This window comes from Lucilia sericata, unplaced genomic scaffold (genome assembly GCF_015586225.1).
Source record: "Lucilia sericata isolate MDLA Ls3-8-SP2 unplaced genomic scaffold, ASM1558622v1 Contig000760F_arrow, whole genome shotgun sequence".
NCBI classification, from domain to species: domain Eukaryota; kingdom Metazoa; phylum Arthropoda; class Insecta; order Diptera; family Calliphoridae; genus Lucilia; species Lucilia sericata.
This window is the reverse complement of record NW_023994757.1, coordinates 139,242-242,626: the sequence shown is the minus strand read 5'-3', so window position 1 is coordinate 242,626 and position 103,385 is coordinate 139,242. Positions and strand designations below refer to the sequence as shown.

Sequence of the window (103,385 nt, the reverse complement as noted above, 5' to 3'; positions counted from 1 at the left end):
GCGAGTGACATTTCACATACGGAACTACTGTTTTTTTTTTCTAGTTTTTTGCGTAGTGTAAACTTTTGCACACACACACATACACTCCCACTTCAATTAAGCAATTGAGGAACAAAAATTGTCAAAAAAAGATTAAATTATTTCTAAGTTCAGATAAGAATATTTAGAATAATTTAGAAATGAAATTACTCGTATATATTTTTCTGGAATTAAAGAGAACCAGTATGTGTCGTAAATACAATAAAAACAACTTTCATTTTAATGACATTTTGCGATTTTATGATTAAATATTTTGAAAAGTAACGTTTATAGTGTAAGGGACAATTAAATTTATTTAGTTGATTTGTAATGAATAGTCTACAAGTATTTCATTTTATTTCCGTAAACATATTTACACAAGTTTGAGTAATAAACTGAAATAAAAGTACAATTGCTTTATTTTTACATTAATATTTTAATAAAGAACGAGAACAATGAAAAATTAACGTTTTATTTTCATAACGTACGTGCTAAACTTTGTATACAACTATTTCTTTTTTTTTTTAAACAATAACGATGATAATGAAGTTTTTTAGTTATTGTTATTAATGAAACTGGTCTTTTTAAAATTTAGTTTAATTTTTTTTTAACTTAATTACTTTGGCATGAAATAAAAAATTTTACTTTTTTCTTCGCAGCTTTGGTTTATATGTACGTTTTGACCTACTTGCTTTTTAAGAGAGCGAAGAGTGACTAGACTAGTGACCTATTGTTCCACTTAGTTGATGTGTGCTACTCTGCTTTAGATTTACTTTAAATTATGTTTTAGTTTGACTGTTAAACAAAATGTTTATTTTTATAAATAACTATTTTTTAAAAAGTCAATGTCTAATAATAGACTTAAATTAACTTTGAAGGTTTAAAATTAAAAATAAATTTGTTCCCATGAATTAAAATTTAAAAAATACACTAGACTACATACTAGACTATAGACAAGACTATAGTCTAGACTATAGACTAGACAATAGACTAGACTATAGACTAGACAATAGACTAGACTATAGACTAGACTATAGACTAGACTATAGACTAGACTATAGACCTAGCCTAAAGGACTAGCCTATAGGCTAGACTATAAACTAGACTATAGACTAAACTATAGACTATACTTAGACTAAACTATAGGCTAAACTATAGACTAGACTATAGACTAAACTATAGACTATACTTAGACTATACTTAGAGTAAAACTATAGGCTAAACTATAGACTAGACTATAGACTAGACTATAGACTAGACTATAGACTAGACTATAGACTAGACTATAGACTAGACTATAGACTAGACTATAGACTAGACTAATAGACTAGACTATAGACTAGACTATAGACTAGACTATAGACTAAACTATAGACTAGACTATAGACTAAACTATAGACTAGACTATAGACTAGACTATAGACTAGACCTAAAGACTAGACCTAGACTAGACTTATAGACTAGACTATAGGCTAGACTATAGACTAGACTAGACTAGACTAGACTAGACTACAGACTAGACTACAGACTAGACTATAGACTAGACTACAGACTAGACTATAGACTAGACTACAGACTAGACTATAGACTAGACTATAGACTAGACTATAGAAGAGACTATAGACTAGACTATAGACTAGACTATAGACTAGACTATAGACTAGACTATGGACTAGACTATAGACTAGACTATAGACTAGACTATAGACTAGACTATAGACTAGACTATAGACTAGACTATAGACTAGACTATAGACTAGACTATAGACTAGACTATAGACTAGACTATAGACTAGACTATAGACTAGACTATAGGACTAGACTATAGACTAGACTAGACTAGACTACAGACTAGACTACAGACTAGACTATAGACTAGACTACAGACTAGACTATAGACTAGACTATAGACTAGACTATAGAAGAGACTATAGACTAGACTATAGACTAGACTATAGACTAGACTATAGACTAGACTATAGACTAGACTATAGACTAGACTATAGACTAGACTATAGACTAAACTATAGACTAGACTATAGACTAAACTATAGACTAGACTATAGACTAGACTATAGACTAGACCAAAGACTAGACTAGACTAAAGACTAGACTATAGACTAGACTATAGGCTAGACTATAGGACTGGACTAGACTAGACTACAGACTAGACTACAGACTAGACTATAGACTAGACTACAGACTAGACTATAGACTAGACTACAGACTAGACTATAGACTAGACTATAGACTAGACTATAGAAGAGACTATAGACTAGACTATAGACTAGACTATAGACTAGACTATAGACTAGACTATAGGACTAGACTATAGACTAGACTATAGACTAGACTATAGACTAGACTATAGACTAGACTATAGACTAGACTATAGACTAGACTATAGACTAGACTATAGACTAGACTATAGACTAGACTATAGACTAGACTATAGACTAGACTATAGACTAGACTATAGACTAGACTATAGACTAGACTATAGACTAGACTATAGACTAGACTATAGACTAGACTATAGACTAGACTATAGACTAGACTATAGACTAGACTATAGACTAGACTATAGACTAGGACTAGACTAGACTATAGACTAGACTATAGACTAGACTATAGACTAGACTATAGACTAGACTATAGACTAGACTATAGACTAGACTATAGACTAGACTATAGACTAGACTATAGACTAGACTATAGACTAGACTATAGACTAGACTATAGACTAGACTATAGACTAGACTATAGACTAGACTATAGACTAGACTATAGACTAGACTATAGACTAGACTATAGACTAGACTGCTATAGACTAGACTATAGACTAGACTATAGACTAGACTATAGACTAGACTATAGACTAGACTATAGACTAGACTAGACTAGACTATAGACTAGACTATAGACTAGACTATAGACTAGACTATAGACTAGACTATGGACTCTTCTATAGACTAGACTATAGACTAGACTATGGACTCTTCTATAGACTTGACTATAGACTAGACTATAGACTAGACTATAGACTAGACTATAGACTAGACTATAGACTAGACTATAGACTAAACTATAGACTAGACTATAGACTAGACCAAAGACTAGACTATAGACTAGACTATAGACTAGACTAAAGACTAGACTAGACTATAGGCTAGACTATAGACTAGACTATAGACTAGACTATACTACAGACTAGACTACAGACTAGACTATAGACTAGATAGACTAGACTATAGACTAGACTATAGACTAGACTATAGACTAGACTATAGACTAGACTATAGACTAGACTATAGACTAGACTATAGACTAGATATTGACTAATATAGACTAGGACTATGACTAGACTATAGACTAGACTATAGGACTAGACTATAGACTAGACCGATAGACTAGACGATAGACTAGGACGATAGACTAGACTATAGACTAGCCGATAGGACTATAGACTAGACTATAGACTAAGACTATAGACTAGACTCTAGACTAGACTATAGACTATAGACGAGACTATAGACTAGACTATAGATTAGACTATAAACTAGACTAAAACTGATTTATATAGTGTTTTTTATAGAAAAGTGTACGACTAAGATATTATTCTATAGAATTTTTAAATTTTCTAACAATTTTATCAGTTATTTATTATTATAATTAAATATTTCGTTTTATTAATAAAGCATATTCATATTTCGAATTCTTATAGTTCAATAACAATTTACTAGTGTTTGCTAGTTCTGTAAAAATGATGTAATATTTTTACAATTTTCAATATTCAATGAAAAATAAAAAATATGTAAAATATTTGTATATAATTGCGTTATAGCAAAAAAAAATCAAAATATCGATCCAATTTGAAACGTATACAAACGTTCTAAAAACACAACCTGAATATATTTTCTGTAACGGAACGGAAGTAAAATTTCATCATCAACAATGATTACAATAAAACGTCAGAGGAAAACGCGCTCTATGTGGGGACGTCTACTGCTGCAATGAAATTTGACAGTAAAATTATCGAATGGATATTAATTATTTATGTTTTTAAGCGCTTTTTAAAGAGATAGAGAGAGAGAGCTAGGTAAAATAACGTGTTTCGTTAAAATGAACAAATAACAATGAAACAATATAAAAATAAAAAAAAAAAAATTAAAATACAATACAATTTAAAGGTGAGAAAATGTGATTAGACGACGAACATTTTCGCAACATGACTTTGAAAACGTATTCATTCCTCAATATATAAATAAATAAATTTTGAACAGACCGACAGACAAACAGAGAGAGAGAGAGACGTACAAAACAATACAAACAAACCCACATGCTAATAGATATACGAGTGCAAATGTATTTCAAAAACTTGATAATAAACATACACTATTTCCAAAAGTGATTTCAACTAATTGTATTCATTCTACTTGATTTATTTATAAATAAAAATGTTTGTAAGTCATTTTACAATAGAGAAGAACGAGTGATTAGTAATTTTAAAGAGTCACTTGGCACGTGTACACTTTTGTCTAGAAGTGAGTTGGGTAAAGAGCTCTTGCTATAGCAGAAAGTTTGGTAAAGGCTGATAACTTTAGAACAGGGACTCAATAAGGCTCTATTCTATAGATGAGACTCGGCAGAAGTCCGCATTCTATCGATGAACATTAAGAAGACTCTATTAATTAGTAAGACTCTCTTCTAGGGCTTTATTCTATAGAACAGGCTCTTGGTAAGACTCCATTCTTCAGATGAATCTTAAGAAGACTCGATTGTATAAAAATGTGCACTCTTTTCTATAGCAGAATGTCTTAGAAAGTTCCTAAATTAAACGTGACTAATTTCTACTCACTTGACCCTCTCACTCTCACACTCTCTCTATCTCTCCCCACAAACCCATTTAAAATATTTACATACCCCAACCATTTATTATTCTAATATTCACTTAAAGAATGCAAATCAAAAAACAAATTATTACGTTCTTTTTGAAAATTATTCTAAAAAATTTACACAATTATTCATACACGTTGAAAACAAAAATGGAAATTTTTGAATTTGTCTTCTCAGTCTACCCCTTTAAAGGGATATGGTGTGTTTAGGTGGTAAGTGCTTCATTCACATGATACCTTTAAAATGTACACATAAATATATACACAGATACACACATTTTAACATACATAATGTAAATATTGCCCTTGCAATTGCTGATACCGATAACGAGCCAGCTAACAACGTCTATCCCCCTTTCAGACCTCTCCTATAAATGTACAAACATACAAACAAACAAACACCTTCATGCTAAATACGATACATTATAGTTTGTCGTCTGAATGATTTGTTTTTTTTTTATAACATTTTCAAGTTCATTGAAGAATTGTCAAATATGTGCGTTAATTTCTTTCAAAAAAAAAAAAAAAAAAAAATACGTTTGATTTTGTATATCGACGGAGTGGGGTGTTTTAAAATGGTGCAATATTTGGGGATTTTTCATTATTAATCGGGATTTTTATCAAATATAAATTTTATAGAAAAAAATTTAACATAACCTGAACAGTAGTCTATAGTGTGGACTATAGTTTAGTCTATAGTCTGGACTACAGTTTAGTCTATAGTCTGGACTATAGTCTAGTCTGTAATCTGGAATGTGGTATAGTCAATAGTCTGGACTATAGTTTAGTCTATAGTCTAGTGCAGTTTTAATGTAGTCTGCTCTTTAGTTTAGTACATAGTCCAGCCAATTTATAGTCTAGTCCATAGTCGGGACTGTAGTATACTGTAGACTAATCTTGTCTATTGTCGAGTTTATAGTCTAGTCTATAGTCCAGTTTATAGTCTGTATATAGTATAGTCTATAGTCTTCTCTATATTCTATTATATAGTTTAGTTTATATTCTATTCTATAGTCTAGTCTATCGTCTAGTCTATAGTCTGGTCTATAGTCCTGGTCTATAGTCTGGTCTATAGTCTAGTCTATAATCTAGTCTATAGTCTAGTCTATAGTCTAGTCTATAGTCTAGTCTATAGTCTAGTCTATAGTCTAGTCTATAGTCTAGTCTATAGTCTAGTCTATAGTCTAGTCTATAGTCTAGTCTATAGTCTAGTCTATAGTCTAGTCTATAGTCTAGTCTATAGTCTAGTCTATAGTCTAGTCTATAGTCTAGTCTATAGTCTAGTCTATAGTCCTAGTCTATTGTCTAGTCTATACTCTAGTCTATAGTCTAGTCTATAGTCTGGTCTAGTCTATAGTCTGGTCTAGTCTATAGTCTGGTCTAGTCTATAGTCTGGTCTAGTCTATAGTCTGGTCTAGTCTATAGTCTAGTATATAGTCTAGTATATAGTCTAGTCTATAGTCTAGTCTATAGTCTAGTCTAGTCTATTAGTCTGGTCTAGTCTATAGTCTGGTCTAGTCTATAGTCTGGTCTAGTCTATAGTCTGGTCTAGTCTATAGTCTAGTCTAGTCTAGTCTATAGTCTGGTCTATAGTCTAGTCTATAGTCTAGTCTATAGTCTAGTCTATAGTCTAGTCTATAGTCTAGTATATAGTCTAGTCTAGTCTATAGGTCTAGTCTAGTCTATAGTCTGGTCTAGTCTATAGCTGGTCTTAGTCTATAGTCTGGTCTAGTCTATAGTCTGGTCTAGTCTATAGTCTGGTCTAGTCTATAGTCTGGTCTAGTCTATAGTCTAGTCTAGTCTATAGTCTAGTCTATAGTCTAGTCTATAGTCTAGTCTATAGTCTAGTCTATAGTCCTAGTCTATAGTCTAGTCTAGTCTAGTCTAGTCTAGTCTAGTCTAGTCTATAGTTCAGTGTCTATAGTTAGTCTATAGTCTAGTCTATAGTCTAGTCTATAGTCTAGTCTAGTCTAGTCTAGTCTAGTCTATAGTCTAGTCTATAGTCTAGTCTATAGTCTAGTCTATAGTCTAGTCTATAGTCTAGTCTATAGTCTAGTCTATAGTCTAGTCTATAGTCTAGTCTAGTCTATAGTCTAGTCTATAGTCTAGTCTATAGTCTAGTCTATAGTCTAGTCTATAGTCTAGTCTATAGTCTAGTCTATAGTCTAGTCTAGTCTATAGTCTAGTCTATAGTCTAGTCTATAGTCTAGTCTATAGTCTAGTCTATAGTCTAGTCTATAGTCTAGTCTATAGTATAGTCTATAGTCTATAGTCTAGTCTATAGTCTAGTCTATAGTCTATTCTATAGTCTAGTCTATAGTCTAGTCTATAGTCTAGTCTATAGTCTAGTCAATAGTCTAGTCTATAGTCTAGTCTATAGTCTAGCCTATAGTCTACTCTATAGTCTAGTCTATAGTCTAGCCTATAGTCTACTCTATAGTCTAGTCTAGTAGTCTAGTCTATAGTCTAGTCTATAGTCTAGTCTATAGTCTAGTCTATAGTCTAGTCTATAGTCTAGTCTATAGTCTAGTCTATAGTCTAGTCTATAGTCTAGTCTATAGTCTAGTCTATAGTCTAGTCTATTGTCTAGTCTATAGTCTAGTCTATAGTCTAGTCTATAGTCTAGTCTATAGTCTAGTCTATAGTCTAGTCTATAGTCTAGTCTATAGTCTAGTCTATAGTCTAGTCTATAGTCTAGTCTATAGTCTAGTCTATAGTCTAGTCTATAGTCTAGTCTATAGTCTAGTCTATAGTCTAGTCTATAGTCTAGTCTATAGTCTAGTCTATAGTCTAGTCTATAGTATAGTATATAGTCTAGTCTAGTCTATAGTCTAGTCTATAGTCTAGTCTATAGTCTAGTCTATAGTCTAGTCTATAGTCTAGTCTAGTCTATAGTCTTAGTCTATAGTCTAGTCTATAGTCTAGTCTATAGTCTAGTCTATAGTCTAGTCTATAGTCTAGTCTATAGTCTAGTCTAGTCTAGTCTAGTCTATAGTCTAGTCTATAGTCTAGTCTAGTCTAGTCTATAGTCTAGTCTATAGTCTAGTCTTAGTCTAGTCTATAGTCTAGTCTATAGTCTAGTCTATAGTCTAGTCTATAGTCTAGTCTATAGTCTAGTCTATAGTCTAATCTATAGTCTAATCTATAGTCTAATCTATAGTCTAGTCTATAGTCTAGTCTATAGTCTAGTCTATAGTCTAGTCTATAGTCTATTCCATAGTCTAGTCTATAGTCTAGTCTATAGTCTAGTCTATAGTCTAGTATATAGTCTAGTCTATAGTCTAGTCTATAGTCTAGTCTATAGTCTAGTCTATAGTCTAGTCTATAGTCTAGTCTATAGTCTAGTCTATAGTCTAGTCTATAGTCTATAGTCTAGTCTATAGTCTAGTCTATAGTCTAGTCTATAGTCTAGTCTATAGTCTAGTCTATAGACTAGACTAGTCTAGACTATAGACTAGACTAGTCTAGACTAGTCTAGACTAGTCTAGTCTAGTCTAGACTAGTCTAGTCTATAGTCTAGTCTATAGTCTAGTCTATAGTCTAGTCTAGACTAGTCTAGTCTATAGTCTAGTCTAGACTAGTCTAGTCTATAGTCTAGTCTATAGTCTAGTCTATAGTCTAGTCTATAGTCTAGTCTATAGTCTAGTCTATAGTCTAGTCTTTTGTCTAGTCTACAGTCTAGTCTATAGTCTAGTCTATAGTCTAGTCTATAGTCTAGTCTTTAGTCTAGTCTATAGTCTAGTCTATAGTCTAGTCTATAGTCTAGTCTATAGTCTAGTCTATAGTCTAGTCTATAGTCTAGTCTATAGTCTAGTCTATAGTCTAGTCTGTAATCTAGTCTATAGTCTAGTCTATAGTCTAGTCTATAGTCTAATCTGTAGTCTAATCTATAGTCTAATCTATAGTCTAGTCTATAGTCTAATCTATAGTCTAGTCTATAGTCTAGTCTATAGTCTGGTCTAGTCTATAGTCTAGTCTATAGTCTAGTCTATAGTCTAGTCTATAGTCTAGTCTATAGTCTAGTCTATAGTCTAGTCTATAGTCTAGTCTATAGTCTAGTCTATAGTCTAGTCTATAGTCTAGTCTATAGTCTAGTCTTTTGTCTAGTCTACAGTCTAGTCTATAGTCTAGTCTATAGTCTAGTCTATAGTCTAGTCTATAGTCTATTCTATAGTCTAGTCTATAGTCTAGTCTATAGTCTAGTCTATAGTCTAGTCTATAGTCTAGTCTATAGTCTAGTCTATAGTCTAGTCTATAGTCTAGTCTATAGTCTAGTCTATAGTCTAGTCTATAGTCTAGTCTATAGTCTAGTCTATAGTCTAGTCTATAGTCTAGTCTATAGTCTAGTCTATAGTCTAGTCTATAGTCTAGTCTATAGTCTAGTCTATAGTCTAGTCTATAGTCTAGTCTATAGTCTAGTCTATAGTCTAGTCTATAGTCTAGTCTATAGTCTAGTCTATAGTCTAGTCTATAGTCTAGTCTAGTCTAGTCTATAGTCTAGTCTATAGTCTAGTCTATAGTCTAGTCTATAGTCTAGTCTATAGTCTAGTCTATAGTCTAGTCTATAATCTAGTCTATAGTCTGGACTATAGTCTAGTCTATAGTATAGTCTGTAGTATAGTATAGTCTGTAGTATAGTATAGTCTATAGTCTGGACTATAGTTTATTCTATATTTTGCGCTATAGTTTAGTTTATAGTTTGGCCTATAATTCAGTCCATAGTCTGAACCATAGTTTAGTCTATAGTCTGGACTATATAAATAGTCTATAACCTATAATCTGAAATATATTCTATAGAATGATGTCTTAACAAAACACTTTTCTAAAAAATTTCATCATTCCAAATGTCGTCACATGTTTTTGCAAAATTTTAAAATTATTAAAACATATTTTTTATGATTCGTTTTTTTTTTTTTCATAAACAAAAACATTTCAAAATTGATTCATGTCTGTTGATTCATAAACAACATACATATTTTGCCATTAGCTTAATGTTGTTTACTTTTAGCAAACATTTTTTCTTTTAAATTCAAAACTGAAAAAAATATTTGTATTTTGACAAAAAAAAATTTATCTTAGATCTTAACGATTGTTGACTATATATTTTTATCTTGGCTAACAATAGAATTATGTTGGCGTAAGTTTAAAAATATCTACAACAAAATAAATAAACAAATAAAACACAGATTTTTTTAATTAATATTGAGATCAAATTATTTATATTTCTTTTTTTTTCAAATGATATTTTTTCTTTTTTTTTTTTTCTTTTGCATAAACTTTTTTCAAAAACAACTTAATTTCATAATAAATTTTTAATTTTTCACAAGGGCGGGTGTTTAGGGTTTTAACTTAATTTATATAATAAACATTTCTTTTATGATTTTTAAAAAAATTTAAGGGTGGAAGAACTTTATAGGCATTTTTTTAGAAGGAAGATTAATTACAACAAAAATTATAAAAGGCATTAAGAGTTATAACAAAATTGTACTAAAAAATTATAAAAAAAATTCAACAATTTAATTAATTTACTAAGATTTTTTTAAAAAACTATAGGAAAAAAACACTTTTTTTTGGGGGGAAAAAAGTGTAAACTGGTAACTTGGAAGGGCGGGGGATTGGAAAAAGACACACTTAAGGCCTTTAGCCTATGTTTAAGGTGTCCAACAGACAGTCTTACACTCTCTCACTTAGAAGGTGGGTTTTCAAGGAGTTGAGTTTCTTAAGAAAGAAACGAAGAAGGCGTTGGCGAAACAGCAATGACATTAACCCGTGGCTAGGAGCTGACGTTTTGTTTAGTTGGAGGAGAACTTTGACCCTTTTTGATTTAACGAAGAGCAACTATAACAACGAAGCTAGCGCGCCAGCGCTTAAAAAAGATTACAAGAGTCTTTAGCTTCGAGCATAAGCTACAAACTTATGCTGGCTGCTTAGTGTTGAGAAAGACAACACCAGGGTCAACCCATTTCAGCATAAGAATCATTAACATAATTCAGACTTAAGGTACTGCAGGAATAATCCAAAGGCTGTACGCCATCATCTTCCACAATATCCATACAATCCATTGCATCATTGTCGCTCAGACAATCATCCTCATCATCGGGTATGGCCACATCAACGGGTATATACATATGGAAGGGTTTTTGTTCTTTTAACCAGGGTGAGAGGAAGATATGCTCTATGGGCACACGATCAGAAATGTTTTTCCTTAGTAAAGATAATAAAAGCCAGCGGGCGGAACGTGATAGATGACCGGGTAGTTGTACAAAACATTGTCTAATAATGGTAATGAGATTGCTATTGCCTTTCTCGAAGAAAGGATATTGACCCACCAACATGGTGTAGAGTATTACACCCAAAGCCCACATATCAGCAGGTTTGCCTTTATAGGTGGGTTCTGGGCAGAGTAATTCGGGGGCGGTGTATAGAGGGCAGCCAATTTTTTCACTTAAAGTATCATCCTCAGGATTATCCAGGATCATGGAACCTTCTAGAGATTCATATTGAAGTTTGGTTCTAAAAAGGGAAAAGAAAATTGAGAAAAAAATTAGTAATTTATTAAAGAAAAGAAAAAATAATAAGAATATTTAAGTTTTGCCAAGAAAATTAAAGAAACTAGTTAAAAAAAGAAGTTATTCTTACAAAATTTTAAAGAAAAAAATTGCTTAAAACTTTAGTAAAGAGTAAACTAGAGTTTTTAAGAGAATGCTAGCTGACAACTTGACCTCATTTGTTGTAATTTGAAAAAAAAAAAAAAACTAACAGCCGCAACAATTGTAATTGAACTTTTTGTATAAATTCTAATAACTCCATGTTAAAAAATATAAAAAAAAATCTTTAAAAAAGATACAGACAGTTAGCTAAAGCTAAAATAACGCCCATACAAAACATACTTGGTTGGCGGCGCGGTTCACTTAAAACCAGCAGCATGTTGTAATAAATTCATTGCCAGCAAGATGTGTTTGAATTACAAACAAAAAAAAAAAAACAATCCAAACTAAACAAATTAAATGCTGTATAGTATTTCCAAAAAAATACAGCAGAGCAACACCCAAAAAGCTTCACAGCAACAGCAGCAATAACAAAAACAAGCAATTTCAACAAGTATTACAACAATATAAGCACTATAATAATAATAAAACAAAAACACAATAAGAAACCTCGAACTGACCCTGATATCAATACAATTTACATACATAAACATAAAAACTACAACAAATACAAAAATATATAAAGAAGAAGAGCCATCAAACAGCAACAAAACCAAAATAAAGTTTTTTTTTGTATGTGTTGTGTTCAAAAAAAAAAAAAAAGAGCAAAAAGAGTTGTAAAGCAAAAGAAGAAGCATAAAATTATATTTTAAAAGATAAACTACAATTACAAATATATGACCTCGCAAATTTTTTTTTAATTTTCTTGATTTTTTCCAAAAAAAAAATCACCCTGAATGAGGCAAGTAGTAAATTACTTGAAAAAAATGTCAATAAACAAAAAGGAGTTGCCATATTAATGTTAAAAGTATGTTAAACAAGTTGTCATATGGCAGCTTGTTAATTAACAGTAAACAACAAAAGTGTTGCATAGAAGAGGGAGAGAGAGCGAGGGGGATGAGAAAATTAAGCAGTAAATGTAAACAAACCCATGAAAACACCGTTTTCAAGGTAAAATATGAAAGAATTTTATAAATTAAAGGAAATTTTTTAAAGAATTTGCTTAAAATACAAAGAATTAACAGAAATTTGAATGAAACATAAAGAATTTATATAAAATAAAGGAAATATTGTATTAAATAGAACATTTAAAGAAAAAATTGCCACAACAAAAACATAAATATAAAAAAATTCCTAGAAAATTTCAAAAATTAAAAAAAAAAAAAAAAAAAAAAAACAATAAAATTTGCACAATTTTAATAAAAAAAAAATGGAAAACTTTAAGAAAAATTATAAAAAGAAAAACTAAAATATTTTTAAAAAATATTGGAAAATTTAATAATATTTCAAGAAAAATAGAGATATAAAAAATATAACAATAACAATTTATAAAAAAAGAGAACAAAATTATTGCTTTGTGTAAAATATTGAAAATATTATACAATTATAAAGAAAATAAATGAAAACAAAGAAATTTTTTTAAAAAAAGCACATTTTAATTATTACTCATACCATTTAAGGTCAAAACTTATGAGCAATTATAAATTAATTTCACAATTTTTGAAATTTATGGAATAAAAAGAAAAAAAATTATAAATAAATTTTGTATTTTTAAAGAAAATTTCACAATTATTAATAAAAATTAAAAAAAAATGTTTTAATTTGTTTTCATTTTAAATAATTAAAAAAAAAAATAACAGTATCGAAATTGATAACAAAAATGTTTTAATTTTTTAAAATTAAATAGGAAAAATTTCACAATTTTTAGAAAAATTTTAAAAATGTTTTGAATTTTGTTAATGTTATAGCAAGTATTTTAATTTTTTTTAAAGCGATTAAAATTTTCAGATTTTAAGAATATTTAAAAAGTAAAATGTTGATTACTTTTAAGAACTTTAAATTAAAAAGAAAAATGATTAAATCGTTCCAAGTTTTTGCAAAATATTTAAACATTTTATAAAATTTTATCAAATTCTTTGAAAATATTTCATCATTTTAGCAAATAATTGTTAAAAGTAACATGATTTAGCGAAATTTCAATAAATGCAAAATAATTAGATAAAAAACTCTACTAAGAATTTCATAATTTTTGAAATTAAAAAACAATATGAAAAAAAGAATCATAGTTTTAAGAAAATCAATCAAAATTTAAAAAAATTCTTATTTTTTCTGAAATTCTATAAGTTTTGTCATATTTTATTTTCTCTTAGGAAATGGTGTTGTCAGAAAATTAAATGTATTTGGCACAAATTTATTGTATTTAGTAATTCTTGCGGATATATACTAGAAATAAATAAATATTGTTTATATAGAAGCTTTTCATGTATCACATGAAATTAGAAATACAAATTTTGTATTTAATTTTTTCTCAGGGTCATAGGCAATATGTTCAATGACCTTAAACATTCTTTCAAAAAAAAAATTAATTTGATCATAATGATGATGACATTATTAAAAAAATGATTAGATTAAACAAAAAAAGAGAACTGGAATAAAGCCGAAACAAAAATTAAGCAATATATTTAAAAAAAATTTAATTAAAAAAAACTTGAAAATAATGAAAAAAAAAATTTAGTTTTTTACTTAAAAATTTTAAGTAAGATAATAGTGAGTAACAAAAATTTCAAAATTTATCAAAATGCGAGGGCTGTTAGTTAAGTAAACTAAAAAATTTTATAACAAATAATGATTGCTACACTTTTGAAAATAAATATCAAAAAAAAAATTATTAATGAAAAAAGCCAAAAATTACACAATTGTCAAAATAACAACAAAAAAAATTACCCAACTAAAAATCAATACGAAGGTTAAAAGATTTTTAAGTTAAGAGTATTTAAAAAAAGAAAAAAATTCCCCAAAAGGAAAATTTTATAAAATTATTAAAGTAATTTACAAAATTCTTAGAAATTAATAAAAAATAAGTTAATTTTCAATGAGTAAGCGGAAATATTTAATAAAAAAAATTAAATAAATTACTTTAAAAAACAAATTAATTAAAAAATAAAACTGTTTAGAAATAAGAGAGAAAAAACTTAAAATTACGCTCTCATTGTATTATTAATAATGGGAGAAGAGCGTATTGTTTGTAATTGTATTACAAATTTATTACAACTCTTTGGTAAATCTCTCAATTTTAAATTTTTCTCTCCCAAAAATTATATGCAACAAGCTGTTAAATTGTTTGGTAATAAAAACTACAAACTGCAATTTTGCAGCCGTTTACAATTTTGAAAATTTATTTTTTTGTTGTAACAGAATCAAGTTTTTTTGATTTTGCGGGTGTCAAAAGACTTCGTCATCATCAGCGTATAAGTGTTAATATTAAAAAATTTTGTAGGGGATTCTCTGTGTTAATTTTTTTTTGGCTTTTTTTTAATTTTGTTTATTTTGTAATTGTTGGCCCTCAGAGCATTTTGGTTTAAAAAGTAGTGTTGGTGGTAGTAGTTTTCTGTGTGTTTTTGTTTGGTGGCGTAAAAAATTTTTGTTGTGTTAAGTATTTCATTGTATTGATTTCAAAATTATTTTGGTTTGAAAATACTACGTTCAATGTTACTTGCAAATGTTGCCATAACAACAAATGGTTGAAGTTTTTTTTTTTTTCAAATTTTGTTGAGAAAAAAACTTGAAAAACAGTTGGTAACAAAAAGATTTTTAAGAGTTGTTTAAAGGGAAATAGAGGAAAATTTTTGTAAAGATTATAGGGGTAATTTTGTTAGTAATTAACTGTACTTTATTTTTCTAATAGGAATTATGGAAATAAGTTTAATGATTTCAAAAGAAATTTTTTTTAATTTTCTTAACATTTTTGGAAATTTTTTTAAAATTTTCTTAAAATTTTATAATTTTTCTTTTATTTTTTAAATTTTTTAAAAATGTTCTTGAATTTTTCAATAATTTCTTAAATTTTTCAAAAATTTTCGTGAAATATTTTATAATTTTTTTTAAATTTTTTAGATTTACGTTCAACTTTTTGAAATTTACTTTAAAGTTTTCGTATTTTTTTTTCTAAAAATTTGATTTTGGTAAACAATTTTATTTGTTTCTTTATAATTTTTTCAATTTTCTTAATGTTTTTTTTAATTTTCAAAATTTTTTTTAAATTATCAAAATTTTTTTTAAATTTTTCTTGAAATTTTTATAAATTATTGATTTTTTAAATTTTTTTTTTAATTTCTTGATTTTTTTAACATTTTTGATTTTTTTTTTTTTCAAATTTTAAAAAATTTTTCATTATTCAAATTTTATTTTATTGAAATTTAAGAAAAAATTCTATCAAAATTATATATTTTTCTTCTTAAATTCCATATTTTTTATGAATTTATTCCTTTTTCTACACAATTTCAACTATTTTCTATTTAAATTTACAAACATTTTTCAAATTTCCTTTTTAATGCTTTAATTTTATGTAAATTTAACAAAGTCCTATTAATTTTTTAAAATTTCCTACAATTTAATAAAATTTTTCCAGAATTCTTTTAATAAATCTACAAATTTCCTGATTTTTCGCTTCATTTTGCCTGACACTGTTGATTTCATTATTTACTTGTTGAAATTGTTGTTGCTTGGTTGTATATTTTTTGCTTTTGTTTTGCTTTTTTGAAGTTTTTTTTTATCTCTCAATGTTTGTGTGTTAATGGCAATAACTAGTTTCGTTGTTGTTTTTGTTGCCATTATTGCTAATATTGCCATACTACAATTATGTTGTAAAAAAAGTAAAACATGTCATATTTTTTGATTGAGAAAATGACGGTTTGTCAGTATTAGTGAGTGTGAGTTGTTTACTTTACACTTTTTTTTGCTCTTTATTTTGCAGAGCTGAGAATATTAGTAGTTTTGTAAAAGGTAAAGGTATGTTTTCTTTAGTGAGGGTTTTTTGTATTGTTTTATAAGGATGTTTTATATAAGAACCCGTGATGGTTTTAATTAAAATTGGAAAAATATTAAATTACAAGTCAGGGGTGTTAAAATTAAGCTGCGGGGGTTCATTTTAAATTATAATTTTGTAAGCAAATGTAAAATAAGAGGGGTGTGTTTTGGATAAATTCTATAAAATCCTCCCTAGAGCCTATATATACACTTTTCTAGGAGGTTTTTTTAAAGAATAACTTCTTTTATAAAACATATTTCTTTTAAAGTTTCTGGGCAAATTAAGTAAAACTTCTTTAAAAAGTTAAAACTTCCCTTTAATAACTCTAATCCGGGGCAGTGAGTTAAGAAAGTGGAAGTCAACCTCTAAAGAAGTTAAGAAATTATAAAAAAATACAAACAACTTACCTTGCTTCATCGACAAAAAAGAATCTTTTCAGCTTAAGATCACGTAAAATTATGCCATTACGATGACACACCAAAACGGTCTCGCAGATCTGATGGAATAGGCAGCGGGTTTCGGCTTCCGATAAACGATGCTTGTCACGCAGATAAGTATGTAAATCTTCAAATACTCCCACGGTGGTATCACAGGCATTAACAGGTTGTGGGGAGTTTAAAATCACATAGGTGCGCTGGCTATTAAGAGCCACAATATCCTTGACACCCCGTATAAGCTGATGACCATATATGGAGCTGCGGCATTGATCAGGTTCCTGCTGTAGTTTAAAGTAGGCCTGCTGGACTTTGTGCAAAGGTTCATTGATTACCTTGCATAGGAACTGTTCACCGGTAAAGATATCGGTACATTTAAGATTAGACATATTCATATCCACTAGATGACGATAGCAGGAGGGAGCCTTGGCAAAGGCAGCGGCGGGTATATGTTTGGGTTTGGCGGATATAACATAACGATCCTTAACCACATTAACGGCAGCATCTAGAGAAGAATCCAAACGCAAAGATTGCAGTTCAAAGGCACCACCAGGGGTGGCAAGTTTCTTGCGCAGGGTTTGTAGCATAACAGCATCTAGGAAGTTTTTCTTGGGGGTGGAAAGGCTGGAAGAGGAGGGAGTACCGGGTGGTGTATAAACATTAGAACTACTGCTGGAGTTGCGCGTGTTGGCAGCTATTTCCGAAGGCACTGGTGAGCCAGGCTGTGAATAAGGGATTTTGTTTACTGTGACGGCGGCGGCTGTATTAACAGCAGTTGTGTTTGGGTTAGTGGCAGAGGTATCCATTTTTGTTTTATAAAATTTAAAGTGTTTAACACTATAATTGTTTATTAATTTTAAAATTTTTTTTTTACAACACTTGGTTTGCTTATTGTTAGGTTCTCTTTATTTTGTTCACTCTTTGTACAAATTGTACTCTTTTTTCATTTATTCTGTTGCGCACTTTGTTTTGTCATCAATATTCTACGTCATAGGAGAGCCAAATGACAGCAGAGTTTCTTTTTATATTTTTAGGATTTTTTAGTTTATTATTTAATATTTTTTGAAAAATTTAGCACATTTTTGTTTTATTTTTAATAAAAAAAAAGCTGATGCAAGTTGAATTTTTGCTTACGAAATCTTTATGGCGATTTTTAAAACAAAATCTTATTATATTCTTCTTTAATGTATGAAGAAATAATATATTCTTCGTTCTATTTTAAATTTATAAAATATGTACTCTTGTGTATTTCGAACCGTTTACGCTAAGCGTATTTCACGTGTTTAACGTTTGCTGGTAAAAATTCAACTGACGTATTCACAAAATACCAACAGGCAAAACAATTTTTTCACACGCAGCCATTTACACGACACACACACACAAACCTACCTACATAAATACAAACACCCTGTTTTTAGAGCTGCCATATTAAAGGAATTTCACCAAACCAAACAATGTAAACAAAACATAACAAAACGTAAACAGCTATAGTTGTCTCTTTCTAACCTTAGTAAAACAGGTAAAAACATAAATATAAATAATATAACAAGCAGAGAGTTAGTTTCACTCTCCCTCTCTGGCGAGCATTAGCTAGATTCTAGAGTAAATAGGATTTTGTATTAAAAGCGTTATTATTTTAAAAATTTGCAACGTTTTTGTATTTCAAAATATAAGGCAACACATTAAATAAGCAAAACTTATAGATTTTATATGAAATAAATTTCCTAATTTTAAGAAATTATATAAAATTTTATTAAATTCACTTAAATAAGAAAATAAATTCTTATTTGTTTTTCATATTCTATTAAAAAAGCAAAACCACCCTTAACATTTAATTTTCTTAAAACTCTTCAGAATTTCTTTCAATTTGAAATTTTCTTTTAATTCTTTACAACAGTACAGTTGTGTTATTTAAGCAACAACAACAGCAGCAGCAATTTAAACAAAAGGAATTCCTTCGTCCTGCCAGCATAAAAATTCAAAAACACACGCATGTACTATTTTCAAAAATAAACGACGCACACACTTTTTTCTTTGTTTAATCTTTTCTTTTTCCAGTACAATTTTACTCCACTTTATTATTATGACAAACTGCAGGTAGAAAATTTTACAATAAAAACAAAAACTATATTTTAGCAGCTGCTGCTAAAAACTGCAGCAAGGTGATTCACTTGAATTCCAAGAAAGGAAAACCAACAACAACTATTTAACAAAAGGATTTTCTTAAATTTTATTAAGATTTATTTACTATATGGTCTCTAAATTTATTTTGCAAAATATGTCTGTTTTAGAAAAATATAAAGAAATCATTGCAAATTATAACAAAACTATAAAAATTAAAAATATTCTTTATTAAAAACTTTAAAAATAATTTTTAAACGTTTACCCACTTTATAAACATTTTTATAGCGCTGGCTGGTTTTAAATATATTTTAAATTTCAACGGTTTTTAACGTTTTTTAGTCTCTGCTTCAACACAGAAAAATTCAAATATCCCTAAACAACAAACGGGATCGCGATCATGTGCTGTTTTGCAAAAACATGTTTATAAGCAAACGATCATTGCGATCGTTCAACGCTCGTTTTGTTCGTAAAATTCGTCATCATTTTTAAACGTAATCAACAGCGTCATAGTTATTATTGTCAGGCATGGAAAACTCGGTACTATCGTACTTATTGATATCGATAAAATACCACGTTACTTTTTCTAACTTATAAACTTTAATCAGTAGCCCAAATAGTAGTCTATAATGTAGTCTAGTTTATAGTCTTGTCTATATTTTAGTCTATAATCTAGTTTACAGTCTAGTTTATAGTAAAGCCTATTATCTAGTCTATAGTCTAGTCTATAGTCTAGTCTATAGTCTAGTCTAGTCTATAGTCTAGTCTATAGTCTAGTCTAGTCTATTAGTCTAGTCTATAGTCTAGTCTAGAGTCTAGTCTATAGTCTAGTCTAGAGTCTAGTCTATAGTCTAGTCTAGTCTAGTCTAGTCTATAGTCTAGTCTATAGTCTAGTCTATAGTCTAGTCTAGTCTAGTCTAGTCTAGTCTAGTCTATAGTCTAGTCTATAGTCTAGTCTATAGTCTAGTCTATAGTCTAGTCTAGTCTATAGTCTAGTCTATAGTCTAGTCTATAGTCTAGTCTATAGTCTAGTCTAGTCTATAGTCTAGTCTATAGTCTAGTCTATAGTCTAGTCTATAGTCTAGTCTATAGTCTAGTCTATAGTCTAGTCTATAGTCTAGTCTATAGTCTAGTCTATAGTCTAGTCTATAGTCTAGTCTATAGTCTAGTCTATAGTCTAGTCTATAGTCTAGTCTATAGTCTAGTCTATAGTCTAGTCTATAGTCTAGTCTATAGTCTAGTCTATAGTCTAGTCTATAGTCTAGTCTATAGTCTAGTCTATAGTCTAGTCTATAGTCTAGTCTATAGTCTAGTCTATAGTCTAGTCTATAGTCTAGTCTATAGTCTAGTCTATAGTCTAGTCTATAGTCTAGTCTATAGTCTAGTCTATAGTCTAGTCTATAGTCTAGTCTATAGTCTAGTCTATAGTCTAGTCTAGTCTATAGTCTAGTCTATAGTCTAGTCTATAGTCTAGTCTATAGTCTAGTCTATAGTCTAGTCTATAGTCTAGTCTATAGTCTAGTCTATAGTCTAGTCTATAGTCTAGTCTATAGTCTAGTCTATAGTCTAGTCTATAGTCTAGTCTATAGTCTAGTCTAGTCTATAGTCTAGTCTATAGTCTAGTCTATAGTCTAGTCTATAGTCTAGTCTATAGTCTAGTCTATAGTCTAGTCTATAGTCTAGTCTATAGTCTAGTCTATAGTCTAGTCTATAGTCTAGTCTATAGTCTAGTCTATAGTCTAGTCTATAGTCTAGTCTATAGTCTAGTCTATAGTCTAGTCTATAGTCTAGTCTATAGTCTAGTCTATAGTCTAGTCAGTAAGTACTATTTCAAAGTTTCAGTTTTCCATGCCTGATTATTGCTGTTGTTGCCATAAGAGTGGACTTCTTAGTTTGTTTATTGTTTATTTTAATAACTAAATAAAAACCGCGTGCTCCCGTAAGTCTGCACAGTAAAAGGGTACTGGAGGGGTGGGAAGCTAACCAGCAATACAAATATTCTTAAGCTTTTATCAGTTTCAGTTTTTTTCAATTTAACCTTTAATAGCGTGACGTGTGCGTCACCAACATCATCATCCTCATAAAGTGTTAAGAACAAAGTTCTAGAGAGTAGTATTTTGCGCTTTAGATTTGAATTTTGCCCACAACGTACGTTTTAACGTTCACAATACAAATTACTGATCGTGTTAAAGTTGTGTGCAAACGATCATTTGCTAAACAAATCTCGTATATGGAAAAAGTACGAAAAATAGTTTTTAAATACAGTCGCCCCGTTTAACATTAAAACGGTTTCTTTGTTGAAGCAACAAAATCACTGCTGATCAACAAAGTATCAGCATAAATATTGAAAATTTCATTTAGCAAAGAAATTCAGTTAAAATATTATGACTAATATAGTTTAGCCGTCCGTTTAAGTGAAATTTAATTGAATTAATGAAGGTTTTTATCAAAAAAATAAATGAAACTACGAAATTGCATTCGTAGCAAAATATACCACAACCTTATTTGTGTGATAAATAATTTCAAAAATTAAGGTAATTGTCTACTATTACCATAATGAGCGATGAGTCAGTACAGTTGTGTGGGGAAAAATAGCATGAACTAAAGAAATTAAGACTTCTGTACCTGAGGCCGGTTTAACAAAGTTGATACATAGATAGATAGATAGATAGATAGATAGATAGATAGATAGATAGATAGATAGATAGATAGATAGATAGATAGATAGATAGATAGATAGATAGATAGATAGATAGATAGAAGATAGATAGATAGATAGATAGATAGATAGATAGATAGATAGATAGATAGATAGATAGATAGATAGATAGATAGATAGATAGATAGATAGATAGATAGATAGATAGATAGATAGATAGATAGATAGATAGATAGATAGATAGATAGATAGATAGATAGATAGATAGATGGATAGAATGATTGGAACAAGATGGAGATCCAAGGGATTCGGTCTGGCTCTTAATCGAAAACAATACAGTTAATTCTACTGATCAAACTTAGTAAATCGAAATGGTTGGGCCCTGAAATACTTGCCAGTTCATCACGGAACCTATTTAATAGTCATTTTTTTTTCTGAGACTGTCTACAACAATGACTTCGACGACGACACTCGTAATAAGGGGGATTAATTGAACTATGTCCTGTTAAAACCCTATCAGAGACTTCATTTATCCAGCCTTGGTTGCTTTTGCATCAAGTTATGGACGTGAGAATTTTGATATTTTATTATCCATTGTTTCAGAACTGGTTAATAAAGTCTTGAAATTTGTCAAAAATTATCCTATAATAGTGATATAGATGTGAGGTTTTATTCCGTTTTTTTTTACCTAGACCTAGGTTCAAACCTTGACTGAATACAGACTGACTGAGAAAGATGTGATATCATCACAGTTTTGTAGTTTTCAACATCAGAGAAGATCTCCGTTTGAAAGTCCGGATGTCTAAAACAAATAATTTCACAACATATGAAATTGTCACTGCTCTCTGTTCCCACACAACTGCAGTTGCTACAATTCCCCGGCACTTTGAAAAGTAAAAGCAGTTTATGTTTAAAACGAGGAGTAAACCTAGTAGCTGTTTACCTTTAAGGAATAAAGAAAGAAATGAGAGATTCTAAAGCAAATACAAATTTATCTTTGAAAACAAAAAGATACAAACAACAACGTACATAAATATGTTTACATACGGGACTGACTGACTAATTTCGTTTACCTTTAAGCGGTAATTGAATTTTAATTCCTTTTTAAAAACACTGTCAAAGTAAACGTGATATGCAAGCATGCGCCAGAGTGTTTAAAATGTGTTTAGCGGATTTTTGTTTCATTTTGGGAAATTTCGAAATTTTGAATTTTACCTGAATTAACGCGAATTCGCAAGAAAATATTTGCTAATAAAGCGAACACATGGTGGAAAGTTTCGAAAAATATTGGAAAATTGTAGAGGAGTAATAAACGGATTTAAGTTTTACAGAGATTTAAAATTTAATATTTATTACCTTGTTAAGGCTATATGTATAACGCCATGTTTTAGAAATGGAAATTTTTTAAAGAAAATGTTGACAAAAGTTTTCTATGAGAGAACGAACTGGTTTTAGTATATATTTCTAATCTCTCTAGGTCACAAAAGTGTAACTTTTGCTGTTTTTGTCAAAAGAGCAATTTTTGCAGTTTTTGACAAAAGTGCAATTTTTGCACTTTTTTTGTATAAAAAGTGCATTAAATACACATTTTTCTTTAAATTTAAATTATTGCACTCTTTTGCACTTTTAAGAAAAAAGTGCATTTATGCACTTCTTTTTCAACAAAAAGTGTGCATTTGCATGAAATTTTTGCCAATTTTTTAAATAAAAATGTACTTTTTGTATAAAATGCACATTTTTCTCAAAATTTAACTTTTGCACAAAAATTTACTATTGCTTAAAATGCACTTTTGATATAAAAATGCACTTTTTGTACAAAAAATATATGAAAGTGCAATTTTTGAACAAATATTTATTACTTGCATTAAAACACACTTTATGCCTAAAAATTTTCTTTTTGCTCAAAATATTGCTCTTTTTGCATAAAAATGAACCTATTGCAAAAAAATGCACTTTTTGCATATTTATTACTTGCATTAAAACGCACTTTTTGCATAAAAATGTTCTTTTTGCTAAAAATACACTTTTTGCCTAAAAATTAACTTTTTGCAGTGTTACAAGAAAATGCACCTATTGCAAGAAAATAAAATGCACTTTTGGCAGAAAAAACATTTTTTCCCAAAAATGCAGTTTTTTTTGCAGAAAAAACATTTTTTCCCAAAAATGCAGTTTTTACCAAAAACACACTTTTACTTACAAATATAGGTATTTTTGATTAAATTTGCAATTTTTTCATAAAAATGCACTTTTTGCATAAAAATGCACTTATTGAATAAAAACGCACTTTTTGCAGAAAAATGCACTTTTTGAAAAAAATTTACTATTTGCATGAAAATGCACTTTTTAAATAATTACTTGCATTAAAACGCACCCTTTACATAAAAATGTTCTTTTTGCTTAAAATACACTTTTTGCCTAAAAATTAACTTTTTGCAGTGTTACAAGAAAATGCACCTATTGCAAGAAAATGCACTTTCTGCACAAAAATACACCTTTTGAAAAAAAGGCACTTTTTGAATAAAAATGCACTTTTTGAATAAAAGTGCACTTTTTGCAGAAAAAACATTCGTTCCCAAAAATGCAGTTTTTGCCAAAATTGCACTTTTTGCTTAAAAAAGTACTTTTTGCTTACAAATATAGGTACTTTTTGATTAAATTTGCAATTTTTTCATAAAAATGCAATTTTTGCATAAAAATGCACTTTTTGCATAAAAATGCACTTATTGAATAAAAACGCACTTTTTGAATAAAAATGCATTATTTGCATGAAAATGCAATTTTTGCATAAAAATGCACTTTTTGCATAAGAAGCACTTTTCGTACAAAAATTCACTTTTTGCATAAAAAGCACCTAAAAATCACCATTTTAGATGAAAATGCAGTTTTTACACAACAATGTAATTTTTGCTTAAAAATATACTTTTGATTAAATTTGCAATTTTTGCATTAAAGAGCACTTTTTGCATAAAAATTGTAAAACCTCGAAACTGCATAATTTTCATACAAAATATTGAAGTGTAAAGAGTATATTTGAACATATAAAAGCATATTTCTATTTAAAAAAAATAAAAAATATTTCCAAGAAATTAACATTTCAAAGCATTTTCCATATAAAAATTTTATTTTTATAAAAAAAGTAAGTTTTTTATGTAAAATTTACTTAATTTCTTTGGAAAAAAATAACATTTCACAAGTTATTTGTTTTGTTATTGCTGCAAACACGTCACATTTTGTAATCCCTATGTTATAAATATCACAATTATGTTAAAATAATAATAATAAACAACTTTATTAACTTTCCTAGAGAAGATAGCAGACAGCAGCGGTAGATACCAGGCCTTAACTATTGCGAAAGAGTTGATATTTTGTTAAATGCCATGAAAGTGAAAGTAATTTCTTTTTTCACTTGTAAATTGCACAATTTGCTAAATAAATGCTACTGTTTTTTGCCAACTTTACTTATGTATAATGTACTCACAGTTTCAATTTATAAACATTATGAAGTTTATAAAAAAACGACGTTTTTTCAAAAGTTAAACTTAAAAAAGAGCGCAAAACAAACATCGCACTAACTGTTATTAAACTACTGACCATTAAAAAAAAAACAAACAAAAAATAGCTTTAAACAAATTTGCATGTTTACATTTGCAAAGTTGTGTTGCGGTTATATCATTTTATTTCCGCCATAATCAAAAACTTTCTTCTTCTTCATCATCATTAGTTTGGACGTCGTAGACATCGTCATCAGTATGACTTACTATTTAGCTTTAAACTTTCTCCCGAAGTCGTTGAACTTAAAAAGTTTTGTAAAGAAAATGCTTTCTAAAACCACACAGTTCAATAACCCGTCTTTTCACTGTAAACTACACTTTACCCACAATAACGGTTACACACTCTCGATCATTCATATAAATTCCAAACAATATAAATGAAAAAAATCAAATTAAACACTCTCACCTTCTTCTAATACATAGTACAACACTCACTCTCATTTGATTTTACAAATAGAAAAGAGAACGAGGTTTGTCAAAAAAATTACTTTAAATTTTAAAACCTCAAACTATAAACTAGACTATAGACTAGACTATAGACTAGACTGTATACTAGACTATAGACTAGACTGTACTAGACTAGACTAGACTATAGACTAGACTATAGACTAGACTAGACTAGACTAGACTATAGACTAGACTATAGACCTAGACTATAGACTAGACTATAGACTAGACTATAGACTAGACTATAGACTAGACTATAGACTAGACTACTATAGACTAGACTATAGACTAGACTATAGACTAGACTATAGACTAGACTATAGACTAGACTATAGACTCGACTATACACTAGTTAATAGACTAGGACTATACACTAGACTATAGACTAGACTAGATTATAAACTAGACTATAGACTAGACTATAGACTAGACTATAAACTCGACTATAGACTAGACTATAGACTAGACTATAGACTAGACTATAGACTAGACTATAGACTAGGACTATAGACTAGACTATAGACTAGACTATAGACTAAACTTAGACTAGACTATAGACTAGACTATAGACTAGACTATAGACTAGACTATAGACTAGACTATAGACTAGACTATAGACTAGACTATAGACTAGACTATAGACTAGACTATAGACTAGACTATAGACTAGACTATAGACTAGACTAGAGACTAGACTATAGACTAGACTATAGACTAGACTATAGACTAGACTATAGACTAGACTATAGACTAGACTATAGACTAGACTATAGACTAGACTATAGACTAGACTAGACTAGACTATAGACTAGACTATAGACTAGACTATAGACTAGACTATAGACTAGACTATAGACTAGACTATAGACTAGACTATAGACTAGACTATAGACTAGACTATAGACTAGACTATAGACTAGACTATAGACTAGACTATAGACTAGACTATAGACTAGACTAATAGACTAGACTATAGACTAGACTATAGACTAGACTATAGACTAGACTATAGACTAGACTATAGACTAGACTATAGACTAGACTATAGACTAGACTATAGACTAGACTATAGACTAGACTATAGACTAGACTATAGACTAGACTATAGACTAGACTATAGACTAGACTATAGACTAGACTATAGACTAGACTATGACTAGACTATAGACTAACTATAGACTAGGACTATAGACTAGACTATAGACTAGACTAGACTTAGACTATAGACTAGACTATAGACCTAGGACTATAGACTGACTATAGACTAGACTATAGACTAGACTATAGACTAGACTATGACTAGACCTATAGACCTAGTACTATAGACTAGACTATAGACTAGACTATAGACTAGGACTATAGACTAGACTATAGACTAGACTATAGACTAGACTAGAGACTCTAGACTAGATACTAGACTAGACTATAGACTAGACTATAGACTAGGACTATAGACTAGACTATAGACTAGACCCTTATAGACTAGACTATAGACTAGACTATAGACTAGACTATAGACTAGACTATAGACTAGACTATAGACTAGACTATAGAACTAGACTATAGACTAAACTAAAGACTAGACTATAGACTAAACTATAAACTCAACTATAAACTAGACTATAGACTATATGAAGTAGTGTAAAAGCTCGTTTTAACATGATGATCTTAACTACTACAAAAGCCCTTTTACGTTAGCCCTCTTACCCTTAAATCCCAAAACACTGTAGTCTGGTAATTCATTCAAAATTTGTTTTCGTTAGACTAGACTATAGACTAGACTATAGACTAGACTATAGACTAGACTATAGACTAGACTATAGACTAGACTATAGACTAGACTATAGACTAGACTAGACTAGACTATAGACTAGACTATAGACTAAACTAAAGACTAGACTATAGACTAAACTAAAGACTAGACTATAGACTAAACTATAAACTCAACTATAAACTAGACTATAGACTATATGAAGTAGTGTAAAAGCTCGTTTTAACATGAAGATCTTAACTACTACAAAAGCCCTTTTACGTTAGCCCTCTTACCCTTAAATCCCAAAACACTGTAGTCTGGTAATTCATTCAAAATTTGTTTTCGTTAGTTTAAGCTAACATTACATTTCTTTATAACTTTATCTTTGCTTCAGCAAGATCCACCACAAACAATTTCAAACAAACAACAAAGAAAAGTAAAAAAAGCTTTCCAAAGCAAAAGGCCAATGACACCGGCAATATTAAGTGTGTGGCGCACACATTTATTGCTTTAAAGAGCTCAAAGAAAGTTTCTCAAAGAAATGTAAGTTTATATAAACCGACAAAAAATATTGATACCTGTGCTGCTGCTGCTACTGCTACTGGTTGGATATATGTATGTATAAATTTTCAAGTATTACAAAACCCGGCAGCGCATGAATACAACAAGAATGACGAAAACAATCGTGATTATGGAATGTTTGTTTATTTTTGTGGTCTCTCTAAATAGTTGTCTCTAATAGTGTCGTACAATGATGATGTTGTTGATGAGTTGGGAAATTTCACTTTCTTTTCCTACTACGTAGTAGTTTTAGTAGTTTGTGTAACAAAATTGGGGTGAATAAACCAGTAAAAAGAGCTGTAAAAAATACGAAATACTATTCTAAAAAAAAAGTGTGTTACAAGTTGCCGATACAACAATGTTTAAAATGTTTGAAGGGGGAAATTCGAAGTACTTTAAAATGAAAGTGTGCCAAGTGAAGTAGAGAAGAAATAAATGAAAATAATTTAGAATATGTAGGTTTATAGAACTCTTATAGAAGTAATTCTATAAGGCAAGAAGAAGTATTCTAAGTTTTTTTGTAGGATCTGAAGAAGAGCTTCAACTTATAAATATAGGATTCTAGGGGTAACTCAAATCAGCGTTTAAATTTCATTTTAGATCTCGCAGATCTCCAATTATCAGAACCAGTACTGTAGGCAGAGAAAGTGCACATTCCTTTTATTTTCTTTCTGACAACTTCTGCAGGAATAGAGTCCAGACTATATTTCAGGATATACATATTCAAGACTATTGTCTATTCATTATTCCAGACTATAGTCCAAACTATAGTCTTAGTCCAGACCTGGCCTTGTCTAGTCAATAGTCCAGACTATAGTCTTGTCTATAGTGGAGACTATAGTCTTGTTCATAGTCCAGACTATAGTCTTGTCTGTAGTACAGACTATAGTCTTGTCTGTAGTCCAGACTATAGTCTTGTCTATAGTCCAGACTTTAGTCTTGTCTATAGTCTATAGTCTAGACTATAGACAAGACTATAGTCTGGACTATATACAAGACTATAGTCTGGATTATATACAAGACTAAAGTCTGGACTATAGACAAGACTACATTCTGGAGTATAGACAAGACTACAGTCTGGACTATAGGCACGACTATAGTCTGGACTATAGGCAAGACTATAGTCTAGAGTCTAGGGAAGACTATAGTCTTGTCCTAGTCCAGGCTATAGTCTTGCCTATAGTCCAGACTATAGTCTTGCTTATAGTCTTGTCTATAGTCCAGACTATAGTCTTGTCTATAGTCCAGACTATAGTCTTGTCTATAGTCCAGACTATAGTCTTGTCTATAGTCCAGACTATAGTCTTGTCTATAGTCCAGACTATAGTCTTGTCTATAGTCCAGACTATAGTCTTGTCTATAGTCCAGACTATAGTCTTGTCTATAGTCCAGACTATAGTCTTGTCTATAGTCCAGACTATAGTCTTGTCTATAGTCCAGACTATAGTCTTGTCTATAGTCCAGACTATAGTCTTGTATATAGTCTTGTCTATAGTCCAGACTATAGTCTTGTCTATAGTCCAGACTATAGTCTTGTCTATAGTCCAGACTATAGTCTTGTCTATAGTCCAGACTATAGTCTTGTCTAAAGTCCAGACTATAGTCCAGACTATAGTCTTACCTATAGTCTTGTCTATAGTCCAGACTATAGTCTTATCTATAGTCTTGTCTATAGTACAGACTACAGTCTTGTCTATAGTACAGACTATAGTCTTGTCTATAGTCCAAACTATAGTCTTGTCTATAGTCCAAGACTATAGTCTTGTCTATAGTCCAGACTATAGTCTTGTCTATAGTCCAGACTATAGTCTTGTCTATAGTCCAGACTATAGTCTTGTCTATAGTCCAGACTATAGTCTTGTCTATAGTCCAGACTACCTATAGTCTTGTCTTACCTATAGTCTTGTCTTACCTATAGTCTTGTCTATAGTCCAGGCTATTGTCTATAGTCCTGACTATAGTCTTGTCTATAGTCCTGACTATAGTCTTGTCTATAGTCCTGACTATAGTCTTGTCTATAGTCCTGACTATAGTCTTGTCTATAGTCCAGACTATAGTCTTGTCTATAGTCCAGACTATAGTATTGTCTATAGTCCAGACTATAGTCTTGTCTATAGTCCAGACTATAGTCTTGTCTATAGTCCAGACTATAGTCTTGTCTATAGTCCAGACTATAGTCTTGTCTATAGTCCAGACTATAGTCCAGACTATAGTCTTGTCTATAGTCCAGACTATAGTCTTGTCTATAGTCCAGACTATAGTCTTGTCTATAGTCCAGACTACCTATAGTCTTGTCTTACCTATAGTCTTGTCTATAGTCCAGGCTATAGACTTGTCTATAGTCTTGTCTATAGTCCAGGCTATAGACTTGTCTATAGTCCAGGCTATAGACTTGTCTATAGTCCAGACTATAGTCTTGTCTATAGTCCAGACTATAGTCTTGTCTATAGTCCAGACTATAGTCCAGACTATGGTCTTGTCTATAGTCCAGAATATAGTCTTGTCTAGAGTCTAGTCTATGGTCCAGATTATAAATTATAGTCTAGTCCACGAAATGAGTTTGACAGAAAATAAAGAGTTAAACTTGACCAATTTAAAAACTTCAAACATGAAACAAAATAATGGAAATTTCATTAAGAAACTTGAATCGTATTCAAGTCTCTAATAAAATTTCCAACATTGAACCAAAAACTGTAATATATATCTATATTTTTTTTGTTAGTATACTTCCAACTTGACCTAATACTGTTTGAAATTAACCATATTTGTAGTCTACGTAGTAACAAAATTTTTGGTTTGTCCATGTATTTAAAAATACATACAACTACAACCTTAAATATTTAAACATTTATAAGTCTATGAAATTTATTAAACAAATTTAAATTTATGTATAAGCTCTTACAACTTAAATTAACACAATACAGTTTGATATTTTTTTTTGGGAAAAAATATATTTTGTTTTATTGCAACCAACCTTGAATAAAGCGGCCTTCGCCTTAAAACTTTAAAATTGAAACAAAAAATTGAGAAAAAACTTTATATACTTAAATTATTTCCATAAACAAAGAAACAAAATTTAAACAAATGTATTTAATTTTTTTAAGAAACTCAAAAAAATAATGATGATAAAGCACGTGAAGAATGAAATATTTAAGTAAATTGTTTAATTGCTTCATTCCTGTAAGTAGTTTGAAACAAAAAATCAAGTTTTGGGTTAAAAAAAAGTGACGATTTGGTAATGAAGGTGTGTTTACTGACAGAGGGAGTTGGAGAGGTTAAGGGAAATGTTGAAATAAGAATCAGTTTTTTTTTCGTGATAAAGTTTTTTGTTGTATAAAAAGGAGTTGAAGCAAAAAATGACAGCTTAAAGGGTTTTAAACAGAAGCCAGGTGTTTTAAAAAGAGATTAATTTAAAAAGAGAACTTAAGAAATTTATGAAAAAGTAATTTAAATTGGGAACGAACAGTTTTAAATTGAGAATATAGTAAATAAAACTGCAAAAAGTCTGGACTATACTCTAAGCTATAGTCTATTCTTTAATCTATCTATAAGAAAATTATGAATAAGTCATTTAAATTGGGAACGAACAGTTTTAAATTGAGAATGTAGTAAATAAAACTGCAAAAAGTCTGGACTATACTCTAAGCTATAGTCTATTCTTTAATCTATATCTATTTAATAGTCTAAACTATGGTCCAAACCGAATTATAAGCTAAGCTATAGTCTAAACTATAATCTAGTCTATTCTATAGTCTAGTCTATAGTCTAGTCTATAGTCTAGTCTATAGTCTAGTCTATAGTCTAGTCTATAGTCTAGTCTGTAGTCTAGTCTATAGTCTAGTCTATAGTCTAGTCTATAGTCTAGTCTATAGTCTAGTCTATAGTCTAGCCTATAGTCTAGTCTATAGTCTAGTCTATAGTCTAGTCTATAGTCTAGTCTATAGTCTAGTCTATAGTCTAGTCTATAGTCTAGTCTATAGTCTAGTCTATAGTCTAGTCTATAGTCTAGTCTATAGTCTAGTCTATAGTCTAGTCTATAGTCTAGTCTATAGTCTAGTTAGCTAGTCTATAGTCTAGTCTATAGTCTAGTCTATAGTCTAGTCTATAGTCTAGTCTATAGTCTAGTCTATAGTCTAGTCTATAGTCTAGTCTATAGTCTAGTCTATAGTCTAGTCTATAGTCTAGTCTATAGTCTAGTCTATAGTCTAGTCTATAGTCTAGTCTATAGTCTAGTCTATAGTCTAGTCTATAGTTTAGTCTATAGTCTAGTCTATAGGCTAGTCTATAGTTTAGTCTATAGTCTAGTCTATAGTCTAGTCTATAGTCTAGTCTATAGTCTAGTCTATAGTCTAGTCTATAGTCTAGTCTATAGTCTAGTCTATAGTCTAGTCTATAGTCTAGTCTATAGTCTAGTCTATAGTCTAGTCTATAGTCTAGTCTATAGTCTAGTATAGTCTAGTCTATAGTCTAGTCTATAGTCTAGTCTATAGTCTAGTCTATAGTCTAGTCTATAGTCTAGTCTATAGTCTAGTCTATAGTCTAGTCTATAGTCTAGTCTATAGTCTAGTCTATAGTCTAGTCTATAGTCTAGTCTATAGTCTAGTCTATAGTCTAGTCTATAGTCTAGTCTATAGTCTAGTCTATAGTCTAGTCTATAGTCTAGTCTATAGTCTAGTCTATAGTCTAGTCTATAGTCTAGTCTATAGTCTAGTCTATAGTCTAGTCTATAGTCTAGTCTATAGTCTAGTCTATAGTCTAGTCTATAGTCTAGTCTATAGTCTAGTCTATAGTCTAGTCTATAGTCTAGTCTATAGTCTAGTCTATAGTCTAGTCTATAGTCTAGTCTATAGTCTAGTCTATAGTCTAGTCTATAGTCTAGTCTATAGTCTAGTCTAGTCTATAGTCTAGTCTAGTCTATAGTCTAGTCTAGTCTAGTCTAGTCTATAGTCTAGTCTATAGTCTAGTCTATAGTCTAGTCTAGTCTATAGTCTAGTCTATAGTCTAGTCCGTAGTCTAGTCTATAGTCAAGTCTACAGTCAAGTCTATAGTCAAGTCTATAGTCTAGTCTATAGTCTAGTCTATAGTCTAGTCTAGACTACAGACTAGACTATAGTCTAGTCTATCGTCTAGTCTATAGTCTAGTCTATAGTCTAGTCTATAGTCTAGTCTATAGTCTAGTCTATAGTCTAGTTTATAGTCTAGTCTATTGTCTAGTCTATAGTCCAGACTATAGTCTAGTCTATAGTCTAGTCTATAGTCTGGTCTATAGTCTAGTCTATAGTCTAGTCTATAGTCTAGTTTATAGTCTAGTATTGTCTATAGTCTAGTCTATAGTCTAGTATAGTCTATAGTCTAGTCTATAGTCTAGTATAGTCTATAGTCTAGTCTTTAGTCTAGTCTATAGTCTAGTCTATAGTCTAGTCTATAGTCTGGTATATAGTCTAGTCTATAGTCTGGTTTATAATCTAGTCTATAGTCTAGTCTATAGTCTAGTCTATAGTCTAGTCTATAGTCTAGTCTATAGTCTAGTCTATAGTCTAGTCTATAGTCTAGTCTATAGTCTAGTCTATAGTCTAGTCTATAGTCTAGTCTATAGTCTAGTCTATAGTCTAGTCTATAGTCTAGTCTATAGTCTAGTCTGTAGTCTATGGCCCAGTTTATAGTCTAGTTTATAGTCCAGTCTATAATCTAGTCTATAGTCCAGTCTATAGTATAGTCTATAGTCTAGTCTATAGTGTAGCCTATAGTCTAGTCTATAGTCTAGTCTAGTCATTAGTCTATTCTATAGTATAGTCATGCTTTCAAAACATAAACTACTAAAAAAAGGATCAACTGTACTGTAATTATTTAGTTTTCACTCGCCATCAGTTTTCTTTCTATTGAAATCTTCATAAATAAAAGTAAAAGTATTTCCTGTAACAGCTGTAAAATCAAGGATTCTCTAATTCACGAAAAGAAAATTTGACTAAAACATTCAAATGCATGAAAATTTTGCAAATAAAATAACCCATAAAACAACAATTTTATTAGTTGAAAATATTTTACTTTTCAACCCGCATGATTAATCAGAAATCTTGCACAGCATTCACATTTAAAAATCACCCTTTTTACCATAAACATAAAGGATTTCGAAACAATTGTTATCGATCTTTTAAATTAGAATAGATTTTACTGATCATGCTGGTGGGAAAAACGTGAGAAACACACTTCAATAATGATTATTTGCAATTTTTCCATATCCTTTGATAGCAAATCAATAATAAGAATTTTCTTTTTTTTCCCATAAAATGTAACAAATTTTATTTATATAATTTTTGTTTTATTTCAAAAGGAAATCATACTCATATTTCCTATATGAAACGACATATGCAATCGTATTGTAAGGCTACAGGATTAAATAAAACATATGTGATTTCCTTTTCTTTCATAGTTACCACCTACAACAACATATGATCATCTAACTTACTTGCCATAACTAAATACCTCATACCTGAAATAATAAGAATGGTAGGTGTTTCATATTGCATCACAATTGTTTCTTCTTATTGAATATTTTCTATTGTATAGGAAAAATTCCCATACAGTTCTCTTAATAGGGAAGGTATGCCTAGAGTAATATGCAAACAAATATTGCTTTTTAACTTTAAGACGAAATTTTATGAATTTTCTTTCAATTTAAAATGAAATTTCATTTACATATTTCTTGTTTTTAATCCTAGGGTGGGTTTTTCTTAAAATTCTTAATTTTCTATTAAGAAACCTCCCTTATTCTAAAATAGGGGTGTTAAATAACTTTCAATTTTGAAGTTGTAGACTTTGTTATTAGTTTAAAACGCAAATTTTCTTCCCTTTTTAGTGAAAATCCTTTGTCTTTTAGTTCATTTTTTTGTAACCCACCACTTAGAACTTTTGACACTATTAATATGCGCAGGATCAACTTAAGATATATTGGATATACAAATGTATCACGACGCATTTAGAATGTAACAAGTTGAGGGTTTTTCAAGTTCAGAGTTAAGGCGACAGTCTGTTAAAAAAGTAAATGAACATAAGGAGTTTTCATTAATGAAAATAGTCTATAGTCCAGACTATAGTCCAAACTAGTCTTGTCTATAGTCCAGACCATAGTATAGTCTATAGTCCAGACTATAGTATGGACTATAGTCTAGTCTATAGTCCATACTATAGTCTAGTCTATAGTCCAGATTATAGTCTAGTCTATAGTACAGACTATAGTCCAGACTATAGTCTAGTCTAAAGTACAGACTAAAGAATAGTCTATAGCCCAGGATAAAGTCTAGTCTATATTCCAGACTATGGTCTAGTTCATTGGTCATACTATAACCTACAGTACAGTATAGTCTAGTCCGCAGTCTAGACTATAGTACAGTCTACAGTCTAGACTAAAGACTAGTCTATACTCCAGACTATTGCGTAGTCTAAAGTTTAGATTAGACTGTAGTGCTGACTATAATCTCGTCTATATTCCAGACTATACAGTCCAGACTATATTCTAGTCCATAGTCCAGACTATAGTCTAGTCTATAATCCAGACTATAGTCTTGTCTATAGTCCAGACAGTAGGTTTGTCTATAACCCAAACTATAGAATAGTCTATAGCCCAGACTATAAAATAGTCTATAGCCCAGACTATAGAATAGTCTATAGTCCAGACTATAGAATAGTCTATAGTCCAGAATATAGAATAGTCTATAGTCCAGACTATAGACTAGTCTATAGTCCAGACTAAAGACTAGTCTATAGTCCAGACTATGGACTACCCAGCAAAAAATAATTGATGTCATACTTTACAAACTACATCTTAATCACATCTTAAAATGCGATTTCATATTTTTCACTTTTATAAACCAAATATTTCCTTACAAATGAAACCCCAGTTAAAAGTGAGGAAAGAGATGTAGAAAAGTCATTACAAATAACATATTTGAAGTACATCAAGATTTGGTGAAAGAGTAGTGAAATTTTAATTTTGTCATTAAGAGAATGTGTTTTATTTTTGACATCCAAATATCGGATTTTTACTGCTTCTAAAAATAAGATCAGATGTAGTTCAAAGCTGCTAAAAATGAACAACATCCCTCCAATGACACGCTAATGTAAAATTCATAGGTTTTACACCCGAATTTGAAGCACTTCGGGTTACTAGTTGTGATGAAAATTCTACATCTTTTTCCACACTTTTTTTGCTGGGTAGTCTATAGTCCAGACTATGGACTGGTCTATAGTCCAGACTATGGACTGGTCTATAGTCCAGACTATGGACTGGTCTATAGTCCAGACTATGGACTAGTCTATAGTCCAGACTATGGTCTAGTCTATAGTCCAGACTATGGACTAGTCTATAGTCCAGACTATGGACTAGTCTATAGTCCAGACTATGGACTAGACTATAGTCCAGACTATGGACATGTCTATAGTCCAGACTATGGACTAGTCTATAGTCCAGACTATGAACTAGTCTATAGTCCAGACAATGGACTAGTCTATAGTCAAGACTATGGACTAGTCTATAGTCAAGACTATGGACTAGTCTATAGTCAAGACTATCGACTAGTCTATAGTCAAGACTATGGACTAGTCTATAGTCAAGACTATGGACTAGTCTATAGTCCAGACTGTAGAATTGTTTATAGGCCAGACCATAGTCTAGTCTACAGTAAAGACTATGGTCCATTCTATAACCTATAGTCCAGACTACCGTCTAGTCTATGGTCCATTCTATAACCTATAGTCCAGACTATAGTTTAGTCTATAGGCCAGACTATAGTATAGTCTGCAGTCCAAACTATAGTCCAGCCTACAGTCCAGACTATATAGTCCAGTCTGTAGTGCAGACTATAGTCTAGTCTACAGGCTAGACTATAGTTCAGCCTACAGTCCTAAAATATACTTCATATTCCAGACAATATTGTAGTTCACAGTCCAGTCCACAGTCCAGACTATAGTCTAGTCCACAGTCCAGACTATAGCTTTGTCTATATTCCAGAATATAGTCTTGTCTATAGTCCAGGCTATAGTCTTGTCTATAGTCCAGACTATATTCTAGTCCACAGTTAAGATTATAGTCTAGTCCACAGTCCAGATTACAGTCTAGTCCACAGTCCAGTCTACAGTGTAGACTAGAGTCTAGTATACAGTCCAGACTATTGCGTAGTCTATAGTTTAGATTAGACTATAGTGCAGACTGTATTCTAGTTAATAATCTAGTCTACAGTCCAGGCTATAGTATTGTCTATTAGCCAGATTATAGTCTAGCCTACAATCCAGACTATAGCGTAGTCTAGAGTCCTGACCATAGTCTATTTTACAGTCCAGACCATAGTCTAGTCTACAGTCCAGTATATAGTCCAGACTATAGTTTAGTCTATAGTCCAGACTATAGTTTAGTCTATAGTCCAGACTATAGTTTAGTCTATAGTCCAGACTATAGTTTAGTCTATAGTCCAGACTATAGTTTAGTCTATAGTCCAGACTATAGTTTAGTCTACAGTCCAGACTATAGTCTAGTCTATAGTCCAGACTATAGTTTAGTCTATAGTCCAGACTATAGTCTAGTCTATAGTCAAAACTACAGTTTAGTCTATAGTCCAGACTATAGGTTAGTCTACAGTCCAGACTATAGAGTATAATCCATACTATAGTCTAGTCTATAGTCTAGACTATAATCTAGTGTATAGTCCCACCTATAGTCTTGCCTATAGTACAGTCTTTAGCCAAATATCTAGCCTAAACTCTCTACATGTTGCAGGTCTTTATCAAAACTAACAAATCTCAAACAAACTTTGTTCTACATTTAAGGATACCTTCCTCTAGCAAACATTATCCTTAAAATAAATGCTCATTCATGAACCTTAAACGCCATGTGTACTTTTTTTTCCACCTTTTCTTCTGTACAGGATTTATTACCGAGCATTGAGATGCTCGGTTATTTATATGTGTGTGGGATAAGGAAAAAAAAGATGCTCTACTACTTGTAATACAGTCACTACGCATTTTTGGTTGTTGTTGTTGTTTTTTTTTTTGTAAATTTTCGGAAAATAAAAGAAAATTTTCTTTTTTTCTATCTAGAACATGTTTATGTGTGATGTTTTTCACACAGAAATAGACAGACAGACAGACATACACAGGATATGATGATGATGATGATTGTTGTTGAAGTTGTGTTTTGATATCTTTCAATTCTAAGTACCCAAGCGACAGTCGTACAGACGTTTGTTTGCATTTCATCCAAGGATTAGATGTTTGCTTTACTATCAATTGTTTACCGCATCTTTTCTTTCGGTTGTTCCTAAAAGTTCATTGTGCTCTAAAATATTTAGAAATCAAATCATTTTTTACATTCCAATTGTAGGAGAATTATAGTTTTTTTCCTGTTTGTATTTATTTAGTTTAAAATTTTATTTTTGGTTACACTTAAAATACAGTTTCCTTATTTGTTTTTTTATTTTGAAAGAAACATTTTTATTGTGGGAAAAATTCTAACAATTTATGTGTCCTGTACAGAGGAGAGTTTGGTGATAAAAATGTACATGTTTCATTCTTATCTGTTGGAGTATTTTACATAATTTTTGTGAAGCTACTCTTTGGGGGTTTAGAAAAGAAAAACATTACTTGTATACAGTCAGCAATTAATAAAATTAATCTTGAAGGTTTTTTTACTTTTTAATTCTAGAAGAAATTATGAGTGTCAGAGTTCAAATGTTTGTCATAAATTTGAATTTCAAATTGTATTTTAAACAAAGAAATCTAACAAACATGAAATAATATTGTTTTGGGATAAGGAGAGCAATTAAACTCTTGATTTCCTGTAGAGGCTTAGAAATTAAAACTGAGATTTTTTCAGTGATCTTAAGCAAAGATCATTTACAACTTAAAAAAAAAGTATTTTTATGTGAAATTGGAATTTTAGGTACAAGATCACTAAAAAAGTGATCTTGTCGGGTAGAAATGATCATAAAAGAACTAAAATATGATCAGTGGGATTCATAACATGATCATGATTTCAAATTAAGATCTCTAAACTAATATGATCACTAGGAGCTTCATATAATAAAAGTGAAGTTCATAACACGATCGTTTTTTCCAACATCTTGTTAATTTCAAAAACGATCGTCAGTTCTTAGGGGTTTGCTAAAATTTTATGATATTATCTGTGATCTTAAGCAAAGATCATTTATAAAAATTCAACTTAGAAGAAAACTTGGAGACAAACGTATTTTTATGTGAAGTTTGAATTTGAGGAACAAGATCACTAAAAAAGTGATCTTGTCGGGTAGAAATGATCATAGGAGAACTAAAATGTGATCAGTGAGATTTATAACATGATCATGGTTTCAAATTAAGATCTCTAAACTAATATGATCACTAGGAGCTTCATATAATCAAAGTGATCACCTAAGGTTATAACACGATCGTTTTTTTCAACATCTTGTTAAGTAATTACAAAAACGATCGTCAGTTTTTAGTGGTTTGCTAAAATTTTATGATATTGTCAGATTTTAATGATCAAATCATAACCCAAATACGATCAGTAAGATTCATAATATGATTATGATTTCAAATTATGATCATCAACCTAATATGATCACTGAAAACTTCATAAAATCAAAGTGATCATTGGGTTAGCGATTTCAGCAAAATATATACATTCTGTAATCTCTGACTTCTTAAGGCAAAAAGCGATCCTCGCCTATATCAGAAAATCAAAGTGATCACATCTTTGTTAATTTAAATTATAAATCAATAAACGATCTTCATTGCTAAAAATGTGCTGATCTTGTCAGATCCTATTAAAATAGTTATAACCAAAATATGATCAGTAAGATTCATAACATGATCATGATTTCACATTATGATCATCAACGTAATGTGCTCACTAAAAGCTTAATATAATCAAAATGATCGCTGGGGTAACAAAAAACGATCCTCACCATTATCTTAAAGATGATCTTGTCAGATTTTAAAATTTATAACATGATCATGATATATAATTATGATCTTTAACCTAATGTGATCATTAAAAGCTTAATATAATCAAAGTGATCACATCTATGATAATTAAAATTGTAAATCAAACAACCGATCTTTATTGCTAAAAATATGCTGAATATGAGGATCACTAAATTTTATGATCTTGTCAGATTCTATTAAGCAAATTATAACCAAAATTGGATCAGTAAGATTCATAACATAACATTATGATCATCAACCTAATGTGATCACTAAAAGCTTAATATAATTAAGCAAAAAAACGATCTTCACCTATATCTTAAAGCGTTTTTCAGTCTTAATAATTAAAATTGTAAATCAAAAACCTATCTTCGGTGTTAAAAAACCATGTGAATATGGGGATCACTAAATTTTATGATCTTGCTAGATTCTAATGATCAAATTATAATCAAAGTACGATCACTAAGATTTATAACATGATCAGAATATCAAATTATGATCTTCAACCTAATAAAAGTTTAAAATCATGATCACTGACTGGGGTTGTGATACAAAATATGATCAGTTTCAAATATTCAAAGTGATCATTTAGGTTGCAATTTTCGAAAAAAATACATACTATTAATATGAGATCTCTGTGATCTTGTAGCAATCATTTTTTAAACATTTAAATCGTAAAATAAAAAAACGATCATTGTCTTTAAATCAAAAATGATCTTCAGTGTGGAAAAAATATGCTGAATCTGAAGATCCTAATGATAATCAAGATCAACATTTCATTACAAAATATACATTTTGAAACTGAGGATCACTTTTTATTTTGAAGTAATTTGCGATTTTAGTTTATTTCATATTGAAGATCAGTTTTTCCTGAAATAAATAAGTGATCACATTTTATTTTATTAAAAACTAATCTGTTTAACAGGACATTACATACAATTTTGATTGTTTATTTTTGAAAGTAAGAATCAGTTTCTTTAAAAAGTTACTGATCATTATTGAAGATCCAAAAAAACTGATCAATTTTATTGGTTATTTTATTTATTTTTGTTCAATAGAACAAACTTTTGTAAACATTTCTAACAAATTTTCATTTAAGAATAACAATTTTTCAGAATTCAAACTGAAGATCATTTCTTCTTTTGACCTGAGAGATCTCCCCACTTTAAGCTTTTTGTTTAAAACATTATTTTTATTTTGATTTAATGCCTTTAACTGACTGACTACACGTCTGTCTTTTCACTTTAATTCATGACCAAAATCAAGAGGCTACCCAAAATGAGAAAAAACAACAACAACCAAATCAAAATTGTAATTACAAAAAAAGGAAGAAACTAACGAAAAATAAAAACATTTCATTTTTGGAAAGCAGATGTTTCTTTCGTACACACCAACCATCCTTATAAGAAAATACCTATAGTATATGTATAGAATTAAAGTACAAGTTCCTTGATATACCAACATGTTCCATTCCAAAATACAGAAAAAAAAAAGAAAACATTTTGTGTGTACAGTCAACAGTTGTTGATGGTAAACGAAGAAACATAACGCATCCAAACACTAAAATGATCATAATGATCTTCATGATCAGCAAACTATAAGAATGCACACACATACTTACCCTGTAGGTATAGCTGAGCCTGTATGTAAACAGGTTCTAGTACTGTAAGTGTTGGCGGCTTTCTTACGAGGGTTTTGCATGTAAAGGATCATAAGGATATGTATGGAACAACAATAACAACGATCACTGATCATTGACAATGATAAGGTGGTAGTTTTTTTATTATTCTAAACTGCTGTTTTCATCTGTCTTTTGTTTTTGTTTTTTGGAAAGACAGATGCTTTTTTTTCTTTCTACAATTATAGTTTCGTTTTATTTCAGTTGTTGTTTTCTTATTTGAACTAAAATGCATTTGGGTTTTGGATCTTTTGTTGAAAAACAAAATCTATACTACACTCTCTTAGGACATGACTATTTTACTATATGTGTTATTAGGATTTTTGTACATAGATTCATAGTTTATAGTTAACAGCATCCTGCTGGAATGTATTTAAGGGTATTTTTTTTTTTGAAAAATTACTTTACAAGTTCTAAAACACATGATTCTAGAGCATCTGTTTTCGTATTGTGATAACGAGTGGAAATATCTATACAGTGCAGAGAGTATTTAAGATTTAGATAAAAACGCCCCGGCAGTTGTTTTTTAAGGATTTAAATTAATACGTGATTGTAACGATCATAACCTTATAAAGATCGTTAATTTCAGAATATTTTAAATTTAATATAATAAATCAAAAAAAGTAAATTCTGTTTAGGAATGTTCAAATTTGGTGATCTTGTCGGAATTTAATGATTGTGTCGTGACCAAAATATGATCAGTAAGTTTCTTAACATGATCAGTGTTTCAAATTATGATACTTAAGCTAATATGATCAGTAGTAGCTTTATATAATCAAAGTGATCATAACATGATCGAGATTAAAACAAAATAATCTAATACAAAAAAGTGATCCTTTGTAAATCTTGTCAGATGATCATGTCAGATACAAATGTGAAAATCATAACCAAAATATGATCAGTGAGTTTCCTTATACGATCATGATTTCAAATTTTGATCATCAACCGAATGTGATCACTAAAAAATTCATATAATCAAAGTAAATACTGGGGCCGCGATTCAAAATACGAACATTGAGATTCGTAACATGATCATTATCTGATCAAAAACTAATGATCAAGTCATAATATGATCAGTGACTTTCATAACATGATCATGATGACAAATAATGATCATCAACCTAAAAGCTTTATCATATCGAAGTGATCATTGGGTATGTAATCTCTGATATATACCAATCCTCGCCTAAATCTTACAGCGTTCTTCGACAGTCTTTGAAAATTCAAATTGTAAAAACAATATATGTCTTTAACTAAAAAACGATCTTTAGTGTAAAAAAGCAAAATATGAGGATCATTAAATTTTATGATCTTTCCAGATCATAAAACCAGAATCATAACCAAAATATAATCAGTAAGTTTCGTAGCATGATCATAGTTTCAAATTATGATCATAAACCTAATGTGAGCTTCATATTACCAAAGTGATCACTAATATAAATATGTCATGTATGACATCTTATAGCAACAAACGACGATCGTTTGCTAATTCTTACAGCGATCTTCAGTATGAAAAATATGATGAATCTTGAGATCACTCAATTTTATGAAATTGACAGTTATGATCATCAAACTAATGTGATCAATAAATAAAATGTGATTGATAAAATTGTAAAAATGATCTTTGTTTTGAATTCAAAAACGATCTTCAGTTTGAAAAATATGCTGAATCTCGAGATCACTCAACTTTATGATATTGTCAGATCCTAATGATCATATTATAACCAAAATAAAAGCGGTACGATTCATAAATTATGATTCTAAACCTGATAAGATCACTAAGAGCTTCATATAAACAAAGTGATGCCAAGGGACATGATCAGTGAGGATCGTAGCACGATCGCCTGACTCATAACCATCTGGATGAAGTTTCTAAATTAAAAATTTATCAAATTTTTCGATAATATTCTCTATTTAGAAAGATATATAGATTTTTTACAATGAAGATCAATTTGTAGGAGTATAAGCTAACTTTTACTCTAGAGATACGATCACTAAGCATCTAAATACGATCGCAAGAATTTTATCAAATCTTGTGAAAAAAGTTTATATTCTCAATCAAGATCAATTTATTAGAGTATAAGCTAGCTTTCACTCTAGGGACATGATCACCAAGCAACTAAATACGATCGCAAAATACAGCTCTTGTTTTAAGTGATCTTTATAATAAAGATCACCTTAATGCATTTAAAAGATCACATAATATTCTCTACTTAAGAATACAGATTTTTCATAATGAAGATCAATTTGTTAGAGAATGAGCTAACTTTGTAGAAAATCGATCGTTTTACGTAAAATTTCGGTGATCTCTTATATTGAAGATAGTTTTTTAAAGAAGAATGTTTTCAACTTCTTGGTTTAAAAAGTAAATGAGACACCTTGAGACTAGTTTAAACAATTTCTATTTATTTACTTTATTTCCAATCTATTTAAACACTTAAGCCCTTTAAAACAACATGACTTTAGTTCCTTAAAAAAAACCTAAAATATCCTTTAAGAATCTTTAATTTCCTTAAAAAACCTACATACATAGTAGCAAGTAAATAACAAATTTACAAACCAAATGTCCTCAACTAAATATTTACTTGTTTAAAATTACTTGTATTTACTTTTTTTCCCAAAATTGTTACAGCTGTTACAATACTTGTTCTGGGATTTACACATGTTTGTCCAACTGTATATATACTAAGGGACACACAGCAGAAATGTTTGACAAAAACTATCAATCAATTGGAAATTTCAAGATTTCCGACCAAAAAAAAAGTAAATAGTTAAAACACATTTTTTCTTAAAAATAGCAAATAGAGAAGTGATGGTCACGCTCTTAAAACAAATATTAAAAGTGATCATTCAAATGGGGTCAAAAAAGAGCCCTCAAATAAAAAACAAACTGTTTAAATAAAATATAAATAAATATTTAAGGAAAAACATATGAGATCTATAAGATTTTAATATTCATAAGAAAAATAAAGAAATGATCAGTATACGATCAATTAAAGATCACTTCAACTTTTAAACAAAATATGAAAAATCTTAAAGTATTTTTCGATTAAATAATACATCTGTGATCAATTTAAAAAAAATTCAAAAAATCATTGCTGATCGTTTAGATTTTATAGCAAACATTGATCTACATTATGAAAAACTGATCCTCAATATGAAAATCGAGAAAAATAGTTTAAGAACTGTGATCACTTGATCAGTTTTCACAATATAGAAATGTTTTTTCTAAAGACAGTTTTCTATAGAGAAGTTTTTACTAAAGAAAAGTTTTCTATAGAAATGCTTCTATTAAAGGCCGTTTTTAATAGAAAAGTTTGTTCTAAAGACAGTTTTCTATAGAAAAGATTCTTGTTTAGGCAGTTTTCTATAGAAAAGATTCTTGTTGAGACAGTTTTGTATAGAAAAGTTTGTTGTTGATTCAGTTTTGTATAGAAAAGTTTGTTGTTGGGACAGTTTTCTATAGAAAAGTTTCTTGTTGAGACAGTTTTCTATAAAAAACTTTCTTGTTGAGACAGTTTTCTATAGAAAACTTTCTTGTTGAGACAGTTTTGTATAGAACAGTTTGTTGTTGATTCAGTTTTGTATAGAAAAGTTTGTTGTTGGGACAGTTTTCTATAGAAAATTTTCTTGTTGAGACAGTTTTCTATTGAGAAGTTTCTTGTTGAGACAGCATTCTATAGAATATAGTTTATCTAGAAGTTAGTTTATCTAGAATATAGTTTATCTAGAAGTTAGTTTTCTATAGAAAAGTTTCTTGTCTAGAAGACAGTTTTCTATAGAAAAGTCTCTTATCTAGAAGACAGTTTTCAATAGAAAAGTTTCTTGTTTAGAAGTTAGTTTTCTATAGAAAAGTTTCTTGTCTAGAAGATAGTTTTCTATAGAAAAGTTTCTTGTCTAGAAGATAGTTTTATATAGAAAAGTTTCTTGTCTAGAAGTTAGCTTTCTATAGAAAAGTTGCTTGACAAGAAGTTAGTTTTCTATAAAAAAGTTTCTTATTTAGAAGTTAGTTTTCTATAGAAAAGTTTCTTTAGAAAAGTTTCCTGTCTTGAAGTTAGTTTTCTATAGAAAAATTTCTTGTCTAGAATTTAGTTTTCTATAGAAAAGTTTCTTGTCTAGAAGTTAGTTTTCTATAGAAAAGTTTCTTGTCTGGAAGTTAGTTTTCTAGAGAAAAGTTTCTTGTTTAGCAGTTAGTTTTCTATAGAAAAGTTTCTTGTCTAGAAGTTAGTTTTCTATAGAAAAGCTTCTTGTTTAGAAGGTAGTTTTCTATAGAAAAGTGTCTTGTCTAGAAGTTAGTATTCTATAAAAAACTTTCTTATTTAGAAGTTAATTTTCTATTGAAAAGTTTCTTGTCTAGAAGTTAACTTTCTATAGAAAAGTTTCTTGTCTAGAAGTTAGTTTTCTATAGCAAAGTTTCTTGTCTAGAAGTTAATGTTCTATAGAATAGTTTTTTGTCTAGAAGTTAGTTTTCTAAGAAAAGTTTCTTGTTTAGAAGTTAGTTTTCCATAGAAAAGTTTCTTGTCTAGGACTTAGTTTACTAAGAAAAGTTTCTTCTCTAGAAGTAAGTTTTCTATAGAAAAGTTTCTTCTCTAGAAGATAATGTTCTATAGAAAAGTTTTTTATCTAGAAGTTAGTTTTCTTTAGAAAAGTTTCTTGTCCAGAAAAGTATCTTCTAAAATTTAATTTTTAAACAGTTATCTAGCGAAAAGTGTCCTCCTCTGCTGGGTTTCCCCTCCTATTTTCCTAGTGTCTACTTTTACAGATTTTTCTTGTTAATTTATTTGTGTTTGCGAATGAAACCCCTTAAGAAATAAGACGTCATAATTTTATTTTATTATTACTAAATTGCCAACAGTTTTTCTATTATTACTTTTAAATTGTGTCTTTAGTTTAACCTTGTCGCTTTTGTCGGTCCTTTCCTCCTCACTTTGTAGTCTCGCCATGACTTTTCATTGAATATGTATGTATGTTTGATGAACATAATAGAACATTTGTTTAACTATATGACTTGTCTGTCTAACATGTCTTTCGCTCTCTACTTGAATCATTACACCGAGCTGAGGTTGCCTGGTGTGTTTTTCGTAAAACAAAAGGACACCATAAAAATTGTATCCTGCATGGAAATGATGTAAAATGGATAAAAAAAAAAACATGTTGTAATGACGGAAAAAAAAGAGGAAACAAGGTGCTGTTGTTGATGTTGCTGTTGAAGAATCTGTGTACAACAACTTTTAAATGAAAATCAAATTGAAATCTAATTGTAGAAACGTCTGGTCGCTGTTCAGTACTACCGCCAACCTCAAGTGTAGATATGGTATTAGAAGCAAAAGAAAACATCTGTTGACTTTTCGTAGAAGTGTCTCTGTGGGCCAGGATGTTTTATCCTTTAGCCTGTTGTTGTTTATATACATTGATTTACCTTTAGTTTTTATATAGTTTTACTTTCTTTATTTAATTAATAACATTTTTTATTATTATTTTCTTCTATAATAGTATAGTTTTTTTAACATAATCATAATTAAATATGAAGGTACATTTATATTGTATTTATTATTATTATTTTTTATAATTATTGTAGAGATATACACAAAAACACACATTTATAGTTTAATTGAATTTTGATTATTAATTTTTTAAACTTTTTTAACAGCAGTGAGGAACGAAAGTGAAAGGAGAGTTTTAAGAAATTTTAAGAAAAGTTTTTAAAAAGATTTTTTAAAATTAAAGGCCAAAGAAGTTTTCGATATTTAAAAAACTGTCTTTAAAAAGAATCGATTCTATAGAAAAATATCCTCAAAAGAAAACTGTTTTCTAGTTAAAAATCTTTTCTATAGAAAACTAGCTTCTAGACAAGAAACGTTTCTATAGAAAGCTAACTTCTAGGCAAGAAATTTTTCTATAGAAAACTGTATTCTAAACAAGAAACTTCTATAGGAAACTGTTTTCTAGACAAGAAACTTTTCTATAGAAAACTGTCTTGTAGACAAGAAACTTTTCTAGAGAAAACTGTCTTCTAGACACTGTCTTCTACACAAGAAACTTTTCTATAGAAAACTAACTTCTAGACAAGAAACTTTTTCATAAAAAACAAACTTCTAGACAAGAAACTTTTCTATAGAAAGCTATCTTCTTGGCAAGAAACTTTTCTATAGAAAAATATCTTCTAGACAAAAAAACTTTTCTATAGAAAACTAACTTCTACACAAGAAACTTTTCTTTAGAAAACTAACTTCTAAACAAGAAACTTTTCTATAGAAAATTGTCTTCTAGACAAGAAACTTTTCTATATAAAACTGTCTTCTAGATAAGAGAAACTTTTCTATAGAAAACTAAATTCTAAACAAGAAACTTTTCTATAGAAAACTAACTTCTAAACAAGAAACTTTTCTATAGAAAACTGTCTGCTAGACAATACATTTTTCTATAGAAAACTAACTTCTAGACAAGTGAAACTTTTATATAGAAAACTAACTTCTAGACAAGAAACTTTTCTATAGGATACTGTTTTCTAAACAAGAAACTTTTCTATAGGATACTGTTTTCTAAACAAGAAACTTTTCTATAGAAAACTGTTTTCTAGACAAGAAACTTTTCTATAGAAAACTATCTTCTAGACAAGATAAACTTTTCTATAGAAAACTAACTTCTAAACAAGAAACTTTTCTATAGGATACTGTTTTCTAAACAAGAAACTTTTCTATAGAAAACTATCTTCTTGGCAAGAAACTTTTCTATAGAAATCTAACTTCTAGACAAGAAACTTTTGTATAGAAAACTAACTTCTAAACAAGAAACTTTTCTATAGAAAATTGTCTTCTAGACAGGAAACTTTTCTATAGAAAACTGTCTTCTACACAAGAAACTTTTCTATAGAAAACTGTTTTCTACACAAGAAACTTTTCTATAGAAAACTGTCTGCTAGACAAGAAGCTTTTCTATAGAAAACAGTCTTCTAGACAAAAGAAAAAACTTTGGCCTTTTAGATAAATTGTTTAAAAAAAGTTTAAAATTTCCAAAATTTAGGATTAAAGAGGGCTGGAATATTAGGAAAGTGTTTTAGTATTAGAAAAAATTCCTCTCAAACACTTTAATAATACACTAAAATCCTTGTTAAATAAATTTAAGAAGAAATTCTATAACAAAACTTAACCTTACTTTAAAATTAAACTGAAAATCTTTTAAAAACTTTGAAACTTTTTAAAAGAAACTTTAGATTTTAAAAGAATTGAAAGATTTTATAAATTAATTAATAAACTGTTAAGTTTTATAAATATATTCCTTACACTTTTGTTACTCACTGTTTTCTTATGTGCATTGTATTTCCGTTTTTTATAATACACTATACATTGAATAATTTGCGCAATTATAATTTTTGCCATAACTTATGATAACATAACCTAAAATACCTTTCCCTTTTTTAAAGACCCTATTCCCCTATAACAATTTGTGCTTAGGATTCCTCATTATCATCACTTTCATCATCCACTAATTCTTCTTCCACAATAGGTTGATTATCACTCTTTTTACGACCTATAAAACGTTGAAATACTGTACGGCTACTGGAGCCACCAGCTCCTATAAGAAAATCAAAATCATCCCCCGAAACACCCCAGGGAGATTTTTTAGGTTCTGCATTGGAGGACATTAACATGGAATAGGCTGAGCAGACAGTACCCTCCTTGCTGTGATGTATACCATAACCGAAATAGATTAACATGCCAAACGAGACCCAGATAAAGAAACGCAACCAGGTTAAGAAACTTAAATGAACCATTAAAGCAATATTGCAGAATATACTAAAACAGGGTAGTAGGGGAACTAGAGGTACTTTGAAGTTCAGGCCACGGGTATTTTGATGATGTACGGATATGACAAAAACACAAGATAAAATAATAAATAAAAGAAAACCATACATTAATAAAGCCCACCAGGAGGTTACGGTCTTGCTATCGGCCCAGGAAGTTTTCAACTGGAAGCATAAAGTAAAACTTAAGACGGTGAATACTAAAACCCCCGCCGAAACAGCACTGCCCGGTTCAAAACGTCCTAAAATGGCATCTAACCATTTGTATTTAGGTTTAAGGCGACCGGCGGACATGCCTTCTATTAAATCACTAGTGGGGGAAGCGGTATCAATGCTATACTGAGAGGTGGTATCGTTATCATCATCTTCATCATTCTCGGGAGTATCAGGGGCGTATATGGGGTTTTCTAGAATAGGTAAGGGACGATAGCGTAGTATTATAACACTGGCCGAGACTATGGTGTAGGCTAATAAGGTGCCTATGGACATGAATTCTACTAGATTTCTTAAATCAAAAACCAAAGCCAATAAAGCACTGGAAAGACCAGAAATGGCTAAATTTAATACGGGAACCTGGGTAACACTGTTAATTTTACCAAAACAGCTGAAAAGTAAACCATCAGAAGCCATGGCATACATACAGCGTGGTAAAGCAAACAAAGAACCTAAAAGGGTAGTGGTCATGCCGCACAAAGCCCCTATGGTTATTATATATTTAGCCCAAGGTAAACCCATTTGACCAAAAGCCTCGGGTAAAGAAGCAGCCGGGTTTATATCATTGGTGGGTATCATTAAAGTAAGAGCAGCACTTACCAATATATAACCGGCGGACACAGCACTTAAAGACAATAAAGTAGCTAGAGGTATAGAAGCTGAGGGATTTTTGGCCTCTTCCCCTGCAGTAGCTATGGAATCAAAACCCACAAAAGCATAAAAACAAGTAGCTGCCCCCGCTATAACACCACTAAAGCCATAGGGCAAAAAGCCACCCTCCGATTGAGACCAATTCTTGGCATCAGCATACCAGAAACCCACACATATAACCAACACCATAACAGCGATATTAACAACCGTTAAAAGACTATTAATTAAGGCAGTGGCCTTAACACCCACCGCCAAGGCCAAAGCATAAAGTACGCATACCAAAAAAGCCAAAATATCTGGATAACGAGCAAACAGTTGAGGCTCCTGTAGTTCTCCTATAAGCGACAAGGTGGTGTTCTCAATCCAACCGCCCAGCAAAGAATCCACATAACCACTCCAGGCCCTTGCCACCGAGGCAGCTCCCAACATATGTTCCAGCAATATATTCCAGCCAATAATGAAAGCCCAAAACTCGCCTATGGAGATATAAGTGTAAACATAAGCCGAGCCCGCCTTGGGCACTCGAGTGCCAAATTCCGCATAACAAATAGCCGCCAGCATGGAGACAACACCAGCCAGTATAAAAGATACTATAACACCAGGTCCGGCTATATCCTTAGCCACTGTGCCGGTTAAAACATAAATGCCAGCACCCACCATATGGCCAATACCTAGAAAAAGAAGGAGTTTCTCTTTAACACTATACTCCCGTTTGGAATATATAAAAAGCTTATGTCATTTTTCCAACATAAACTTTTTGTTTGTATTGTTTTGGTCCTTCTTACCCAATAAAGTGATATCAAAAGTATTTAAACAGCGTTTTAAAGGAGTCTCCATGGCATCGGTGGGTAAAGGTTTAGTGCGATTCATTTTACTGCACAAACCGGACATCACATGGCCCAATATAATGCGTCTGGTGCCCGGCATATTGTTAAAACTTAATTCAAACTTTTAAACACAATAAAATCTTAAAAATTTCGTAAATTTTTTGTAAACTTTTCTTAGCTGCTGGCGATTAGCTAACATATGTGTGTAGCTAACAAGTGTTGCATAGCTTTAGGCTTAACAAAATTAACTCACGATTTTAAAGAACACATTCATGAACTGTTATTTTAATAAATTTTAAAAATTTCTATAAATTTATTAACAATTTTAGAAATTCTTTAATTTCTTATAAATTTTCCAAATTTTTCTTTCTTTTTTTTATTATTAAATTCCTCTTCTATGTATGCTTACGTTCACCCACCACAATGTTCTGTTTGTACCATACGTCAGTTAGTATTGCTTTCAATGTCAATTATACCAGAACATGCGCATTGTTTAAGGTCCATTAAATAAGTGAGTGAGTGCCTTGTTTGGGTAACTCTTAACCGGTATTTGAAGTACTAGCCTACCACACCCCCCTGCCCCCTCTTACACTTGTTGCTTATTTATGTTTGTAATTACTTATTATCTTAAGTGAATTTTACTTTGTCCTCCGAACACTTACTCAGTTATGCAGGAATTTTTATTTATGTTCTATTGATTTTTAATTTTAAAAAGTTTATGGTTTCTTTTTTTTTTTTGCAAAATGAAGTAATAAAAGGTTTGTGTTAAGAATTCTTTAAATATGAGATAATTTAAAAAGTTTATACAAGGATTTTTATGTATATAAAATGTTTACAAATATTATTGGACACCTGTTACTTTTACAGTGTATGATTTAGTTTATTAATAAGCCGATTTCAAGGCCTACTTTAGGGGGAAGTTCAAGGTTTATAGAAATTCTCTTTGTTCTCTTTATTGTATGTTAAGATGAAGTTAAAGTATTTTTCTTTGGTACTTTTTGAACCGGAAAGTGCCGTACATTATCAAAATATCCGTGGCCTCAACTTCAAAGTACCCCTAGTTCTCTTACTGCACAGTTTTAGTGTATTCTGCAATATTGCTCTAATGGTCCATTTAAGTACCTGGTTGAGTTTCTTTCTCAGGGTCTCACTGTTCATGTTAATCTATTTCGGTTATGGTATACATCTGCTTAGCCTATTCCATGTTAATGTCCTCCAATGTAGAACCTGAAAGATCTCCCTGGGGTGTTTCCGGGGATGATTTTGATTTTCTTATAGGAGCTGGCGGCTCCACAAGCCGTACAGTATTTCAACGTTTTAAAGGTCGGTAAAAGAGTGATAATCAACCTATTGTTGAAGAAGAATTAGTGGATGATGAAAGTGATGATAAGGAGGAATCCTAAGCACAAATTGTTAGAGGTAAATGGGTCTTTAAAAAAAGGGAAAGGTATTCTAGGTTATGTTATCATAAGTTATGACAACAATTACAATTGCACAAATTATTCAATGTATAGTGTATTATAAAAAACGGAAATACAATGCACAAAATAATACAGTGAGTAACAAAAGTGTAAGGAATATATTTAAAAAACTTAACAGTTTTCTATAGAAAAGTTTCTTGTCTACAAGACAGTTTTCTATAGAAAAGTTTCTTGTCTACAAGACAGTTTTCTATAGAAAAGTTTCTTGTCTACAAGACAGTTTTCTATAGAAAAGTTTCTTGTCTAAAAGACAGTTTTCTATAGAAAAGTTTCTTGTCTACAAGACAGTTTTCTATAGAAAAGTTTCTTGTCTACAAGACAGTTTTCTATAGAAAAGTTTCTTGTCTACAAGACAGTTTTCTATAGAAAAATTTCTTGTCTACAAGACAGTTTTCTATAGAAAAGTTTCTTGTCTACAAGACAGTTTTCTATAGAAAAGTTTCTTGTCTACAAGACAGTTTTCTATAGAAAAGTTTCTTGTCTACTAGACAGTTTTCTATAGAAAAGTTTCTTGTCTACAAGACAGTTTTCTATAGAAAAGTTTCTTGTCTACAAGACAGTTTTCTATAGAAAAGTTTCTTGTCTAGAAGACAGTTTTCTATAGAAAAGTTTCTTGTCTAGAAGACAGTTTTCTATAGAAAAGTTTCTTGTCTACAAGACAGTTTTCTATAGAAAAGTTTCTTGTCTACAAGACAGTTTTCTATAGAAAAATTTCTTGTCTACAAGACAGTTTTCTATAGAAAAGTTTCTTGACTACAAGACAGTTTTCTATAGAAAAGATTCTTGTCTAAAAGACAATTTTCATAGAAAAGTAACAATGAATAGTATTGGAGTTAATTTTAAAATTTTCGGCTACATTTTGTAATAGTTTTCTGATATTTTTATACCAAAATTTCTCTAAGTGTTTTACTAAATACAACCCTGTTGTGTTTAGTTTGTTTTGATTTGTTTTTGTTCCCCCCAACAGCTGTTTAATGTTTTTCTTCTGATTTTCTTTACTTTTTTCCTCTACCACTTCCTTATCAATTTCATAACTGCAGCCAAAACGAAAAAAATATAAAAAAAATTTCATTTTAAATTAATAGAAAATAATGTTGAGACATCTAACCAAATCTCCCGTGAGAGTGGTAAGTATTTAAAACAAATTTAAAATTTAACAAAATTATTAAAACTTTGTAATTATGTCTAGCATTCAGCCTGCTCTTTAGCTAAACGTAATACTAACACAAATGCTGCTCCTGCTGCCGCCTCTACCAATAAAATCGAAGAAATAAGAGAACGTTTAGCTAAGGGTCCTAGTTTCCAAGATTTTGTACAAAATCCTGAAAATACCAAAGAAGAATGGCAAGAATTTGAGGGTAAATTGCGTAGAGAAAAGGGAGAAAATGAAAGATTGAGATTGCCCCCTTGGCTTAAGACCACCATACCTATGGGCAAGAATTATGCCAAAATTAAAACACAATTACGTGAGTTGAAATTGGCCACCGTCTGTGAGGAGGCTAGATGTCCCAATATAGGCGAATGTTGGGGTGGTGGTGAGCATGGTACACAAACAGCCACTATAATGGTAAGTAAACATGTGAACATGTTTTGTAAACTAAAGGTTATCGCTGAGACGACCTTTTAGAATGATATGATTTTTTATGTTTTGTTTTGTTTTCTTTACGCTAGTTAATGGGAGATACTTGTACGCGTGGTTGTCGTTTTTGTTCTGTTAAGACCGCCAGAATACCACCACCTTTAGATACTAATGAGCCCGTAAATACAGCTAAGGCTATAGCTTCTTGGGGTTTGGATTATATCGTTTTAACTTCAGTGGATAGAGATGGTGAGATTATTTTTTAGAAGATTCAAGAAGTTTTTTTTAAGGAAAAGTGTGTTTAGTTCTAGTTCAGTTCTAGTTCAGTTCTAGTTCAGTTCTAGTTCAGTTCTAGTTCAGTTCTAGTTCAGTTCTAGTTCAGTTCTAGTTCAGTTCTAGTTCAGTTCTAGTTCAGTTCTAGTTCAGTTCTAGTTCAGTTCTAGTTCAGTTCTAGTTCAGTTCTACTTCAGTTCTAGTTCAGTTCTAGTTCAGTTCTAGTTCTGTTCTAGTTCTGTTCTAGTTCTGTTCTGGTGCAGTTCTTGTTCTGTTCTAGTTCTGTTCTAGTTCTATTCTAATTCTATTCTAATTCTGTTCGTTTATTATAAATTTGCTTACAGATTTACCCGATGGTGGTTCTAAACATATTGCAGAAACTGTCAGGGAAATTAAGAAACGGTAAGTGGGAAGTTTTCACCAGTTCTTTAAAACGAATTTTAACTCTTTTCTTATCTTTTTAGCAATCCCAATATCTTTGTCGAATGTTTGGTGCCTGATTTCCGCGGTGATTTAGAATGTGTTAAAACTATAGCCACATCCGGCCTAGATGTCTATGCCCACAATATTGAAACAGTGGAAAAGTTAACGCCCTTTGTAAGAGACAGACGAGCCCATTACCGTCAAACTCTTAAAGTACTCAAAGAAGCCAAAAGTTTTAATCCCAAAATAATAACCAAATCTTCTATAATGTTGGGTTTGGGTGAAACTGATGCTGAAGTGGAACAGACAATGCAAGATTTAAGAGATGCTGAAGTAGAATGCTTAACTTTGGGACAATATATGCAGCCTACCAAGAAACATTTGAAAGTTATCGAATATGTTACACCCGAAAAATTCAAACATTGGGAGGAAAGAGGTAATGAAATGGGTTTCCTTTATACCGCCAGTGGCCCTTTGGTAAGGAGTTCTTATAAGGCGGGCGAATTCTTAATAACAAGTATATTGAAAAATCGCAAGGCCAGAGAAGAAGAATTGAAGAAAACTCAACAATAAATCGGAAAAATGATAGATATAAATAAATTCATATAAAAATGCTTAATAAACTTATAGACAAATTTAGTGCAATCTAAGAGATGTTAAAACAAATTTGCAAATAACTTTTAAAAAAACGATAATTAAATAATTTAAGCTTTTAGTTTTCAATATAAAAATTCGTTTGACCCAATAACATTTTAATAAAAAAAACATGCTTTATAAATACCTTATTTTATTGTGTCATTAAGCTGCTGTAGAAATTTCTCAACTCTTGTGGAACTTGAATCTTGATTGGCCGACAAATCTTTAACATAAATCTGCCATTCTTGAGAGTTATTCAGCCAATTACTATAAATAACAAAACACTGGCTGGGATAGAAAGGCAAACTGCCGGCATATTCCAAAACACAACAAATATTCAATTTATCACAAATATTGAAAATACGCTCGAAATAGTTTTTCTCAGCAAATAACTAAAAGAAGAAATAAATACACAAATAAATAACAAACCAATAAAAATCAAGGAAAAACTAACCTGTCTGCCACCAGCAGACTGCAATAAAGAGTAATTCAAAAACTCAAAACTTTGATGCCTTTCTAGCTGAAATTTAAAACAAAATTTTCAATAAATCAAACTCTAGAACTATTACTGGAATTAAAATTAAAACCTACATAATTCAAACTATGTAAATAAATAATATTCTGCTGACAATGATAACCAAAAGCCACTTGTACCGCCACCAAAAACAGCTCTTGTACATGTTTTTCTGTCTCTAGCCAAGGAACAGCTTTAGCACTCGCACTTTTTAATTGTATTTCGGTTTTCATTAAATCAAAATTTATATTTTCTGTTGTAATTTCTCTAATATCTTTTAAATTGCCAAAACGCGAAGGCAGCAAAAACCAAACGGAATATTCCGAACAGGTTATATACTCGAAAACCCAACGAATGTCATTGAAAATATTTAACAGATGTGATAAACGGGAATTGTTCAAATAGTTGCGTGCCGTAAGAACAGAGGAAGTTAGTTGGCAGAGTAAGTCGTTTGGATAGACATTTCCTTTGGCATAGAGTTTAGAAAATTTTTTAAGAAGTTTGTTGCTGGAAAGGAAGAGAAAACTTTTATTAATTATAGATAGAAACGTGTTTTGATAGAGTTTTCTGTAAGTGCTTTTCTTTTTGGAATGTTCAAGTTCAATTCTAGTTTGGTTCTAGTTCAGTTCTAATTCAGTTCTAATTCAGTTCTAGTTCAGTTCTAATTCAGTTCTAATTCAGTTCTAGTTCAGTTCTAGTTCAGTTCTAGTTCAGTTCTAGTTCAGTTCTAGTTCAGTTCTAGTTCAGTTCTAGTTCAGTTCTAGTTCAGTTCTAGTTCAGTTCTAGTTCAGTTCTAGTTCAGTTCTAGTTCAGTTCTAGTTCAGTTCTAGTTCAGTTCTAGTTCAGTTCTAGTTCAGTTCTAGTTCAGTTCTAGTTCAGTTCTAGTTCAGTTCTAGTTCAGTTCTAGTTCAGTTCTAGTTCAGTTCTAGTTCAGTTCTAGTTCAGTTCTAGTTCAGTTCTAGTTCAGTTCTAGTTCAGTTCTAGTTCAGTTCTAGTTCAGTTCTAGTTCAGTTCTAGTTCAGTTCTAGTTCAGTTCTAGTTCAGTTCTAGTTCAGTTCTAGTTCAGTTCTAGTTCAGTTCTAGTTCAGTTCTAGTTCAGTTCTAGTTCAGTTCTAGTTCAGTTCTAGTTCAGTTCTAGTTCAGTTCTAGTTCAGTTCTAGTTCAGTTCTAGTTCAGTTCTAGTTCAGTTCTAGTTCAGTTCTAGTTCAGTTCTAGTTCAGTTCTAGTTCATTTCTGTTCAGTTCTAGTTCAGTTCTAGTTCAGTTCTAGTTCAGTTCTAGTTCGTTCAGTTCAGTTCTAGTTCAGTTCTAGTTCAGTTCTAGTTCAGTTCTAGTTCAGTTCTAGTTCAGTTCTAGTTCAGTTCTAGTTCAGTTCTAGTTCAGTTCTAGTTCAGTTCTAGTTCAGTTCTAGTTCAGTTCTAGTTCAGTTCTAGTTCAGTTCTAGTTCAGTTCTAGTTCAGTTCTAGTTCAGTTCTAGTTCAGTTCTAGTTCAGTTCTAGTTCAGTTCTAGTTCAGTTCTAGTTCAGTTCTAGTTCAGTTCTAGTTCAGTTCTAGTTCAATTCTAGTTCAGTTCCAGTTCAGTTCTAGTTCAGTTCTAGTTCAGTTCTAGTTCAGTTCTAGTTCAGTTCTAGTTCAGTTCTAGTTCAGTTCTAGTTCAGTTCTAGTTCAGTTCTAGTTCAGTTCTAGTTCAGTTCTAGTTCAGTTCTAGTTCAGTTCTAGTTCAGTTCTAGTTCAGTTCTAGTTCAGTTCTAGTTCAGTTCTAGTTCAGTTCTAGTTCAGTTCTAGTTCAGTTCTAGTTCAGTTCTAGTTCAGTTCTAGTTCAGTTCTAGTTCAGTTCTAGTTCAGTTCTAGTTCAGTTCTAGTTCAGTTCTAGTTCAGTTCTAGTTCAGTGTATTCGCTAAATAGTTTTCTTATTTGAATAGTTTCACTGATAGTTTTCTTATAAGTTATAGCAAATTGTATTTCAATAAGAATTAATATTGAAACTACAATTTTTCATTTAAAAACATGCTAGACTTACCCCTCCCTCCCCTTATCCACAAATTCCATAGACAACAAATCCAGCCACCGACCATTACAATACTGGCCATGGCTCACTTCCATTAAACGAGGAAATATAAGTTCGGTACAGGTGAAAAAACGTATTTGGAAAACTAAAACCGAACATTCCAAAGGTGGTCCTCCATCGATCGAATATACTATAAGATCTGGATTTAAAGTAAAATCCCGGCAGGCATTGATAACCAAACAGCTCTGCTGTCTTTCACTTTGCCGTCGTCGCTCCAAACGACGTTCAAGTCTTTGTCGTGCCTGCCGGGAGGTACAAGGAACATCACTGTCGCTACTATGATCCTGCAGCTGCGAACTTTCAGCAGTTGGCTGCTCCGGCGTAGTTTTCAGCAAAGTGAAAGTGAGCCTCACTTTGCCATTAGAGATTTTATGACGAATTTCATGCAGGGCAGAGGCACGACAATACTTTGAGCCACAAATTAATTGCAAAGCTAACGAAATAATTTCACATTTCTCGGAAGAGTGCACCAGATATAAAGGAGACTTTTGTGAATTTGGTGGAAATTTTAAAATAGCATGCTTACATTCACTAATATTATAAATTTCTAACTGGGAAGAAGGTTTAGAGGATATTTTAATGAACATTTTAATAAAATAATACAATTTACCTCTGAAATATACATTCTTGTTAAAACTTAATAGAAAAAAACGAACCGATGCCACCAATTTAACCGCGAAGACTGAAGAAAATTTCAAGAACAAGCGCAAATTTCCGCTAAAAAGTTTTTTTCTTATTTGACATGTAAACAAATTGGGAGAAATGTCATTTGAGTTAAAAATAAGAAAAACTATAGGGTGATTCATATAGTTTAATAAAAGTTAATGGAAATAACGGTAGTTTGCTATTTATTTAGAAAATTTAATATATTTTTTGTAAAATATTATTGTTTTGGCGGATTTAAAAACAATTTTTGAAACAAAACTTTCGATAATTAAATTATTAAGTTATTTGTAAAGTATTTGTTAAATATTACATACAAATTTTGGTTTTAATTCGGTTTTATAAAAGAAATAAAATTGAGGTACCAGTAAGTCAGCGCACAACAGGTCCGATGGTGGCCTAGGTGTATTCTTCTGTACTAGAACTTACATACAATTAGTTTAAAAATATATGTATATTAAAATCATTTCTAATAACAATTGGAATCTTTGAGTTTAATTTTAGAGAAAACATTAGATTTAAATGGAATTTTTAATTTGAAACTTCATAAATTGTTATAATATATTCAAATATTTCATTCGTAACGTAATCGTATGCATCTTTTTTAATTGCTACAGTGGCAACACCAAACAGAGTTGTTTTGATTTTCTAACAGGGTAATTCAGGTATTATATTAAACGTAATAAAAAAGAGACAACTATATTAAGTGCTTTGTTTATGTTTTTTCTTTATAGTATTTTCCGTTGTTGTTATTGTAATAATGCAACTCTTTTGTAGTGGTTTCTTCTTTTTTTTGTACGTGTATTTCTACAGTTGAAGGAAATTGTAGTAAAAATGCCACTTTTAGTTTACTGGTAACAAAGTTTGATGGTGGTTGTTTTCTTAACTTCCAATTGGAGACGGAACGTTTTATTTTTGATTAATTAATTCTGCTTACGCGTAGTAATTTGTATTTTAAATTGCATTTCATTCATATAGGCTGCGTTTTCATTTACTAAGTTCGTACAAGTTATTTATTGTTGGCTTCTTAGCTTTGAAATATTGTTTAAAATGCTAAAGGTGTAATCTTAAAAGTGTTTAAAAGAAATTTAAAAAAAATAAAAGAATCTCTTAAGAAAACCAAACCCAGCTTAATTATCATATTTACACACATACTAAAACAAAATACAACAACTACCATAATAAAAAATAAAGTAAAAAAAGAATCACATGAAAGCTTAAATAAAATAAAGTGTAAGAAAAAGAATTAAGCAACAAAAATAATAAAAACAAGTTCGCCTTAGCCAACTTCTTTTGCTTTTGTGTGGTTTTTGTGTTTGACTCCATTTGGCTAGAAATATGTTTTTTAACATTTACGTCATTAAACTTATCAATACTTAAAACCAGGCCCTCCACTACGAAACTAAGTTTAAATTAAAGATTTCATTTCTTTATACTACAACACGGCTTTAATATAATTTATAAACATGGGTAAGCATTATTAACTTTATTACATGTATAGGTATTTCTTATATTAGTTAAACTATAACTAAGTTTTTATTATAGTAATTTCCTTTCATTGTTATGTATTTCTACTCCATTTACTTCAATTTAGTTTTTTTTTGTTTATTCTTTGTTCCTTTGTCTGTCTGTTCCTTTAATTGTCTGCTGTTAGCTGGGTCTCAATATATAAAACGCGCCATCTTGTAACAATTAAATTTCCTGTAAATAATAAAAGTTCATTAAATATAATAATGTTGCTTTTTAGGAGGAAGAGAGGGAATTGTATAAAAATCTAGATTTTTTCCTTCATTTCCGTTCATATTTATTTATTACAAACTGTTTGTTGTTGTTTTTTTTTTGCTAACGGATTTTACTTGCTAGAGTAAAAGGACAGACAAATTTTACTCTTGTATCGTATTTACTTTATTTACTCTTTTTTCTTTAGACATTTAGTGGAGCACACTAAACAAAAGCAACTGTTAGCAAGACTAATTGAATTACACTGAGAGAAATAAATGTAAGCAATTAATGAGAGATTTTGTATGAGTTTGGATTAGTATTATTTAAAACATTTCAGAAGAGTTTCTTAATCGAGAACCAGAACTGAACTAGAACTGAACTAGAACTGAACTAGAACTGAACTAGAACTGAACTAAAACTGAACTAGAACAGAACTAGAACTGAACTAGAACTGAACTAAAACTGAACTAGAACTAAAACAGAACTAGAACAGAACTAGAAATGAACTAGGACTGAACTAGAACTGAACTAGAACTGAACTAGAACTGAACTAGAACTGAACTAGAACTGAACTAGAACTGAACTAGAACTGAACTAGAACTGAACTAGAACTGAACTAGAACTGAACTAGAACTGAACTAGAACTGAACTAGAACTGAACTAGAAATGAACTAGAACTGAACTAGAACTAAACTAGAACTGAACTAGAACTGAACTAGAACTGAACTAGAACTAGAACTGAACTAGAACTAAACTAGAACTGAACTATAACTGAACTAGAACTGAACTAGAACTGAACTAGAACAGAACTAGAACTGAACTAGAACTGAACTAGAACTGAACTAGAACTGAACTAGAACTGAACTAGAACTGAACTAGAACTGAACTAGAACTGAACTGAACTAGAACTGAACTAGAACTGAACTAGAACTGAACTAGAACTGAACTAGAACTGAACTAGAACTGAACTGAACTAGAACTGAACTAGAACTGAACTAGAACTGAACTAGAACTGAACTAGAACTGAACTAGAACTGAACTAGAACTGAACTAGAACTGAACTAGAACTGAACTAGAACTAGAACTAGAACATGAACTAGAACTGAACTAGAACTGAACTAGAACTGAACTAGAACTGAACTAGAACTGAACTAGAACTGAACTAGAACTGAACTAGAACTGAACTAGAACTGAACTAGAACTGAACTAGAACTGAACTAGAACTGAACTAGAACTGAACTAGAACTGAACTAGAACTGAACTAGAACTGAACTAGAACTGAACTAGAACTGAACTAGAACTGAACTAGAACTGAACTAGAACTGAACTAGAACTGAACTTAGAACTGAACTAGAACTGAACTAGAACTGAACTAGAACTGAACTAGAACTGAACTAGAACTGAACTAGAACTGAACTAGAACTGAACTAGAACTGAACTAGAACTGAACTAGAACTGAACTAGAACTGAACTAGAACTGAACTAGAACTGAACTAGAACTGAACTAGAACTGAACTAGAACTGAACTAGAACTGAACTAGAACTGAACTAGAACTGAACTAGAACTGAACTAGAACTGAACTAGAACTGAACTAGAACTGAACTAGAACTGAACTAGAACTGAACTAGAACTGAACTAGAACTGAACTAGAACTGAACTAGAACTGAACTAGAACTGAACTAGAACTGAACTAGAACTGAACTAGAACTGAACTAGAACTGAACTAGAACTGAACTAGAACTGAACTAGAACTGAACTAGAACTGAACTAGAACTGAACTAGAACTGAACTAGAACTGAACTAGAACTGAACTAGAACTGAACTAGAACTGAACTAGAACTGAACTAGAACTGAACTAGAACTGAACTAGAACTGAACTAGAACTGAACTAGAACTGAACTAGAACTGAACTAGAACTGAACTAGAACTGAACTAGAACTGAACTAGAACTGAACTAGAACTGAACTAGAACTGAACTAGAACTGAACTAGAACTGAACTAGAACTGAACTAGAACTGAACTAGAACTGAACTAGAACTGAACTAGAACTGAACTAGAACTGAACTAGAACTGAACTAGAACTGAACTAGAACTGAACTAGAACTGAACTAGAACTGAACTAGAACTAAACTAGAACTAAACTAGAACTGAACTAGAACTGAACTAGAACTGAACTAGAACTGAACTAGAACTGAACTAGAACTGAACTAGAACTGAACTAGAACTGAACTAAACAGAACTAGAACTGAAGAGGAACTAGGTAGAACTAAACTAGAGCAGAACAAAACTAGAACTGATGAAAAATTTATTAAACAAAATCATAGGAAAATGTAATTTTCTTTCTTCATTGATTTCAAATCCTATTATTTTTCCAGAAATTCTCCCATATGTTAGGATAATCACCGCCTAATTTAACAATATTTATTTTGAAACCACATTAGTCACTCACATTATTTCCTATTAAAGATCTATTAATTTTTGCTTACCACAAAGACATAAAAATAAATTTAAAATTGATTCAATTTTTAAAAAACTCCCTTAAATAAAAAATGGGGGCTAAATTTCTGCCTCTAACCTAAAAAATAAATATGTATTTTTTTGTGGCTTTGCTGGGCAAATATTTAGAGGGTTTATATGATATTACTGCCACTGCTATAACTTCCACTTTTAATCCATTTTATTGTTATTGAAGTATTTCATCAGTAACAACCACACAATGGGACGAACAGATAGACAGACAGACAGACATATATTTTATATCTACATGTACAAGTATTTACTTGCTTACTTCCTTTCATAATCAACATGAATTTCCTTCCCCCCCCTTTAGAAGAGGGGAATTTGTAAAACAGTTGAATGCTACGAAAACTTGTTACTAGAAATTTAAATATTTATAAATTTTATAATGTGAACAAAGTCTTCTCATTTTCCCTACGTATTTATGCGTATGTCTATGTTTTGTTGTTGTTGTAGCTCCTTACAACAATTTCAGTTTTATGCCTCTAGGGCAAATTCATTTCAATTGGATTGGATTGAATAAACGGACACAAACCGAATAATAACAATATACATGTTCACATTAAAGAATCCACTACTAACTTTGAATATTTATGTACAACTTTTCTTGTTTTCTATGATTATTTTTTTTGGAAAAAAAGGAAAAGCTTTTTCCGCACCCACACTAACTAACAACCGCCTTTCCCCCCCATAAAAATAACACTTCACTTCCCTCTTTAGACAACGAGTTGCAAATACTTTATGAAAAAGGAGTGGGGGAGTAGAAAATCCTGCTGGATTATCTTTATGTTTTTGAACATTGTGCTCGTATTAGGCCAATATTGTTTGTTGAAAAGTTACATTTCCATTTGGTTGGAGCTTTTGTATGAGATTTCTTTTTTTTCCTGATTTTTTTTATATATATTTTCTATATAAATTTTGTATTTTTATTTTGCCAGGAAAGTCATCAAATTAGAGAAATCACTTTGTTTGAATTTTTATGTATTTCAAGCAGTTTTTATCAATGATTTTTATGTTCTGTGGAAATTTGATTTACTACTCGTATGTTAAGTTTGAAAACGTTTTAGGGATTTGAAAGTTTTAAAGTTTTTTTATGGGATTTAGTAAAAAAAACTTCTTATTGTTCAAAATATTATAGATTTAAGTGAAAAAGAAGCAAATGGCCTTATTTTTAACATTTTTGTGTTAAAAAATTAATTTCGAAATTATGTTCGAATTTTCGAACTTCATGAAAATGTTAAAATTTATATAATTTTTATAAAAGGGAAGCAAAAAGTCAAATTTTTGACATTTTTGTGTTAAAAAATTAATTTCGAAATTAAGTTCGAATTTTCGAACATCCCGAAAATGATTAAAATTTTATCACTTAATATTAAGAAATTTTTTCGTCTTTTTTATGAAAAAAATCAATTTCGAAATTAAGTTCGAATTTTCGAACCTTATAGAAACGTTCAAAATTTTATAGTTTTCAGTAAAATATAAGCAAAAGTAATATTTTTGACATTCTGGAGATTGAAAATAAATTTCGAAATTAAATTCGAATTTTCGAAATTAAATTCGAATTTTCGAAATTTAGTTCGAATTTTCGAACTCCATAAAAAGTTCAAAATTTTATAGTTTTCAGTAAAATATAAGCAGAAAGTCATATTTTTGACATTCTGGAGATGGAAAATAAATTTTGGAAATTTAGTTCAAATTTTCGAAATTAACTTCGAATTTTCGAACTTCATGAAAATGTTAAAATTGATATAGTTTTAATAAAAGGGAAGCAAAAACCAAATTTTTTTAAATTTCTGTTGTAAAAAATGCAATTCGAAATTAAGTTCAAATTTTCGAACATCCCGAAAATGATTAAAATTTTATTTTTGCTTCAAATGTGTAAAAAATTCAACATTAAGAACCTTTTTTCGTCTTTTTTATGAAAAAAATCAGTTTCGAAATTAAGTTCGAATTTTCGAACTTCATGAAAAAGTATAAAATTTTATAGTTTTCAGTAAATTATAAACAAAAAGTCATATTTTTGACATTCTGGGGATAGCAAATAAATTTCGAAATTTAGTTCGAATTTTCGAAATTAACTTCGAATTTTCGAACTTCACTAAAATGTTAAAAATTTAATAGTGTTTATTAAAATGAAGGGAAAAACTTATATTTTTGACAATTTTGTTTTAAAAAATTTAATTCGAAATTAAGTTCGAATTTTCGAACTTCATAAAAACGTTAAAAATTTTATAGTTTTCAGTAAAATCATATTTTTGACATTCTGGAGAATGAAAATAAATTTCGAAATTAAATTCGAATTTTCGAACTTCCCGAAAACGTTCAAAATTTGATAGTTTTTATTAAAATGGAAGGAAAAACTTATATTTTTGACATTTTTGTTGTAAAAAATTTAATTCGAAATTAAGTTCGAATTTTCGAACATCCAAAAATGATTTAAATTTTAATAATTTTGATTAAAATATATAAAAAACTTAATATTGAGAAAATTTTTCGACTTTTTTATGTAAAAAATCAATTTCGATATTATGTTCGAATTTTCGAACTTTATAAAAACGTTCAAAATTTTATAGTTTTCAGTAAAACATAAGCTAAAAGTAATATTTTTGACATTCTGGAGATAGAAACTAAATTTCGAAATTAAATTCGAATTTTCGAAATTAAGTTCGAATTTTCGAACATCCCGAAAATTATTAAAATTTTATAATTTTGCTTAAAATGTGTAAAAAAATTTAATATTAAGAAAATTTTTCGTCTTTTTTATGTAAAATATCAATTTCGAAATTAAGTTCGAATTTTCAAACTTCATAAAAACGTTCAAAATTTTATAGTTTTCAGTAAAATACAAACAAAAACATTCTGGAGATAGAAAATAAATTCGAATTTTTAAAATTAATTAATAATTTCGAATTTTCGAACTTCATAAAACATTAAAAATTTGCTAGTTTTTATTAAATTGGGAACATAAAAAAGTTTCTTAAAGTTATTACAGTTTACAAACCGAATTTATTTCTTCAAAATGTTTGAAAATTCAAAATTTTACAGAAAACAATAACAGGGCGGAATCCCTTATTATCCTGCCTTTAACTAAGTAAACAAAATTTAAATTTCCTTCAGCTGCTTCTTAATACATACTTATTAAAAACATTTAAATTCATTACATTAAATTTGAATCCAAAAAAAAAAAATGTCAATTTAAAAATCTAATTGCTTTTCAAATCTCCTGCATTAGAAATAATTTAAATAAGCAATTTAAGCCTAAGGGTTTTTTCAATTCATTCCATATCAAAAAACATTTGGTTAAAATGCTGCTTCTATAGTTGCTAAAGTATCCAAAGTATCCAGCCAGTAAATAAGTAGCAACAAGAACTAAGATTTTAGTTGTTGGTTTTTGGAATTAATTGAAATCCTCTGGCACATGTTATAAATGACAACTGCAAAATGAGCTGAAAAACAGCAGGATGGTTAAACACAAGTCATTGTAAAAGATGAACTTTTTTGTTGTTATTTTGTTTGTATTGTTGTTATTCTCGTACAGTGTCATGAGAAAACAAAATATATGATTCCTTTTGGCTTAGTTCCATGCCCCTGTTATGCTTCGTTCTTTGACTCTATATGAGAAAAGTTCTTTGTCAATGTCGCATTGTTGTAAGGGGTGTCTAACTAAATGGGGTTTTTAAGGAAACTTAAGCGTCAAATTACTGGGTAGAGTAAACAAACTACAGTTCAACATAATACGCATTTATACATAGAAGATAAATAGATACTTAGTTAAAAGCAGGATAATTACTGACTGACTCAATGAACGAATGAAGAATGTATGAATGCAAGAGTATGTCATAACTAAAAAGGACTTAAAACCCCTATACACTAGCAATATTCTTATTCTCTAGCCTGGGAATTTGCCAACTGTTTGTTGTTAGTGTAAACACAGTTTGACTTTAAAAATTAACATAAAACTTAAGCGTTCTAAACTTAGTTGAACTCATTTAAAAGCATATTAAGACTGTCATTAAAATATATTTATACAAACTTGTACTTGTTGTAAATCCCATTAGAGAGAAAAACTGCCAGCCCAGTCATACCCTCAACCATCCTAGCCAAAGTGTTATATTTATGTTTGAAAATTTTGCTAAATTACTTCTTGTATTTCTTTTTGTTTTTGTTACTTTAGTATAGAAAAACGGATTCCATTAGAAACTTGAAGAAGTTTCTATGATGCAGTATTTCATTCTTCTATATATTTGGGGAGTAGTATTGTAGTACGATGGTAAAATATTGCGAAATATAGTGGTTTTTATTATCATCATAAATAAAGTAAATAATATTTTCTACTACACAACAACAACAACAAGCATCATTATGTGTCATTTCAACTGTAAACAATATATAACTGTTATGAAATTATACACTTGGAGAAATAAACTAAAACAAGATTAAAGATCAGACTGATTCATATACTAGACAGTAGTCCAGGGTACTATAGGGACTAGACTATAGACTAGACAATAGACTAGACTATAGACTAGACTATAGACTAGACTGTAGACTAGACTGTAGACTAGACTATAGGCTAGACTATAGACTAGACTATAGACTAGACTATAGACTAGACTATAGACTAGACTATAGACTAGACTATAGACTAGACTATAGACTATACTATAGACTAGACTATAGACTAGACTATAGACTAGACTATAGACTAGACTATAGACTAGACTATAGACTAGACTATAGACTAGACTATAGATTAGACTATAGACTAGACTATAGACTAGACTATAGACTCGACTATACACTAGTTAATAGACTAGACTATAGACTAGACTATAGACTACACTATAGACTAGACTATGGACTAGACTATACACTAGTTAATAGACTAGACTATACACTAGTTAATAGACTAGACTATACACTAGTTAATAGACTAGACTATAGACTAGACTATAGACTAGACTATAGACTAGACTATAGACTAGACTATAGACTAGACTATAGACTAGACTATAGACTAGACTATAGACTAGACTATAGACTAGACTATAGACTAGACTATAGACTAGACTATAGACTAGACTAGACTAGACTATAGACTAGACTATAGACTAGACTATAGACTAGACTATAGACTAGACTATAGACTAGACTATAGACTAGACTATAGACTAGACTATAGACTAGACTATAGACTAGACTATAGACTAGACTATAGACTAGACTATAGACTAGACTATAGACTAGACTATAGACTAGACTATAGACTAGACTATAGACTAGACTATAGACTAGACTATAGACTAGACTATAGACTAGACTATAGACTAGACTAATAGACTAGACTATAGACTAGACTATAGACTAGACTATAGACTAGACTATAGACTAGACTATAGACTAGACTATAGACTAGACTATAGACTAGACTATAGACTAGACTATAGACTAGACTATAGACTAGACTATAGACTAGACTATAGACTAGACTATAGACTAGACTATAGACTAGACTATAGACTATACTATAGACTAGACTATAGACTAGACTATAGACTAGACTATAGACTAGACTATAGACTAGACTATAGACTAGACTATAGACTAGACTATAGACTAGACTATAGACTAGACTATAGACTAGACTATAGACTAGACTATAGACTAGACTATAGACTAGACTATAGACTAGACTATAGACTAGACTATAGACTAGACTATAGACTAGACTATAGACTAGACTATAGACTAGACTATAGACTAGACTATAGACTAGACTATAGACTAGACTATAGACTAGACTATAGACTAGACTAGACTATAGACTAGACTATAGACTAGACTATAGACTAGACTATAGACTAGACTATAGACTAGACTATAGACTAGACTATAGACTAGACTATAGACTAGACTATAGACTAGACTATAGACTAGACTATAGACTAGACTATAGACTAGACTATAGACTAGACTATAGACTAGACTATAGACTAGACTATAGACTAGACTATAGACTAGACTATAGACTAGACTATAGACTAGACTATAGACTAGACTATAGACTAGACTATAGACTAGACTATAGGCTAGACTATAGACTAGATTATAGTCCAGACTATAAACTAGGCGATAGTGCAGGCTATAAACTAGGCTATAGTACAGGCTTTGGTCTGATTGTAGTCCAAACTATAGACTAGACTATAGTTTTGACTATAGTTCAGACTATAAACTAGACTATGGACTAGACTTTAGTCCAGTCGATTTAATATAGATCGTACTATAGTCTAGTGTATAGAGTAAAATATAGTCTGTACTATTGACTAGTTTATAGACTAGTGACTACACTATAATCTAGACTATAAACTAAAGTCCTGACTATAGATGAGACTATTTACCTCAGACACTTCTTTAGGATTATAGTCTTGACAATAGTTTATTCTATATATGTTTATCAGACTCTTTTTTTCTTTAAGTGTAGCAACTATTTTCTCCCACCCTCAACTTTGGTGTAAGCATAATATTCACTTTATCTTGTATTTTATACATTTTTAAATGTCTTTTTAAAAAAAAACAATTCACATATACGAGTATTTATGTCATTCCAAGCATTTCTTTAAATTCATAATTAGGCTTCAGCAGTTTATCATGTGCAACTAATGGGTTTTTCTATTTGCTTCTGGTTTTTTTTTTTTTGTGTCTTGTTTTGGTGTGCCTCCTTACAAGATGAATAATCCTCTTTATAACACTTTTTTAATTGCGTTTTGTGGGCGAAAAAAGGATTTCATTCCCTCTTATATATAAATTCTGGAGATGTGATAAAACTAAAGTTTTTTTTGCAAAAACTGTAAAATGCGAACAGAATTACATTTACTTGAGTTTGAAGTTGTGAAATTACTACATGAATAATTTTTAAAGCAGATAATTTTGTTTTTTTTTTCTTGTGTTTATGTGGGAGGCGATGTAACATAAAAATAAGAAAATAAAATGTAATAAAAAATAATTATATGCAAAAGTTTAAGTAAATTTTAATAAACTTTATGTTTTGGGAAGAAAGATTAAATTATTCAGCAAAAAAAAAATGTATGTTGGTTTTTAGCAAGAATTTTACCAGAAAGAAAAGTTTTGTGGAAGATTTTTGTAACAAGTTTGTTGAGAAATTTGTCGAATGAAAAAAGTAATTATATTTATTATAATTCTTTAAAGAGTAACAAAGTAATTTTTTATGTTTAAACAGCAGAAAAAAAGATTCTTAAAGAAAAATTTTAATTAAATTAAGTTTATAATAAATTTTGTACAGAAAGAGATAATTGACTATAAAATATATTCTAGACACAGCCGTACCCTGTAAAATAGACAAGACAGTTGACTAGACTATAGTCCAGAATATAGACTAGACTATAGTCCAGACTCTAAACTAGACTATAGTCCAGACTATAGACTAGACTATAGTACGGATTATAGACTAGACTACAGTTCAGACTATAGACTATAGTCCAGAATATAGACTCGACTATAGTCCAGACTATAGACTAGACTATAGTCCACACTAGACTATAGTCCACACTAGACTATAGTCCAGACTATAGACTATAGTCCAGACTATAGACTATAGTCCAGACTATAGACTATAGTCCAGACTATAGACTATAGTCCAGACTATAGTCCAGACTATAGACTATAGTCCAGACTACAGATTATAGTCCAGACTATAGATTATAGTCCAGACTATAGATTATAGTCCAGACTATAGATTATAGTCCAGACTATAGATTATAGTCCAGACTATAGACTATAGTCCAGACTATAGATTATAGTCCAGACTATAGATTATAGTCCAGACTATAGACTATAGTCCAGACTGTAGACTATAGTCCAGACTATAGACTATAGTCCAGACTATAGACTATAGTCCAGACTATAGACTATAGTCCAGACTATAGACTATAGTCCAGACTATAGATTATAGTCCAGACTATAGATTATAGTCCAGACTATAGATTATAGTCCAGACTATAGACTATAGTCCAGACTATAGATTATAGTCCAGACTATAGTCCAGACTATAGACTATAGTCCAGACTATAGACTATAGTCCAGACTATAGATTATAGTCCAGACTATAGATTATAGTCCAGACTGTAGACTATAGTCCAGACTATAGACTATAGTCCAGACTATAGATTATAGTCCAGACTATAGATTATAGTCCAGACTATAGATTATAGTCCAGACTATAGATTATAGTCCAGACTATAGATTATAGTCCAGACTTTTGACTATAGTCCAGACTGTAGACTATAGTCCAGACTGTAGACTATAGAATAGACTATAGTCCAGATTATAGTCCAGACTATAGACTAGACTATAGTCCAGACTGTAGACTATAGTCCAGACTATAGACTAGACTATAGTCCAGACTATAGACTAGACTATAGTCCAGACTATAGACTAGACTATAGTCCAGACTATAGACTAGACTATAGTCCAGACTATAGACTAGACTATAGTCCAGACTATAGACTAGACTATAGTCCAGACTATAGACTAGACTATAGTCCAGACTATAGACTAGACTATAGTCCAGACTATAGACTAGACTATAGTCCAGACTATAGACTAGACTATAGTCCAGACTATAGTCCAGACTATAGACTAGACTATAGTCCAGACTATAGACTAGACTATAGACTAGACTATAGTCCAGACTATAGACTAGACTATAGTCCAGACTATAGTCCAGACTATAGACTAGACTATAGTCCAGACTATAGACTAGACTATAGTCCAGACTATAGACTAGACTATAGTCCAGACTATAGACTAGACTATAGTAAAGACTATAGACTAGACTATAGTAAAGACTATAGACTAGACTATAGTAAAGACTATAGACTAGACTATATTCCTGACTATAGACTAGACTATCGTCCAGACTATAGACTAGACTAGAGTCCAGACTATAGACTACACTATAGTCCAGGCTATAGCGCAAAATTTATAATATTGTTGGAACATTTGTTCAGACTATAGACTGACTATAGTCAGACTATGGACTGACTATATCCAGACTATGGACTGACTATAGTCCAGACTATGGACTGACTATAGTCCAGACTATGGACTGACTATAGTCCAGACTATGGACTGACTATAGTCCAGACTATGAACTGACTATAGTCCAGACTATGGACTGACTATAGTCCAGGCTATATACTAGACTATAGTCCAGACTATAGACTAGACTATAGTCCAGACTATAGACTACACTATAGTCCAGACTATAGACTACACTATAGTCCAGGCTATAGCGCAAAATTTATAATATTGTTGGAACATTTGTCCAGACTATAGACTGACTATAGTCCAGACTATGGACTGACTATAGTCCAGACTATGGACTGACTATAGTCCAGACTATGGACTGACTATAATCCAGACTATGGACTGACTATAGTCCAGACTGTGGACTGACTATAGTCCAGACTATGGACTGACTATAGTCCAGACTATGGACTGACTATAGTCCAGACCATAGACTAGACTATAAACCAGACTATAGATTAGACTATAGTCCACACTAGACTATAGTCCAGACTATATACTAAACTACAGTCCAGACTATAGACTAGACTATAGTCCTAGAGAATAGATTGACTTGACTTTAGTCCAGACTATAGACTAGACTATAGTCCAGACTATAGATTGGACTAAAGTCCAGAATATAGACTAGACTATAGTCCAGACTATAGACTAGCCTAAAGTCCGGACTATAAACTAGACTATAGTCCAGACTATAGATTAGACTATATACTACAATATAGACCAAACTTTAGTGCAGACTATAGTGCTGACTTTAGTCCAAACTATAGCGCAAAGTTTGTAATATTGTTGGAACATTTGTCCCCGGTATTGCTATTTAGAAAACTCTATTTTACACCCAAACAAAAGGTGTTAATCACTCAAACCAATGAAGGGTTAAAACTCTTGCTCTCTAGTCTAAAATATTAGTTAATATATAAGAGAGTAATATGAAGATAAGATAAAAACAAATTTGTTTAATTGAGCATAATGAGAGAGACTTTTTTTAACACAATTCAAATTAAAGTATTTGAAAAAATAAATTTAAATCTACAATTTAGTATTAATTTGTAAACGAAGCGCTAAAAAACCCTCAACGATATTAATATAATTAATCACCAAAGAGAGGGAGCGTTAAACAAAAAAAAACAATTAGTTATAAAATTGAAAAAACTCATTCATAAATTTAAAAAATACATGAATCACTACTAGTAGCACGTTAATAATAATAAAAAAAACTAAATAACAAACAATTTCTTTATGTAGATTTAACAATAGTTTGACAAACAAAATCATTGGATGATTTAATATCTAAAGTAAAATAAACAAAAAAATATTAAACAAAATGCCTTTACCCGGCCCTAATAATCGCGATCGTGTTAGAGATCCTCGTGAGGAAATTCTTTTGGAGACAAATTTTGAAGATGATGGTGTTTTGACAAGGGCCTACAATAATAATCCCTATAATAATCGGCGCAGGCCCACCTATCGTTCGGATCAATCGCTCGATCGTTATACAGAACGTGATGGTAGTGAAGGTAGTATTAATTGCAATTTTGTTTAAATGCAAAGTTTTCTTTAAAAACGTATTTTATTTGGCACTTTAGTTACTTGAAAGTAGTTTTTGTGTTCTTTGCCATAATTTCCTATGATTTTATTTAGAATTTGCACCTGTTTTACCTGCTCTCAACTTGCCTACTACCAAAAGCTATTAAGTGACCTATTTTTGCGTTAGTCTTACTTTTACAGTGTGTAAGAAAACTGTTAAAAATGTATTAAAGTACTATAATCTTACAGAATCTATTGTAATTTTGTTTTCTATTAAATTTTTTTAATACTGGAGGAAGTTTTCATAAAATTTATAAAAAGTGTTTGAAATTTATTTTATTTCGAAATTATCTTTAACACTGTTGGGTCTTTTAGTGCAGTATTTTAAAAGCTATGACTGATATTATCAAAATTGTATTACAAACATTAAGACTGCCTACCCTTTTTCGTTATCTTATCGTAGTTTGTATTATTTTCAAAATAACGTTTTATTCTACTCTCTCTCTCTAAACTGCTTTGACACTCGATATTGAAACAGAACAAACAAATTGAACACTTTGGTACTTTTTATATAAAAAGTTTTGTTAAATTTATAGTTGAGAAATTTTTTGGACTATAGGCTGGTTTATAGTCGGATCTATAGTCTGGACTATAGTCGAGTCTATAGCTGGACTATAGTCGAGTGTATAGCTGGACTATAGTCGAGTCTATAGTCTGGACTATAGTCGAGTCTATAGTCTGGATTATAGTCGAGTCTATAGTCTGGACTATAGTCGAGTCAATAGTCTAGACTTCAGTCGAGTCTATAGTCTGGACTATAGTCGAGTCTATAGTCTGGACTATAGTCGAGTCTATAGTCTGGACTATAGTCGAGTCTATGGTCTGGATTATAGTCGAGTCTGTAGTCTGGACTATAGTCGAGACTTTAGTCTGGACTATAATCGAGTCTATAGTCTGGACTATAGTCGAGTCTATAGTCTGGACTATAGTCGAGTCTATATTCTGGACTATAGTCGAGTCTATAGTCTGGACTATAGTCGAGTCTATAGTCTGGACTATAGTCGAGTCTATATTCTGGACTATAGTCGAGTCTATAGTCTGGACTATAGTCGAGTCTATAGTCTGGACTATAGTCGAGTCTATAGTCTGGACTATAGTCGAGTCTATAGTCTGGACTATAGTCGAGTCTATAGTCTGGATTATAGTCGAGTCTATAGTCTGGACTATAGTCGAGTCTATAGTCTAGACTACAGTCGAGTCTATAGTCTGGGCTATAGTCGAGTCTATAGTCTGAACTATAGTCGAGTCTATAGTCTGAACTATAGTCGAGTCTATAGTCTGGACTGTAGTCGAGTCTATAGTCGCGACTATAGTCGAGTCTATAGTCGGGACTATAGTCGAGTCTATAGTCTGGACTATAGTCGAGTCTATAGTCTGGACTATAGTCAAGTCTATAGTCTGGACTGTAGTCGAGTCTATAGTCGGGACTATAGTCGAGTCTATAGTCTGGACTATAGTCAAGTCTATAGTCTTGACTATAGTCGAGTCTATAGTCTGGATTTTAGTCGAGTCTATAAACTGGACTATAGTTGAGTCTATAGTCTGGACTATAGTTGAGTCTATAGTCTGGACTATAGTCGAGTCTATAGTCTGGACTATAGTCGAGTCTATAGTCTGGACTATAGTCGAGTCTATAGTCTGGACTATAGTCGAGTCTATAGTCTAGACTATAGTCGAGTCTATAGTCTAGACTATAGTCGAGTCTATAGTCTAGAATATAGTCGAGTCTATAGTCTAGAATATAGTCGTGTCTATAGTATAGACTATAGACGAGTCTATAATCTATACTATAGCCGAGTCTATGGTCTATAATATAGTCGAGTCTGGACTATATCTTCTCCATAATATGGTCTAAAATGTGAACTATTGTCGAGTCTATAGATTTGACTATAGTCTAGTCTACAGTCTGGTCTATAATTCAGTCTAATATATATTCTGAACTATAGTTAAGTTTTATAATACATTTAACTTTTATAACTAATTAAAGCTCTTGATATTTCATCTTTCAATCTTCCTCTTTTAACAAATCCTTCTTAATAAAAAAAGGATTACTCTTTAAAAGGGATTTTTTCCAAACATGCCAATTTCTTTTTATTCAATTTTAAAAATCGTCTAAAAGGTTCATTCACTTATTTTCGTATCATTATTTTCAACATAATTAATAGGTTAATTTAATTAATTATTGCCTAAGTCACTAATTGAATTCATTACTCTGAAGTGGGTAAAGATAAAGTGAACATTTAACCTAAAATGTTAGGAGAACAAAAAACGAGGGGAGGTTAATTAAATGGTCAACATAATTGAGTGGAGCAATATGAAATACTTATGTATGTTAGTTTGGAATGTATGTAACAACAGTGAGTAATAGATATGTGGCAAGAAATTAGCGTGTCTATTAAGTAACTTTTGTAAGACATGTTAGAGACTAAAATTTAAAGATAATTTGTCAAGAATTAGTACAATTAATCAAGAACTATTATGAGGGACAGTTGTAAATGACTAAATTTAACTTGAGTTTAAGTAAAACTTTAACTGTAGCTTAATTAAACCCTGTTTATTGAAACTCCTGTTACTGCTTAATGAGAGGATGTGGTTAAAACCCATTCAACTTAAAATTTTGTTTAATAATTTCAACTTTAAACACTATCTTTCTGTTTTCCTACAGCCTGCAATTATTCAAACTCATTTCCTAAATCCCACCACACATTTAGCTTTTAGCTATAATTATTTTGCAAAAATCCTTTGTTCTTTGAAAGTACTTAAACATATTGATGGTTGCCATTAAATTGTGATACATATTGACAATGCCTGTTGTAATTATTATTATGTATTTCTTTCCAGGTGATTGCTGTCAGTCATGTATGGCGCGTATACCTTATGCCACCCTAATAGCCACATTAATGTGTCTCTTAGGTGTGGGTATATTCTGTGGTACCATGTATCGTGGCGCTTCTTTAACCGTTATTATGGTAGATCAAGTCTTTCATTTGCGTTTAATATGGTAAGTGTACAGAGAGACAAGTTTATTGTTGTCATTGTTTTAATTATCTGTTTAATTTTTATGTTTTTACTTAAAAAAAACAGGATTGAAGCAGTGCAAATGATTTTTGTTACCATTGCCGCTGCCATGGCTGCTTTGGGTTTTATGATTTTATTCGTTGGTTTTCTGGCAACTGGAGCGACTCGTTACAAGGTCTATCGAGCATGGCGTTCGCGTGTCGGTGGTCGTATATCGTGTGCAGTGGTAAGTGACATAAAATTTTCAAATAGTGAAAGTTTTTTTCTTTAAAAATCTTTTAATTTTTTGTTTTTCTTCTTCTAGCTAATGGGTTTAACATATTTGCTTAACTTTGTTTGGACCCTGATCTTGTGTTTTTTGGTTATTTGCACTTTTATTTATACCATGTTCTGGAATATGTGCTCAAGTGTGGAGAGCTCTTTAAGTTGTATAGATTTAACACAATTTCGTAAGTGGATTTTTTTTTTAATATGGTCCAGACTATAGACCCTAGACCAGACTAATATCAATATTATAGTACTGACTATAGACCAGTTTATAGTCAAGTCTATAAAGCAGACTATATTTTAAACTATAGACCAGTGTATAAACTAGTTTACGGTCTATAGTTAAGACTTAAGAACAGACAATTATCAAGAATATAGTCCAAACTATACACCATATTACAGTCAAGACTACAGTGCCGCTTATAGATGGGACTATAGACCAAACTATAGTCAGGACTATAGTCAAACTATAATCCATATGGTAGCCAGATTATGTAGTCAAATTATAGTCTTGATAATAGTTCAACTATAGTCCAGAATGCAGTCTTGATTGCAGTCAAACTCTAGTCCAGATAGTAGTCAAACTCTAGTCCAGATTATAGCAAAACTGTAGCCTAGAAGAAAGTCAAACTTTTGTCCTGACTATAGCCAAACTATGGTCCAGAATGTAACTAAACTATAGTCAAGTTTATAGCCAGACTGTAGCCTTCATTATAGTAAAACTATAGCCCAAAATGTAACCAAACTATAATCCAGATTGTATCCAGACTGTAGCCTAGATTCTAGCCAAACTATAGTCGAGTCTGTTGTCAAACTATAGTCAAAAATGTAACCAAACTATAGTCCAGAATGTAACTAAACTATAGTCATGTTTATAGCCAGACTGTAGCCTTGATTATAGTAAAACTATAGTCAAAAATGTAACCAAACTATAATCCAGATTGTAGCCAGACTGAAGCCTAGATTGCAGCCAAACTATAGCCGAGTCTGTAGTCAAACTGTAGTCCAAAATGTAACCAAACTATAGTCCAGATTATAGCCAGACTTTAACCTTAATTGTAGCCAAACTATAGTCAAGTCTATAGCCAAACTATAGTAGAGTCTATAGTCAAACTATAGTCCAGGCTATAGCCAAACTATAGTCCAAACTTTAGCCAAACTACTATCCGCAATAAAGCCATACTTTAGAGCAGACTATAACCAAACTATAGACTAGGCAATAGCCAAACTATAGTCAAGATTGTAGTCGAACTATAAACCAGACTATAGCCAAACTATAGACCATGTTACGGTTCAGATGATAGACTAGAATATAGTCCATACAAAAGACCAGAATATTGTTCAGACAATTGACTAAACACTTTAGACAAAACTAATTTATATGATATAAACTATAAACAATTCTTTATCCACTTACAGATTTCATGTTTCCCGCCAACACCAAACCGGAAGATATGAAAATATGTGAAAAATACGAAATCAAAGCATTCTGCAAAGATGGTGTAGAAAATGCTGAGGTAATGTTCATATTAGCCACCCTAGCTACACTTCTCGTCATCCTCAGTCTAGTGCACTATCTAATGTGTTTGTCCGCCAACTATGCTCACATACGAGATCATGAGAAATTCCAGGAATTACAAGAAATACAAAATCTCAATGAACTAGAATATAGCGCAACATCGAAAGATCGTTTCTAGGACATATTTCAGAAGATTCATTTTGAGCTTAAAGAGAAGTAAGACGATGACATAAACTGAGAAGAAGAACAATAACAAAAATATAATGACAAAATTTATTAGAACTATGTAATAGTAGTTTTGTTTTAGTTAATATAATTTTTGTTTTAAAAATAGACTAAAAAGGAACATCTTAAACAAACATATTATTTCATTGTTTTATATTTAGTTAGTTATTATTATTATATAATTTAGTTTAAGTTAAAATTTATTTAATTATTTCCATTTTTTCATTAATTTTTATAAAACATTTTTATTCTTTAGTTTTTATAAAAGAGAGTTTTAAGTTTCCGCTTTGACGGACTTTTAACTTTGAATCAAAACATATCAATTTATTTTTTTTTTTATAAAACTTTCAGCTGTTTATTTGTTTATATGAATAAAATGCCCTCCAATTGTTTTTACTTTTCTCCGTCCTTAGAAAATTTCTTTAAAGAAAAATAAAATTTTGCTTGAATACAATTTGTTTTTTTTTTTTTTTTTTTGGTTGTTGACTATTGTTTAAAATATTTTGTTAAAAAAAGGTTGTAACCAAGTTATAATCAAGACTATAGACTAAACGAAAGACTATAGTCCACACTATACATAGTCAAATTGTAATTCAGCTTGTAGCCAAACTACTGTTCAGACTAAAGTCAGACTGCAGTTCAACTACAGCCAATCTTTAGTCCAGATTATAGTTAAACTATAGTGCAGACTATAGTCAAACTATAGACAAGACTTTAGCCAAATTATAGCCAAAATATAGTTCAGACTGTATACACATTATAGTTCAGACTATAGTCAAAACTTTAGCCAAACTATAGTCAAGACTTTAGCTAAGCAATAGATCATACCATAGCCAACATATAGTCCAGACTATAGCCAAACTGTTGACTTGACTGTAGCTAAACATTAGTCCAGATTATAGCCAAACTGCGGACCAGACTGTAGCCAAACTATAGTCTATACTATAGCCAAACTATTGTCAAGTCTCTCGCTAAACTATAGATCATACCATAGCCAACATATAGTCCAGACTGTAGCAAAACTGTTCACTTTACTGTAGCTAAACATTAGTCCAGACTATAGTCAAACTGTAGTCCAGACTATAGTTTAACATAAGCCTAGATTGCAACTAACTATAGTCCAGACTATAGCTAAACTATAGTCCAGACTATAGCTAAACTATAGTCCAGACTATAGCTAAACTATAGTCCAGACTATAGCTAAACTATAGTCCAGACTATAGCCAAACTATACTTCAAACTATAGCCACACTTTAGACCCGACTATAACCAACATATAGTCCAGACTGTTGACTTAACTGTAGCTAAACATTAGTCCAGATTGTAGACCAGACTGTAGTCAAACTTTAGCCTAGACTATAGCCAAACTATAGAACAGACTATAGTCATACTATACTCCAGACTATAGCCAAACCAAAGCTTTAACCAGACTATGGTTCAGACTATAACCAAACTATAGTCTATACTATAGCCTACTTTAGTCCAGACTATAGGCAAACTATTGATCAGACTATAACCATATTATAGATCAGACTATCGCCATACTATAGTCTATACTATAGCCATACTTTAACCCAGACTATAGCCGAGCAATAGTTCGGACTATAGCCAAATAATAGTCCAGACTATAGCCAAATAATAGCCCAGACTATAGCCTAACGATAGTCCTTACTAGATCCTAACTATAGTCGTTAATAGAGCCATACTTTTGTCCAGACTATAGCCTAGCTGTGGACTTAACAGTAACTAAACATTAGTACTAATTATAGCCAAACTATAGTCTACACTATAGCCAAACTATAGTCTATACTATAGCCAAACTATAGTCCAAATGGTAGCTAAACATTAGCCCAGATTGTTATCAAAGTATAGACCAGGCTGAAGCCAAACTTTAGAACAGATTGTAGCCAAACTATAGACCATTCTGTAGCCTATTACCAGTACCTTTTATAGCAACCTTTTAAACAGCTTTTTTTAATTATTTTTAAATATAATTTTTTACTAAACAATTCACACAATACATCATCATCAACACTATGACCAACAACCATTTTTATATTGAATATTGTGCTCAAAATGAATTCTTCTGAATTTGCTTGTAAGAAAACAACTAACACAAACATAATTTAAAGACATACTAAAAAAATGCCAATTTAATTTTAATTAAAAACAAAGACACATTTAGGTTTAATTTTAAAAAATAATTAAGAAAACAATTTGAAATTTAACTTACAACATTGTAAGGCTGCCTTTTGCTTCTACAAAAACTTCAAACTTTGCTAATGAATGTATTCCTTTGGCCTTAAGCTATTTTCATAAACTTCTCTCCAAACCAAATGTGTCTAAATAATTTAAAAAAAAAAAGAAATCTAAATTAGAATTTAGCTTAATAATTTAAATAAAAATTAAACGAAATTAATTGCAATTTTAAATTGTTTTTGTAGTAAACTACTTCAAATCTAAACAAAAATATAATTAAAACCAAATAAAAGCAATATTCTCTCAAAACTCTATTAAAAATAAAGCTTTTTCTAACTTAAACATAATTATGTACAACAAAATGTTAACGATTTACAACAACGATTTCAGTTTTAACATAAACCTAAATAAACTGCCAATTAGACTTTTTAAATTAACAACAACAATGTAAATACAAAAAAACAAAACTAAACTTTTGTCTTAAAACACAAAATTTCTATTAAAACAAAACATTTGGGTACAAATGCATAAACCTTTTGCTACTATATTAAAACTGAATAATAATTACCACCCAATTAAACTGTAAAAAAATTTTTACAAAAAAAAAAAATAATAAAACCACGTTTTTAAATTATTACATAAATTTAAAAAAATAAATTAAATTGTAATTATCTATTAATATATTGTATATTTTATAAGTTCTTTTTTCAAAATAATTATAAAAAAAAAAGAAAATCTTATAAATAATTATAATTATAAACTGTTTAATTTCTGTCTGATTAAAAAAAAAAAAAAATAAAATTTCTATACAAAATTTCAAAAATATAGATTTATTTTCAAATTAAAACCCAACAAGCTTTAAGCCTCGTTTTCTCTTTAAATTTAAAAAAATATAAATGTTTAAAACCCCGCCAATTAGTATTATTAACTTAAAACGTTAATAAAACTATTGTAGAGTCATTCGCTCCTTTGTCATGACCGGCATTACGGTATTTAGGTAAAGTTTTTATCGAAAAAACTTCATGGGATGATGATTTGTTGCTATTGCTGGCGCTGTGGTTTTTGGGGTCATGCATACATAATCGTAATCATGGTTTGCACGATAATTATTATCACCGGTGGCGCCACTATTGCTGGTTTGTTTGAGTAACCTTTCAATAGTGGGCAGGTGAGTGATTTTATCTCTGACTTGTAGCGGCAGATCGTCATGGGGACCAAAGTGTGTAGAGACACCGGTTGTATGGGTATAGGTAATGCCTCCTCCTTGGGCCGCAGGTATTATGGAGATCAGGGAACCATCATGAAATTGCACTTGTACAACTCCGTGGGAAAGCTGCAAAAGAAAAATTTGGTTTTATGAAAGTTTTCTAAAGGAAATTTTATCAGTTTAAAGTTTTCTCTATGGAAAGCTTTAACGGATAAAGCTCCTGTAGGAAAACGGATAAAATTTTCTTATCCGGTGAAGTTTTGTAAATAAAAACTTAACCAGATAAAGTTTTCTATAGAAAAACCTTATACGTATAGAAAAAACTTGTATGGATAAAGTTTTCTATATGAAAAACTTATCCGGATAAAGTTTTTTATATAAAAAACTTGTATGGATAAAGTTTTCTATATGAAAAACTTATCCGGATAAAGTTTTTTATATAAAAAACTTACCCGGATAAAGTTTTTTATATAAAAAACTTACCCGGATAAAGTTTTTTATATAAAAAAAACTTACCTGGATAAAGTTTTTTATATAAAAACCTTATCCGGATAAAGTTTTTAATATGAAATCTTATCCGGATAAAGTTTTTTATACAAAATTTTATTCAGATAAAGGAAAACCGTAAACGGATAAATTATCTATAAGAAAAACTTATCCGAATAAGGTTTTCTAAATGAAAATCTTATCCGAATAAAGTTTCTATATGAAGAACTAATTCGGATAAAGTTTTCTCCATAAGATATTTATCCGGATTATTTTTTCTCCATGAAAAATTTATCCAGATAAAGTTTTTTACAAGAATATTTTATCAGGATAATGTTTTCTATAACAAAATTTCATCCGGATAAAGTTATCTGTAAGAAACTTTTATTCGGATAAAGTTTTCTACAACAAATTTTTATCCGGATAAATTTTATTATAAAAAAATGTATTTTTATTAAATTTTCAAATAATTTTTATTCGGATAAAGTCTTTAATTTTTAGAAAATTTTATCCGGATAAAGTTTTTTACAAGAATATTTTATCCGTATAATGTCTTGTCTAACAAAATTTCATCCGGATAAAGTTTTCTATAAGAAATGTTTATCCGGATAAAGTTTTCTATAACAAAATTTTATCCAGATAAAGTTTTTTATAAAAAATTTTAAGCGCATAAAAGTTATGTATACAAAATTTTATCCGAATAAAGATTTTCTCTAAACAATTTTATCCGAATAGAGTTTTTTGTAAGAAATTTTATCCGAATAAAGTTTTCTATAAAAAAATTTATCCGAATAAAAGTGTTCTATAAAAAAGAAAATTTTTAAGAAATTTTATCCGAAGAAAGTTTTCTCTAAAAAAATTTATCCGGATAAAATTTTTCATGAGAAAAAAACTTATCCGAATAAAGTTATCTATTAAAAATTTTATCCGAATAATGTTTTCTAAAAGAAAAATTTATCCGCATTTAGTTTTAGTGTTTAGTGTTGTATAAAAAATTTTATCCGAATAAAAGTTTTGTATCAAAAATTTTATCCGAATAAAAGTTTTGTATACAAAATTTTATCCGAATAAAAGTTTTGTATAAAAAATTTTATCCGAATAAAAGTTTTGTATAAACAATTTTATCCGAATAAAAGTTTTGTATAAAAAATTTTACCCGGATAAAGTTTTTCATAAAAAAAACTTATCCAAATAAAGTTATCTATAAAGAATTTTATCCGAATGTTTTATAAAAAAAATTTATCCGAATAAAGTTATAAAGTTCTTTATAAAAACTTTATCCGAATAAAGTTCTTTATAAAAAATTTATCCGTATAAAGTTTTTTATAAGAAAATTTTATCCGAATAAATTTCTATAAAAATTTTTATCCAAAAAGTTTTCTTTAAAAAATGTTATCCAAACAAAGGTTTCTATTAAAAATCTTATTCGAATAAAGTTTTTTATAAAAAAATTTTATCCGAACGGCGTTTTTGTAAGAAAATTTTATCCGAATAAAAGTTTTCTATAAAAATTATTATCCGAACAAAGTTTTCTATAAAAAAAACAGCATCCGAATAAAATATTCTATAACTATTTTTACCCGAATGAAGCTTTTTATATAAAAATTTTATCCGAATAAGGTTTTCTATAAATATTTTATTCGAATAAAATTTTCTATAAAAAAATTTTTCCGAATAAAGAGTTTCATATAAAAAATATTATAGGCATAAAGTTTCTATATGAAAATAAAAGTTAAGCTCCCTTTCTTTACCTCTGTGGCCACTCCAATGCCCGGCACTGTAACCCTTTTAATTGGAACATTTTGCTGCGACGCCATTAACTGTTGCTGTTGTTGCTGCTGCTGCGTTTTACTCTCATAATGCAACGAGGACATGGTACTCAAAGAAAAATTAATCGAAGATGTTTGTTGAGTCTTGGGCGTAGAGGAATACATTAAAACATTACTTTGATCACGTCTCTGGGTAGAAATTGATTGAGGCTGTAAATCGGTGGTAGGTCGACGTCCAATAACCAGAGGAAAACAACTATGAGAACTTGATTGATCTGACAACTCCAAAAGCTGACAAATATTTCGGCAGTGATCAAAACAGGACTGTTGATGTTCAAGTAAAGGTTGAGCTTGTGACAGTTCCATTTCAAGATTAAGTTGGCGTCCATGCTTATCGTAAACTTTAGTGCCTTCACTGGGTGACTTGGTCACTTTAGCGCCACTATAAAAGCAAGCCTCAAAGTCTTCTAAAGTCTCCATTAAGGCACATTTTGCCTGGCTGCTGTAATAGGTGATTTTAGGTGTCTTACTTTTAACCAAACCCACAAATCGAGCAGCATAAACATATTTCTTCCAGTGTTTCGAAGGTAAATTGTCATAGGAAAATATGCAGTCGGCTGAGGTGTTGTTGGGTAAATCTGGAGGACGTTCTGCTACAGGTAGACCTCTTCCCGGATCTGGTTGGTAGATTATAATACGCATGCCATCACTGGATATCCAGCAGATGTCAGTAATACGATCGCTATTGTATTTGGCGCGATATTTAATGAATTCCAAGACCACTTCACCATGTTTCAAAATGCTCATAATGGCATTTTTAGTCTTGTAGCGAGTGGGCAGTAAACGTTTGGTATTTAAAGGAGGCACTGATATATGTTCGGGGTTCTTATCAGGTTTATTGTTAACCTTTGGAGTAGCCTCATTGGAACGTGTTGAGTTTGTGGTGCTGGTGGGTATGCCGGGTATCATATTCTGCTGCTGTTGTTGTTGTTGCAATTCCAAATTATAAGAATTTGTTTTTTGAACTGCTGCTGCTGGTTGTTGATTTACTTGAGGTTTATGTAGAAAATCATTTTCTTGATTTTCCATTTGAAACTGTGGACTTGAAGCATAGGGTCTGAGTGAAGAAGGAGTTCTCCAGTCTAAGTCCATACTGTCGGCGTTAGAAGTGGTAATGTGTGGCTGAAAAGGTTTGTTTTGTGAGAAATTATCTTGGGCTGGGTGTTCGTAAGATTGATGTTCATAAATTTGAGCCATGGGAGGACGCCGAGAGTATTTATCTGTAGAACGAGGACGCGACGAACTGGAGGCATTACCTGGTAAAAATAAAGTGGGAGAATATTATTGAAAAAATCTGTTTCAGTTCAGTTCAAGTTCAGTGCTCGTTCTATTTCTAATTCAGTTCAGGTTTAGCATGGACAGGTTATGATTTTGTTTACAATTAAATTTAGTGTATAAAATACTCACTGCTGGCAAATGTTATGATACCACTATCACAACTTGAGGCACTCTGATTATAACCCAACGAACTGCTCGTACTATTGACACCCATATTTTCCACCGTAGACGAGCCAAAACGTTTCATAAAAGGATGCTGCAAAACCTGCTCCAAACTTATTCTTTCAAGAGGATTTTTCTTCAATAACTTATCAATTAAATCCCTGGCATCAAATGACACATAGGAGGGAATATGATAATCCGACATGACCACACGATTGAGAGTAGCTTGAACAGCATCAGTGTCAAATGGAGGCTGACCCACCAATAAAGTATAAAACATACAACCCAAGCCCCAAACATCGGCGGGCAGACCATGTGAAGCTCTGGAAACAACTTCGGGCGATATATAGTTGGGAGTGCCACACATGGTAACATGACGTTCATCGGGCCGCTTGAGTTGGGTGGCTAAACCAAAATCGGCTATTTTAATGTGCATATCCTGACTTAGCAGCAAATTGGAGAGTGATATATCACGGTGCATTATTTGGTGAGAATGCAAGTACAAAAGACCAGCCACAACTTGGCTTAAAATACTGGCCGCCTCTGGTTCAGTCATGGGACGACGCATTACTTGCTTCATATAGCGCTGCAGTTCACCATTTTGCGCTAATTCTAATACCAAATACACATAATTGGCATCTTGGAAGAAGGTATACAATTCCAGCACCGAAGGATGCTTAAGACGCGAGTGTATCTCCACTTCCTGGCGCACACGATTCGCCAAGGCAGGTCCTTGTATAAGTTTTTTATCTATCTGCAAGTGTAATTAGAATTATGTTAAGAGCAAGATCCTTTTTTATTTCATCCTTTAATTACCATTTTAATGGCCACCATTTGTTGTGTTCTTAAACATTTCGCCTTGTAGACACTGGCGAAACCTCCCTTACCCAATAAATTCATTACTTCATAGTCCTGCAATAAAAATATTCTTATTTGTCGAAATGTATCTTAAATTCCTTTAAACTCTTACAACTTACATTGATACTTTCACCCCATTGTGCCGTTTGCAAAGCCATTTTTCATTTAATTTTTGTATATTTTAATATAAATTATAAATATATTGCTTTTATTAACTTTTTTTAATATTTTGTTATGTTTACTTTTAATAAAAACACAACAAAACAAAAACTACAAACAATTGTTTGTTAGATTATTGGCTGTACTCCTTTTTTCTCTATGCCAGCGTATTTAAATTAAGAATTCAAAAAAGAACGCCAAAAACAATAAGAATTTATACAAGGTGGTGTTAAATAAGCAGCTAATATATTTTCTAAATGTCAAACTAGTTATATAAGTAATTCATTCTGTAAAATCAAGCTGTCAAACTATATATATAAAAAATTATTATTTCTCTCTTGTTGACATCTAATCAAAATTCGCCTTGAAGTAAACACTACTAAACACAGCTAACACAAGGTTGTATTTTAATTCATGCCTTTAGACTGCAATATTGCCATATGAATATAAAAAAAATAAAAAAATCTCGCCTTTACTAATAATAAAGATAAAAAATATTTAAATTTTAATTGAAACAATATAAATTAGTTAATTCTTTACTATCCATATTTATTTTTCATTGTAATTCTTATAGATTTAAAATTATTTATATAATTTTGTTGCAAGTAAAATTTTAATATATAATTTAGGAATTTATCATTTTAACTCGGTGGCATTACTTTTATTGTTTTTCTCAGAAATGTCAAGAATTTTTCTCACAAGCTGGCAACTATTTTTCTACCATAAATAATTTTGTAATCATCATCCAAGAAGGGTGCTCTATATTCTGATTCTTGGCCAATTTTTTTCCTTTTTTACAAAAAAAATCCAACAGATTTTTTTCATGAAACTATGCTGGCGTTTATAAAGCAAAACACGCCTTATTGATTAAATGAAAAAACTTTGAAAATTCTAAAATTTATTAATAAATAAAAGAAAAAAATATTTGTCAACTTTTTGACTTGTGGCCAAATTTCACAAGTGCAGTTGAGACTCCTTGATGGAAAAACTAACAACAACAAAAACAGGCAACAAGTTTTACGTATTTCAAGTAATTACAAAAATTAAAAAACAAACCATCATCAAAATAAAGTGATTTTTAATTAAAATATAACAAAGTGAAGAAAATGTGCTATAACTAAACAGTGTCTCAGTGTAATTTAACAATTTTAAAACAAAAATTCAGAATTTGCAAAAAACCAACATAATTAATTTAAAAGAACACACGATAAACAATTAATTTATTACTATTTGTTGCTATTTACGTGGGAAACTTAAGAATTAATCGCAAGAGTAGAGTTTTGTGAAATAAAAAAAAAAACAAAATTGCAATTTTATTTTCAGGGTTGTTAATTAGAGCACAAGTTATGAACATTTGTATTTATGTATGCCTGTGTTAAACATCTGGCAACTTTGTAATCGTTGCTTTAATTTGACAGTTCTGCCATCTAACCTCAAACACGGGCTAAAAAGTGACAAGTTTTCTCTTCTGCAATAATTGTCGGCCACCACACGGAAAATTAAAAAAAGAAACTTTTTAATTGTTTAAACAAATTACAAGTGTTATATTCATAAAACAATAATAAAATTCCGCTAAAACAATATGCCTTAAAGTGCAAATTATAAAAGTTTTTCTCGTAAAAAACGTTAAACAAAACAAGTGAAAAGTGTTAGTAGGAAAAAAACGAAAAGTAAAAGAAAAAATAACAACAACTACAACAAAAACAGTGACTAAACCAAAATATACTGAGAGATTTGTTGGTGGGATTGATGGAGAAGGAGCTGGGCACCAAATACGCAGTAAATTCTGCGGATGAACTTGACATCGATAGTGATACTCCGCACAAGAAATCAAAAAAATCCAAAAAGAAAAAAAGTAGAAGAACACACGATAAAACAAACAGCTCACGCAGTCGAAGCAACAGCTTAAGACGTCAATCATCCTCTAGTGGTCACGGCGGTGTCGATGCCACCAGTCGTGCCACCACCAGTAGTCAAAAACTCCACAATACCACTACCTCCGATAATATAGTTGAATACTCGGATGTAAGTTCTACCGATTTTTCAGATCCCGAGGCGGGTGAAATCAGTTCAGATGCTTCGGTGGGCAAACGTTGTGATAAGCTTCTCGCCACCACGAATGTGGGTAAAAAGCGTCACAATGTTGTAACGAATAAGAATAATACCAAACCTGCCGCCCTAAAGACCGATGCTCGTTCCGATGTTAATCTCAGCAGTGATGAGGAAAATTATAGGTAATTTTGGTGTTTATTTTTGTATGTTTATGATATAATTAATCAATTGCACGCTAGGAGCACCTTTATTTTTGACATTTTTTATATAAAATTTACAAATTTAAAGTATGTGATAATATTTTAAATTTTGAAGAGAGGCTTATCTTGGGGGCAATGACCGTTGAAAGACTTTGTCAAGGACTGTTACTATAAAACGGTGATATTATAATGAGGGATAAATGATCATTAAAAGGCTACTGAACCTAATTAAAACAACTTGTTTCGGTTACCATTACTCAAAGTTAACTAGATATTAGCTAGAAATGAACAAGAAGTGATCTAGAACAGAACTAGAGCTAAATTAGAAATGATCTAAAACTGAACTAGAACTCAACTACAACTGAACTAGAACTGAACTAGAACTTAACTAGAACTGTACTAGAACTGAACTAGAACTGAACTACAACTGAACTAGAACTGAACTAGAACTGAACTAGAACTGAACTAGAACTGAACTAGAACTGAACTAGAACTGAACTAGAACTGAACTAGAACTGAACTAGAACTGAACTAGAACTGAACTAGAACTGAACTAGAACTGAACTAGAACTGAACTAGAACTAGAACTGAACTAGAACTGAACTAGAACTGAACTAGAACTGAACTAGAACTGAACTAGAACTGAACTAGAACTGAACTAGAACTGAACTAGAACTGAACTAGAACTGAACTAGAACTGAACTAGAACTGAACTAGAACTGAACTAGAACTGAACTAGAACTGAACTAGAACTGAACTAGAACTGAACTAGAACTGAACTAGAACTGAACTAGAACTGAACTAGAACTGAACTAGAACTGAACTAGAACTGAACTAGAACTGAACTAGAACTGAACTAGAACTGAACTAGAACTGAACTAGAACTGAACTAGAACTGAACTAGAACTGACTGAACTAGAACTGAACTAGAACTGAACTAGAACTGAACTAGAACTGAACTAGAACTGAACTAGAACTGAACTAGAACTGAACTAGAACTGAACTAGAACTGAACTAGAACTGAACTAGAACTGAACTAGAACTGAACTAGAACTGAACTAGAACTGAACTAGAACTGAACTAGAACTGAACTAGAACTGAACTAGAACTGAACTAGAACTGAACTAGAACTGAACTAGAACTGAACTAGAACTGAACTAGAACTGAACTAGAACTGAACTAGAACTGAACTAGAACTGAACTAGAACTGAACTAGAACTGAACTAGAACTGAACTAGAACTGAACTAGAACTGAACTAGAACTGAACTAGAACTGAACTAGAACTGAACTAGAACTGAACTAGAACTGAACTAGAACTGAACTAGAACTGAACTAGAACTGAACTAGAACTGAACTAGAACTGAACTTGAACTGAACTAGAACTGAACTGGAACTGAACAAGAAATGAACTAGAACTGAACTTGAACAGAACTAGAACTGAACTAGATCTTAATTGAAATTTTAATGTTATATTTATTTTTGTGCTAAAAATTTAAAAATGGGTGCCCACAGAGTGCAGTTATTTTCCTATTGAATTATTGCTTATTAATATTCACTATAAATTATATCTTCTTATTTATTTTTTCTACTCTTTTTTATAAATATTATAACTTACACGTATTGCAACGCAAGACTTTACCACGCCTTCTCTAGGTGGGTGTAAACCAATATTTAAATATTAATATTGTAAAAACTAAATATCACACAAATTTATCTAACGTTTTTAATAATAAACTAAAATAAATTCACTTTTTTAGAAACAAAAGGAAAGAAAGCTTTGATAGTTTATCCCGGCTCTCACCTAATCATGTGCGACGCATTATTCTGGGTTCTCCCGTACCCAGCACGACAAAAGTTAGTCTAAGTGAAACCCACAGTGCCGCCAAAATCTTGGACAATAAAGATAAAGAGCGGCATCAGGTTGAAAGTCGGCGTTCCTCAATATTGACACCACCCTCAGCCAGTCATAAGTCACAAGAGAAACTTGTGGCCGATGAGTCGGACTGGGATGAGGAATTGGAAAATTATTTGTCTAGTGATACCATTGACACCGATGAATTGGAGGCTGAAATGAAGCGACAAAAGCGTAAGAAAAATAAAAAAGACAAAAAACACAAGCGCAGTCGTAAATCGAAAAAGCGCAAAAAGAAACGTAACAAATCCTTCTCCAGCATAGAACCCATATCGGATAATGATTTAGAAGATGTTTTAGATACTAATGTGTCTTTAAGACACTATACACCTCCCGCAGAGGGCGTGCCAACGGCCAAAAGTCCCTCAGATCCTACTTATACACCCATTAAGCAGCGTAGTCCACGTTCTTCGGATACCCCACCTCCTATACGTCCTGGCAGTAGCAATAGCTATTATTCCGAGTCGGCTAATATGGCAGTACAAGCAGGTGTTTCAACCACTTCCACAGCGCCGGCAAATAATCTGGTTGGCTTACAAGTTACCGTAACAAATCGTTTGGGTGGCGCACGTCATCGTACACCACCACGTACTTCTAATACAAAAAATCGTTTTCCAAATCCTCATTCACCGCATACGCCTCCTCTGTATGCTAGTGGCAGTAGTTCTGTCTCCGGTCGTGAGGTGCGTAGTTCACGTTTTGTCATTAGTCCGGGTAAGGATGATCATCGTCATCATCATCACCATCATGTACGTCCAGATATTGCTGGCACTCCTGGCAATCATCATTATCATCAACGTCAAACGGCAGCAGTCATTACAGAGAGTCACAAATATAAGGACACCGATCGTTATTACCACCATCAACCATCGACGCCTCCGCATAAGAAACGAAAAATGCATGATGTCCGTAATGCAGCGAATTCGCAAAGTTATTATGATCATGGCCGTCACGACAGTCGAAGTAGTTCGCGTAATATGCGGCCGAGTGAATATGATCGTTATAATAGAGATAATTACTCGAAACGTTATTCCAGGTAAGTATGGGGAAGAATAATACATGTTTTTTACTACACTGAACTAGAACTGAACTAGAACTGAACCAGAACTGAACTAGAACTGAACTAGAACTGAACTAGAACTGAACTAGAACTGAACTAGAACTGAACTAGAACTGAACTAGAACTGAACTAGAACTGAACTAGAACTGAACTAGAACTGAACTAGAACTGAACTAGAACTGAACTAGAACTGAACTAGAACTGAACTAGCACTGAACTAGAACTGAACTAGAACTGAACTAGAACTGAACTAGAACTGAACTAGAACTGAACTAGAACTAAACTAGAACTGAACTAGAACTAAACTAGAACTGAACTAGAACTGACCTATAACTAAACTAGAACTCAACCAGAACTCAACTAGAACTCAACCAGAACTCACTAGAACTGAACTAGAACTGAACTAGAACTGAACTAGAACTGAACTAGAACTGAACTAGAACTAGAACTGAACAAACTAGAACAAAATTATATCTGATTCTAAAAAATATTTTTAAATTTCTTAAAAAAATAGGGTTTTTATAAAAATTTGCTAAAAATATTTGTCACATAAAATTTGAACTTATGGAAAAATAAGCTTTCCTTTAAAATTTAAATTAAATTTTTAAGAAAAACATTTTCACCAAGAAATTTATTTTTTTTTATAAAAGTTACGTTTTTTTCCCTTAAACGCTTTCTTAACGAACTTCTCTTAAAAAAGCTTTTTTACAAATTTTTTTTTTAAGTTATTCTACCACTAAATAAAGTTGTTGCTTATAAAAATTAGTATTTCTTAAAATTTTTAAAAAATGTGAAAAATATTTTATTAAAAAAAATTGTTTGCAAAAAGTTGTTTTCGCTATTACATTTGAAAAAGTTACATATATAAAATGAAATACTTATAAAGATAAGCGATTAATTGTACATTTTATCCAATTTTCTTACATATTGTCTTTTAAACGGATTGGGGGGATGATAAACTGGTGCTGTAATATAGTGTACTTGTCGTTTGCGAGTATCAGGATTAGCACCTGGAAGAGGATTAGCATAAAATTTGCTAGAAGCCACTTTAGCAGCATGCATCATTGTCTTAAAAGTGGGCCTAATAGTGGAGGTGCTAGTGGGTTTTGTTTCTGTTACAACTTCTTCTGCCTCATCAGCATTATCTTCTTGGGAGTTGTTGTCATCATCATTTGGTTTAGTTGTTTTGCCATTTTTAGCGGTAGTATCCTCAACAAAGAGATCTTCTTCGGAAGAATCAGAAGTTTTCGTAGTTTTTGAGGGAGCGGGAGTGCTGGTGGTTTTCGTTTCTGTTGTGATAGAGGATTTTTTGTTGTTTAAGTCTAAGTTTTCGGTGGATGAAGAGGAGTCTTCATTAACACGAGATTGATGTTGTGGGGAGGGTGGTGATGGATAGCTTTCATAGCTGGGTAAAGCAGCAGGAGCTATAGGATGCATGTGTGCAAATAGTTCATTATAAGCTGGACCAAACCAGGGTATGGCTATAAATATGGGATGAAAACTATAAGGACAACCGCAACAGCTATTAGGATCCGAATAAGGTGTCTTAAACAAATCCATATGTGCGGTAGGCTCTGCTGAAGGCATATAACCGGGCATTTTCCCTTGAGCATAAGAATCAAAACATTCATCATTGTTTGCTTGATTTAACTGAGCTGAGGGAGGGTTATAAAGCTGCTGCTGGTCATGATGTTTGTTAGGATTATCATCGATATTATAAAAAGTTCTTAAAATAGGATCATCTAAGTATTCTGGAGGTATGTAAGAGTTATCGCTAGCCAAACGCATTTTGTCTTCTGAGTAAAGATTTTGTAAAGGTAATATCTCATCGTGAGAAAAACCCAAGTTGGGCATACCTAATACTTCTTCCTCTATTAAGCTGTTGAATTGTTCAGGATTTATTTTATGTTCAACAGCTTCCTTTAAAGCTAGAGTGGGTAAATCTTTGACGGGTTTGCTTTCCTGACCACCATTTGCTGAACTTTTTAAAGTTCCTTCTGTTAAGGCTGAAGTTCTAGAAGTTTTTGCACCATAATTTGGTGTTTCTGGAGCAGGTTGTGGCAAAGTTTCATAGTTGTTTTGTAGGTTAGAAATAGTAGGTTTTGTAGGATTATTGGGTAGAGTGGGATAATCCGCAGCAACTGGTTGATGGTTTGTTTGAGGGCTCATATATGATGGATTATAAAACGGCATTTGAGGTGGCATTTGCTGAGCTGTATAACTAGGTGGAGAAGCAAAATGTGGAGGATTTAATGCAGGAGCAGCTGAAGATTGTGGTGTTGGTTGTTGATAACCATTACCATAGTTTAGATTTTGTGCCGGTGCTAAATGTTGATAATTATTTTCATATTGCACATTTGTTGAAGGATAATTTCCACCATCGTTTTTAATAAAATGAGGAGGTGTTAGATTCGGTGGTCTGGAGGGAAACTCAGGTCCTTTACACATATAATAAGGCTCATGACTGCCCGCTACATTTGGTTTTATTTCCACACATACTGTAGTACGTTTTTGACGAGTAAATGGTTCATAACCCGGATTAATAAAGAAGCCTTGAGACGCATTCAAACACAGCAGGAAACTAATGAAAACCGCTAATAATATTCTCCACATTTTTATGACAAAATACAGAGATCAATAGTTTTACAATTAATTGATTTAAACACGTTATTGGTTATTTAAAAAGTACTACAGATTCGTTAGATTTTTGCCTTTAAATATCTTTCATGGAGTCTCTATTCCCCAAGATTTTTTAGATTTTAAACTTTAATAGAAATTCATTGATTTCCAAACAAAACTAGTTCAATACAAATCAAATTGCTTTCTTAGGAAAAAGCTCAGAAAATTTTAAAAATTTTGTAATTTTACAATTTTAATGCGCTACACTTCTTCAAACCGCTTTAGCTACTAAACTGACAAAAAATGTTGAAATTTCCATTAACCACCAAAAAGCATTCTTCTTGACCTATATTTATTGAAATATTGGGAATTGGAGGTATTGAAGAGAAACGTTTTCTACTCGTATTAAATTCCAGTTGAGTTGGCATTATTTTACTAAAAAAAAAACTTTTTTGTAGACTTAACCAACTTTTTTGTTTAAACCATATATTTGAACTTAATGTAAAATTAATAATTTTGCAATAATAAACATTTTGCATAAATCATCAATAAAAAAATAAACTTTCCAAAGAAAAAAAAAAAACGAAAAAATTGGATGAATGTTTTGCCTTTAACTTAAAACTTATGTAATTTTATAAAAACAAAAGAAAAAAAAAAAATAATAACGAAACTTGATTTTTCTTTTTCTACATTTCAGAAGTCCCAGTCAATCACTTATGCGTATAAGAGGTGGTCAATCACCCTCTACCACCTATCGTGGTGGTTCACATAAATACAAATATCCCACTTCACCCTCACCGGTACGTTCACGTTCATCGAAACGTGAACGTTATGCCTCACGTTCACGTTCGCCAAGACCGTCACGCTATGCCGAGTCACCTACAGATTCGCCACGCAGTGGTACTCATCATTACTATCGCAATCGTCGTTCATCGTCACGCTATCGACGATCACGTTCTAAACATTCTCCTGCCAGTATGTCTCGTAGTCGTTCGCGAACGAGATCGCCGTCGAGCACGCCGCGTGATTTGAAACAGAAGCGAATAGAGTATAGTAAGAAGATAAGTGAGACGAGTTTATTCGCTGAATTGGTTAAGGATAAACATAAGAGACAAAAAGCTTTGCAGGTAATGTAAGAGAGAGAAGAAATATTTTGAAATTTACCTTTTTAAAGAGCTTTTTAATAAAAAGCTTTAACAAAGTGCTTAAAAAGTATAAAAAATTTTAAAACAATATTCAATAAAAACTATTTAAAAAGCTTTTTCCTCAAAAGAGCATTTTTGAAAAGCTTTTTTTCTTAAAAGAGCTTTTTCAAAAAGCTTTTTTCTCAAAAGAGCTTTTTTAAAAAGATTTTTTTTCTCAAAAGAGCTTTTTTAAAAAGATTTTTTTCTCAAAAGAGCTTTTTTAAAAAGCTTTTTTTCTCAAAAGAGCTTTTTTGAAAAGCTTTTTTCTCGAAAAAAAAACTTTTCTAAAAAGCTTTTCTCAAAAATGCTTTTATAAAAAACATTAAAAAGTTTTTTTATTTTTTCAAAAAAAGCTTTTTCGCAATCTCTTTCCCAAAAAGAGGTTTTTTAAAAAACGTTTTTGAAAAAAGTTTTTCCCACAAAAGAGGTTTTTTAAAAAAGCTTTTTCCTCAAATATGCTTTTTAAAAAAAAGCTTTTCCCACAAATGAGCTTTTTTAAAAAAAAAACTAACTCATAAAAGATTTTTAAAAAACTTTTCCTCAAAAGAGATTTTTAAAAGCTCAAAATAAATTGTTTGAAAAGTTTTTTATAAAACAAAATTTTCAACAGAGTTTTTAAAAAAGCTTTTTTCTAACGTTTTTTTTTAAATCCTTTTTAAAAATTTGTAAAAAACATAATTTATTAAGAGAGGCTTTCTAAAAAGCTTTCTATACAGAGCTACGTTAGTTATTTCTTAATTGAAAAATTATCTTTTCTCCCTTTCCCCAGGAAATCATTGAAAAACAGGAAGAAAATAGTAATAGTAATGGGGCTTTAGCAATAAACGAAAACAGTTCATCCATGGACAGTACGGTACCGGCTGTCAAAGCTAATGCGGATGACACTAACACATTAACCACCATAACAGCAACTATGGAAAATTCCAAAGAGATCGACATTTCACAAACAGTGCCAGCAAATAAAACTGTACAGCCAGCTGCAACAGCAACAGAAGCTACAGTGCAGACAACACAACAGAGCAATGGTGTGAAAAAACCAGCAGTGGACGTAAATAACATTCCAATGCCACAATTAGTCAGCAGCCCCACAAACAAGACAAAATCATCAGGTAATGATGAAACAGATCGTGCCCTTACCTCAAGTACCATACCTGCAAAACAACAAGATATAACTACTACCGCAGCAGCAACAGCATCATCAACAACAAAGACAACTACTAAACCTAAGAGTCTCACAGCACTGCCCATGCCTCCGGGCATAACAGCAGCTGATTTAGCAATGGCCACTTCGCCCTCACCACCACCATCATCCAATCATCATCATCACCATAGTACGAACACAAATGCCAAGCATCACAGTTCAACGTCCAAAAAATCTACAGTTAGTGGTGCGACCACGACATCGTCATCTTCTGCCTCCTCCTCCTCAGCTACAGCCAATTCTAACAAAAGTCTGCTTAATTTACCCATGCCTCCTATGGTGCCCGGCAGTGAAGATCTCAGTGGTGATGATGAACTCATCAACAGTCCCGAAGACTTTGATAATCTGGGTGGTGGCGGCAGCAATAGCAGTACCAGTGGCAGCAAATCAAACAAAAATGCTTCAGAAACAAAACGCAAACGTCCCGTCATTCTAAATAGACGTGATTCACGCAACAATGTTCGTGACTGGGGTGAACGTTGTGTCGATGTTTTCGAAATGATTGCCCAAATAGGTGAGGGTACCTATGGTCAGGTTTATAAGGCACGTGATCATCACACCAACGAAATGGTGGCACTTAAAAAAGTGCGTATGGATCATGAAAAGGAGGGCTTCCCCATAACGGCTGTGCGTGAAATCAAAATTCTACGACAACTTAATCATGCGAATATTGTGAATTTACATGAAATTGTCACCGATAAACAGGATGCTTTAGAGTTTCGCAAAGATAAGGGTTCATTCTATTTGGTATTTGAGTATATGGATCACGATCTCATGGGTTTATTGGAATCGGGTATGGTCGATTTTAATGATGAGAATAATGCTAGTATCATGAAACAACTGCTGGACGGACTTAATTATTGCCACAAAAAGAATTTCTTACATCGTGATATAAAATGCTCAAACATTTTGATGAATAATAAGTAAGTTTTGACATGAATATTTGGTTGGAAGAAGAATTTTCTAATGGAAAAGAGTGTAAAGAAAATAGTTTTTATTGAAAGAGAGTCTAAAGAAGACACTTTTGTTTTGGAAATTAGTCTAAAGAAGATATTTTTCTATGGGAAGAGAGTTTATGAAATAGACTTTTCTATTAGAAAATAGCTTAAAGAAGAGTCTATGGAGCTGTTCTAATAAAAAAGAGAAGATAGTTTTCAATTAGAAAAAGAGATTAACTAAGAGTCTAAGAAGAGTCTTTAATATGAAACATTCTAAAGAAGGCACTTTTCTATTAGAAGATTGTAAGGTAGATACGAAAAGGTTTATAGGGGAGTCTAAAGAAGAAATTATTATATTGGAAAATATATTTAAAACTTTTCTAGAGAAGACACTTTTCTAAAAGAAAATATATTAAGAGTCTAAAGAGGAAACATTTCTATTAGAAAAGAGTCTAAAGAAGCGACTTTTTATTACAAAAGATTCTAAAAAGAAAGCTTTCTATTAGAAAAGATATTGAATAAGAGCCTAAGGAAGATAGTTTTCTATTAGAAAAGAGATTAAAGAAGAGTCTAAAGAATACACTTTGTATTATAAAACAGTCTAAAGAAGAAATAGTTCTATTAGAAAAGTGTCTAAACAATGAACTTTTTTCTAAGAAAAGTTCCTAAAGAAGAGGTTTTTTCTATTATAAAAGAGATTGAACAAGAGTCCAATGAAGACAGTTTTATATTAGAAAAATTATTGAAGAAGATTCTAAAGAAGAACTACTAGAGAAGAGTTTAAATAACATACATCTGTTTACATTTCCAGGGGTCAAGTTAAACTTGCTGACTTTGGTTTGGCTCGTCTCTACAATGCTGAAGATCGCGATCGTCCCTATACCAATAAAGTCATAACATTATGGTATCGGCCGCCTGAACTGCTGCTGGGCGAAGAACGTTATGGCCCACCCATAGATGTATGGTCATGTGGCTGTATACTCGGTGAACTTTTCCTAAAACGACCACTTTTCCAAGGCAACTATGAAATGGCCCTATTGGAAAACATATCGAAAGTTTGCGGTTCACCAGTGCCGGCTGTTTGGCCGAATGTCATTAAATTACCACTCTTTCATACACTCAAACAGAAAAGAACACATCGAAGAAGACTGCGAGAAGATTTTGAGTTTATGCCGGTACCAGCTTTGGATCTATTAGATAAAATGTTGGAATTAGATCCAGATAAACGTATAACGGCAGAAGATGCTCTCAAATCACAATGGCTGAAGAGCGTTAGACCCGAAGAGTGAGTTTAAAAGAGTAACAAATGATTTTCTCTAACCAACTTAATAACTATTAAATTAAATTGACTTATTAACTAATGTTAAAACTTTAATTCTACTTTGTTTTATTCTTATAGAATGCCCGCCCCCATTTTGCCCACTTGGCAGGATTGCCATGAAATGTGGAGTAAAAAACGTCGTCGTCAACATCAACAACAGCAGCAGCAACAACAACAGCAACATCAACCCTCGGTTACACATCCTGCTGGAGCAGCTGCTGCTCAAGATGCCTAGCAGCAACAAGCTGCCGGCGATCATACCTAACAGTGTCGTAGCCCCCTTATTGGTGCATTTGCTTTGGGAAATACAAATAGCAATAAATATCGAGGAGAGTGGCGGTAGGTTTTGTGTAATGTCTGTCTTCTTAATCAAATTGTTGTTATAACTTTTTTTTTTTTTGTTAAAATGCACATGACTGTTATCGACACTTTTTTCCATATTTATCAAAAAAAAAAGTAGCAGTAAAAAATAATCATTTACCAAAAAAAAAAAAATCGATAACATAATGACATTTGTTTTAATAATCTTTATAAAAAACTACTCCAAGAATACTGGCCGGCCTTGCTGGTACATTATAATTTGTATTTATTATTAATTTACTACTACTACTCGTAAAGTAGTAAAGTTTTATTTAATAAATGGGTTTTAGTTTGTAAATGATTTTTCTTTGTTTTTTATATGAAATTTTCGATTTGGTTACTTTGGTTGTTTTTCTTTTGTATAGAAATCTTGTGGCTTTTCAAATAATGGAGTAGTTTTTTTCTTTTAGTTGTTTTAATTATTTCATTTTTTTATGATTTTTTTAATAATAAGTTTATGCTTTAACAACAACACAACAAAATTTATGAATTTTTTTTGTATACAAAAATATGAGAAGTTATTTGAATTATTACTTTCTCTTAGAAAAGAGACTAAAGGAGACACTTTTCTATTAGAAAATAGATTTAGGAGGAGTATAAGGAAGACTCTATTATAACTCTGTTCAAAGCAAAAACCAAGATCATTAACACACTCTCTCGTTGCAAACTATTACAAGTTCTATTTTGTACTAGTAATAATTATCCTATACAAAACTGAACAGCTGTCTTTTGTTTACCTTTTTGCCAGCCAACAATTTTGTGTTTGTTTTAAAATAAAAATATTTGCGAAGTAAATTATTTTGATATAATGTAAAATGCAGGTGCTTTTAAGTCTTTTGGAAGCTTTATTTCTAATTTAAAACCAAAATTTGTAAAAAATTACACGTTTCTTTTCTTGAAAGTTTTTACTAGTAAAGCGTTCATTTAATTTTTACTATTTTTGAGAGTAATTTTGTAAATTTTGATTTTACTCTCAACTTGCAAGTATTTACTGGGAAAGTAAATGAATAGACCTTATCATGGTATACTTAACAAGGTACCAGCACTTGACAGCAACCGCACGATTGTAATTTTTTTTAATGGAATTTGACAAACATGCGGTTTAAGCCTGTATACAAGTCTATGTATAAAAAAATGTAAACAATGATCAGTTGGTATAATGATGTCACGTTGTATTCAGTACACCCTGGACCTTATATTAGAAAAGAGTCTAAAGATGACAATTTTGTAGCAGAAAAGTGTCTAAGGTATCCATTATTCTATTAAAAAAAAGTCTAAAGAATAGAGTTTTTTCAGAAAAGAGTTTTGAGACAAGCTCTTTTCTTAACAAAAAGTGATTAAGGAAGAGTATAAGAAAGACGCTATTCATTTAGAACAGAGTCCAATGAAGATATTCTGTATTAGAAATTAGTCTAAAGAAGATACTTTTTCTATAAGAAAAGAATCTAAAGAAGACATTTGTCTATTAAAAAAGAGTCTAAAGATGTCATTATTCTTTTAAGAAAGAGAAGAGTAAAATATTAGAAAGCAATTTAAGGATAATCTTTTTCTATTAGAAAAGAGTCATGATGATTACATTGTAATAGAAATTAGACTCTTTTCTATTACAATGTAATCATCATAAGAAGACACTTTTATGTTAGAAAATAGATTTAAGAAAAGTATAGGAAAAGCACTATTCTATTAGAAAAAAGTCTAATGAAGATAGTTTTCTATTAGAAAAGAGTCTAAAAAAGACACTTTCTCTATTAGAAAGTCTAATGATGACAGTTTTTTTTTAGAAAAAAGTTTAAGGATAACCTTTTTCTAATAGAAAAGAGTCTTAAGAAGATTCTCTTCTATAAGAAAAGGCTCTAAAGAAGGCACTTTTTTAGAAAACTGATTTAGGAAGTGAAGATAAGAGCCTTAAGATACACCTTTTCTATTAGAGAAGAGACTAAGGAGAATAGTTTTCTATTAGTAAAGCTTTTAAAAAACACAGTAGAATATTAGAAAGGAGTTTATGGATAACCTTTTTCTATTAGAAATAGACTTAAGAAGATTTTCTATTAGAAAAGAGACTAAAGACTATATTAGAAAATATATTTTAGAAAAGTATAAGAAAATCACAGTTCTATTAGAAAAGAGTCTAATGAAGATATTTTTCTATTAGAAAAGAATCTAAAAAAGACACTTTCTCTATTAGAGTAGAGACTAAGGAAGATAGTTTTCTATTAGAAAAACTTTTAAAGAACAAAGTAGAATATTAGAAAGGAGTTTAATGATAACCTTTTTCTATTAGAATAGAGACTTAAAAAGATTACATTCTATTAGAGAAGAGACTAAAGAAGATATTTTTCTTTTAAAGAACACAATTTTTTATAAGAAATGAGATTTAGGATAATTATAAGAGTCTGAAGAAGATATGTTTCTATCAGAAAAGCGTCTAAATAAGATACATTTTCTACTAGAAAAGAGTCTAAAGATGCTTTTTTATTATAAGAGAGTTTAAAAAAGATACTTTTCCTTTAGAAATGACATTAAGAGTGTAAGGAAGATACTACTTTATCAGAAAATAGTCTAAGATGATGATGAAAAGAGTATGAGGAAGACAACAAAGAATCTATAGAAAACATTGTTCTTCTAGAAAAGACTCTAATTAATAGACTATTAGAAAATTGTTTAAGAGAAATGCTTTTCTATTAGAAAAACGTTTAAGAAGGATAATTTTCTATCAGAAAAGAGTCTAAAGCAGTCGATTTTCTATTAGAAAACAGTCTAAAAAAGACAGTGTTCTATTTCAAAAGAATCTAAATAATGTACTTTTCTAATATATAGACTGTTTCATATTAGAAAAGTGTCTTTCTAATATGAAGCACTTTTTCTATTAGAAAATCGTTTAAAGGAGGCGCTTTTCTATTAGAAAAGATGTTAAGGAATAGACACTTTTCTATTATAAAAGAGTTATGAATATACTTTTCTTTTAGAGACGAAGGTACTTTTCTTGTAGAAGAGAGTCTGAAGAAGATACTTTTTTTATTAGTCTAAGAAAGACACAAATTTATCTGTAAATAGTAAAAAGAAGATACTTGTATATAGACAAGAGTCTAAAAAGACACTTTTGTATAGGAAAGAGTCCTAAGAAAGTAATTATCTATAAGAAAAGTGTCCAAACAAAAGTCTTTTGTCTAGAGAACAATCTAAAGAATAGGAAACTCTTTTAAATTGTGTTTTTACTTTATTTTCATAAATTTTGTGGTGTTTTGTAAAAAAAAAAACTTTGTTACTTTTAGTAAATTATTAAATTTTGAACAAATTTTTATAATTTCTTATTATTTTTGTTTATTTTTTTATAGATGATTTTGTGGTTATACAAACAAATGTAATTTTAAAGAAATTCAATACAAAAAGAAAGAAAGAATAGTTGGCATTTGAATTTTTACAGCTTTGATAACTATTTGTTAAGTTTATATTTTATTTTTATTATTAAAAAAAACAAACAAAATATATATAAATATTAGTAATCCAAAAAAAAAAAGAAGAAGAAAAACAAAATTTTGTTTAGCTTAAGTTTATCTTAATAAGATATAGCGCAAACAAGTGGCCACACAGACTTGTAACAAACAACAAATAAAACAACTTTTTTTAGCTCTTAAAATATTAAAATAAAAAAAAAAGAAATAAAAACAA

General features: G+C 30.9%; 7 protein-coding genes across 11 annotated transcripts; 3 read left to right on the top strand and 4 right to left on the bottom strand.

The window, feature by feature from the left end:
* Positions 1–10,486: 10,486 nt before the first annotated feature.
* On the bottom strand, positions 10,487–18,159 carry LOC119607913 (tribbles). The gene is made up of 2 exons (XM_037962055.1): positions 16,835–18,159; positions 10,487–11,426 (listed from the first exon to the last, which is right to left on the bottom strand). Exons 1-2 carry the CDS (start codon positions 17,665–17,667, stop codon positions 10,868–10,870), a joined length of 1,392 nt encoding a protein of 463 aa, XP_037817983.1. The 5' UTR covers positions 17,668–18,159; the 3' UTR covers positions 10,487–10,867.
* A 30,367-nt stretch (positions 18,160–48,526) lies between these two features.
* Positions 48,527–51,520, bottom strand: LOC119607920 (cationic amino acid transporter 4). Its single transcript, XM_037962063.1, has 2 exons — positions 51,055–51,520; positions 48,527–50,940 (listed from the first exon to the last, which is right to left on the bottom strand). The coding sequence occupies exons 1-2, from the start codon at positions 51,194–51,196 to the stop codon at positions 49,052–49,054; spliced, it is 2,031 nt and encodes a 676-aa protein (XP_037817991.1). The 5' UTR covers positions 51,197–51,520; the 3' UTR covers positions 48,527–49,051.
* Positions 51,521–53,547: 2,027 nt separating this feature from the next.
* LOC119607915 (lipoyl synthase, mitochondrial) lies at positions 53,548–55,583 on the top strand. The gene is made up of 5 exons (XM_037962057.1): positions 53,548–53,704; positions 53,767–54,144; positions 54,249–54,405; positions 54,774–54,831; positions 54,894–55,583. The coding sequence occupies exons 1-5, from the start codon at positions 53,669–53,671 to the stop codon at positions 55,423–55,425; spliced, it is 1,161 nt and encodes a 386-aa protein (XP_037817985.1). The 5' UTR covers positions 53,548–53,668; the 3' UTR covers positions 55,426–55,583.
* Positions 55,584–58,786, bottom strand: LOC119607914 (protein ORD). Its single transcript, XM_037962056.1, has 5 exons — positions 58,680–58,786; positions 58,022–58,620; positions 56,080–56,509; positions 55,943–56,008; positions 55,584–55,880 (listed from the first exon to the last, which is right to left on the bottom strand). Exons 1-5 carry the CDS (start codon positions 58,692–58,694, stop codon positions 55,635–55,637), a joined length of 1,356 nt encoding a protein of 451 aa, XP_037817984.1. The 5' UTR covers positions 58,695–58,786; the 3' UTR covers positions 55,584–55,634.
* A 797-nt stretch (positions 58,787–59,583) lies between these two features.
* On the top strand, positions 59,584–79,144 carry LOC119607917 (neuronal membrane glycoprotein M6-a). 2 transcript variants are annotated; one of them, XM_037962060.1, is made up of 5 exons: positions 59,584–60,202; positions 76,503–76,662; positions 76,746–76,905; positions 76,984–77,128; positions 78,366–79,144. In XM_037962060.1, the coding sequence occupies exons 1-5, from the start codon at positions 60,199–60,201 to the stop codon at positions 78,641–78,643; spliced, it is 747 nt and encodes a 248-aa protein (XP_037817988.1). In that variant the 5' UTR covers positions 59,584–60,198; the 3' UTR covers positions 78,644–79,144. The 2 variants fall into 2 exon arrangements, with proteins under 2 accessions (XP_037817988.1, XP_037817987.1); XM_037962059.1 differs by lacking the exon at positions 59,584–60,202 and adding an exon at positions 73,132–73,591.
* Positions 79,145–81,561: 2,417 nt separating this feature from the next.
* LOC119607916 (serine/threonine-protein kinase PLK4) lies at positions 81,562–87,097 on the bottom strand. Its single transcript, XM_037962058.1, has 5 exons — positions 86,829–87,097; positions 86,668–86,763; positions 85,819–86,605; positions 84,334–85,667; positions 81,562–82,222 (listed from the first exon to the last, which is right to left on the bottom strand). The coding sequence occupies exons 1-5, from the start codon at positions 86,865–86,867 to the stop codon at positions 81,896–81,898; spliced, it is 2,583 nt and encodes an 860-aa protein (XP_037817986.1). The 5' UTR covers positions 86,868–87,097; the 3' UTR covers positions 81,562–81,895.
* Positions 87,098–87,592: 495 nt separating this feature from the next.
* LOC119607909 (cyclin-dependent kinase 12) lies at positions 87,593–103,183 on the top strand. Of its 4 annotated transcripts, none has more exons than XM_037962049.1 (9): positions 87,593–87,898; positions 88,192–89,102; positions 90,754–90,774; positions 90,879–92,069; positions 95,410–95,839; positions 96,666–98,020; positions 98,847–99,320; positions 99,435–99,695; positions 103,052–103,183. In XM_037962049.1, the coding sequence occupies exons 2-8, from the start codon at positions 88,618–88,620 to the stop codon at positions 99,589–99,591; spliced, it is 4,113 nt and encodes a 1,370-aa protein (XP_037817977.1). In that variant the 5' UTR covers positions 87,593–87,898; positions 88,192–88,617; the 3' UTR covers positions 99,592–99,695; positions 103,052–103,183. The 4 variants fall into 4 exon arrangements, with proteins under 4 accessions (XP_037817977.1, XP_037817976.1, XP_037817975.1 ...); XM_037962048.1 differs by having other exon boundaries at positions 87,593–88,002; XM_037962047.1 differs by having other exon boundaries at positions 87,593–89,102.
* The last annotated feature ends 202 nt before the right edge of the window (positions 103,184–103,385 follow it).

Bases quoted from the DNA above. Each gene is read 5' to 3' on its own strand.
- LOC119607913 (XM_037962055.1), bottom strand. From the start codon at position 17,667: ATGGATACCTCTGCCACTAACCCAAACACAACTGCTGTTAATACAGCC. The intron at 11,427-16,834 runs GTAAGTTGTTTG...TTCCCTTTTTAG, and splicing joins TTTTTTGTCGATGAAGCAAG to AACCAAACTTCAATATGAAT.
- LOC119607920 (XM_037962063.1), bottom strand. From the start codon at position 51,196: ATGCCGGGCACCAGACGCATTATATTGGGCCATGTGATGTCCGGTTTG. The intron at 50,941-51,054 runs GTAAGAAGGACC...TTCTTTTTCTAG, and splicing joins TTTTGATATCACTTTATTGG to GTATTGGCCATATGGTGGGT.
- LOC119607915 (XM_037962057.1), top strand. From the start codon at position 53,669: ATGTTGAGACATCTAACCAAATCTCCCGTGAGAGTG. The intron at 53,705-53,766 runs GTAAGTATTTAA...AATTATGTCTAG, and splicing joins CCAAATCTCCCGTGAGAGTG to CATTCAGCCTGCTCTTTAGC. The intron at 54,145-54,248 runs GTAAGTAAACAT...TCTTTACGCTAG, and splicing joins CACAAACAGCCACTATAATG to TTAATGGGAGATACTTGTAC.
- LOC119607914 (XM_037962056.1), bottom strand. The intron at 56,510-58,021 runs GTAAGTCTAGCA...CTTCCTTTCCAG, and splicing joins GTGGATAAGGGGAGGGAGGG to CAACAAACTTCTTAAAAAAT. The intron at 56,009-56,079 runs GTAGGTTTTAAT...TTTAAATTTCAG, and splicing joins ATTTACATAGTTTGAATTAT to CTAGAAAGGCATCAAAGTTT.
- LOC119607917 (XM_037962059.1), top strand. From the start codon at position 73,399: ATGCCTTTACCCGGCCCTAATAATCGCGATCGTGTTAGAGATCCTCGT. The intron at 73,592-76,502 runs GTAGTATTAATT...ATTTCTTTCCAG, and splicing joins AGAACGTGATGGTAGTGAAG to GTGATTGCTGTCAGTCATGT. The intron at 76,906-76,983 runs GTAAGTGACATA...TTCTTCTTCTAG, and splicing joins GTCGTATATCGTGTGCAGTG to CTAATGGGTTTAACATATTT.
- LOC119607916 (XM_037962058.1), bottom strand. From the start codon at position 86,867: ATGGCTTTGCAAACGGCACAATGGGGTGAAAGTATCAAT. The intron at 85,668-85,818 runs GTGAGTATTTTA...TATTTTTACCAG, and splicing joins TATCATAACATTTGCCAGCA to GTAATGCCTCCAGTTCGTCG. The intron at 82,223-84,333 runs GTAAAGAAAGGG...TTTCTTTTGCAG, and splicing joins GCATTGGAGTGGCCACAGAG to CTTTCCCACGGAGTTGTACA.
- LOC119607909 (XM_037962049.1), top strand. From the start codon at position 88,618: ATGGAGAAGGAGCTGGGCACCAAATACGCAGTAAATTCTGCGGATGAA. The intron at 92,070-95,409 runs GTAAGTATGGGG...TCTACATTTCAG, and splicing joins TACTCGAAACGTTATTCCAG to AAGTCCCAGTCAATCACTTA. The intron at 98,021-98,846 runs GTAAGTTTTGAC...TTACATTTCCAG, and splicing joins AACATTTTGATGAATAATAA to GGGTCAAGTTAAACTTGCTG.